We start from the raw sequence: 141,878 nt of genomic DNA, 5'->3' as shown, positions 1-141,878 counted from the left end.
CGTCCCACCCCCACTCGAACCTCACGCTTCCAGACAAATCGCAGCAAACCAGCTGAGCCTCAGCCAACGAGTCGCTCGCCACGGTTCTGCTCCTCCACAGGGCCGTGAAGCTGCTGTCCTCCACTTCATATTCTTGTGTCCAACAGATTTGATGTGTAAAGTTGTATAAATTGTGTCTGAAAAATCCAGATTAAAGTGTATAAATCATTTTTATGATATGCTTCATTAGGATGATGTAATTGACATCATGTCTACTGTGTTTCTATGGAGACCGGGGAACTCCTACCACCCTGAGGCTTCGACCATGATGGTGCTGCTGGAAGGAAGCGCTTATTTAATATGAAAGACAATCTGAAATTCAGAGTTTATTTAATTTTGATGTTGGTGTGATTGCGCAATGTGACCACATGAGGGCGTCATGCAGCGGTGCACTTTATTACAAAGATCAAGTCCATACATTTAAAGCATGTCCTGTATGATTAAATTTAACACCAAATATCATGTATCCTTTCAGAGGAAGTGACATAAATCACTTCCTGTCACACTGATTTTGTCACAGCTGTTCATATAGTTTATAATTTTCTTCACTGGAGCATGACGAAGGTTCTGTTGTGGTTTATGAAAAATGTCTGAGTGCAAATTCAGAATGTGATTTTTATACCTGAGTGGTGATGATAAATCAGTCAGTCACACCACAGGAGGTAAACAGTTGTAAAAATGTTTCATGGACATTCACCTGCTCACCACACCATGGTCAGAAAACCAGTTTATACCAGCTTTAAAAACGACACACATGGGGAGAGTGGGGGAACTCGGGACGCATTCTTAGTTTGTGTAGATTGTGTGAAATTCTTTGCAGGTCACGTCACACTGATATTGATGAGAGTATTTACTACACCCTCTTTGCACAACATGAGTGTCTCAGCTTGTCATATATACTGGCCTTCAGGACTCACTTTTACTCTCATTATGTTTTGAGGGGAGACTTGGGACAAAAAATACCTAGCTTAATCCTACATGTTTAATTTTTATTCATTAAAACTTGTCCCATATGAACTGTATGGACACACGGCGCTGATACAACGATAGAAAAATGTCAGTTTACTTAAAATCTAACTCAAAACAGTTCCACCCTCAAGAAGGAATGAAATAAGTTTAAGCCTCAGGCAGGGACACACCCACATTTTTAACAAACATTTTAAACAATTTTATATTTGTAAACTTAAAAAAAAGAATCCCAAAATACCACCCTATAACATGATGAACTGTCCCAACTCTCCCCATCTGGACATTTTGAAAAAAATATCCTTAAATGTTTTTCTCCAGAATTTAAGCATAATAAATGATACGATATATACTAACTCTTGGCTACAGACTTTAATTCCTAACTAATCCCCAATTTGCCGGCAAACATTACACCATAGAATGGAGGTGAAAGAGAAAATACAAGTTTCGGTTGATAAAATATTGAACTGCACAAACCTTTAAATAATAAATATAAATATTGTCTAAGACCTGCAATCATGTGGCGGCACGGTGGTGTAGTGGTTAGCGCTGTCGCCTCACAGCAAGAAGGTCCGGGTTCGAGCCCCGGGGCCGGCGAGGGCCTTTCTGTGTGGAGTTTGCATGTTCTCCCCGTGTCCGCGTGGGTTTCCTCCGGGTGCTCCGGTTTCCCCCACAGTCCAAAGACATGCAGGTTAGGTTAACTGGTGACTCTAAATTGAGCGTAGGTGTGAATGTGAGTGTGAATGGTTGTCTGTGTCTATGTGTCAGCCCTGTGATGACCTGGCGACTTGTCCAGGGTGTACCCCGCCTTTCACCCGTAGTCAGCTGGGATAGGCTCCAGCTTGCCTGCGACCCTGTAGAAGGATAAAGCGGCTAGAGATAATGAGAATGAGAGACCTGCAATCATGGCAGTAACAGGACTCCTGCTAGCTCTCAAAGTTTTCCTGCTTTTACATTATTTAAATGTCTCATTACCAATTAAGCATATTCCTAGTTTAAAGCATAACTGCCTGCAGTCACTTCATGGGAGCTTTTGCTATCCCAGTCATCTACTTAGTCAAGAAATCCTTGCAAAGTTTACTCATATTGATTACAAGGCGGCAAATTCAAATTTGAAGCGTCAACGATTTATATCTGGTCATGAAACAGTCTCCTTTGAAGGCCCCACTCCTGTGAAGGACGGCCCCATGAGGACAGTTGAGGGTTATACCTGTTAAAACTGTTAATATTATAGTCAGGCTGTCTGTTGTTGCCCAAATGAGGATGGGTTCCCTTTTGAGTCTGGTTCCTCTCGAGGTTTCTTCCTCATGTCGTCTGAGGGAGTTTTTCCTTGCCACCGTCGCCACAGGCTTGCTCATTGGGGATAGATTAGGGATAAAATTAGCTCATGTTTTAAGTCGTTCAAATTCTGTAAAGCTGCTTTGCGACAATGTTTATTGTTAAAAGCGCTATACAAATAAACTTGATTTGATTTGATTCCTTAAACATGTTGTGGCAGCGGGGGTGTGGCTGAGCGTCGGTCTGTGAATGGAGGGCGGAGTCAGGGAAGGTGAGTGGTCGTATCGCTACACCTGTTGTCCATTAACATGTGCTTGTGTGTCTCTTACAGTGACGGCGCCCTATAAATGGAGAGAGAGGAGGAGAGATTGGGTCCGAGAACTTCATGGGGCTGTTCCCTTCTGCACTTTTGGGTTTCGGCACCACTGTAGACAATTTCCGGATGTGGGTGGAGCACAGAAGTACGGCAGGCGGTTGTTTGCTTCTGAGTTATTTTTTATTTCTGCTTTTCGGCTCAAACACACACTCATACACACAGATTATTATCAAGTTCTCGGCCCCGATCTCCCCTCCTCTCTCCATTTATAGGGCGCCGTCACTGTAAGAGACACACAAGCACATGTTAATGGACAACAGGTGTAGCGATACGACCACTCACCTTCCCTGACTCCGCCCTCCATTCACAGACCGATGCTCGGCCACGCCCCCGCTGCCACACATGTATTTGCTGTCTACCATCCTCATCTCATCTCATTATCTGTAGCCGCTTTATCCTGTTCTACAGGGTCGCAGGCAAGCCGGATCCTATCCCAGCTGACTATGGGTGAAAGGCGGGGTACACCCTGGACAAGTCGCCAGGTCATCACAGGGCTGACACATAGACACAGACAACCATTCACACTCACATTCACACCTACGCTCAATTTAGAGTCACCAGTTAACCTAACCTGCATGCCTTTGGACTGTGGGGGAAACCGGAGCACCCGGAGGAAACCCACGCGGACACGGGGAGAACATGCAAACTCCACACAGAAAGGCCCTTGCTGGCCACAGGGCTCGAACCCAGACCTTCTTGCTGTGAGGCGACAGCGCTAACCACTACACCACCGTGCCGCCTGTCTACCATCCTCTTATTATCAAATGATGTTCACCTCCACCCTGGACCTAATGCCCTCAGACTAGTGATGGGAAGTTCGGCTCTTTTCAGAGAGCCAGCTCTTGTGGCACGGCTCTCAAAGAAGAGCCAGCTCTTTCGGCTCCCAAACGGCTCTTAATTTATTATCATCTGTAGCCTCATATTTTAGCCTAACTTGGCAAATGTGAATGCTTTCTGTGTTGATAAACCATTTTCCATTTAGTGTTTTTATGAGAAACCTTATAATTGCCTAATTTTGTGTTTGTTCTGTTACAAAAGCAGGCATTCTTACTTTTGTTTAATATTTTAATCAAACTTTTAATTTTAATTTAACACAAAAACAAATGAACAAAACACTGCAAACAAATCCACAGAACAGAAACAGAACCAAACTCAATAACCAAACAGTATGTCCTCAGTGCAGGTTGGCATTCAAAAAAATCAAATGCCTCAGCTTGGATGGGCTGATGCGGTTTCTCCTCTCAGTTAGTATCTGCCCTGTTTTTAAGAAGACTCTCTCCTTGCCACAATACACAGTCTCCCCTCCATCACCTTCACCAGGTGTGAGAAGACTGAGGCCTTGGCCTGCCACCAGCTCAGTGGGTCTTCTGCTCGTTGGATGAGGGGCTCCTCAAGATAACATCGCATGTCCATTATAACATCAGCTGTAGTATTTCTCCTTGCAGCATCTCCTGTAGCTCTTTCATCAAAGAGCCTCCACACAGCAGAAGTTTGTGGCTCCTCCTCCACTTGGCCCTCTAATGGAGCTGGCTGGCTGCTGGGGGTGCATTTTGCTGCTGCGGCAGTTATTCTCTGAAGTGCGTCATCAACAGCTCTGGTGTCACTGAATGCAAGCTTTTTAAACCTAGGCTCCAGTAATGTGGTTTCTGAAAGGACAGTGTTGAACTCCATACACAGAAATTTTCGGCCCATGGCTGAACAAAGAGCTGCAACCGATTCCTTTACTTTCTGCACAGTTACTATCAGTTGGTGTTGAGCTGTTACCCGCTGAAGACCTTTGCAAAGCAGGAGCATTTTGGAAGCTGTGACATAGCTGAAGGAGAGAAAAGTGCTGGGGTAAACAGCCATAGTAAAATTGCTGGGGTCATCTGCTTTGGTATAAACTGACTTATTTTGCTTTGAGTTGCAGTAGGAGGGATTATACTTGCACTACTAGTAGCTGCTGCAGCAGTTGTTGGTTTGGGACCAGACACACCAGGCCCAGTAGACGTTGAGCCAGCTTGCCCTCTCTACTCCAACTGCACTGGGGGATGGACAGTTCTGATGTGTCTGTGCAGGTTTGTGGTGGAACCTGCTTTTACTGTTATTTTCATTTTATAGTGAAGGCACTCTGCTCTGCTATTCCCAATATCTTTAAACTGCAGCCAGATGCTGCTTCGTTTAGAGGCGTCAGTCATATTTACGTATTTTTGTGACGCACTCGCACTCTCCACTGTCTCACTCACTGACGGGGACAGACAGACGCTCCACCTGACTGTCGCGTCTGTCCCCCTCTCTGTTTTCACATAATGGTATGATCCTATATCCTCACATGTGATTGGCCACAAGGCCGCCATACTGCCAATCTAAACAAAGTTCTGCCATGAGCAGAGCTGAGCCACTGAGAGTGAGAACTGAGCAGCGAAAGGAAAAAAAAAGTGGGGAACCGGCTCTCACTCGATGGGAGTTGGCTCTTCTGATTCACTACAAAGCATCTTTGTGCATGACACATCACTACCTCAGACCTTATTGTGGAACCTGTACTTCGATTATAAGGAGAAATAAATGCCATGTTTCTTGTTCAGGTTGTACGCATACATTTAATCGGAAATGCATATCTGAACTTCAGTTTGGTACTTTGCCTGCAGGAAGTGATTGGTTTTGTGCTAAATGTTTCTGTTTACTCCCCCCTCTGAGTCATTCTTTGAGTCAAAAGACAAAACAAATATGGATCATCTTCTTCTTCTGGCTGTTCCCGATTAGGGGTCGCCACAGCAGATCTTTCATCTCCATTGCTCCCTGTCTTCCACATCCTTCTTTACCACACCTGCCACTTTCATGTCCTCTCTCACCACATCCATGTATCTCTTCTTTGGCCTTCCTCGTTTTCGTGTGCCTGGCAGCTCCATCCTCAACATTCTCCTTCCAACATGCTCTGCATCTCTTCTCAGGATGTGCCCATACCATCTCAGTCTCATCTCTCTTAGCTTCATTCCCAAGCTCTCCACATGTGCTGTCCCTCTGATGTGCTCGTTCCTTATCCTGTCCAACCTCGTCACTCCCATCGCAAACCTTAACATCCTCAACTCCGCCACCTCCAACTTTGCCTCCTGTCCCTTCGTTAAGGGTACGGTCTCCAATCCATACATCACAGCTGGTCTCACTACTGTCTTATACATCTGACCTTTCACTTTTGCTGGGACTTTCCGATGACAAATGACTCCTGAAATCCTTCTCCAACTGCTCCACCCTGCCTGCACTCTCTTTCTCACCTCACTATCGCAGCCCCCATTTTGCTGCACAGTTGACCCCAGGTACTTGAATTCACCAACTTTCTTTATGTCGACTCCTTGCATCTTCACGACACTCTCATCCCCATTCTCACTGATGCACATGTATTCTGTTTTGCTCCTGCTCACCTTCATTCCTCTTCATTCCAATGCATCCCTCCATCTCTCCAAACCCAGCTCAACCTCCTTTCTACTTTCACCACATATCACAATATCATCCGCAAACATCATGTTCCATGGTGACTCTTGCCTCACTTCATCCGTCAAGCTATCCATCACTATGGCAAACAAGAAAGGACTCAAAGCATATCCTTGATGAAGTCCCACCTTCACCTTGAACCATTCAGTCGTTCCAACTGCACACCTCACTGCTGTTTCACTGTTCTCATACATGTCTTGCACCACTCTAATATACTTCTCATTCACTCCACTCTTTCTCATACAATACCATAACTCATCTCTCGGCACTCTATCGTATGCCTTCTCTAGGTCTACAAACACACAATGTAGCTTTCTCTGGCCTTCCCTGTACTTCTCCATTAACATTCTTAAAGCAAAAATTGCATCCAATGTACTCTTCCTTGGCATAAACCCGTACTGCTGTTCACAGATTGCTACCTCTCTTCTCAATCTCGCCTCCAATACCCTTTCCCATAGCTTCATGGTGTGGCTCATCAATTTTATCCCTCTGTAATTACTGCAGCTCCGTACATCTCCCTTATTCTTGTATATTGGGACGAGCACACTCTCCATTCATTCGGCATTTTCTCATTCTCTAGGATCTTATTAAACAATCTCGTTAGGAACTCCACAGCCATCTCACCCAAACATCTCCAAGCCTCAATCGGGATACCATCTGGTCCGACTGCTTTCCCAGTCTTCATTCTTTTCATGGCTGCCCTCACCTCATCCTTACTAACCAACTCTGCTTCCTGATTTGCTATCTCCAACGAATCTGACCTTTTCTCTCTTGGTTTCTCCTCATTTAATAAATCCTCATAGTACTCTTTCCACCTTCTTAATACACTCTCTTTGTTTGTCAGCACATTTCCATTTACATCTTTCATCACTCTTACCTGCTGTACATCCCTCGCTTCCCTGTTTCTCTGCCTAGCTAGTCTGTACAGGTCTTTCTCTCCTTCTTTGGTCTCCAGTCTTTCGTACAACTCCTGGTATGCATCTGCTTTCGCCTTCTCTACCGCTCTTTTTGCCTTCTGTCTCGTCTCTCTGTATCACCGCCTGCTTTCCTCGTCTCTCTGATCGTCCCAATTCTTCTTTGCTCGCCTCTTCTCTTTTATAATTTCCTGTACTTCTTTGTTCCACCACCATGTCTCCTTGTCTTCCTCCTTCCCGATGACCACCCTAGCACCTTCCTTGCTGCCTCTCTTACGAGTGTAAGGTCCTCTAAAATAATACTGTATTTTATACTCTATATTGGACTGACCTACTGTATTTTCTATGTTAACTAACTCCATTTACCATAATGCCTTGTGGTTTAGAATATTTTCACTGCTGTGATGTGTTATGACATATGGTAAATTCAGACCAATCATATTTATTTGTTCTCTGTATTTTTATTTTAATTTTGTTATCAACCAATGATAATTTGTACATCAGTAATGCCCACGAAATCGCAAACCCTCTCAACATTCTATCACCTCGTGAGAGATGCTCACACCAGTCCGTGTCAAGCCCTGGAAGAGAGAGGATCCCGTTTTCTACAGTGTGTCACTGCTGGTTTGGGGAGACTTTATAGCTTGTAACTTTGACCTGTGTAAGTCGGTGATCATTCTAAGGGAATCTTTGCTGTTTGTTTCTTTTTTTTCGCGTTTTGAAGTGGTAAGGTTAAATTAGTTGTCCTGCTGTTAGCTACTGGGGTTAGCTGTCTAGCTAGCATAAGTTACTGCTACACCACTGGTGCTTAGCTGACTGCTGTTAGCAGTAGTGGAACAACTGCACACAAGGCCCTGGAGCAAAACACCAATCAGGGCCCCCCCGCCCATTGTATCATGAATGATACACCCTCATTGTGTAAGAACGTCTTCAACTACAAAGCTGACACGGAAACCTGCGTTCGTCATTAAAAAGGCATTCGTTGACTATTTGAGGGATGTTAAGCACTCTTGCTTGCTCATTCTCAATTGATAAAATGGCCAATCCACAGAGTCTCTCTTGACCCATTGCGCTCCTGAGATAATTTTTTATTAATTTTAATTTGGAGAAAGAGCGCTCTGCTGTCGCAACTGAGACGGGGAGAGTGAGAAAAAGCAAGAAGGCCATGCACACCTCACTAAATGTAGAAGTTACTGCTGGGTGATCTACTACTAACAACCTGGCCAGGCTAAGCACAGATGTGTGTCTCGCTATCTGCTCCTTGAAACAAGCTGTGGCAGCGGGGGCATGGCCAAGCAGCAGTCTGTGAATGGGGGTCGGGGAAGGTAAGTGGCTAAGTCATTACACCTGGTGTCAATTAATGTGTGTGTGTGTGTGTGTGTGTGTGTGTGTGTGTGTGTGTGTGTGTGTGTGTGTTTGTTTGGTGCAGGGATGGAGTATAAAAGGAGGGGGAGAGCAGAGAAGAGCTGCCCTGGCCAGAACATGTGTGTGTTGCATGTGTGACGGTGTGAGTGAGAGAAGCTGAAAAGCTGAAGATAAAAAGTAAAATAAAGTGTCTGTGTTAACGCCAACTCTCGCCTGCCGTGCTTCTGTGCTCCACCCACATCAGGGATTACTACAGTGGTGCCGAAACCCGGGAGCGCAGAAGGGAACCACCCCATGGAGCCCTCCCCATTCAAAGAGCTCATCCTTGCCCTCGCTACCGCCCAGCAGAACCAGCATCAAGCGCTGATCACCCTCTGGAAGGAGCAGCAGCAGCGCTTCGAAGCCTTGATGCTGGCCCAGCAGGAAGATCGCCAGGCGTTCTGGCACCCGCTCATGTCAGCAGGGCCATCGGCCACCGCTGCTGCCACCCTCACAAAGATGGGACCGCAGGACGATCTGGAAGCGTTCCTCACTCTCTGTGAGCAAGCAGCCGAGGCGTGGGGGTGGCTGCAGGAGCAGCGCGCGGCGCGCCTCCTCCCGCTCCTGACTGGCGAGGCACAGCTTGCAGTGCAGCAGCTCTCTGCCGACAGCCGGCTGGTCTTTGCTGACCTAAAGAAAGCCATTCTGCAGCGGCTCGGCCGCTCCCCGGAGCAACATCGTCAGCGCTTCCGGATGCTGGCACTGGAGGAGGTCGGCCGGCCGTTTGCATTCAGCCAGCAACTCCGGGACACCTGCCGGCAGTGGCTGAGGGCAGAAGACCGCGACGCTGATGAGATCATCGATCTGGTGGCACTGGAGCAGTTTATCTCTCAACTTCCGGAAGGAATGGTGGAATGGGTCCAGTGTCACCGCCCGGTGTCGCTGGAACGAGCCATCGAGCTGGCAGAGGACCATCTGGAGGCGGCTCCGACAGCAGGCAGACAAGGTGTCTCCCCTCACTTCTCTTTTCTCTCTCTCCTGTCTCTTGTCCCCCTCTCCACCCCGTTCCCCTGCCACAAAGGCAGCAGCTGGCTCCTCCCCAGCCGGCCCGTCGCACCCGTGGTGTCCTCCCATCTCCCTCTTCTGTGTCTGTGTTGTCTCCCCCTCAGGTGAGTGACACCTATAACACCAGTGCAGAGGGAAAGCCTGGGCTGGTGTGCTGGTGCGGCGGGGAATTGGAGCATCTCCAGAGTCAGAACTCCGCAAGGGAGGTGGGTGTTGTCATCCGGATCCCTGATGCGCCAGAAACCGCCCCCGATCAGGCAGGAACGTATCGCATACCGCTGAGTATTCAAGAGGATACATGTCATGCTTTGGTGGATTCCGGTTGTAATCAGACCTCAATTCACCAACGCCTAGTGCAAGGTGAGGCATTGGGGGGAGCACAAGCAGTGAAGGTGTTGTGTGTGCACGGGGATGTTCACCATTACCCACTAGTGTCTGTCCATATTCTATTCCAGGGCCAAATGCATAGAATAAAGGTGGCGGTTAGTCCTCGTCTTACCCACTCGTTGATTCTGGGTACTGATTGGCCGGGATTTAAAGAACTAATGGAGTATTTAACACATAGTGGGTCCTGCCCTAGTAGGTCACGGGAAGATCCCGGTGTGGCATTGGCTGGAGAAGCTGTCACAGCGCCGTCTACATCAACACCGCGTCAGAGTGAGGAGCAGCCCCCTCCTCCTCCCTCTCTTGGGGATTCCCTTGGGGATTTCCCGTTAGAGCAGTTGCAAGATGAGACTCTGTGGCATGCGTTTGACCAAGTGAGAGTAATTGATGGTCAAACTCTTCAGCCAAACACTGCACCGACCTTCCCCTATTTTGCCATTATTAAAGACAGATTGTACCGAGTGATGCAGGACACTCAAACTAAGAAACGAATAACCCAGTTGTTAATCCCAAAGAGCCGTAGGGAACTCGTATTCCATGCGGCTCACTTTAATCCCATGGCTGGACACTTTAGGCAAGACAAAACACTAGCCCGAATAATGGCCCAGTTCTATTGGGATTCGCGGGGATGTCCATCGGTGGTGTGCGGTGTGCCGTGAATGCCAATTAGTAAATCCTGCAGCCACTCCAAAAGTGCCATTGCACCCTCTTCCTCTAATCGAGACCCCGTTTGAGCGAATTGGGATGGATCTCGTCGGGCCATTAGATCAGTCAGCATGGGGATATCACTTTATTTTAGTTCTAGTGGACTATGCAACGCAATATCTGGAAGCAGTGCCTCTCCACAATATCTCAGCATGCAGTATTGCGGAAGTGCTCTTCCGCTTTATCTCCCAGGTCGGGATTCTGAAAGAAATCCTGACAGACCAAGGCACCTTGTTTATGTCCCGCACACTGTGCGAGCTGTATGGGTTACTGGGGATTAAGTCTGTCCGCACCAGTGTCTATCACCCACAAATGGATGGATTAGTAGAGCGATTCAACCAGACACTCAAAAACATAATCCGGAAATTCGTTAGTGAAGATGCGCGTAATTGGGATAAGTGGCTCGAACCCCTGTTATTTGCAGTACGAGAGGTCCTGCAAGCCTCCACAGGGTTTTCTCCCTTTGAATTATTATATGGGCGGAAGCTGCATGGCATTCTGGATGTGCTGCGGGAAAATTGGGAGGAGGGACCTTCACCAAGTAAAAATGAAATCCAGTACATTCTTGACCTGCGCGCAAAACTCCACACCCTCACGCACCTAACCCAGGAGAATTTGCGGCAGGCACAAGAACGTCAAAGCCGGCTGTATGACAGGGGCACACGCCTTAGAGAGTTCACACCGGGAGACAAAGTACTCGTATTATTGCCAACATTGAGTTCTAAATTAGTCGCCAAGTGGCAAGGGCCCTTCAAGGTCACACGGCGAGTCGGGGACGTCAACTATGAGGAGAAGCGAATGGATAGGGGTGGGGCAAGTCTACCACCTCAACCTTTTAAAACGCTGGAATGAGGGGGTCCCTGTGGCGTTGGCGTCGGTAGTCCCAGAGAAGGTGGAGCTGGGGCGGGAGGTAAAAAAGATAACATCTCGGACCACTCCAGTCCCTTGTGGAGACCACCTCTCGCCGACCCAACTCATGGAGGTAGCCAAGGTGCAGAAGGAATTTTCCGACGTGTTCTCGCCCCTTCCAGGTTGTACCCACCTCATAGAACACCACATCGAAATGCCTCCGGGGGTGGTAGTGCGTAGCTGCCCTTACCGCTTGCCCGAACACAAGAAAGAGGTTCGGGATGAACTCGAGGCCATGCTCGAAATGGGTATAATTGAGGAGTCCCACAGTGACTGGAGCAGCCCAGTGGTCCTGGTTCCCAAGACCGATGGGTCGGTCCGGTTCTGTGTGGACTATAGAAAGGTCAACTCGGTGTCTAAATTTGATGTGTACCCAATGCCTCGCATTGATGAGTTGCTTGATCAGTTAGGCGCCGCTTGCTTTTATTCGACACTGGACCTAACCAAGGGATATTGGCAGATCCCCTTGACTCCTCTATCAGTGTTGCCAGATTGGGCTTTTTTTTTTTTTAAAGATTTTTTTTGGGCTTTTTTCACCTTTATTGGATAGGACAGTGTAGAGACAGGACAGGAAATGAGCAGGAGAGAGAGACGGGGAGGGATCGGGAAATGACCTCAGGCCGGAATCGAACCCGGGTCCCCGGATTTATGGTATGGCGCCTTAGCTACCTGAGCCATGATGCCCCTAGATTGGGCAGTTTTAAGTGCATTTTGGTGGGTTTTGAACATATTTTGGGCTGGAAAACGTCAGCAGTATCTGGCAACACTGTCCTCTATCCCGAGAGAAAATGGCCTTTTCCACACCGTTTGGTTTACACCAATTTGTCACGCTCCCTTTTGGGTTGTTTGGGGCATCCTCCACCCTCATGCTGCCTACACGGCTGCCTATCTAGATGACATAATAATCTACAGTCATGATTGGCCATGGCACTTGGAACACCTGAGGGCCATTCTAAAGTTGCTGAGGCGGACGGGCCTCACAGCTAACCCGAAAAAGTGTGCGATTGGGCAGGTGGAAGTACAGTATCTGGGGTTCCACTTGGGTCATGGGCAGGTGCGTCCCCAAATTAACAAGACTGCAGCGATTGCGGCCTGCCTGAGGCCCAAGACCAAAAAGGAGGTAAGGCGGTTCTTGGGACTGACTGGCTATTATCGTAGGTTTCTACCTAACTATTTGGACATCACCAGCCCGCTAACCGACTTCACTAAAAAGGGGGCTCCAGATCCGGTCCAGTGGACGGAGCAGTGCCAACAGGCCTTCTCTGAGGTAAAAGCTGCACTGTGTGGGGGGGCCACTTATACACTCCCCTGACTTCTCTCTCCCCTTTATTTTGCAGACTGATGCATCGGACAGGGGGCTGGGGGCCGTTTTGTCCCAGGAGGTGGAGGGCGAGGAGCGCCCGGTGCTGTACATCAGCCGAAAGCTATCGATGTGCAAAAGCAAGTACAGCACAATTGAAAAAGAGTGTCTTGCCATCAAGTGGGCGGTCCTCGCCCTCCGATACTACCTGCTGGGGCACCCTTTCACTCTCTGTTCGGACCACGCACCCCTCCAGTGGCTCCACCGCATGAAGGATGCCAATGCGCGGATCACCTGTTGGTATCTCGCTCTCCAGCCATTTAAGTTCGAGGTGATACACAGGCCGGGGGCATAGATGGTGGTGGCGGACTTCCTGTCCCATTGGGGGGGGGGGGGAGTCAGCTTCAGGCCGGACGGCTCCCCAGCCTGAGTTGGGCGGTGGGGGTATGTGGCAGTGGGGGCGTGGCCAAGCAGCAGTCTGTGAATGGAGGGCGGGGTCAGGGAAGGTAAGTGGCTAAGTCATTACACCTGGTGTCAATTAGTGTGTGTGTGTTTGGTGCAGGGATGGAGTATAAAAGGAGGGGGAGAGCAGAGAAGAGCCGCCCCGGCCAGAACACATGTGTGTTGCGTGTGTGACGGTGTGAGTGAGAGAAGCTGAAAAGCTGAAGATAAAAAGTAAAATAAAGTGTCTGTGTGAACGCCAACTCTCACCTGCCGTGCTTCTGTGCTCCACCCACATCAGGGATTACTACACAAGCCCTAAATGACACTAGTTGTCCAGGAAAGCTGGAGTCAATATCCCAGCTATAGTGATCACACAGTCGACGGGCCACCATATAGCTCTTCGTCCTTGGCATGCTGGAGCGTATTTGGATGAACAGCCTCAAACAAATGAGCAGTCCGATTTAAACTGACAAACCTTTGTGACAGCTGCTGAATGATTACATCAAGGCATGCATAGAACACATTCACCCAAAAATAATGTTCTGCATCGGAAAGCCGACTGTCTTTGCTAAGGTGATCAAAGTGGCACTTCACTTTTTTCAACCTGGTGGCTACAAATTGCATTTGACTGCCCCATTTCACAGCTAATGCCAGAGTGGAAGCCTTTTCCTCATCAAACTGCTCCCTGTACTCCTGTAGAGCTCGTACAGCATTCTGCAATAATGCAGACGCTTTGAGGAGATCAATGGTCTTCTCCTGCAGTAACTTTGAGATGGCATTAGTGCACTCCAAAATCTTTGTCTGAAGGCTGATTAAAAATCTCATCTCATTATCTCTAGCTGCTTTATCCTTCTACAGGGTCGCAGGCAAGCTGGAGCCTGTCCCAGCTGACTACGGGTGAAAGGCGGGGTACACCCTGGACAAGTTGCCAGGTCACCACAGGGCTGACACATAGACACAGACAACCATTCACACTCACATTCACAGTCAATTTAGAGTCACCAGTTAACCTAACCTGCATGTCTTTGGACTGTGGGGGAAACCGGAGCACCCGGAGGAAACCCACGTGGACACGGGGAGAACATGCAAACTCTGCACAGAAAGGCCCTCGCCGGCCACGAGGCTCGAACCCGGACCTTCTTATTGTGAGGCGACAGCGCTAACCGCTACACCACCGTGCCGCCCCTGATTAAAAATATGAACTGAAATTTAGTAATGGCCTTTTTAAGTGCATCTGCCTCATCTCGTTCATTCGTTTTCTTGCTTGTAAGTGAGAGCTTTAATGACGTCTCCATATCTGTACTTTAACGCAACAAGCACATCGTAGCGGGAGGACCAGCGGGTTGGGCAGAGGCATTTCAAGGTTATGTCCCTGCTCTCTGGGCTCAATAAGTCGCTAAGTAATGCCCATCTCTTAACACTGTTGGCAACCACATCATAAAACTGTCTAATCTCTGGGATAGCTTTGACAGAATCATTCAGTACCAAATTCAGACAATGAGCCGCACAGTGCACGTACAAAGCAAGGGGCTCTCACGCCGCTATTCTCGCTTAAACACCAGAATAAATTCTGCTCATGTTCGCTGTGCCGTCATAACCCTATCCACGGCATCTGGAGAGATCTAAGCCATTCCCTTCAATGAAGCTAATAATTCGGCCCTTCAGTTCAGAAGCGGATGCGTTCACAGTTATCTCGAATCCAAGAAAAGCCTCAACTATCCTGATTTCACAGAGTTTTTATTTATTTATTTATTTATTTATTTTTTAGCCATGATAAGAATGTGTAGCAAAAATGAGAGATATATAAGTCAACTAGTCTGTAATCATGTGAAAGCTTGTAGGTTTCAAGGAATTTCCAATGAAATCACATAAGCCACATTTATTGGGAGGGCCTGAATGTCAAAGGGTGGGGCCCTGTACAGCTAGGGGGAGGGCCCAAGGCCCAGGGGCAATGTCCCTGCCCGCCCCCCTTTAGCTGCGCCCCTGGCTGTTAGCTCTACATCCCCTCTGAGGACTGTCGTTCCCCCAAGGACTCCTCTCGTTTCTCTGGTGCTGGGCCCACCAGAGAGCTGCAGCTGGGGCTAACACCTGTCTAGGAGACCAGCCAAAGGTACCGCCTCTCGGGACTGCAGGGAGCCTTCCAATCTGTTCAATCGGTTTGTGAGTAACGTGAATTTACACTTACACTGACACCACCACACACACACGTTACCGCCTCGACTGGCAATTGGATGGGCATTGCAGCAGTTGCTGTCTTGCCTGCAGCTCAGGGAGTTGCGAACTAGTGCACCAACGGGCCCCAACAGCGCTCTTGTTTATTGATTTGATACTTTTACATACAACCCCAATTCCAAAAAAGTTGGGACAAAGTACAAATTGTAAATAAAAATGGAATGCAATAATTTACAAATCTCAAAAACTGATATTGTATTCACAATAGAACATAGACAACATATCAAATGTCGAAAGTGAGACATTTTGAAATTTCATGCCAAATATTGGCTCATTTGAAATTTCATGACAGCAACACATCTCAAAAAAGTTGGGACAGGGGCAATAAGAGGCTGGAAAAGTTAAAGGTACAAAAAAGGAACAGCTGGAGGACCAAATTGCAACTCATTAGGGCAATTGGCAATAGGTTATTAACATGACTGGGTATAAAAAGAGCATCTTGGAGTGGCAGCGGCTCTCAGAAGTAAAGATGGGAAGAGGATCACCAATCCCCCTAATTCTGCGCCGACAAATAGTGGAGCAATATCAGAAAGGAGTTCGACAGTGTAAAATTGCAAAGAGTTTGAACATATCATCATCTACAGTGCATAATATCATCAAAAGATTCAGAGAATCTGGAAGAATCTCTGTGCGTAAGGGTCAAGGCCGGAAAACCATACTGGGTGCCCGTGATCTTCAGGCCCTTAGACGGCACTGCATCACATACAGGCATGCTTCTGTATTGGAAATCACAAAATGGGCTCAGGAATATTTCCAGAGAACATTATCTGTGAACACAATTCACTGTGCCATCCGCCGTCGCCAGCTAAAACTCTATAGTTCAAAGAAGAAGCCGTATCTAAACATGATCCAGAAGCGCAGACGTCTTCTCTGGGCCAAGGCTCATTTAAAATGGACTGTGGCAAAGTGGAAAACTGTTCTGTGGTCGGACGAATCAAAATTTGAAGTTCTTTATGGAAATCAGGGACGCTGTGTCATTCGGACTAAAGAGGAGAAGGACGACCCAAGTTGTTATCAGCGCTCAGTTCAGAAGCCTGCATCTCTGATGGTATGGGGTTGCATTAGTGCGTGTGGTATGGGCAGCTTACACATCTGGAAAGACACCATCAATGCTGAAAGGTATATCCAGGTTCTAGAGCAACATACGCTCCCATCCAGACGACGTCTCTTTCAGGGAAGACCTTGCATTTTCCAACATGACAATGCCAAACCACATACTGCATCAATTACAGCATCATGGCTGCGTAGAAGAAGGGTCCGGGTACTGAACTGGCCAGCCTGCAGTCCAGATCTTTCACCCATAGAAAACATTTGGCGCATCATATAACGGAAGATATGACAAAAAAGACCTAAGACAGTCGAGCAACTAGAATCCTACATTAGACAAGAATGGGTTAACATTCCTATCCCTAAACTTGAGCAACTTGTCTCCTCTGTCCCCAGACGTTTACAGACTGTTGTAAAGAGAAAAGGGGATGTCTCACAGTGGGAAACATGGCCTTGTCCCAACTTTTTTGAGATGAAAACCCAGACCTTCTTGCTGTGAGGCGACAACGCTAACCACTACACCACTGTGCCGCCCCTACTTCTAACTCATCTACGGTTATTGATATGGTTTTCACAAACTCCACTCATCGTGTTACTGAGTCAGAGAAATATCGATGAGTGACGATTACATGATTTATTGTAATAGAACTTGTTCCTTCCTGAAGCCTAAACCTAAAGTAATTGATGTACACAGTTTTAAATCATTCAACTCATCTGCATTTGTTCAAGATCTACAAAGTCAGCCATGGGACACTATCCACCTGTTTTACAACCCTGATGACGATAGGTTTGGAACGTAAGTTTTTCTTAAAGATGTTGGAAATAGATACCCCCCGGTTTGACTCCAGTCATATTGTATGCTCTGAATGCTGTGTTCATGACGTATCACTTCTTATCATGTTTTGATTCTTCTTGAATTGACCATTCATACTGGAAAATTTGGCTCAGCTGATAAAAAAAATATGAGAAGCATGAGATATACTGCGCAATAGAAAATGTTGACGTGAAGTGGTATGACGTGACATGTTAACCAATGAGATCATTTGTATACACTGTGTTGAGGTTTTTTTTGAGACAATATAAAATGAGAACTTTGTAATTTTGAGTTGGTTCACGCTGCAGACCGAACACAGCTTTTATTATTTGATTTAATAAAAGTCTAAACTTTTCTGCAACCTCTTGGACTTTGAATCATTTTTGCTTGGAGAGTTTAAGAGTTTCCATGACACTATCATGCCTTACTAAAAGAAGATGCTCATGAGTCACCCAAGCTGTGTGTGGAGTGCTGTAAGAAAACCCGCACCAGAAAGGAACACAGTTTCTGGAAGTTAGCAGACGTGCTAAAGAGGTGCACAGAGAGACAGGGGTGGACGGTTGGGGAGACGGCTGGATGGCTGAGACGGGTGGAGGAAGTGTCATAAGGGCGGTTGGTGACAACTGGACTGGGGATGGTCAGAAGTTTGCAAAGGGAAGTGATGTTTCAGGAAGTGAGTGTGAGGAAATGGAAGAAAGCGGGAGTTATGAACCATGGATGATAACTCAGGGTAAAAAGCGGGAAAAAAAGGAGAAAACAAATAACAGTAATGAGGAGGAAAGGTGTATGCCTAATGTTGTGGAAAGGAGTAGAGTGGAGTATAAAGTGTTTGTGATTAATGAGGGATCTACATTTGACGAGTGGAGTCCAATAAAACTAACCAAAGCACTGCAGAGGGAGTTTGGGGAGGCAAGAAGTGCCAAAAAATTAAGAAATGGTTGTCTACTGATTACATGTAAGGATGAAGAGCAGCAAAGAGATGCAATCAAAGTTAATAAAATAAATGGGAACAAAGTCAAGTGTTCGGTGGTGTTTGACAGTAACCCTGTAAGGGGTGTAATCTCAGGGGTCCCGTTAAGGGAATCAGTGGATGATGTCAAAGAAAATATAACTAATGCCAAGGTAAAGGAAGCAAAGCGGCTGAAAACAAGACGAGATGGAATTATAACCGATAGCCTTTCAATTGTGCTAACATTTGAAGAAAAACTTCCTGAGAGGGTATTCATAGGATACATGAGTTATGAAGTAAAGCTGTATATCCCACCACCACTAAGATGCTTTAAGTGCCAAAAGTTTGGACATGTAGCCGCAGTATGTAAGGGGAAACAAAGGTGTAGTAAGTGCAGTGGAGAGCATGAATACGGGCAGTGCGACAAGGACGCAAAGTTAAACTGTAGTAATTGTGGGGGGGACACAGCTCTGCCTACAGAGGATGTGAAGTGAGTGAGAGAGTGCAAGAGGTACAGCGGCTCAAAGTAACTCAAGGGTTATCATATGCAGAAGCAGTAAAGACTGTTAAAAGGGTCGTAGCAGGTCCAGCCCCAGCTGTGAAAGAGGGGAGGCCGTGTGTAAAGTGTGACAAAATTAAAGAGGAAACACTGATTGTGTCTAAAAGTAATTTTATATTGTTCATGGCTGAGGTCATCAATTGTTCAGCACAGACTACAAGCCGAACAGAGAAAATTAAAATTATAGTCAAATCTGCTGAGAAATTCTTGGATGTAAAAGATCTGCTGTGGGAATCAGTCAGGGATGCTTTAAATGAAGAGGTACATCAACAATCTCAAGTACGGGTTGGCTCAGGATAATGGTCTTGTTTATATTGCAGTGGAATGCGAGGAGCTTAATCGCGAACGGGGAGGAAATTAAAAAATATATAGATAATTTAAGTATAAAACCTAATGTTATATGTATACAGGAAACTTGGTTGATCCCCAAACTGGATTTTATTATTAAAGGATATACTTTAATAAGGAGGGATAGAGAATCTGGAAAAGGTGGAGGAGTTATAACATTCATACAAAAAGGTATTCAATATAGGGAAATTACAAGAGGGAAAGATCTAGAATAAACTATAATAGAGGTCTGGTCAAATGAAGGCAATATAGAAATAATAAATTACTATAACCCATGTAGGTAAATAGAATTAAGTCAATTGGCAGAAATTTGGAAAGATACAAAGGGGAGAGCGGTATGGTGTGGTGACTTTAATGCACATAGTACATTGTGGGGGGATAAGAATGATGTTAATGGGGATGTGATTGTAGAATTTATGGATGAGGAAGAATTAGTTTGTTTGAATGATGGGTCAGGTACTAGATTGGATGTTGTTAGGGGCACAGAGTCAGCAATAGACCTCACATTAGCTACAATAACATTAGCAAATAAGTGTGAGTGGGAGGTATTGAATGATAATGCTATAGGTAGTGATCACTTCCCTATTAAAATTCAAGTGGGTATGAAAGTTCAATTTGAATACGAAGTTAAAAATGAGAGATGGATTTTAGAGAAAGCAGACTGGGACAAATTTAGAGAGGTAAGTGATGAAATGCTGTCAGTAATAGATATAAATAAAGATACTGAAAGCTTATGTAAAGATATTAGTGCCGGTATAATTAGTGCAGCAAGTTTAACCATTCCTAAGTCCAAACCTAAGCAGTTAAGTAAGAGAGTTCCATGGTGGTCTAATGAATGCAAAAAAGCAATAAAAGACAGGAACAAAGCATTTAGAGTTTTGAAAAGAACGCACAATTTCCAAAATTTAATTGAATTTAAGAAGTCTCAAGCGGTTGTAAGAAAAACCATAAGGGAGGCTAAGAATGGTTACTGGAGAAAGTTTTGTGATTCTATAGGAAGAACTGCTCCAGTGGAGAGAGTCTGGGGCATGATAAAGAAAATGAAAGGAAGTGGGAAAGAATATGGTTATCCTGTGTTGATTGACGGTCAAAATATAGCCATTAGTAGTATTGACAAAGCAGAGATAATGGCAAAGACATTAAGTAAGGTACACAGCACTGAAAATCTTAGCCATCAGGAAAAGAGAGCAAGGGCAGAAACAGTTAAAAATTATCAGCAGGACTGTGAAGAGGTGATGGGTGAGGAGTTGAATGAACTACTCACAATAACTGAACTTAATAATGCACTAAGAAAGTTAGGTAAGTCTTCTCCAGGGGAAGATGGGATTTGTTATTCTATGTTAGAGAACCTAACTGATAAAGGAAAGGAAGTTTTATGGGGTCTTTATAATAGGGTCTGGACAGAGGGAATAATACCAAAAGTATGGAAATAATCTATAATTATCCCTATTAAAAAGCCTGGGAAAGACCCAGAGATCCCTAGCAACTACAGACCAATAGCACGAACATCTCAGATGGGGAAAACAATGGAAAGAATAATAAATAACAGGCTAATATATACAGTTGAGGCTAAAGGACTGATAGAAAATTATCAGAGTGGTTTTAGAAGAGGCAGAGGCACCATGGACCCTTTAGTATATTTAGAGGACACCATAAGAAGAGCCCATGTGAATAAGGAATCAGTTGTGGCTGTGTTTTTTGATATTGAGAAGGCGTATGACATGATGTGGAAGGAGGGCCTTTTGATTAAGTTAAATCATATGGGAGTCAAGGGACGAGTTTTCACATGGATTAAGGAATTCTTATCAGATAGAACAATAATGGTGAGGATTAACGGAGTGACAAGTGAGCGGTATCAGGTAGAAAATGGTATCCCACAAGGGAGCATTATCTGTCCTTTATTGTTTTCCATTATGATAAATGACATTTTTAAGGAAGTGGAGAATTTTGTGGATGTAGCATTGTTTGCAGATGATGGTGCTTTATGGAAAAGAGGGAGAAATGTTGAATTTGTGGTGAGTAAGATACAGCAAACAGTTGACGTAGTGAATAAATGGTCCAATAGATGGGGTTTTAGGATCTCTATTGACAAAACTAAAATAATGGTTTTCTGAAGAAAGAAAATGGTTAAGGATATAAAAGTGAATCTCTCTGCTAATGAATTGGAAAGGGTCGACTCCTTTAAATACCTGGGCTTATGGTTTGACCAAAGATTAACGTGGGCAGTGCATATACAAAAAATGATTGATAAATGCAAGAAAGTAATAAATGTAATGAGATGTCTATGCGGAGTGGAGTGGGGAGCAAGCAGACATGCTTTAAGAACAATTTATAGAGGTTTGATTAGGCCTGTGCTTGACTATGGAAGTATAATATATGGGTCTGCAGCCAAAACACTGCGGAATAAGTTGGATGTGATCCAAAATCAAGCATTAAGGTTACGCTGTGGCGCTGTTAAAACTACTCCAGTGCCAGCTATCCAGGTGGAGATGGGAGAAATGCCTCTTCATCTTAGAAGAGAACAGTTAGCCATTGTGTATTGGGCAAATTTAAAAGGTCATAATGAAAATCATATGAGTCAACCAGTCCTGAGGCAATGCCAAGAGCGTGGAAATGCCCAAGTGAGAAGTTTTGGTTGGGTGATTAATGATAAAGTTAATGAGAGAGGGTTTAGTGAATTAAAGATCAGTCCTACTGTGCCTATCCCAGCTGTTCCACCATGGGTCTTTAAAGAGAGATCCATTGACCTGGGGTTATTAGAGGAGATGCAAGAGAGTAACATGGACAAATTAAGGGTTCAGAGCGATCTTATGGAGACGTATAGAGAGGATATAACTCTATACACAGATGCCTCTAAAATGGCTGGTAAAAGAGTTGGGGTTGCTTTTGTTATCCCAAAGTTAAAAGTCAAAGTAGGAAAAAGAATCAATGATGATCTAGCGGTTTATACAGCGGAGTTGGTTGCTGTGTGGCGAGCTCTGCTATGGGTGGAAGTTAACAGGCCAAGGAAGGCAGTAATTGCTTCAGACTCCAGCTCAGCTTTGATTAGCATCGGAACGTCCCAGTCAAAATCAAGGCAGGATATTGTGTATGAAATATTACAAACTGCAAATGATCTGTTAAAGACAGGAGTTAAGAGAACTCTTGTATGGGTACCAGCTCATATAGGAGTTGTAGGGAATGAGATGGCAGATAAATGTGCTAAACAAGCAGCTGGAAATCCCAGCATAGATATTGAAGTCGCTTACAGCAAGGCAGAAATTAAAAGTATGATTAAAAACATAGTTAAAGGAAAATGGCAAACATTATGGGACAATGGCCAGACTGGGAGACAGTTTTTTTTATATCCAGAACAAAGTGGGAAAGAGCAGAAACACCAACAGAAGTAAGGAAGAGGAGGATGCTTTTTCAAGAAAGAGGTTTGGAGACACAAGATTAAATAGTTCCTTGGTGATGATAAAAAAGCATGCAGATGGAAACTGTGATTTCTGCGGCAGCCCGGAGTCTACAGAGCAGGTTATTTTGCAATGTCCTAAATACCAGGAAGAAAGACAAAGATTAATTTTACAGTTGAAAGGGAAACAATTAGTGTTAAACTTGGAGGACATTCTGCAAAGAAGTACAGGTGAAATCTGCTTCAAATATGTATTTAGTTTCTGAAGGAACACAGGTTTAATTAAATAATTTAGTTTTTTTTTAAACTCCAGTATCACCCCAGTCCAGCTGGTGGCGGTAAAGCACCATTGAAGCGAGTTGCCAACCGCCATCAAACCGGAAGAAGAAGAACAGTTTCTGTACAAGGGAGGACGTTTGACGTCATCACGCATCACTCGCACGTGAGAGCAGGAAATGCGGTGCCGGATGTTTGGAGGGAAGATGGCCGCGACGCTTCCGGTGAAGGTAAAGTTGTGCTCTTTAAAGCGTTTATTCGTGTGTGTGTGTGTGTGTAGTTTCACAGCAGGAGATTTCACTTCAGCTGTGCGGTTTAGAGTTTTATTCGCTAAAGTTTTTAAAACGAAACTCTTTACTGAAGCGCTTACTGTAAACATCCATCCATCCATTCATTCATCCATCAGACATCACTGAGCGGCGGTCAGAGCACTGACACACACACACACACACACACACACACACACACACACACATATATATATATATATATAAATAATACATGCATGCACACACACACACACACACACACACGTATATGTGCATAAACACACACAAAAACACATGAACACAGTGTTTGTGCTGTGGGAGGAAACCCGAGAACCCAGACGAAACCCACACACTCGGGCCCCATCGGCCGTGAGCTTCGAACCCAGAACCTTCTCACAGTGACGTGACAGTGATAACCACTACAGCACTGGTCTGATTGGCTGAGCGGGCAGGCGGTGTTCTGACAGCGCCGGGGTTTGGTCCAGCAATGCCGGGACTTTTCACTGTATGCATCGCTGCTTGTCTGTGTTCATCACACAATGTCTCGGTTCTGTCAGTAACTTATTCCACTGAAACCGGTACCACACTCACTGCAGGCTGTTGGTCAGTCTGTGCGTTACCATGGCAACACTCAGTGCTGTACACAGCTGTGGCTTCTTTGGGAAGTGTGTTAGTCGATGAAGAAACAATAGACAATATATTTGGCTGTATTGTGTGTGGGAGATGTCAGTGACTCCCTGCAGCTGTGCTGAACATCAGCCCGGAAGTGATTCCCGCAGGCTCGGACCCACACCCTAACCACAGCTGTGCCGATGTTCAGTGTACCCGCACTCTTGCCCTGCTGTTTTGCTTAATTAGCACACAGATTCTGAACTCATTTTGTGAGATTTTGAATTTTTTTCTTTTAAGCATTGATTTAGGGTCCTGTATTTGTTTATAATATTTTAGTAACAATTATTCTTTTTTTAATAATCTGTGTTTAATTGAGGTAAAAATCATAAATTGAGACAAAGCCAAATACTAAAATAATTGTGTGTGTGTGTAGATTGGGATCATTGGTGGTTCTGGTCTTGATGATCCTGACATTCTGGAGGGCCGAACTGAGCGCTATGTGGAGACGCCGTTTGGAAAGGTGTGTGTGTGTGTGTGTGTGTGAGAGAGAGAAAGATTTGACAATAAATAATACATTAAATAAACATTTTAATAAAACACATGGTTTGTGTAACAGCCATCCGACGCTCTGATTCTGGGCAAGATCCGAGATGTGGAGTGTGTGCTTCTTGCCAGGTAACTAACGCACAAACACACACATGCCTATGTTTTAATAAAGAATGCAGACAAAGGTGGTTTTTTTTGTGTGTGTGTGAAGGCATGGCAGGAAACACTCCATCATGCCATCTAACGTGAATTATCGTGCGAATATCTGGGCTCTGAAGGAGGAGAAGTGTACTCACATCCTCGCCACCACAGCGTGCGGCTCAATGAAAGAGGACATCAAACCAGGGGACATTGTCCTCATCGACCAGTTCATTGACAGGTGCGCACACTTTGCGCGCACACACACACACACACACACTCTTCACACACACTCTTCACACACACTCTTCACACACACTTCCTCTGCATGTTATATCAAGTCCCCTGTAAATCTGTCTGGTCTGCTCCCAAAAACCCACATCTCAATATAAATATCAGGAAATGATGATATTTAACTGAAATATCATTGAATAGTTCAAGTTCAAAGTGTTTGTCATATGCACAGTAAGGACATGTTCTCTTGCACAATAAAATTCTTAGTTTGCTGTCCACCATGAATGCCAATTATAAATAAATAGGTGGAAGAAGTAATACAAAGTAAAGGCAATATAGTGCAAAAATAAAAGCAAAGAAAAGCAAAAGCAGCAAAAAACCCAACTACCCAGTATAGTACAAAATAAAGGTAAATGTAGTGCAAAATAGGTAGTGTAATACAAAAATAAGGCAATGATCAGACATAGCAGCAGAAGGGCAGTAATGTGCAAACTATTCTTTTAAGTTCGTTTCTTAAGACACATATTTTTAAGTATGTTACCTCGCTTGTTGACAGTTTTGGCGAACACTTCCGCCTTCTTCAAAACAGTCGGACTGTTTTGAAGAAGGCGGAAGTGTTCGCCGAAACTGTCAACAAGCGAGGTAACATACTTAAAAATATGTGTCTTAAGAAACGAACTTAAAAGAATAGTTATAATTATCAGACATAATGAATTTTCACTACATAATGTGCAAACTATGTAACCAAATGTAAACAGTCAAGGACAGTTTACAGGGAGGTGGTCCATGGTTATAGACTCCTGCCAGCTGTTCAGGAGTCTGATGACGGTGGGAAAGAGAGAGCTGTTTTGTCTGACAGTCTTACATTTCACACTTCTGTACCTCCGGCTTGAGGGTAGAAGTGTGAACAGTCCGTGCTGGGGGGGGGGCAGCTCTCCTGTGGACTCTGCAGTGGTAGATGCTCTGCATCATCACTGATGTGAACACCCAGGTATTTGAAGCTTCTCTCCTTCTCCACCTCAAGCTCCCGGATGAACAACAACTTCCTCATGTCCACTATCAGCTCCTTCATCTTGTCTGTGTTGAGGATGAGGTTGTCCTCACACCATGACACCAGATTGGCCACCTACCTCCTGTAGGCTGTTTCATCACCGCCAGTGATGCATCCTATCACTACGGTGTCATCCGCGAACTTCAGGATGATGATGTCCTTGTGGGAGGCGATACAGTCGTGGGTGAACAGCGTGTAGAGGATGGGGCTGAGGACGCATCCCTGTGGGGTGCCAGTGTTTTGTGATGATGCTGGATGAAGTCCTATTACCAATCCTGACAACCTGGGGCCTGCCAGTCAGGAAGTCGAGGAGCCAGTCACAGAGGGTGGGGTGCAAACCAAGTGTGGACAGTTTATGGATGAGTTTGTGGGGGATGACCATGTTGAAGGCAGAGCTGTAGTCAACAAAGAGCATCCTGATGTAAGAGGCGGTTTAGAAATTAGAGCAGTTTTTATATGTGCCCTCTGCACTTTTTTTTTTAGGGACTAAAAGTCAGAGTCCCTCCTGTGCCAGGACCTGGTCTTCCCAGGCAGTTTTCCGTCCCAGTACTAACAAGGCCCTTAAGGTGCGTTGAGTGGTGCTGAGCTCCGCTTCTGTAGGCCTCAGTCTCTCGCCTATTGAGGTTTTTCACCCACGTGACCAAGTCATGTGAGGCTGCCATTTTGGACGTCACGGCTCGAATCGGTTTGAACGCGAGGAAGGCGACAAACGAAAAACATAAGAAAAAGGAGCGAGATGCAGAAAACACCTTCACTATCCAGCGACGTAGGGCATTTACAGGGCAAGCAGAGGGAGAGGTATTTGCAAAAATTGAGGTTAGCAGGCTTAGAGAACGACATTTACCTGCTTCCACCAGGATTGTTCACTGACAGCTAAGGTTTGTTCACATTTTCATTTACTTTTGGTCCTCAGGATAAACAAAATGTTATTAAATGTCATTGAAATAACTTCTTAGTCTGTTGAGACATGGCCCGTTAAGTTTTTCCTTTACTGTATTTACTAGTTTACTGAGCTAGCGCGCTCTGGGGCAGGCTGGCGCTAGCTCCAGGGCAGGCTGGCGCCAGCCTGCCCTGGAGCTAGTGCCAGCCTGCGCCAGCCTGCTCCGGAGCTAGCGCCAGCCTGCCCCGGAGCTAGCGCCAGCCTGCGCCAGCCTGCCCCGGAGCTAGTGCCAGCCTGCGCCAGCCTGCCCCGGAGCTAGCGCCAGCCTGCGCCAGCCTGCCCCGGAGCGCGCTAGCTCAGTAAACTAGTAAATACAGTAAAGGAAAAACTTGAGACTGAAAGGTTTTAACAGTCATCCAAATGACTGAACGTAAACGTTGCTACAGTAACATACTAGGTACTATGTTGACATTAGCTAGCTTGACGTTCAAAATGGCGGACACCGGGGCGTCACGTGACCCTGTGACGTCAGGTGAAAAACCTCAATTATGCAGCTAAGGTTACAGTGGGGGGGGCGGTCCTCTGCTAACTGTGAGAGTTTGACTCCCCACTTGCATGTGTATTGTAGTGTGCCTCGCTAGATGGCAGTAGGTACCATTTTTATGATGGTCTTTGGTATGACTCGACTGCAAGTAGAACTCGGGCTCTCCTGGTCAAGAGACGGACATGCTAACCACTACGCCAACTTGCGGTATGAAAGTAAAACCAGCAGCCATAAATTAGATAATTTTTAATGTTTGGCTGCAGATCCTTTGCATGAAGTCTGGAATGCATAGACATCCAGCAGGTTTTGAAGCATTTATCTGAATGTGAGCAGATAATTTTGCATCTCATCTGTTCAAAGGATGTTGTTCTAGAACTGCATGATGTTTTTTAAAAAGATGTTTTTGGCAAACTCTTATCTGGTCTTCCTGTTTTGAGGCTTAGCAATTCATACTGAAAGTTCACAGCAGCAGAATCCAAATGCAAATGCCACAATTGAAGTCGAGTTTCACCTATAAGACAAAAGGTTTTTAAATGCCATAAGTAAATAAGGGACTAAAACCCACTTGACCATGGAACAGCAGAGACACGAATTGTTGAATTACTTTTGGTCCCTTAAAGAGGGGGGACCACATGCAAAAAAATATTGTAATTTCTACACAGTTCACATGATTTGGATGTCTACAGGGTGTTTAAATTTTTTTTTTTAATGTTATTTGAGATGTAAATATCCCAGAAACTGCATAGTCGAGGCAAATGAAACTGAACAGGCTTAATGTTGAGCAATATAAGATTTATTCCTCAATATTTGAATGAGAAATTCAAAGGTATGTGGATTCCATGAATGATTTCAAAAATGTTCAATATGCATGCCGCCTGAGATATGGCACTCTAACACACACAATGCCTTTTCCAGTGAATGGCATTTCAAGACTTAAAAAGATAAACGTTAAACATAAAATTTTGACCTGTTTCCACATAGTGTGCTGTTAAAATTTGAGGTCAACTGAGCAAGAATTGGCAAAGTTATTAGATTGTGAAATGATATCAATTTTTTTGAAACACCCTGTGTAATGTTATACACCTGCATGTCTCAGGATGCCACCACAAAATTCATACAAAAATGTTCAAAAATGGCCCTTTTTCAGGCAGACCTCATGGCTGTCTAAATTGCCTCTTTCATATGACTTGAACCTCGGTTCGTAATGTCTGGACTAAAGGTATTCATTCTGTTGAGCAGGTTTAGTCAAGGAAATTTGTGCAGTGTCACCATGTGGGAAACATTTTACAGGAAATCTTTCATGAGAAAGGCAGAGACTTGCATGGAGTCATTTTGGACAAAAATAGAAAGATGGCCTGGTGGTCCATCAAGCTAAGAACATGCACATTCAAGTGTAAAAGTTTTGCTGCAATTTATTTTATTTAGAGATTTTTTTCATCTCAGCACGGATAGCCTTCATCCCAAGCAAGGAAAGGTCTCTGCTGTGGAGGGGAAAGGTGAATGAGAAAAATTAGACGATTAAGATAAATCTGAAATGCCAGGCCACAATGACATCATCCTGGAAATATACTTTGCTCCTTTTTCTGTATGATATTCCAGTTCCCACTTTGCATAGCTTCAATAATGATCAGCCAGCCACCTTTAATAGGATGCCGCAGGCGGAACCGTCCCTCCCGAGAGCGCGAGCACAGGAGAAGAGCACGCGCACATCCCACGAACACTCCACGCCTCTCTCACGAGTACGGGCCCGCTCTCGCGCCTGGCTAGACTATCTAGCAAGATTCCTTTGTCTAATAAGCATTTTTCCGATTATTTAAAGAATCTAGATCTAAAATAGTCTTTCTTCTTCTCACCAGTTCTAAGACAAGAAATTGAAAATGAACTCCTAGCCTTGCCACAAAATAAGTCTTATGGTCTACACTCTTGTCCCGTTGACCTACTTAAAGCCTCGTGTCTCCTTATTAGTGATCACTTAGCTTATCTAATAAACTCCTTTATTAACACTGGATCATATCCCTCTAAACTAAAATTCTCTAAAATTATTCCTGTATTCAAATCAGATGACTCTGATCCAAGTAACTATAGACCAGTTGCATTACTTTGTCTTTAATAGAATCTTTGAGAAATTGAGTTATAATTGTTTAATTGCATTTATTGATAAAAATGACCTACTCTTTGAATTTCAATACGGCTTTAGAAAAAACTTCTCAACTCGGCATGCAATATTGGATATGATGAGCTCTATACAATCGAATATTGATGATAAATCCAAAAATATCGCACAAGAGGTTATCGAAAGCCTTTGACACTGTGGACCATAGTATATTGTTAAATAAGTTATACTGCTGTGGGTTCCGTGGAATAATTTATGACTGGTTTAGATCTTATTTAAGGGGTCATCCATAATTTTCATCATCATGAGTCTACAAAGAGTAGACTTTTGAGCAACCCCCCTCCATCCCCCCAAAAGTATACATTAGTGGACAAAAAAATTATGGATCTACGTGGAATAGGAGTTCAAAATAAAACCATGTCTTGTATTACTTTTTATTAAAATCGGATGACGGGACAATACAAAGATTCACAAGAGAAGAAAAGAAGACACAAGACGGGTCCAGAAGTTTTCATAGAAAGCAGGCGATTCATTTTACAGTCCCCCCAGGATTCCGAGGGCCTTTTTTGTGATTGTTGCGGGCTAAAATGTCTGATGTTGCGGGGGTTTTTCCAAAAAATTGCGATGAAAGTTGCGGTGTTTTTTAGGTTTTTGTTGCGATTACATTGCGGGAGGAAGTGAAAGTTGCGAGAAATTGTTGCGATTTTTCTCTTTTTGTGATTTTAAAATTGAGTGATATGTTAAATATTAAGTTATTACTGAAAAACTATTGATTAAAAAACAAAGACACTGAGAAATGGTCCTATAAACAACTTTACCAATATAAAAGATTACCAGGACTACAAAAATGCAGAAAAATAGGCTTTACTTATCCAAATGCACCTGTTGGTTCAAAAGTTAAAGTGCATAGAACCTCACAGCACAACATGAAGTTACCTTAAAATATAATATAAATGCCTCAGCTTTCATGTAAGAAAAAAAAAAACTATTAATACTAGTACTGTGTACAGGCAGTCTCTCCTGAAGACTAAATTAAACAATAATTATAAACTAATAAAATAAATGGCTCAGGCTTCATAGAAGAAAAAAAAACAATTTGAACAGAATCTCACAGTATGATGCTGAAGCTGCCTAAACAATGGAAAATAAAATACCATTTTGGCAAAAATGTTGGCGTCCATTAATTTATTGTATTAAGTAAAAAAAAATAAAGTGCGCACAGTCCTTCACTGTAAACATAACACACTTTCAGTAACAGAATTTAAGCCGACATAAACACTGACTCACACATGCAGTGTTGCCAGATACTGCTGACATTTTCCAGCCCAAAATATGTTCAAAACCCGCCAAAATGCACTTGAACCCCCCCCCAACTGGGTGGTAAACCGCCCAATCTGGCAACACTGGAAGTAAGGCTTCCTCCTCTCAGATGAATGCAGGAAACAGTAAGTGTTTAAAAACTGCTCGTACTCGTTTGAAGGAGTCTTGTGAATAGCAGTATTTGTTATTCACAAATTTGTAAATGCGGTCAAAATCTGGGTCAGCCATTGTTGTATTGAAGAAAGAAAGCGTGTAGAGCTAGCTGGCAACACCGATGTGGTGCGAAATTTTTAACATGGTGGCTGCCGATTCGCACATTGACGGATCATCATTTTTTCATTTTTAAAAAGTGTACACCTGGTCATTAAGCCCCTCCCCCCCCACGTACGGTTTGTACGCTCGTGATAATGATGAAAATTATGGATGACCCCTAAGCGGTAGAACTCGAACTACATCTATTGGTTTCAGTATCTCAAATAAAAAACAAATGACTTGTGGTGTACCACAAGGTTCAGTTCTTGGACCTTTACTATTCTTACTCTATATAAATGACATCTCAAATGCCTCCAGTATCCTTAAGCTTCACCTCTTTGCTGACGATACTAACATTTTATATGCTAATAAACCTATTAAAGTACTTGAAAGTGTGGTAAATAAAGAGCTAACAAAACTTCATGAATGGTTTACAGTTAATAAGCTAACTCTTAATCTAAAAAAAAATCAATTTTGTAATTTTTTTTTTTCTCACGATCAAAGTATCTTCACCCCTCCTAGAACTGCCACCTTATTGTGGTGGAGGGGTTTGTGTGCTTGAATGATCCTAGGAGCTATGTTGTCGGGGGCATTATGCCCCTGTTAGGGTTTCCCAAGGCAGACAGGTCCTAGGTGACAGGCCAGACCAAGAGCAGTTCACCAAAAAAACCCCTATGGAGAAAAAATCCAGGACCGTGACGTCGCCCGGTAGGACGCAGCCGGGGCCCCACCCTGGAGCCAGGCCTGGGGTTGGGGCTCGTATGCGAGCGCTTGGTGGTCGGGCCTTTGCCCATGGGGCCCGGCCGGGCTCAGCTCGAAGAGGCGACGTGGGCCCGACCTCCTGTGGGTTCACCACCCACAGAGGTAGCAGTAGGGGTTTGGTGCAGTGTGGATTGGGTGGCAGTCGAAGGCAGGGGCCTCGACGACCTGATCCCCGGACACAGCGGCTGGCTGTTGGGACATGGAATGTCACTTCGCTGGGGGGGAAGGAGCCTGAGCTTGTGCGGGAGGTTGAGAGGTACCGGCTAGAGATAGTCGGGCTCACCTCCACGCACAGCTTGGGCTCTGGAACCCAGCTCCTCGAGAGGGGCTGGACTTTCCACTTCTCTGGAGTCGCCCGTGGTGAGCGGCGGCGGGCTGGTGTGGGCTTCCTTATAGCTCCCCAGCTCAGCCGCCATGTGTTGGAGTTTACCCCAGTGAACGAGAGGGTCGCCTCTCTGCGCCTTCGGATTGGGGAGAGGGCTCTTGCTGTTGTTTGTGCCTACGGGCCAAATAGCAGTATAGAGTATCCGGCCTTCTTGGAGTCCCTGGGAGAGGTACTGAGGGGTGCTCAGACTGGGGACTCCATTGTGCTACTGGGGGACTTCAATGCTCACGTGGGCGATGACAGTGACACCTGGAGGGGCGTGGTTGGGAGGAACGGCCTCCCCGATCTGAACCCGAGTGGTGTTTTGTTATTGGACTTCTGTGCTAGTCACAGTTTGTCCATAACGAACACCATGTTCGAGCATAGGGGTGTCCATAAGTGCACGTGGCACCAGGACACCTTAGGTCGGAGGTCGATGATCGACTTTGTAGTCGTGTCATCTGATCTCCGACCCTATGTCTTGGACACTCGGGTGAAGAGAGGGGCTGAGTTGTCAACTGATCACCACCTGGTGGTGAGTTGGATCCGCTGGCGGAGGAGGAAGCTGGACAGACCTGGCAGGCCCAAACGTATGGTGAGGGTCTGCTGGGAACGTCTGGCCGAGCACTCTGTTGGGGAGGTCTTTAACTCCCACCTCCGGGAGAGCTTTTCCCAGCTTCCGAGGGAGGCGGGGGACATTGAGTCTGAGTGGACCATGTTCTCTACCTCCATTGTGGACGCAGCTGTTCGGAGCTGTGGCCGCAAGGTCTCCGGTGCCTGTCGTGGCGGCAATCCCCGAACCCGGTGGTGGACACCGGAAGTAAGGGATGCCGTCAAGCTGAAGAAGGAGTCCTATCGGGCCATGTTGACCTCCGGGACTCCTGAGGCAGCCGACGGGTATCGGCAGGCCAGGCGTGCTGCAGCTCGGGCAGTTGCGGAGGCAAAAACTCGGAACTGGGAGGAGTTCGGGGAGGCCATGGAGAAGGACTATCGGTCGGCCTCGAAGAAATTCTGGCAAACCGTCCGGCGCCTCAGGAGGGGGAAGCAGTACTCTGCCAACACTGTTTACAGTGCGGGTGGGGAGCTGTTGACCTCGACTGGGGACATTGTCGGGCGGTGGAAGGAATACTTTGAGGATCTCCTCAATCCCACCGTCATGTCTTCCACTGAGGAGACTGAGGCTGATGACTCAGAGGTGGACTCGTCCATTACCCAAGCCGAAGTCACTGAGGTGGTTTGCAAGCTCCACGGTGGCAAGGCACCGGGGGTGGATGAGATCCGCCCTGAGTATCTCAAGTCTCTGGATGTTGTGGGGCTGTCTTGGTTGACACGCCTCTGCAACATCGCGTGGCGGTCGGGGACAGTGCCTCTGGAGTGGCAGACTGGGGTGGTGGTCCCTCTTTTTAAGAAAGGGGACCGGAGAGTGTGCTCCAATTATAGGGGAATCACACTTCTCAGCCTCCCAGGGAAAGTTTACTCCAGGGTACTGGAGAGGAGAATTCGACCGATAGTCGAACCTCGGATCCAGGAGGAACAATGCGGTTTTCGTCCTGGTCGCGGAACACTGGACCAGCTCTATACCCTTCATAGGGTGCTCGAGGGTTCATGGGAGTTTGCCCAACCAGTCCACATGTGCTTTGTGGATCTGGAGAAGGCATTCGACCGTGTCCCCCGTGGTATTCTGTGGGGGGTGCTTCGGGAGTATGGGGTTCGGGGCTCTTTGCTAAGGGCTGTCCGGTCCCTGTACGAACGGAGCAGGAGTCTGGTTCGCATTGCCGGCAGTAAGTCAGACCTGTTCCCAGTGCATGTTGGACTCCGTCAGGGCTGCCCTTTGTCACCGGTTCTGTTCATAATTTTTATGGACAGAATTTCTAGGCGCAGCCAGGGGCCGGAAGGAATCCTGTTTGGGAACCACAGGATTTCATCTCTGCTTTTTGCGGATGATGTTGTCCTGTTGGCTTCTTCAAACCAGGACCTTCAGCATGCACTGGGGCGGTTTGCAGTCGAGTGTGAAGCGGCTGGGATGAGAATCAGCACCTCCAAGTCCGAGGCCATGGTTCTCGACCGGAAAAGGGTGGCTTGCCCTCTCCAGGTTGGTGGAGAAGTCCTGCCTCAAGTGGAGGAGTTTAAGTATCTCGGGATCTTGTTCACGAGTGAGGGAAGGATGAAGCGTGAGATCGACAGGCGGATCGGTGCAGCCTCCGCAGTGATGCGGTCGCTTCACCGGTCCGTCGTGGTGAAGAAGGAGCTGAGCCAAAAGGTGAAGCTCTCAATTTACCGGTCGATCTACGTTCCGACTCTCACCTATGGTCATGAGCTTTGGGTAATGACAGAAAGAACAAGATCGCGGATACAAGCGGCTGAAATGAGTTTCCTTCGCAAGGTGGCTGGGCGCTCCCTTAGAGATAGGGTGAGAAGCACAGTCACTCGGGAGGAGCTCGGAGTAGAGCCGCTGCTCCTCCACATCGAGAGGAACCAGCTGAGGTGGCTCGGGCATCTTTTTCGGATGCCTCCTGGACGCCTCCCTGGGGAGGTGTTCCAGGCATGTCCCCCCGGGAGGAGGCCCCGGGGAAGACCCAGGACACGCTGGAGGGACTATGTCTCTCGGCTGGCCTGGGAACGCCTCGGTGTTCTTCCCGAGGAGCTGGCCGAGGTGTCTGGGGAAAGGGAAGTTTGGGCTTCCATGCTTAGACTGCTGCCTCCGCGACCCGGTCCTGGATAAGCGGAAGAAGACGAGACGAGACGAGACGAAAGTATCTTCAATTAATATTAAAATATTTAACACTCAAAACGAATTTGTTTCACTTGAACGTAAAAAGTATGTCAAATATTTGGGTTTAATAATCGATGACAATCTTTCTTGGAAGCCTCATATAGATTTTATTTGCAACAAAATAAGCAAGGCTGTCGGCCTTTTGGCCAAGCTTAGACATTTTATTCCACTACATACCCTTATGACGACATTATATCACTCTCTGATTCAACCTTATTTAACATATGGTCTTAGTTCTTGGGGACAGGCTCGTAAAACTCATAAATAAAAGTATTAAACCTACAAAAACGAGCTTTAAGATTAATCCACTTTGTTAATAAAGTGCCCTTCCATTGTTTTCCAAAACCAATATTCTACCAGTGAATCTTTTCTATGAATGTATTTCTAAATTAATGTACGACGTTGTTAATCAAAGTGCACCCTCAAACATTTGTAAATTATTTTCTTCTATTTCTACTATCCATTCTTATAACACTTGGTCTTCTTACTCCAAGAACTTATATACTCGGTATTCTCGTACAAATCTACAAAAGAACTCATTTTCCCGTGTTGGTGTTAGGGTATGGAACCAGATTCCAACTTCTATAAGATCTTCATCTAAATTGTTCAAAAAAAAAAGTCAGACACCACCTTTTTTCCGATTTAAGTAGATATGGATATGATGTTGACATCTCCAAACTCCTTCTTTCTACATGACTTTATTTCTATATATAATTAAGAGCTATATATATTTTTATCTTAGTTTTGACTTTAAATATTATTTAATACCATGCATGAATTATTATCAGTATGACAAGTGTATCTCTCTCTCTCTCTCTCTCTCTCTCTCTCTCTCTCTCGTATATATAAAATCAACACAGTGTTTGAAATACCTGTCTGCATTTTGCAGAATGATTTTCAAGATTGCAGAAGAAAAATTAAACAACCTGCAATTTTGCAGAATGAAAAAATCAGGCTCGGGATTCAATGGTTTTCAATTTAGCAAACTAGCGGCGCTGTAAATAAACTGAAACCTGCGCCGCGCGAACCTGATGGCGTTTTCCAGGTCAAAGTTGAGCAATATTTACGTAATACCGAAGAAAGGCAACGACAACCAAATAAGAGCAGTTACCATTTTCCGATGTGAGATTTCGTCACTTTTAATACCCGCCGGGAGGACCCGACAACTACCTCGGCAGCGTTCGGCAGTTTCCGCCATGCATCTCCCAGAATTCAGTGCGGCACAACAAACATGGCTCCCAAGAAGAGGATTGTTTCTTCGGGGCAAGAGTCCGACAAAAATGGCAAGAAAACAAGGACGATTTTGTCGTATCTCGGCAAAACCGGCAGCCAGCGTGATTCCAACAACAGTGACAAATTGCATGTCCGCGAGGGTGATGAAGATGGTCGCTGTTATAGTGATGTGTGTATATATATTTATGTAAATTGTATAGGGTTCAGTGTTCTCCACTATCTGAAGTTATAGCTCGGCGGTTGTATTGAGCGGCCGTCGCCGGGGGGTTCGCGAGGGGTGTGTCCCCCCTTGCACCAGAAAATTTTGAAATAAGAAACCCCTCAGATGCCATTTCCTGGCATCTAAGTTGCATGTTATTTATTTCACAAGTAGCTGCTTTTGTGCAAAATCTTCTGACACTGGGAGCCGACTTTACATTTATTTTGTCACTCCGTTACTGAAATGTTTATTGAATAGAATATCTTTGTTTTTAGTTGAATTCTACACAAAATTACTTTTCATTTGATGTGCAGTATGTGTTTTTTCTTTCCATCGTACTCCTCTTGGAGATCTGAGGCAATCGGAGCCACTTAACTGGCACGCACTCCTCTGTCGCCGCACTACACATGCGTAGTGACAAGTGAGCAAGCAAGCAAGCGTTAAGGGCCTCTGTTGAACCTATTGTAAAGTAAAGCGCATCAACAATCTGTGATCAGAGAATTACTGTGGCGTTTGTATTGGCGTGGTTTTTTTACTTTGAAGTAAACTTTTTTTTTTTTTTTTTTTTTTTTTTTTTTAGGCCCAATTCTAATTTCTACCCCTCCCCCTTCCCCTTGGCCCTTCCCCTTGAAACTGAGCTACAAGGGATAGGGCTTGAAATTCAACCCTTACGTATTGGGATAGCCCTTCAACGATCGCATACGTCATCGCGTACCTCCGTCAGCGTTTACGTTAGCAAAACGCGACCAAATGCGTCATTGGCTGCGACCAGCCGCTACAGTCAGAGCCAGAGGCAAAACCAGAAATCTCTGCTGGCAGGGTGTGATTTGTTAACTAACACCACTGAATGGGATATCTTTGGCGCTTTGTGCACCACATCCGACAGAATGAGGTGTCAGAACACTCATGTAAACAATAAAAGCGAGAATAACAGAACAAAACGTACGCAGTCAAGCAACCAAAAACAATACTCACTCCCAAAGCTTTTTAGCAGCAGCTTGGATTTCAGAAATCGCTGCTCATTCTCAGCTCGAAAGCGAATCAAGCGGCGTATTTCCTCTGGATAACAACTTAAAACACGTAAATAATGGAGAAAATACATTTATGACAATCTTTCGCCGCGGGAACCGCCATCTTTCTGAAATCCGCATGGCATTGTGGGAAATCACTCAAACCCCTTCGTTCGGAGTCAGCTCCAGGAAAATCTCCGTTTGGAGGGGTACAGAAGCCCTACCCCTTCCCCTACCCCTCCGCGTTAACTGGGATTGGGATACCCCTACCCCTTCACGTGAACGCGCAAAATGGAGGGGAAGGGCCAAGGGGTTGGTCCAAGGGGTGAAATGGGATTCGGCCTTTGACTGGGCGGCCAAAAATTAAGGCTCGGCGTCGCATTTATGAGTCGGTGGTAATAGCTCTTCTAGCCGTTATGACTCAGCGGGCCGCCGAGTCATTTACGATAGTGGAGAACACTGGGTTTGTATATATTGTATTGTTGAATCATGCAAAATTATACTGATATTATATCCCTTTTGAAGACAGCAACAGTATTTTACCTTTTATACTTTTGAATATTTTGTTTTCTCACACCAAGCTACACTAATACATGTTTTGTGTGCATGTTCTATTTATTTTTTTTTACTAGTGCTGTGTTGCCTGTGGTGCAGACGAGCACAAAGTAAAACAGTTGCCCTGTAAGACAAAGCTCATCGGTTCAGTTCTGTAGCTCTCAGTTCTGCCATGATTTTTTTTTTTAACCAATATTTTATTCATTTTTAAACAAACACAGAAGAGAACAAACATGACAGCAGAAGCAAGTAAAAACAACACATAGACTGAATGACATGAAAAAAACAGGCAAAAATAAACTAAAATTACATTAAAAAAATTATATATTAAAAAAATTATATTAAAAATACAGGTAGAAATAGAACAAACAATAATAGCAATACTATAACGGACCTTTCATGGAAAGTTCTAAGAGAATTTACAGTTTAGACATTATACATGGAACAGGGACTGTGCAGCCATATCAATAAAACAAAATCAACACCTGAGAAAGACCATTAGGGAGATACAGAGGTGCAAGGGGGGCGCCAATCCACATTGCAGCGGCCTCTACGTACTAAGCCCATGTTTACATTAGACCGTATCAGCGGATCATCAGATTAACATTTTTAAAACGATTAGCGTGCACACAGCAACACCAATACACGATTTGCGTGCACACAGCAACGCCAATACACGGATACGCTCGGCTCCGCAGGCATCCTGTGCTCCAAATCACTCCGCCCTGAACAGCGAGTGCCCTCTGGAGGGTGCGCACTCCGGCCCTGCGCAGCTCACACAGCGCGCGAGTGAAGTGCACGAGCAATGATTCGGGACTGAGCCGCTGTGTGTGTGATCCCAGCGCATATCACTTACCACTTGCGAGTGGAAGGATGGCAAGCCTAAAGACAATCATAACTACACAATGGGCAGTATTTGCATCAGTATTTGCAGTATTTTCATACTTTTATACTCTTTAATGAAAGGTGATACAAGGCGGAAGTCCGCGCCGTTTTTCAGCAGTCGCGTCACATGACCAACGCCAGCGAATCAGGAAGGTGGATGTCACAGTGACGTTGTTCAATGCCGACGCCAGCTAGAGCTCAGCACAGCGTATCCGCGTATTCTCAATGTTTACACAGCACCGGAGCTGACACGATCTGGATTGAATACGTGGACCCTGGCGGATTCCTGTTTCCAGGCGGTTTAATGTAAACGGACAGTGCATCCACGAAGAAAACGAGACAGATACAGTCTAATGTAAACTTGGCCTAAGTCTGCTACATCACCCGGTAGGTGGTTCAAGAAGGGAGCCCACAACTTATCAAAATAACTCTCGTTCCCCTTTAAAACTGAGCTCAGACGCTCCATTGGCAGAACTTTAAATATTTCTCCATACCACTGGTTAACAGGTGGAGGTCTGGGCTTGATCCACTGAAATAAAATGCATCTCCTAGCTAAAAGAAGTAACTTGTACAGGAGTTTTTGCTGGACACTTGACAAAGAGAGTCCCTCCCTTGAGAGATTAAGTAGAAAAAAACCAGGATCAATTTGTCTGTTCATAGCAAAAATTAAGTTGATTTCCTGTGAGACTTTTTTTTTTTTCCCAAAATTTAAATATTAAAGGGCAGCGCCAGATGCAATGTATGTAAGACCCAACCTCCCGCTTGCATTTACTACACAGGGGAGAAGTTTCAGGATAGAAAGAGTTCAAGGACTGGGGTGTGCGTTGTAATCTATGAAGGATCCTATACTAGCTCTCAGTTAGTCTATTACATAAAAAGATCTTGCCTATTGATGCTATTGCATCTGACCAAGCTTCCTCCCCAAACTGACTTGCCAAGTCCCTGTGCCATAAACCTTTAATTTTATCAATATTACATAGATTGAGGGACTGTAATTTCCTATAAAAATGGGAAATAATTTTATGTTGACATTGTAACAAAAGTAAGTCAATAGCTGAGAATATTGGCTGGGCTTCGGTGAGACCTAGGCTATAAATAAAATGTCTGACCTGGAGATAGCTGTAAAAATGTTGAGATGGAACACCAAATTTGGCCCTTATTTGTTCAAAAGACAACAGTTCATCCCTCTTGAACAAATCTCCAACAATTTTAATGCCATGATCATACCAGCACTGGAATATATTTGTATCAAGTCCTGGGGGAAAGGCCTTATTCTGAATAATAGGGTGAAGAGCTGGTGAGGGACATTTACTTTGAGTGGGCTTAACAATCGTCTCCCATGTTCTAATTGTGTTCATCATAATGGGACTGTCTTTTACCTTGACAAGGAGCAAAGACTTCTCATTAACAACGAGGCTAAGTGGAGACAACAAGGGGCAGTGCCAAGCATCGATGTGGGTTTCCTGTGTAGGATCCATAAAATGTTTCAGCCACCCAAACACTGTACGCATATGACATGCCCAATTATAAAGTTTAAAGTCAGGCAATGAAAGACCCCCACTCTCCCTGGGAAGCCGTAACGCCCTCAAACTGAGATGCGGTTTCTTCCCATGCCAGATAAATTTCGAAATAGCTTTATCAATATCAGAGAAACCAGAATTATTTATCTTCAGAGGGAGCATCTGCATAGGGTACAGGATTCTCGGAAGAACATTCATTTTAATTAAACTCACTCTACCCATCCAGGAGAGGGGGAGGTCAAACCACCTGAGCAAGTCACTTTTAACTGAAGACGAAACGGGGAGAAAATTTAACTTGGACAGGTTGTTTAGGTTGGCAGAGATCTTAACACCTAAATATGTGAAACCAGAATCAGACCATTTAAAGGGAAAATTGGGTGTTTCATCCCTATCCCCAAAGTCGCCCAACGGCAGCACTTCAGATTTGTCAAAATTAACTTTATAATCTGAGAACTTGCCAAATAATTGTATAGTGGAGATGAGGGCTGGAACAGACGATTCCGGCTGAGTCAAAAAGAGAATAACATCATCTGCATAAAGTGCTAGTTTATGAACCGTTCCACAGAGACTGACACCAAAAATGTTATCTGCACACCTTATTGCCTCAGCTAATGGCTCGATGGCCAGAGCAAATAGCAGAGGGGACAGGGGGCAGCCCTACCTCGTGCCTCGACCAAGATGAAAGTCCTCAGAGGCGATGCCATTAACCAGCACTCTTGCCATGGGGGCGCTATAGAGCAGCCTAACCCACTTAATAAATTCAGGCCCAAGTCCAAACTTCTGAAGAACTTCAAACAAATATTCAAATTCCACTCTATCAAATGCTTTAGCTGCATCTAAAGCTACACACAAAATTCTCTTGAGTACAGTTTGCATATTGAATCACATTAAGAAGGCGCCTAACATTAGTGTGTGAAAGCCTGTTCCTGATAAAACCTGTCTGATCAGGCTTAATGAGAGCTGGAAGCTGAACCTCCAGTCTCCTGGCAAGGAGTTTAGATAACAATTTACAGTCAACCCCGATCAGGCTTATTGGCCTATATGATGAGCATCAGTCTGAGGGTTTGCCCTTCTTTAAAATAAGCGATATATTGGCCAAATTGAGTGTTGGTGGTAACGTGCCATGTTCAAAGGACTCTGTATACATTATGGTAAGTGGCTCCACCACCAACTTGGCCATTTTCTTATAAAATTCTGGGCAGAATCCATCGGGACCTGGAGCTTTCCCACCCGGTAAAGATTTAATTGTTTCAAAAACCTCCTCTTTAGTGATCGGATAGCAAAGAAGGTCCCTGCTTTCAGCTGACAGTGTTGGGAGATCTATATGGTTCAAAAATCTGGCCTGGTCCCCAGTGTCACTCAGGCTTTCTGGAGAGTACAAATTTTGATAAAAAACATTTTCATGATATTAACCAGATGTTTATTTTCAAAAAATTTAACTCTATCATCTTTTAATGATGGGATGACATTAGATTCAACCCTGCCCCTTGCCAGACGAGCCAGGAGTCTCCCTGGTTCATTCATTCATTCATTCATTCATTATCTGTAGCCGCTTTATCCTTCTACAGGGTCGCAGGCAAGCTGGAGCCTATCCCAGCTGACTACGGGCGAAAGGCGGGGTACACCCTGGACAAGTCGCCAGGTCATCACAGGGCTGACACATAGACACAGACAACCATTCACACTCACATTCACACCTACGGTCAATTTAGAGTCACCAGTTAACCTAACCTGCATGTCTTTGGACTGTGGGGGAAACCGGAGCACCCGGAGGAAACCCACGCGGACACGGGGAGAACATGCAAACTCCGCACAGAAAGGCCCTCGCCGGCCCCGGGGCTCGAACCCAGGACCTTCTTGCTGTGAGGCGACAGCGCTAACCACTACACCACCGTGCCGCCCCCTGGTTTATTAGCAGACTCAAATAATCGGTGCCTAGCATAAAAAAATTGCGGTTTCTGCTTTTTGCGTAAGAAGGTTGTCAAGGGCAGAACGGGTTGCATCCAGCTTCAGCCGAGATGATTTAGAGAGGGACTGTTTAAATTCCCTTTCTAAAACAGAAATTTGGGATTCAAGCTCTAATTGTTGTCTCAGCGTTTCTTTCCTTTTAGCTGAGGTGTAAGATATAATAACTCCCCCTGTATAGGCTTTCGCTGCCTCCCATAATATAGATGCAGAAACCTCAGGTGTATCGTTTGTAGAGAAAAAGAACGCCAGTTGTTGTTCTAACATAGATACAAAGGTGGGATTACTAAGTAAAGAGGGGCTGAGCCGCCAGTGACGTGCGGCAGGATCATAACAAGGGGGTGTAAGTTCCAGACCAACAAGAGAATGATCAGAAATTGCCATAGTTTTTATACTACATGTTCTAACTCTATCCAATGCTTGTCTTGAGGTAAGAAAATAATCAATCCTTGAAAATGAATTATGTGGACGGGAAAAAAATGTGAAGTCCTTCATTTTTGGGTTCAATATTCTCCAAGCGTCAAATAGATTTAAATCACAACATAGCGCCTTGGTAGCTACTGCCAATCTAGATGGACGTGTGGATTTCACGGGACACTGGTCCAGCTCTGGCTCCAGACAGGCATTTAGGTCCCCGCCCAGGACTATGAGCGGTGATGTACTAGAAGACAAATCAGCCATCAATTTGGAATAGAAAGAAGCCTCAAATGTATTGGGGGAATATATGCACCCCAGAATAAGCCTTTCCCCATATAAGAAACCTGAAATTATTACACATCTTCCTTCGTGATCCTTTGTACATTTTTCAAGTGTAAAAGGCAGCCTTTTATGAAGCAAGATCGCCACCCCTCTACTTTTGGAATTAAAAGAATAGAAAACTTGACCCACTCAGTCTCTTCTTAATTTCACATGTTCAAGGTCACTTAAGTGGGTCTCTTGTATAAAAGCTATCTGGGCTGCTTCCTTTTTGAGAGATGAGAGAATTTTACATTTTTTAACTACATTATTAATTCCCTTTACATTCCATGTAATACATTTAGTGACCCTCATCTTAAGGGTGTATTTCCCATGTACATGAATATTGGTGTCCACAAAAACCTGTAGCTCTTAGGTACTGAAAAGAACAGAAAAGAAAATAAAGCTGTCATGAGAAAAGAGGTCGTCCCCAAACGACGACCGCACACTAAAAGGAACCAAAACCCACCCAAAACAGAAAAACAAACTCAAAAGTGACCAGTAGGTCTCTAATACCCATGGGGTCTTACAAGGGGACGTGATGCTAAAGGGGGCCATCACTATAGAGAGGGCACGAGAGAAAAAAGAACACACAATCCTCCCCCTCCAAAAAAAAAAAGACCCCCGCTCCAATCCCAATTTGGCAACAATATAATTAGATAGCACCTGAACAAATCTGGGCAAAATTCAGTAGTGTCGGCTCCTCTGTCAGACGCGGAGTCATGTGCTTAAAATTATATTAACTCTCTAACTATTCGGTGTATGATAAAGCAACCACCAAGGATGTAAACAAGAAAAACAGAGGAGCACAGAGATCAAATCAGAGTTTTAACGAAACCAACATTGTAATAAAGAAGTTCCATAGCCTTCAGCTGAGCTAAGCTTGGTCTAAATGAAGTCCTGGCAGAAAAACACCACATAATGGAGAGATTCTCACTACAAAAAGTCTATAGGTGTAAGTCTAGAGCTGGCACGACCATTTCTTATGGCGTGTTTATATCCATACCTCACCGACAGTGTGGTCAGTCAAGCACGGCCAGAAAACGACGAGCCTCCTCTGCGTCGTTGAAGCTGCGCTCCGTCCTGTTATGCTGTATCACAAGCCTGGCCAGAAACCGCATCATGAATCTAATGTCCTTGTCTATAAGCTTTCGAACCACATCATTATAAGAGCGACGCTTCAGCCGAACCGCGCTGGACAGGTCCTGATGGATGAAGATGCTCGACCCCAACCCCCCCCCATGTTTCAGGTTTTTCGCCTTTCTTGCAGCAGCTAAGATCCGAGGCTTGTCCTGGGAGTTGTGAAGTTTGATAATCACCGGTCTGGGTCGGTCACTCTTTGGTCCGGCGGCCCGATGCGCGCGGTCCATCTTTATGCGGCCCTTTGCGGCGGACAAACTGAGCAACTTTGGTAGCCAGGATTCAAAGAACTGCAGAGGGTTTTCACCCTCTGTGCCTTCCTTCAAATTTAAGATCCGTATATTATCGCGTCTGCTACAGTTCTCCGTGGCGTCTGTCCGCTCGGCCATGGTCACCTGCCTGACCTCCACCTGCGATAGACGGAGCTTGAGGGTAGCGACCTGATCCTCCACGGCAGAGATCCGCTGTTCAGCTTCAGTGATGCGTTTAGCCTGACCTTCCAGGCTGCCGGCGATTTTTGTCCAAAGTGTCGGTTAGTTTTGAAAACTTCTGTTCCATAATTTCACTTATGTTTTGAGTAACTTTTCACACCAGCTCGGACATGTCCATGCTGCTAGCTGCCGGAGAGGAAGTAGCCGCCATACTAGGCTGCGGCGGGTGATCCGTAATCTTCAGCTGGGTTGTTTGCCTCAAATTAGCCGGTCTTTCTCTCGGAGACTGACTGCCAGGTTTATTTGCCATGTTATAAAATCGTTAAAGTAGTGTCAGGTTGGTATAAGGTGCTTTTAGGCTGAAAAATATCGGGACCAGAGCGGGAGCTCCGTGAAGACACAGCCTTCAGCCAACCATCGTCACGTGACCCCTGCCATGATTAGTTTGTACCCAGTTCTCTGTTGTTAGTTTAGAGCAGTGAAGCCCCTGCAGTAGTTCTCAGTTCAGTTCATGACCTTGCACTTTAGAAGCCAGGCAAACACAATGAACCCAAACGTCTTTCCATTTGCCAGTTGGGTTTTATTCCTGAATGGCATCAATTCTTTGCATCATCGTAAGCTGTAACAGAGTGTAGAATTGAAACTTTGCTTTCAATTTAAAACTACAGGTTGCAGATGCAAACACTGTGAATGAATGAAGTACATTCTGGGTAACAGTCTATTGTTCAAACTAGAAACTTAGGCCCAATCCCAATTCTAATTTCTACCCCTTCCCCTCCCCCTTCCCCTTGGCCCTTCCCCTTGAAACTGAGCTACAAGGGATAGGGCTTGAAATTCAACCCCTACGTATTGGGATAGCCCTTCAACGATCGCATACGTCATCGCGTACCTCCGTCAGCGTTTACGTTAGCAAAACGCGACCAAATGCGTCATTGGCTGCGACCAGCCGCTACAGTCAGAGCCAGAGGCAGAACCAGAAATCTCTGCTGGCAGGGTGTGATTTGTTAACTAACACCACTGAATGGGATATCTTTGGCGCTTCGTGCACCACATCCGACAGAATGAGGTGTCAGAACACTCATGTAAACAATAAAAGCGAGAATAACAGAACAAAACGTACACAGTCAAGCAACCGAAAACAATACTCACTCCCAAAGCTTTTTAGCAGCAGCTTGGATTTCAGAAATCGCTGCTCATTCTCAGCTCGAAAGCGAATCAAGCGGCGTATTTCCTCTGGATAACAACTTAAAACACGTAAATAATGGAGAAAATACATTTATGACAATCTTTCGCCGCGGTAACCGCCATCTTTCTGAAATCCGCATGAAATCTCGCTGAAATCCGCATGGCATTGTGGGAAATCACTCAAACCCCTTCGTTCGGAGTCAGCTCCAGGAAAATCTCCGTTTGGAGGGGTACAGAAGCCCTTCCCCTACCCCTCCGCGTTAACTGGGATTGGGATACCCCTACCCCTTCACGTGAACGCGCAAAATGGAGGGGAAGGGCCAAGGGGTGAAATGGGATTCGGCCTTAATCTTGACAAAATGTAACATGAAAATGAATGTTTTTGTTTCTTGAAGAACAGTTGTGTTCTATTTTTTATTGTGGTGATGCCTTTATTAGTATGTTGTGTGGAAGGATAATGTGTGGGTGTGATGACTAGTACATTTATGAATTAGTTGGTATACTTCAAGTTGTAGTAGCCCGTAGTGTCAGGGCGAGGGGGATGAAAGACCTGTGGAGGGATCATGGAATGATAACTTTGCTGCAGAGAAGGATCTGTGAAGACTGAAATTAAAAATAGAGTGAGAGAATAAAGAATTACAGTAATGCTATGAGTTGTAAAGCTAGATATGATATAAATATAGGCATTATTAGGTTGAGAAGGGTGTAGTATGGAGGCTTGTGTATTTGCAGAAAATATTTCCAAATTGCAGAACAAAAGTATTTCGACAACTGATGTATTTTTTTTTTCAATGTTGTTGAATATTACTGTACCTTTTATATCGAATAACAAGTATTGTCTCCTCTTTTTTCTTTTTGTTACCAAATAGTTGTTAATTTGTCAAGTATGTTTTATCTTTTCATACATATTTAAGTATTATATTCATATAAAATATATTTTTCTTTGTAAACATGAGTCTGCCTTGATTAGCAGTGCGCTATTTGCAGACTCGTGTAGTCTATTATATGTTTATATGTAATTGAAATAAAAGATTGAGTGATTGATTTAATAGTGGCTTGGTTTTCTGGAATGTTTCAGCAGCTTTGCTTTGTAGGGGCAGAAACGTAAACTGTGTGAGGATGGGAGAAGTTGGAGTGTAGGTGTGGCAGTTAAACAGGCTTGAGAATGATTTGATTGATTGATTGATTGATTGTTGGAGTTACATGTGGAAGGACCGGTTTGGGCCTTAAGGTAAGGGCAGTCATTAAGCTGGTTTAGTAAGAAGTGCATACAGAGGCACAGTAAATAAATGGTATGGCAAGGACAAGATGAACATGAAGATTACATGTTCAGAATTCTAGAAGGTCGATACCCAGTACAAGTTCTTCAGTGATCAGTAATGGAACCCCAGATCTATCTAATCACCTTCCCTAGAAGCAGCATGCTAAGAATGTCAGAACAAATCTTTAGTAGGTGCCTCAAATGAAGACCCACATGTTGGTGTCGCAACCACGTGCTGAAGATGATCTCGTCATATTTGTCAACGTTCGAAGAGGCCACAGCTTAAAACAGGCTGCTGTGTAAGGAATAAAGCAATCCTGGAAGTGCTGTTACAGGAAAATAATCAGCAGGGTGGTGTGCAGTGATCCACATGAAATGAAGTTACTGTTACCATCCCAAGGTTGATCATTTACCTGTAATAGCAAGTGTTTTTCTCTTATACCATGCAGTTGTTTTTATCTATTAAAGAAGGATTTTTTTTATCATTTTGTTACATTTCATTATCCCTTACATTATAGCAGCTATTAATACTCACCCTCACCGGCCTTGATTATCTCCCTTGAAGCTAATGAGACAAAAATTATGGCAGAATTTGTAAAATAAGAAACCATAAAGTGTAAACTCCTCTCTCCTGAAGATGTCCGAAAACTTAGTTACAGCTTTACCGCTGACTGTTACAAAGCACTGTCAATGGAGGCGTTAAATGATCTTGCAGGAAACTTCCACAGATAAATGATTGCACGTTTTATGTTTATGTAGAGCATCTACCATACGCATCCCTGTGAACGAGCGGTTACTGTAGAAATAATGACATTAGAACGAGTGTATTTAATATAAACCTGTGATGTGCCACTGCACTACTGTCAGAATCTCTGTTATAGAATATTAATCAGCACCTTATGACTAATCAGAATTCAACAGTATTGGGGTTTAATTAACGATAGATGATCTTATCAGATGGTTAAAACTGTATTCTGGTAAAAAACAGTTGGAGGAGGCCACTAAGAGGAAGTGAGCAAAGTATGTAGAAGGCATGTCTCTTTCACACAGTAATGGAGATTAAATGGGAATGGTTGTGTGAATGCAAGATTAATGTCAATTTACAGGAACAAGACATTAAAGAGCAATTTCAGACGAAATAAGGCATAAAAATTAAGTTTTTCAAACCCTAGTGAGTTTTCCACTTTGGTGTCCCCCTTGAACATTTTCAAATGGTGCTCTGAGGACAAATTGTGGTTATGCACATGCTGTCGTACATGGATGACTACACTGCAATGTACATAGATGACTACATGACGTTTGTACACAGACAACTACACTGCATATCCCAGTGACGACTACACCATTTTGTACACTGCATCGTACTCCAAATCATACACGGACGACAACACTGCGTCATACACGGATAACTACACGGTGTTGTACACTGAATTGTACACGGATGACTGAACCACATTGTACAGCGCGACATACACTGCATCATATTCTACGTCATACACAGATGAGTACACTGCGTCGTACACTGTGTCGTACACCGACAACTACACCATGTCATACACTGCATCGTACTCCTGTTCATATACGGATGACTACACCGTGTCATACACCACATTGTACTCTGCGTCATACAGGGATGACTACACCGCGTCATACACTGTATTGTACTCCAGATCATACACAGATGGCTACACTGTGTTGTACACCGCGTTATACACGGATGACTACACCACGTCATACACTGCATCGTACTCCGCGTCATACAAGGATGACTACAGTGCGTCATACAGTACATGGATGACTACACCATGTCGTACACTGCATTGTACTCCGCGTCATACACGGACAACTACACGGTGTTGTACTCTGTGTCGTACATGGAGGACTACTCTGCATCGTACACGGACGACTACACAGCATTGTACTCCGCGTCATACACGGACGACTACACATCTTGGTCTGTGTATATAAACTACATCATCCATCAAAGACCACTCTGGAAACTTATTGTAATTTAATCCTCTGTGAGAATTTTGTGCATTGAGAGTGGTGAATGAAGTCATTTTCTCTCCTTTGTTTTGCTTCTTTTCTTTGAACTGAAGGACAACTAAGAGAGCTCAGACCCTTTATGATGGAGAACTCAGCAGTCCTCCTGGTGTGAGTCACATTCCCATGGCAGAACCCTTCTGCTCCAGAACCAGAGAGGTTAGAACATTTTACTTATTTGGTCTTACCCTGTCAACCTTGATAAACCCATGGGGTAAAACAGGTGAGAAGGGCAGTTTGATAAACACCTGTATACTGTTCAGGGCCATATGTGTAGCTTAGCGAGTTTGCTAGCCATGTCTCTCTGTCTTTGTTGCTCAGGTCCTGAGTGAGGCAGTGAGGTCTCTCGGTGTGTCTTTCCATGAGAGTGGTACAATGATATGTATTGAGGGTCCACGGTTCTCCTCACGTGCTGAGGCTTTGATGTTTCGTCAGTGGGGTGCTGATGTCATCAACATGACCACTGTCCCTGAGGTGGTACTCGCCAAGGAGGCGGGGCTCTGCTATGCCGCTGTTGCCATGGTAACGGACACTGATTGCTGGAAGGAGCACGCAGAAGAGGTAAGAACATTGTAGAAAAAATTCCAGTGTTGATTGCAGTTCTTTGTTTGTTTAGCTCCTTCAGTGTATCAGCACCTGATTTATTAACTTCTTTACTTACTGTATTTATTAAATTAATGTATTTACATTATTTGCTTTTTATTTAATTTTATGCTTCTGTTTTTTCTAATATAAACTTGTTCATGTGTAATAATAATGAGAATCTGGGCGCCACATAAACCTGAATTTAAAAAAAACTGGTTATAAATTTAATGTTTGAAGTTCATTATGCTAATATAACATACAGTGGTGCTTGAAAGTTTGTGAACCCTTTAGAATTTTCTATATTTCTGCATAAATATGACCTAAAACATCATCAGATTTTCACACAAGTCCTAAAAGTAGATAAAGAGAACCCAGTTAAACAAATGAGACAAAAATATTATACTTGGTCATTTATTTATTGAGGAAAATAATCCAATATTACATATCTGTGAGTGGCAAAAGTATGTGAACCTCTAGGATTAGCAGTTAATTTGAAGGTGAAATTAGAGTCGTGTTTTCAATCAATGGGATGACAATCAGGTGTGAGTGGGCACCCTGTTTTATTTAAAGAACAGGGATCTATCAAAGTCTGATCTTCACAACATGTTTGTGGAAGTGTATCATGGCACGAACAAAGGAGATTTCTGAGGACCTCAGAAAAAGCGTTGTTGATGCTCATCAGGCTGGAAAAGGTTACAAAACCATCTCTAAAGAGTTTGGACTCCACCAATCCACAGTCAGACAGATTGTGTACAAATGGAGGAAATTCAAGACCATTGTTACCCTCCCCAGGAGTGGTCGACCAACAAAGATCACTCCAAGAACGAGGCATGTAATAGTCAGCGAGGTCACAAAGGACCCCAGGGTAACTTCTAAGCAACTGAAGGCCTCTCTCTCATTGGCTAAAGTCCATGAGTCCACCATCAGGAGAACACTGAACAACAATGGTGTGCATGGCAGGGTTGCAAGGAGAAAGCCACTGCTCTCCAAAAAGAACATTGCTGCTCATCTGCAGTTTGCTAAAGATCATGTGGACAAGCCAGAAGGCTATTGGAAAAATGTTTTGTGGACAGATGAGACCAAAATAGAACTTTTTGGTTTAAATGAGAAGCGTTATGTTTGGAGAAAGGAAAACACTGCATTCCAGCATAAGAACCTTATCCCATCTGTGAAACATGGTGGTGGTAGTATCATGGTTGGGGCCTGTTTTGCTGCATCTGGGCCAGGACGGCTTGCCATCATTGATGGAACAATGAATTCTGAATTATACCAGTGAATTCTAAAGGAAAATGTCAGGACATCTGTCCATGAACTGAATCTCAAGAGAAGGTGGGTCATGCAGCAAGACAACGACCCTAAGCACACAAGTCGTTCTACCAAAGAATGGTTAAAGAAGAATAAAGTGAATGTTTTGGAATGGCCAAGTCAAAGTCCTGACCTTAATCCAATCAAAATGTTGTGGAAGGACCTGAAGCGAGCAGTTCATGTGAGGAAACCCACCAACATCCCAGAGTTGAAGCTGTTCTGTACGGAGGAACGGGCTAAAATTCCTCCAAGCCGGTGTGCAGGACTGATCAACAGTTACCGCAAACGTTTACGCTACGTTCACACTGCAAGGCTTAATGCTCAATTCCGATTTTTTTGTGAAATCCGATTTTTTTGTGAGGTCGTTCACATTAACAAATATATGCGACTTGTATGTGATCCTCAGTATGAACGAAAAGCGACCTAAAAGTGTTCCGCATGCGCACTGCAGGATACGACGACGTCACACGCAGTGAGCATGGCCAGTGTTTACGGAAGTAAAACCGCCCGGTTGCGGTATGACCCATCCAGTCTAGCTTGAATAGCTGCATCCCCCCAAATGGAAATCAGCTCCCTAACCTCTGCGTCCTTCCATTGAGAAGATTCAGAACCTTCACAGCCCGAAGCGTCCCTCGCATTGATGTCATGCGCAGGGGCGCAGATACGTTTTTTGAACTGGGGGGGACAAAGCTGCCAGCAAACCAACCCCAACCCCGATATGCCTGTCAAACTTGTTGTTAGTAACCATAGCAACCAAGCTCGAGCTCGCAACCTGTGCAGTCCGCACAGCTCAACCAACCGAATATCAGTCTTTGTTTTGTTTTACGTGAGTTGTTGCAACTATATGTATACACTGCTGTGCACCTCAATAAACCGAATGGTAATTAGTCTTTTGATTTTTCCGTGAGGTTTGCCTTATGCAAAGAAAGACAGCATAGACGTTTTTTCCTCCCTATAAGTGGGGGGGACCGAACGAGGTGAATTTAAATATGACTCGTCCCACCCTCTATCTGCGCCCGTGATTATGCGCCATGTTGTTGTAACTTTTTTTGAGAGACCCGCCGCCTACTTCAGCGCAGAATAGTGACGTTTGTGGCTTGTTGATGACATGTAAGTCGGATGAATGCGACCTGGCGGTTCAGACTGAAGTCGCATATGAAAAGAGCGGATAGGAATCGGAATTAGCACCACATATCCAAACGGCCTGGGTCGGATTTGAAAAAATCGGATCTGTGTCGTTCATATTGTCAATAAAAGATCGGATACAGGTCACATATGGGCGAAAAGATCGGATTTGAGTCACTTCAGCCTGCAGTGTGAACGTAGCCTTAGTTGCAGTTATTGCTGCACAAGGGGGTCACACCAGATACTGAAAGCAAAGGTTCACATACTTTTGCCACTCACAGATATGTAATATTGGATCATTTTCCTCAATAAATAAATGACCAAGTATAATATTTTTGTCTCATTTGTTTAACTGGGTTCTCTTTATCTACTTTTAGGACTTGTGTGAAAATCTGATGATGTTTTAGGTCATATTTATGCAGAAATATAGAAAATTCTAAAGGGTTCACAAACTTTCAAGCACGTGTGGTTTTTTTTTTTTTTTTTTTTACAGGTGAGTGTGGACAAAGTAATGAAAACCATGAAAGAAAACGCAAACAAAGCGAGCAGTATCTTACTGACTGCCATCCCACTGATCAGCCAACAGAACTGGGAGGAGACACTCAGCCAGCACCAGGTGGGACACCACACACACACACACACACACACACTCGCGCATGTAAATCAGCATGAAACTCACTCCCACCTTTACTTTCACTTCTTCAGTAATGAATTCAAGTGCATTTCATCTCCCTGCTGTGTGTGTGTGTGTGTGTGTGTGTGTATACAGGCGATGGCTCTCTCCTCCGTGATGGTGCCCAAAAACTGAACCTCCTGATGATGGACACACACTGCACTCTTCTGTAATGAGTAAAGGGTTTGATCATATTTTAGCAACAACAAAAAGGGCATTTCGCATTTTACACACACACACACACACACACACACACACACACACCAATTAAGATGCATTCACACTCACAAGTGACAAATGGTGTGTTACATTCACTTTTATAGCAGAGAAATAAAAAAATCCTGTAAATGATTTAATGTAATTTACAGTAAATATCAGCTTGAAAAATAAAACTTTTGTCGTGTGCTTAATCTGATATAAAAGTTTTTACATTGAATTACAGAAAATAATGTATGAAAAATTCATGTTTTCTGTTTCTAAATAATTAACAAACTTCTAAAATAAATTCACTTGTGAAGGAAAATAATTCCAACATGTATAAATATCATAAATATAAATATCATTTGTGATATTTCTCTCTTGATATAATCAGAAATGAGACAAATCATTTATTTAAATATTTTAATAATCTTTCATATTTCAGTGATTCAGCACAGCAACATTAATCAACACATTTATCATACATCATATTACACACACGTGTGCATGCACACATGACATGAATAAAGTTTAATAAAATATATAAAGTGCATTCAGTGTCATGTTTATAAGCAGTTTATAAACATGTTATTAAAAGCTAATAAAACAGTGGAACAGTAAATAAAGCCAGTTCAGTCTGCTGAATAAAACACTCCCTGTATGAAGAGGAAATGAGGTGTGTGTGTGTGTGTGAGAGAGAGAGTGAGCAAGACTGAGAGGTGGAAGAAGATTAGAGGGTGTGTAAGAACTTGGCGATGTGGGTGTGGCCAGCCTGCAGTGCGTGCTGGGCTGGGCTCCACCCCCTGTAGTCCAGCGCAGTGATGTCTGCTCCAGCTCTGACTAACAGCTGTATCGTGAGGAGGAAACCCTCGCGCGCTGCGTCGTGTAGCGGCATCAGCCCTGTACTCACATCCACCATGTTTGGGTTCGCACCGTGTGATAGCAGAAGGCTGGCCATGCGCACGCTGCCCATCATCATCACCTACACATACACAGGTAAGAACACACTCACTAATTGCATCCTTATTAACGAGTGTGTAACAGACAAACAGCATTTTAGTATAAAACACAACTGTGGAGAATGAAGTGATGAAGATGGAAGTGTAATTAGTAATAAATCTCACATAAAGGAAATATAAATCCATTCAGAAATGTACAGACATGGTGTGTGGATGCGTGGCGTGCAAGACGGCGGTCCTTTCCGCAAGACGCCTGCCAAATTTTTCCAGACAAATCCAGCGTGTATTCACCGACTGTTGCCGTGGCTGTATCGGGAGATGGAGGTGCTCTTCGGATCACGTCGGTCACACGGTGCTGTTGTTGCTGGTGTAATATCATCTCTGATCACGCGTTATGATATGGGATCTGAGGCCTTCCTGTGGAAACTCCACCCTTTCCTGTCATCACGAACCAGGCACTTCCTGCATGACTTCGAGTTTTGCAAAGTCACCGTTCAACATGGACGCGTACGATCTCCACGCTGTTTACAACTGCCCCGCCCCCTCTCAATTCTCTCATGTTTCAGACAATTTTCCAGGCCTTAGCTCCACCCCTTCATCCTTCGATGATGAAATTCCAGGTCCAAGCTATTCCACTGCCAGTAACAGTGTGTTCACTGTCACCATTAGTGAGTCAGACCGAGACAGCGCAAGTGAAGAAGCGAAGACTAAGAGTTAATGCTTCTGCTAGCGCTAACATTAATGTCCGTAAGGCGCAAGTAGATGAGGACAATCAAAGCAGCGATGGAGACTGTGTCATCACAGGGTTCATCAAACCCACTGCCCAAAGGACTCCCGAGCTCATCCTTCTGTCTTCTGATTCTGAAGCATCAGTCCAGGAGGAACCAGAACCATCTACCTCCAGCCAATCAGACAGCCGACCAATCAGAGAAGCTGGAATACAAACGACATACTCTTCTGCAAAACACAACTCAAAGAGGAGAGACAGGGAGAGGTACAGGGACAGAGAGAGAGACTATTCCTCACACAGCCACAGGCGGTGCTCTCGCTCACTCAGCTATAAGGACAGAAGAAAAAGCAAAGCAACCAATCGCACACCTCTGTCCCACACACGTGCATGCATGCGACAGACGACACACACCACAGTGATCACGTACACGCTCACGATCTAGAACCCATGCACGCTCAGGGTCTCGGACTTGTGTTCATGCCTACAGGGGACACTCTGAGCGCCTCTCTGTAAGCCCCTCCCCTTTGTCACACAGGAAGTCAAGCCGTGACAAACCCCATGGAAAGCGGAAGCATAAATCCCAGCATGAGGAGAGAAGGAGGAGTAAAGAGAATCATTATCATCTGAAGAAGAAGAGAAGGCGGAGCTCTAGCATGGAGGTTGGTGATGAACGCAGGAAGCTTCACAGGAAGAAGAAAAAAACAAGAGAGACAGAAAGAATAGGAGTAAGAGAATGGGGCGGAGCTCAGGGGCGAGCTCACCTGTTGTCATCACCATCCACACTGACACAGGCCACGCCCCCAAGAGATGCTGCACCAATAAACAGCGAGCCTGTGAACCCCTCACACGGCACCAACACCCTGTCCGACCTGAGCAAACTCCACAGCTCCTAACTACAGCTTCAGACCCTGCGTCTGATAAAGCTCTCGTCCCACCCCCACTCGAACCTCACGCTTCCAGACAAATCGCAGCAAACCAGCTGAGCCTCAGCCAACGAGTCGCTCGCCATGGTTCTGCTCCGCCACAGGGCCGTGAAGCTGCTGTCCTCACTTCATATTCTTGTGTCCAACAGATTTGATGCGTAAAGTTGTATAAATTGTGTCTGAAAAATCCAGATTAAAGTGTATAAATCATTTTTATGATATGCTTCATTAGGATGATGTAATTGACATCATGTCTACTGTGTTTCTATGGAGACCGGGGAACTCCTACCACCCTGAGGCTTCGACCATGACGGTGCTGCTGGAATCAGTTTTTGAAAGTCAGAGGAAGCGCTTATTTTTCGGACTGCCTGAGGATATGAAAGACAATCTGAAATTCAGAGTTTATTTAATTTTGATGTTGGTGTGATTGCGCAATGTGACCACATGAGGGCGTCATGCAGCGGTGCACTTTATTACAAAGATCAAGTCCACACATTAAAGCATGTCCTGTATGATTAAATTTAACACCAAATATCATGTATCCTTTCAGAGGAAGTGACATAAGTCACTTCCTGTCACACTGATTTTGTCACAGCTGTTCATATAGTTTATAATTTTCTTCACTGGAGCATGACGAAGGTTCTGTTGATAAATCAGTCAGTCAAAGTCAGTCACACCACAGGAGGTAAATAGTTGTAAAAATGTTTCATGGACATTCACCTGCTCACCACATCATGGTCAGAAAACCAGTTTATACCAGCTTTAAAAACGACACACATGGGGAGAGTGGGGGAACTCGGGACGCATTCTTAGTTTGTGTAGATTGTGTGAAATTCTTTGCAGGTCACGTCACACTGATATTGATGAGAGTATTTACTACACCCTCTTTGCACAACATGAGTGTCTCAGCTTGTCATATATACTGGCCTTCAGGACTCACTTTTACTCTCATTATGTTTTGAGGGGAGACTTGGGACAAAAAATAAAATACCTAGCTTAATCCTACATGTTTAATTTTTATTCATTAAAACTTGTCCCATATGAACTGTATGGACACACGGCGCTGATACAACGATAGAAAAATGTCAGTTTACTTAAAATCTAACTCAAAACAGTTCCACCCTCAAGAAGGAATGAAATAAGTTTAAGCCTCAGGCAGGGACACACCCACATTTTTAACAAACATTTTAAACAATTTTATATTTGTAAACTTAAAAAAAATCCCCCAAAAAACCACCCTATAACATGATGAACTGTCCCAACTCTCCCCATCTGGACATTTTGAAAAAAAAAATCCAATTTAAGCATAATAAATGATACGATATATACTAACTCTTGGCTACAGACTTTAATTCCTAACTAATCCCCAATTCGCCGGCAAACATTACACCATAGAATGGAGGTGAAGGAGAAAATACAAGTTTTGGTTGATAAAATATTGAACTGCACAAACCTTTAAATAATCTCATCTCATTATCTCTAGCCGCTTTATCCTGTTCTACAGGGTCGCAGGCGAGCTGGAGCCTATCCCAGCTGACTACGGGCGAAAGGCGGGGTTCACCCTGGACAAGTCGCCAGGTCATCACAGGGCTGACACATAGACACAGACAACCATTCACACTCACATTCACACCTACGCTCAATTTAGAGTCACCAGTTAACCTAACCTGCATGTCTTTGGACTGTGGGGGAAACCGGAGCACCCGGAGGAAACCCACGCGGACACGGGGAGAACATGCAAACTCCGCACAGAAAGGCCCTCGCCGGCCCCGGGGCTCGAACCCAGGACCTTCTTGGTGTGAGGCGACAGCGCTAACCACTACACCACCGTGCGGCCCACCTTTAAATAATAAATATAAATATTATCTAAGACCTGCAATCATGGCAGTAACAGGAATCCTGCTAGCTCTCAAAGTTTTCCTGCTTTTACGTTATTTAAATGTCTTATTTGGGCAGTCAAGCAGACAGAGGAAGTCCGTGTGCGCATGCGCAGGTTTACCTTCTTCTTCTTTTGGGTTTTACGGCAGCTGGCATCCACAGTGTTGCATTACTGCCATCTACAGGTTTCCCTTTGACCATGCACTAACAGTTCCATCATTCTATCGCTAAACGAACAGCTGATCACACCGATGTGCTCACTGACCGCTGATATTTATTAGTTTGGTCCTGCGTTTCCTTTCCTTCGCAACATAACGTCTTTTCTTCTCACTTTCCATTACTGAAGTCGGTCTTTCAAGTTTCATTTGCACACTCACGTTCTCCATTTTTCTTTCTTGTTTCAAATTTGTATCCCACAATACAAACGGGGAAAGCCCACCACATGATGCATGACATAGTATCTTGAATTGGGTCATGGTGAAGATAAAAGCCTTTTATTATCCCACAAGGGGAAATTTACATTGTTATAGGAGCAAAATATACAAAGAGAAAACGATAAGGCAGTGAAGGAATAGTGCAAAAGTACTAAGTATACAAAAAAGGACGTGTATATATAAAACTACAAATTTAGAGATAAAAAATTAACAGATTTGCATAAATTAACAGGTTTGCAGATAGATATACAGTTAACATAAGTGTATTACAAAGGTAGAATTGCACATGTAAGTATTGCACAGGTATTATTACCAGTATTACCCAGGTAGTATTGCACAAGCAAGTAGGTATATTGCACAAGAGCCATTTTAACCATGTGTAGCGAGCAGTTCACTGTAAAGTACTGATGCTGATAGTCAGTGCACACAGTATACGTTCGGAGGGATTTCTGTGGATGTAGAAGTGATGTGGACAGTATTGTTGATTATTGTGAGGAGCGTCTGGTGCTGTGCTTGGTGAGCTGCCGGTTGTACAGTCTCACAGCAGTAGGGAGGAAGGAGCTGCTGTATCTCTCCTTAACACACCGCAGATGGAGGAGCCGGTCACTGAAGGAGCTGCCCAGTGCTGCTGCTGTCTCCTGCAGTGGATGGGAGGTGTTCACCATTAAGGATGACAACTTGGCCAACATCCTCCTCTCTCCCACTACATCCAGTGAGTCCAGTGCACAGCCCAGGACAGATCCTGCCTTCCTAAGCAGCTTGTTAAGTTTTTTCCTCTCTGCTGGTGTGATACTGCTTCCCCAACAGACAACTCCATAGAATATGGCTGATGCCACCACAGAGTCATAAAAAGAGTTCAGAAGTGGACCCTGAACTCCAAAGGCCGTGAGCCTCTTCAGCAGGTGGAGTCTGCTCTGGCCTTTCTTGTACAGGACGTGTGTGTGATCAGTCCAGTCCAGTTTACTGTTCAGATGAACAGCCAGGTACTTATAGCTCCTCACGATCTCAATGTCCTTTCCCTGAATGTTTCACTGGGGTAAATGAAGAGAACCTTGTCCTGCGGAAATCCACCACCAGTTCCTTGGTTTCACTTGTATTGATCTGGAGGAAGTTCCGTTGGCACCAGTCCACAAATTTCCTTGTCAGTTCTCTGTACTCACCATCACCGCCATCTAAGATATACAGTGGTGCTTGAAAGTTTGTGAACCCTTTAGAATTTTCTATATTTCTGCATAAATATGACCTAAAACATCATCAGATTTTCACACAAGTCCTAAAAGTAGATAAAGAGAACCCAGTTAAACAAATGAGACAAAAATACTATACTTGGTCATTTATTTATTGAGGAAAATGATCCAATATTACATATCTGTAAGTGGCAAAATTATGTGAACCTTTGCTTTCAGTATCTGATGTGACCCCCTTCTGCAGCAATAACTGCAACTAAACGTTTCTGGTAACTGTGGATCAGTCCTGCATGCTGGCTTGGAGGAATTTTAGCCCGTTCCTCCGTACAGAACAGCTTCAGCTCTGGGATGTTGGTGGGTTTCCTCACATGAACTGCTCGCTTCAGGTCCTTCCACAACATTTCCATTGGATTAAGGTCAGGACTTTGACTTGGCCATTCCAAAACATTCACTTTATTCTTCTTTAACCATTCTTTGGTAGAACGACTTGTGTGCTTAGGGTCGTTGTCTTGCTGCATGACACACCTTCTCTTGAGATTCAGTTCATGGACAGATGTCCTGACATTTTCCTTTAGAATTCGCTGGTATAATTCAGAATTGATTGTTCCATCAACGATGGCAAGCCATCCTGGCCCAGATGCAGCAAAACAGGCCCAAACCATGATACTACCACCACCATGTTTCACAGATGGGATAAGGTTCTTATGCTGGAATGCAGTGCTTTCCTTTCTCCAAACACAACACTTCTCATTTGAACCAAAATTCTATTTTGGTCTCATCCATCCACAAAACATTTTTCCAATAGCCTTCTGGCTTGTCCATGTGGTCTTTAGCAAACTGCAGACAAGCAGTAATGCTCTTTTTGGAGAGCAGTGGCTTTCTCCTTGCAACCCTGCCATGCACACCATTGTTGTTCAGTGTTCTCCTGATGATGAACTCATGAACATTAACATTAGCCAATGTGAGAGCGGCCTTCAGTTGCTTAGAAGTTACCCTGGGGTCCTTTGTGACGTCGCCGACTATTACACGCCTTGCTCTTGGAGTGATCTTTGTTGGTCGACCACTCCTGGGGAGGGTAACAATGGTCTTAAATTTCCTCCATTTGTACACAATCTGTCTGACTGTGGATTGGTGGAGTCCAAACTCTTTAGAGATGGTTTTGTAATCTTTTCCAGCCTGATGAGCATCAACAAGGCTTTTTCTGAGGTCCTCAGAAATCTCCTTTGTTCATGCCATGATGCACTTCCACAAACATGTGTTTTGAAGATCAGACTAGAGCCCTGCACTCCCGCAGGAGTCCCGCGGGACCCGCCGCAAAGCAGTGCGGTGCGGGACAAATTTTGAAAGCTCATTGCGGGTGCGGGCGGGACCGGAAGTGCACATATGCAGGCGCGGGTGGGAGCAGGAGTGCACATATGTGGCGCGGGTGGGAGTGGTGATAAGCTGCAGTCCCCCTAACTAAAAACGTGTTTGAAATAAAATTTATAAATTATTAATTTATCTCTATATTATATGTAATTTGTGCTGTAATTTATTTGGCATTAATAAAAACATTTTAAGATGCATAAATTTGCAGAGAGAGTCAGATTAACAGATTGAGTGAGGAATGGCATCTTAAATTTGCCATTGATCACCCTAACGGGAAATCCTTTGATCACTCTAATGACTCGCCATTCACACCCAGCTAGCAAGAGAACCATGAGTAAAGTGATTTACTGCTTGAGTTAGTCTACAACTCTAATCAGAGAGACAGGTTACACAGTGACGGTAGGCTTGACTCAATGCTATCCCAGAAATCCTTCCTGTAATATGCAAATTTGGCTGTCCAATCAGAGGCGGCCAAATTTGCATATTACAGGAAGGATTTCTGGGATAGCATTGAGTCAAGCCTACCGTCACTGTGTAACCTGTCTCTCTGATTAGAGTTGTTCACTCATGATTCTATTGCTAGCTTTGCTTTGCAAAAAAAAAACATTGGTACAAAGCAAGCCCATTCACTTTTTTATGCTGATCAGAGAATTACAATGGTTTCTCATGTGACAAAGATGTGCGATTTGCTATTAAATATTTTAATCGCTTGACAGCTATTATTATTATTATTAGAGACACTACATGCTGAATTCAGAAACAAGGTAAATAATAACAAACGTGAACATGAGCTGTAGATATTTATGCTCAAATCCACTCAAAGTAGGGGGTGGGGCACCATCACACTGTGTCAAGACAAGAACTTTCCTGAGAAATAACGCGAACGTCTGCATCATGCGGGATTTGCGGGCGGGAGCGGGACAAAATATGGCAGGCGCGGGCGGGAGCGGGACTGAAAATCATAATTCTTTGCGGGCGCCGGCGGGAGTGGGACTGCACAATGCGGGCGCGGGTGGGAGTGGGACTGAAAAATCCGACCCGCGCAGACCTCTAGATCAGACTTTGATACATCCCTGTTCTTTAAATAAAACAGGGTGCCCACTCACACCTGATTGTCATCCCATTGATTGAAAACACCTGACTCTAATTTCACCTTCAAATTAACGGCTAATCCTAGAGGTTCACATACTTTTGCCACTCACAAATATGTAATATTGGATCATTTTCCTCAATAAATAAATGACCAAGTCTAATATTTTTGTCTCATTTGTTTAACTGGGTTCTCTTTATCTACTTTTAGGACTTGTGTGAAAATCTGATGATGTTTTAGGTCATATATATGCAGAAATATAGAAAATTCTAAAAGGTTCACAAACTTTCAAGCACCACTGTAGCCCACAATAGTAGAGTCATCAGAGAACTTCTGTAGATGACACGTAGTTGTATTGTATCTAAAGTTCACAGTGTAAAGTGTGAACAGAAATGGGGCCAGGACTGTCCCCTGTGGAGCCCCTGTGCTGCAAAGAATGGTGTCTGACACACAGTCCTTCAGTCTCACATACTGTGGTCTGTTTGTGAGATAGTCCACAGTCCATGAGGTAAGATGATGGTCCACCCCTGTGCTCTCCATCTTACTCCTCAGAAAAGTCAGTTGGATGGTGTTGAAGGCACTGGATAGATCAAAGAACATGATTCTAATAGTGCTTCCTGCCTTTTCAAGATGAAAGAGAGATCTATGAAGCAGGTAGATGACTGCATCTTCCACCCCAATGCCTGGCTGGTAGGCAAACTGCAGGGGATCCATAGCTGGCCCCACCAGTGTGCAGAGATGTACCAGAACAAGTCTTTCCACAGCCTTCATCAGGTGAGAGGTCAGTGCCACTGGTCTATACTGTATCCGTTTAAATCAGTGGGGTGTGCAGTTTTTGGTATCGGAACTACATACGATGCCTTCCAAAGGACCGGCACTCTTTCCTGTTCCAAACTCAAGTTGAAAATGTCCCGCACTATTCCACACATCTGGTTAGCACAATGCCTCAGGAGCCCGGGGTTGATGCCATCAGGACCTACAGCCTTTCTCGCCTTCATTTTACTCAGTTCCTGCTTGACTTGTTCTCTGTCGAAGGACAAAGAAGAGCACAACTGAGTGCTCGGTGTTATGCATAGAGGTGTGAAGCACTGAGCTGGAGGTATGATGATTGAGGGGTGCTGAGAGGGTGAGAAGGAGGTCTGGGAGCTGGGTGACGATGACCAGGAAGAGACAGTAGCAATAATAGTGGGCTGATCTGGGGGGAGAGCCGGTGCCTGATCGAATCTGTTAAAGTTGTTGTTCAGGTTGTTTGCCCATTGCAACTCACCTCCAAGCTGCCTACTGGACTCCTTAAGCCCCGAGATGGTTTTAAGGCCCCTCCAGACTCCACTCACGTTGCTCTGCTGCAGCTGGTCCTCCAGCCTCCTCCTGTAGTGGTCTTTGCCTTCCCTGATCTTTCTTCTCAGCTCCTTCTGTACCCTCCTCAATTCCTCTCTGTTTCCTGATCTGAATACTCTCTTCTTCTCATTCAGGAGAGCCTTCAGCTCAGGAGCGACCCAGGGTTTGTTGTTTGAGAAGCACCATACTGTTTTAGCGGGTACAATGTTCTCCACACAGAAGTTTATGTCGTCTGTGTCCTCCTGGGGCTCACGAAGAACATCCCAGTCTGTAGTGCCAAAGCAGTCCTTCAAAGCCCTCCAAATGTCCCACTACAGGGAACCTGATTGTAAGTGCAAGGCAATGTACAACCCCGATTCCAAAAAAATTGGGACAAAGTACAAATTGTAAATAAAAACGGAATGCAATGATGTGGAAGTTTCAAAATTCCATATTTTATTCAGAATAGAACATAGATGACATATCAAATGTTTAAACTGAGAAAATGTATCATTTAAAGAGAAAAATTAGGCGATTTTTTTAAATTTCATGACAACAACACATCTCAAAAAAGTTGGGACAAGGCCATGTTACCACTGTGAGACATCCCCTTTTCTCTTTACAACAGTCTGTAAACGTCTGGGGACTGAGGAGACAAGTTGCTCAAGTTTAGGGATAGGAATGTTAACCCATTCTTGTCTAATGTAGGATTCTAGTTGCTCAACTGTCTTAGGTCTTTTTTGTCGTATCTTCCGTTTTATGATGCGCCAAATGTTTTCTATGGGTGAAAGATCTGGACTGCAGGCTGGCCAGTTCAGTACCCGGACCCTTCTTCTACGCAGCCATGATGCTGTAATTGATGCAGTATGTGGTTTGGCATTGTCATGTTGGAAAATGCAAGGTCTTCCCTGAAAGAGACGTCGTCTGGATGGGAGCATATGTTGCTCTAGAACCTGGATATACCTTTCAGCATTGATGGTGTCTTTCCAGATGTGTAAGCTGCCCATGCCACACGCACTAATGCAACCCCATACCATCAGAGATGCAGGCTTCTGAACTGAGCGCTGATAACAACTTGGGTCGTCCTTCTCCTCTTTAGTCCGAATGACACGGCGTCCCTGATTTCCATAAAGAACTTCAAATTTTGATTCGTCTGACCACAGAACAGTTTTCCACTTTGCCACAGTCCATTTTAAATGAGCCTTGGCCCAGAGAAGACATCTGCGCTTTTGGATCATGTTTAGATACGGCTGCTTCTTTGAACTATAGTTTTAGCTGGCAACGGCGGATGGCACGGTGAATTGTGTTCACAGATGATGTTCTCTGGAAATATTCCTGAGCCCATTTTGTGATTTCCAATACAGAAGCATGCCTGTATGTGATGCAGTGCTGTCTAAGGGCCTGAAGATCACGGGCACCCAGTATGGTTTTCCGGCCTTGACCCTTACGCACAGAGATTCTTCCAGAGTCTCTGAATCTTTTGATGATATTATGCACTGTAGATGATGACATGTTCAAACTCTGCAATTTTACACTGTCGAACTCCTTTCTGATATTGCTCCACTATTTGTCGGCGCAGAATTAGGGGGATTGGTGATCCTCTTCCCATCTTTACTTCTGAGAGCTGCTGCCACTCCAAGATGCTCTTTTTATACCCAGTCATGTTAATGACCTATTGCCAGTTGACCTAATAAGTTGCAATTTGGTCCTCCAGCTGTTCCTTTTTTGTACCTTTAACTTTTCCAGCCTCTTATTGCCCCTGTCCCAACTTTTTTGAGATGTGTTGCTGTCATGAAATTTCAAATGAGCCAATATTTGGCATGAAATTTCAAGATGTCTCACTTTCGACATTTGATATGTTGTCTATGTTCTATTGTGAATACAATATCAGTTTTTGAGATTTGTAAATTATTGCATTCCATTTTTATTTACAATTTTTACTTTGTCCCAACTTTTTTGGAATCAGGGTTGTAGAACAGGCTCAGGGGCTGGCACTGGAGCTGGCGCAGGTGCTGGCTCTGACTCTGGCACTGGCTCTGATGCTGGAGCTGACAAAGGCATTGGCTCCAATTCAGGCTCTGGCACTGGAGCTGACTCTGACTCTGGCACTTGTTCTGAAGTCGACACTGGCACAGGCTCTGGCACTGGAGCTGACACTGGCACAGACACTGGCACTAACATTGGCTCAGGCTTGAGATCGGGCTCTGGCAATGGTGTTGGCAGTGACTCTGGCTGGTGCTCTGGTTCAGATGCTGGCTCTGATGCAGGCTGAGGAGCTGGTTCTGGTTCAGGTGCTGACTCTGACTGTGGAACAAGCTGTGGGACTGGCTCTGGAATAACAGCCTCTAGGAGGGGCATGGAGCAACGGCCTCCTCTGATGCTACTGCGTCAGCCTTAGGCATGATAGCCCCCTCCCAAAAAATTTCATGGGGGTCCTCTTCTTCTAATGATTCATAGATGAACCGGAGCATGGCTAAAAAGGTCTGTGAGCTCCAAAGGCACAGGTGCTCTACTCTGATGAGGTACTCCATCCATCGGCAAGCTCATCCAACTATCCAAGTGATCATGATGCTTACCCAGACTGGTTCTGGTGGCTTAGACTCTTCGAGGTCTGCATAGAACAGTTTGCACTGCAGGCTGAATCCCCAAGGGTGATATATTCCATAGTATGGTGCTGGGATGTCCTTTCCAACACACTACCAGAAATAAAAGGCTCGGGGCTGAGATAAGGGAACCCAGTAGATGCTTGTTGTCAGTCCTGCACGTGCCTCGGCTTCAGGAAGCTCATTCCTTGAGCTTCCTGCAGCTGTGCCCCACCACAGGTCATAGCCCTCTGCCTTGAGGAACATCTCCAGGAGGAGAAAAGGCTATGGGAATAAACCCAGACAGAAAATCTGGAGCGGAGCCCCTAAGGCGGCTGGTGATCAACATTGACTTCCCTCTGGAAGCTCCTGCAGCCAACCTGGTGCCAAATGTATTGCTCTGCTTTCCTTTGGACCTCACCAGTGAGGCCGAGAGGGGGATCCTGATGTTTGGGCAGCCCAGATTCTCCATACATCCCGCCCAGGCTTGCGCCCTGAAGAGGTCACTCCAGTGCTGCTGACCACAGTGACAGAACAACATGGGAGCCAGCAGCTTTGAGTGATAAGCCCCACACCAACTGGTGCAGGAAGGGGTGCTATGGGCTGACTCAGATGGTGGGAGGGATCATTGCATCCCACTGGTCAGCTACCGCCCACCTCAAGCTGGGCAGTTCCCAGCTAGTAAGGTGCTGACCTGCCACAGTCTGCCTGCTTCACTGGGTGTGTGGAGCTAAGAGGCAATTTGACAAGCAGACTGTACAACAAAAGAAAAACTACAAGGGGAGGCCACACTCCCAAACTCTACGGCTAGCAACATAGAATGACAGGACCATGTGCCCTGGCCTTTCCGACGATCTCATCCAGGTCTCTGACACCAGGAAGATTGACTGTGAGCTGAACAAGCTGAATGTTGACATAGCTGCACTGCAAGAGACCTAGCTGTCATCACAGGGTAGCCTCAGGGAGCAGAATTACACCTTCTTCTGGCAAGGAAAGGAGCCCGAGGAACCTCGATAACATGGCATTGGGTTTGCAGTGCACAACAACTTGCTCTCTGCCACAGAACCTCCATCCAGTGGATCAGAGTGAATCCTCTCCCTCAGGCTATCAACCAACTTGGGGACCATCAACATATTGAGCGTATATACCCCAACTCTCTGCTCCAGTACCGAGACTAAGGATCAGTTTTATGAAGTCCTTGACACAACCATAAGAGGTACTTCCACAGCTGAACACCTGTTCCTCCTGGGCAATTTCAATGCAAGAGTAGGAACTGACTGTGAATCTTGGATGATCTGCTTGGGGTCCTCAGGCACTGGCAAACTCAACGAGAATGGACAGAGACTTCTGGAACTTTGCTTTGACCCTGACCTGCTTGGCCGCTTCACCGACTCAGTCAGCCAGGCTCTCCAGGACTCCCCTACAGGAAATGCTGCAGAAAGATGGGAACATATCCGCGAAGCTATCTACACCTCAGCAATGGACACTTTTGGCAAGAAAGAACTGAAGAACCCTGACTGGTTTGAAGCCAGCTTGACCCAACTGGAACCCACAATTGAGGCCAAAAGAACAGCTCTCATCAACCATAAGAGGGACCCATTGGAAAAGACCCTAGCTGCCCTCTGTAAAGCCAGAAGCGATGCCCAGCAGATTGCTCGATGCTGCGCCAACAAGTACTAGCTGAACCTGTGTCAGAGCATCCAACTCTCTGCTGATGTTGGCAACATACGAGGCATGTACGATGGCATGAAGAAGGCATTCGGGCCTGCCACTTCCAAGACTGCTCCACTGAAATCTTCCACAGGAGACATCATCACAGACTGCAGCAAGCAGATGGAAAGATGTGCAGAGCACTACCAGGAACTCTATACCAGGGAAAACATCGTCACCATGGCTGCCTTGGACAGCATCGAGGACCTTCCCATACTGGTGGAACTTGGCACCCCTCCTACCGAGGCTGAAATCATCAAGGCCATTGACTCACTCACCTGTGGCAAAGCTCCAGAAAAAGATGGCATCCCACCTGAAGTTATGGCAAGCAGACCACCAAGCTTCAACACCTGCATCAACTTCTCTGCCAGTGCTGGGAGGAGGGATCAGTACCTCAGGAGATGCGGGACGCAAACATCTTCACCCTGTACAAGAATAAAGGTGACCGCAGAGACTGCAACAACTACAGAGGCATCTCTCTCCTCAGCATTGTTGGGAAAGCCTTCGCCCGGGTGGTGCTCAACAGACTTCAGACCCTCACTGACAGAGTTTACCCTGAAGCTCAGTGCAGATTCCGGACTGGAAGATCTACTGTTGACATGATCTTATCACTGCGTCAGCTGCAGTAGAAGTGCAGACAGCAGCAACAGCCCCTTTACATTGCCTTCATAGACCTGACGAAGGCATTCGACCTGGTCAGCAGGAAAGGACTGTTTGCTCTTCTCCAAAAGATTGGCTGCCCACCCAAGCTCCTCCGGATAATTACATCTTTCCATGAAGACATGACAGGCACGGTCCTCTTCAACGGGTCCACATCTGACCCCTTCCCAATCAGCAGTGGAGTCAAGCAGGACTGTGTCTGAGCACCCACCTTCTTTGGCATCTTCTCCCTGCTTCTGTCCCACACCTTTGCCGCATCTGAGGATGGCATCTTCATCCAGCATGTACAACCTGGCCCGACTACGCGCAAAGGCCAAGACATGCCAGGCCCTGATTAGGGAGATGTTTGCTGATGATGCTGCTCTGACTGCACACACTGAAGCAGCCCTCCAGAGACTCATCAACTGCTTTGCAGTGGCCTGCAATGCCTTCGGTCTGACCATCAGTCTGATAAAGACCAACATCATGGGCCAAGACATCAGCACTGCCCCAAATATCTGCATAGGCGACTACACACTGGAGGTGGTCAAAGAATTCATTTACTTGGGCTCCACCATCTCCAGCAACCTCTCCTTCGATTCAGAGCTCAACAAGCACATTGGCAAGGCAGCCACAGCAATGCCCCGCTTGTCCAAGAGAGTGTGGGATAACACCAAGCTGACCATCAACACCAAGATGAAGGTACACCAGGCCTGTGTGCTTAGCACATTGCTCTATGGCAGCAAGTCCTGGACATTCTACACCCACCAGGAAAGACAGCTCAACACCTTCCATCTCCACTGCCTTAGAAGAATCCTGGGCATCACCTGGCAGGACCATGTCTTCAACACAGCTGTCCTGCAGCAGGCGAACATACCAAGCATGTTCGCTTTGCTCACCCAGCACCGCCTGCACTGGCTGGGCCATGTGAGCCGTATGGAGGATGGCCGCATCCCCAAGGACCTGCTGTATGGTGAGCTGGCCAGTGGTATGAGACCCATGGACAGGCCAACTCTGCGCTATAAAGATGTCTGCAAGCGGGATATGAAAGCCTGCAACATCAACCCATCAACCTGGGAGAAGCTGGCAGCTGACTGCAATGGCTGGAAGATGACAGTCAAGCTTGGTATCCAACAGAGCGAACACAGGAGAGAGGAGCAGTGGACCCAGAGATGACAACAGAAGAAACAAAAAGCGGACTCGCCGCCCTCTGAGACCTTCACATGCAGCAACTGCAGCAAGACCTGCCGCTCCAGAATTAGACTGTTCAGCCACAGCAGGCGCTGCACCTCTACCACAGACTGACCCAAGGTGCAAAAGTCCATTGTCTCCCGAGACAGATGGATGCCAACAACAACAGTCCTGGACGCTTTGGCACGTGCATCTGTAGAACTCTCAGGCATGACCTGGGCTGCGCACGCATCGAGCGGACTCTTGCACATGCGCTGTTAACGATGCAAATCTGCACATTATTAAGGAGCATTATGTGCACCTATATAAAGACTGCTTAGATGCATGCTCAGTGTGAAGTATTATGCTACGACAGTATGAATTACTGAGCCTTATTTCCTGTGTCTGATTTTCCTGCTTTTCTGATTCCTGTTCCTCGTTCTGGGTTTCTCGCTGCCTGTGATATCCTGTTTGTGCCTCGCTCGACCTTTTGCTAGTCTTCACGTTCATGAGTTTGCCTGCTGATTTTGGATTGTTTGCCTGTGTGTTTTTCACAATTGTAAATAAACATTACTTCTGCACTTACTACATCCAACTCCTACTGCGCCTTGACAGAATACTTTGTCAACACAATGGATGTAGCAGAAGTCATACAGTTCACCATCCCACGCATCTACTGGGTTCCCTTATCTCAGCCCCGAGCCTTTTATTTCTGGCAGTGTGTTGGAAAGGACATCCCAGCACCATACTATGGAATATATCACCCTTGGGGATTCAGCCTGCAGTGCAAACTGTTCTATGCAGACCTCGAAGAGTCTAAGCCACCAGAACCAGTCTGGGTAAGCATCATGATCACTTGGATAGTTGGATGAGCTTGCCGATGGGTGGAGTACCTCATCAGAGTAGAGCACCTGTGCCTTTGGAGTTCACAGACCTTTTTAGCCATGCTCCGGTTCATCTATGAATCATTAGAAGAAGAGGACCCCCATGAAATTTTTTGGGAGGGGGCTATCATGCCTAAGGCTGACGCAGTAGCATCAGAGGAGGCCGTTGCTCCATGCCCCTCCTAGAGGCTGTTATTCCAGAGCCAGTCCCACAGCTTGTTCCACAGTCAGAGTCAGCACCTGAACCAGAACCAGCTCCTCAGCCTGCATCAGAGCCAGCATCTGAACCAGAGCACCAGCCAGAGTCACTGCCAACACCATTGCCAGAGCCCGATCTCAAGCCTGAGCCAATGTTAGTGCCAGTGTCAGCTCCAGTGCCAGAGCCTGTGCCAGTGTCGACTTCAGAACAAGTGCCAGAGTCAGAGTCAGCTCCAGTGCCAGAGCCTGAATTGGAGCCAGTGCCTTTGTCAGCTCCAGCATCAGAGCCAGCGCCAGAGTCAGAGCCAGCACCTGCGCCAGCTCCAGTGCCAGCCCCTGAGCCTGTTCTACAACCCTGATTCCAAAAAAGTTGGGACAAAGTAAAAATTGTAAATAAAAATGGAATGCAATAATTTACACATCTCAAAAACTGATATTGTATTCACAATAGAACATAGACAACATATCAAATGTCAAAAGTGAGACATCTTGAAATTTCATGCCAAATATTGGCTCATTTGAAATTTCATGACAGCAACACATCTCAAAAAAGTTGGGACAGGGGCAATAAGAGGCTGGAAAAGTTAAAGGTACAAAAAAGGAACAGCTGGAGGACCAAATTGCAACTCATTAGGTCAATTGGCAATAGGTCATTAACATGACTGGGTATAAAAAGAGCATCTTGGAGTGGCAGCGGCTCTCAGAAATAAAGATGGGAAGAGGATCACCAATCCCCCTAATTCTGCGCCAACAAATAGTGGAGCAATATCAGAAAAGAGTTCGACAGTGTAAAATTGCAGAGTTTGAACATATCATCTACAGTGCATAATATCATCAAAAGATTCAGAGAACCTGGAAGAATCTCTGTGTGTAAGGGTCAAGGCTGGAAAACCATACTGGGTGCCCGTGATCTTCGGGCCCTTAAGGGGTGTTCACACGGCACATATTTGCATCGATGTATTTTGTTGCGATATATCTTACACTGGTGTAAATTTTGTGAAGTGTTCACACGTCACAAGCCTGCTTACTAGAGAGAAGCGTGTTAGCACCGGTGCAGCCCCACTTGCGTTCACACGGCAGTTTTTGCGACCGTGCTATACGATAGTAATAATGCGGAAATGAAATATGCGCATGCGTGAAAATGTACTTTTCCCGGTTGTCATAGCATCACCAAGTGCCGGGAAAACAACGTGGATGAAGACACCAGTGTTGCCAGATACTGCTGACGTTTTCCAGCCCAAAATATGTTCAAATCCGCCAAAATGCACTTAAAACCGCCCAATCTGGCAACACTGGAAGACACACGGTTCTGTTGTTGATATTCGCCATTTTGGAAGTGCAAAATACCAGGATGCAAATTATGCAATGCCCGTATGTAATCAACTCTCCTCACGCGTAGCGAGTCTACCCCTGTAGCGTTCAGACGTCCCATTTTATATCGGTGCTGCCCTGCAAACTAGCATTTACTCCGGAGTAAATTTCTTAAACCACCTCCCAAGCAGGGTTAGATTTGCACCGGTTTAAGCAGCTTTCAGGGGCTACACCGGTATAACTTTGTAACTTGTGAACGCGCTACCGGGGCAGCCCCGGTGCTACACCGGAGTAAAAGTTGCCGTGTGAACACCCCTTTCGACGGCACTGCATCACATACAGGCATGCTTCTGTATTGGAAATCACAAAATGGGCTCAGGAATATTTCCAGAGAACATTATCTATGAACACAATTCACCGTACCACCCACCGTTGCCAGCTAAAACTCTATAGCTCAAAGAAGAAGCCGTATCTAAACAAGATCCAGAAGCACAGACGTCTTCTCTGGGCCAAGGCTCATTTAAAATGGACTGTGGCAAAGTGAAAAACTGTTCTGTGGTCAGACGAATCAAAATTTGAAGTTATTTATGGAAATCGGGGATGCCGTGTCATTTGGACTAAACAGACCCTCCAGGATTTCACGATGTTGCGATTTGCAACTTCAATGCAAATTCAACCAATCCCTGCGAATTCAGGGCGGTGTTGCAATTATATCCAATCACCGCATGTAGGAGCCATTTATTTTCACCTATAGGTAAGTTTAGTGTAGTTTTAGATTTAGTCACTAGGGGGAGCACTTCACTTTTAGCGTAGGTCATGCAGACACAGGTATATTACAGGTGCCTGTAATTAGAGTTAAGGAAGGCTTGGACTGGGGAAGACATGGTTCTTACCGTAGCCGTGTGGACCAGCCAAAATGCCAAAATATCTTTTTTAACACAGCACAAACAGCATGGCGGTGAACTAGCTTTTATATTAAATTATATTTTGCAATAAATGGGGAACAACCCCAAAAGGATACAACCGGCTGGACATTCCATTGTTTGCTGCGCGTTGAGAACACCTGCAGTCCAGGCTGAGGCTTACAGGGTAGCCTCCACAGTGTAAGAACCGTTCCCATTTTTCAATGGACTTATGAACATTTAGCTGTGGACATTGTAAGAACTTGTCTCACTTGCAATGGATTGTGAACATCTGCGCTGGATACTGTAAGAGCATTGGAATATTTGAACCTTTTTCTGTGGATATCATATGAATTGTCTCATTTTTATTGGACGTAAGAAACATTTCACTTTCATGTGAGCTTTTTCCGAGGACAAAATAAAACAAAGGATTAAGGAAATGCAAATTGGAAACAGGATAAACAAAGGGTTTTCTAACAGAGCTCGCTGGTGACTCATCAAGAGGATTCCCATCTAATTGGAAAAGTTTGGAGGATCTGCACCTACAAGCCCACGCGAAGTGGAAGTGAGTAGCCATGACTGGGAAACAGATTACTTACCTGTTGCAGTGCCTTTCGGCATTGATGAACTGCTGTGATTGAGTAAAAATCCTGTATGCTGAAAACCCGAAAGTGGTTGCTGAAATCCGGTGGGTGAAACTCTTTTTCTTGGGAATATAAGCAACGTGGTGTCATTATAGTGCGTCGGAGCGGTTCATGCCAGGCTTGAGTCCGCTCAACGTCAAAAAATATTGGTTTAGCCTATTTTTAAAATAATTTTCAAAAATAATTTTCAAAAAGTTACCCAGGCCACGGCCCCCCTTCAGGAATTCCTGAAGGTGCGGCGGCAAAAATCAAGGTGCGGCGGCCTGCCGCAGCCAATTGTACATAGCGGAAACACTGAGAAGTGTACAAGGCAAGCAGTCAGCTTTTCATCATCAAGCTCACTGAACTTTTCCAAACCATGTGGGATGGAGAAGTGATACCGCAGGAGCTAAAAGACACCTTCAGTGTACACCTGTATAAGAAGAAAGGAAACCGCCAAGTGTGCGATAACCACCATGGGATTTCCCTCTTGTCCGTGGCTGGAAAGATCCTAGCTCACATTCTGCTGAATCGCCTGATCACACACCTGGAGCAAGGCTACCTGCCAGAGAGCCATTGCAGGTTCAGGGCTGGATAGGGGATAGCTGACAGTGTTTGCTGCACACCAGCTGCAGGAGAAGTGCCAGGAACAGGGTAGGTACCTGTACATCACCTTTGTGAATCTCACCAAGGCCTTCAACACAGTCAGTCAAGAAGAGTTCTGAAAGATCATGTCTAAGTTTGGCTGTCCCGATAAGTTCATTTCCATGGTCAGACAGTGTCATGGGATGTGTGCTCATGTCCTGGATGATGGAGAGGCGTCTGTCGCCTTTGAAGTGACCAATGGCATGAAACAGGTGTGTCCTGGCCCCAACCCTGTTCAGCATGTTTATGGCCATGCTGACTGATGCCTTCAGAGACTGTCATGAAGGCATACCCATCAGAAATCACACTGGTGAGGGACTCTTCAACCTCCAATAACTGCAGGCCAAGACCAAGGTGCTGAACGATGTCATTCGTAAATTCCTCTTTGCCAATGACTGCACCTTTACCAGCAACTCAGAATCTGATACGCAGGTTAGTATAGACCACCTCTCTGCTGCCTGTGATCACTTCGGCCTCACCATCACCACTGCAGTAATGTACTGGCCAGCACCAGGCAAAGAGTATGTTGAGCCTGCAATTACACTGGCATAGACTTGAGTCTGTTAGTAGATTTACATATCTTGTCAGCACACTAGCCAGATACGTCCATGCCAGTGATGAGTTGACCAGTCGGATCACCAAGGCCAGCGCAGCTTTCAGTAGGGTGTGTTCCACTCTTTGGGAGCACAGAGGCATCAGCCTGAAGACCAAACTGAAAGTGTGCAGGGCCATCATACTGACTCTTCTGTATGCATGCAAGACCTGGAGCGTGTACGCCAGCCATGCCAAGACACTCCAGCATTTTCATACTACCTGTGTGTTTCATCTGATACATATTCGGTGGCAGGATCGAGTTCCAGATACAGAGGTTCTTGAGCATGCCAGACTCCCCAGCATCTACTGCCTGCTCCAGAAGGCCCAGCTCAGATGGGCATGGCATCTAGTCTGCATGCCAGATGATTGGCTTCCAAAGAGACTACTTTATGGTGAACTCTGTGAAGGGAAGCACTCTTGTGGCTGTCCAAGAAAACACTTTAAGGACGGTCTGAAGTAATCTCTTGGGAGCTTTGAGGTCAACCTGGACACGTGGAAAAATCAGCAAAGCACAGACCAGGATGAAGAGCTCAAATCCACAATGGTGTCCTGAAATCTGAACAGCACTGCTTTGAGACAGCAAAGGAGAAGAGGGCTAGGAGGAAAGCAAGTGCTAGCAACAGCAGTGTTCTCACAGGGACAGCAGAACATGTGTGCTCCACATGCGGGAAGGGGTTTCGAGCTTGCATTGGCCTCATCAGCCATACATGCATTCACAAGAGCAGTAACTAAGGGGGATGTCTGTGGTCCCCATCAAAGATGATGGACAAGAAGAAGAAGCCTTTATTTGTCATGTACACTCAAGCACAGTGAAATTCATCCTCTGCATATAACGCAAAGAGCGCACACACACATACCCAGAGCAGTGGACAGCTATGCTACAGCGCCCAGGGAGCAGTTGGGGGTTGGGTGCCTTGCTCAAGGGCACTTCAGCCCAAGGCTGTGCCATGATAACCTAACCTGCATGTCTTTGGACTGTGGGGGAAACCAGAGTACCTGGAGGAAACCCACACAGACATGGGGAGAACATGCAAATTCCACACAGGCCCTCATTGGCCACGAACCCAGGACCTTCTTGCTGTGAGGCGACATTGCTAACCACTACACCATTGTGCCACCACATTCTCTTGTGCTGACAAAAGGAGGTTGTTATTATTATTATTATTTGCACTTTTGTTGAATATAATTGCACAATAATTGTAATAATTAATGGAAATAATTGAAAAGCATTAAATAGGATTAGAAATGAATTAACACCCATTTTAAAAATTACAGTTCAATAAAAACAAAATCTTCCTGACTTATGTTTTTTTTAAACAGATATTCATGCCACAGCGTTACAGAACTCTGAATATAGATTTTAATTTATTTTCTACTGAACAAACCACAGGCCAGTGTTAGTGTGAGGACAAGAGAGATATAACTACCAAATTAATCTTTATAATGAATATATTTATAGATTACACAGGTTTGTGTAAAATAATAAACAATACTGCATAAAAATCTTAGGCATTTTTTTTAGTACAAACTTTGTTATAGATTTTTATTTTATGAATTATACATTATCGATTCAGAACAAAAACATTTTAGATTCTGATCATTAATTTTCCAGAATGTTAAATGTTACAGAAAAAAATGTATATCAGCAAAGAAATCAGTTAATTATGTAAGAGACACATTTCAGATAAAAACATACTGAAGACTGCTACATTTTACTGTGGAAATCAGAAGCGAGTGTGAGAATTAAAGAGTGCAGATGATCTGAGGCAGGTTCTGGGAGATGTTTGGAAAAACTTCCAGCTCTTTTCATTATAAATCTGAACACATTGTACCTCAGACTGCTGTCTGTCTGTCTCTATCTATTTATTTATTTAAGGGACTTTTCAGCAAATACTGTTTCATTTATTTCTGTTGACTGCACTTTATAGTTGTTTTATGTAGAAACATTCATTTAAAAAAATAGGTTGCGCGGGAGTGAGGCTGCGCGAGAGCAGACCGAGAGGTTGCGCGGGAGCGAGGCTGCGCGAGAGCGGACCGAGAGGTTGCGCGGGAGCGAGGCTGCGCGAGAGCGGACCGAGAGGTTGCGCGGGAGCGAGGCTGCGCGAGAGCGGACCGAGAGGTTGCGCGGGAGCGAGGCTGCGCGAGAGCGGACCGAGAGGTTGCGCGGGAGCGAGGCTGCGCGAGAGCGGGCCGAGAGGTTGCGCGGGAGCGAGGCTGCGCGAGAGCGGGCCGAGAGGTTGCGCGGGAGCGAGGCTGCGCGAGAGCGGGCCGAGAGGTTGCGCGGGAGCGAGGCTGCGCGGGAGCGGGCCGAGAGGTTGCGCGGGAGCGAGGCTGCGCGAGAGCGGGCCGAGAGGTTGCGCGGGAGCGAGGCTGCGCGAGAGCGGGCCGAGAGGTTGCGCGGGAGCGAGGCTGCGCGGGAGCGGGCCGAGAGGTAGCGCGGGAACGGGCCGCGTAACAACAACCAACGCAATGCCTCCGAAGAAAGCTCCTACGGTCGAGGAGATAGATGATATTAAAAAATCCCTCGACTTTCTGGGTGAAGAAATCTCTGCTGTCAGGATGCAGCAGAAGACCATCCTGGACCTGGTAGAAGAGGTCAAAGCTCTGAGGCTGCAGAACAAGGAGAAGGAAAAGAGGATCGCCATTCTCGAGAACCGAGTGGAGGAGCTGGAGCAGTACACCCGGATAAATGACATCATTGTGACCGGACTGCAAATTCAACCCCGCTCATATGCTGGAGCAGTGGCGAGAAGAGATGGACAGGAACTGAATGAGGAGGATGCTAACTCTGTGGAGCAACAGGTGTTAGCATTCCTGCACTCCAAGGGGATTGAGGTAAAAAGCAATAACATTGAAGCATGTCACCCTCTCCCACGGAGAAGCAACACTGGCAAACCAGCTGTAATAATGAGATTTGCCAACAGAAAGCATAAGATGCAATTGTTAAAACAAGGGAAGAAACTGAAAGGCTCAGATGTGTTTTTAAATGAACACTTAACAAAAAAAAATGCAGACATTGCAAAAAAGGCGAGACTACTAAGGAAACAGGGGAAAATCCAGAACACTTGGACACAAAACTGCAAGATTTTCATCAAGCTGAAGGGATCTCCAGAAGAGGCCAAGATCTTGGTCATCTGAGATATTGGGGAACTGGACAAATTCTGAGGGAGCCAAATAAAGCAATTTACAATCATGACACAAGGACTGGACACTGGACACAAGAGCTGGACACTTTCCTTTATACTGAGCATAAAACACAAGATATGGAAAATAATATTGATCCGGAAAATAATCTTTTCAGCAACATCAATATCAGCTGCCGGTATTACACTGAATATCAATACAATGCAAAGATCAGAGACGGAAATAAGATATCAATTATTCATTTCAATACCAGAAGTCTGTATGCCAATTTCCATAAAATGAAGGAATATCTCAGTCAGTTCAATACTCCATTCAATATAATAGCCATATCAGAAACTTGGATCAACGATGAGATGGGAGTAGATTTTGAGCTGAACGGGTATGAATTAAATTATAATCAATAGAAAGAACAAAAGAGGAGGGGGAGTGGCAATATATGTTGATAATAGTTTGGAATATAAAATTAATAATAAAATGGCGGTAGCTGTTGATGATTGGATGGAGTGTATTACAGTAGAAATATGTTGTGAAAAAATGAAAAATATAACGGTGAGCTGTATATACAGATGTCCTGGATCAAGCATAGAAGTTTTTATAGATTGGATGGAAAGTATGTTTATAAAATCAACTCAGAAGGTCATGTACATCTGTGGTGATTTTAACATCGACCTCTTAAATCATAAACACAAAATGACAGAAGAGTTCATTAATTCAATGTTCAGTATGGGACTGTATCCAACTATTACCAGACCAAGCAGGATCACTTCTCACAGCACCACTTTAATAGATAATATAGTTACTAATATTCTGGAAAATAATACAGAGAGTGGACTACTATTAACAGACATCAGTGACCACCTACCTATTTTTAATGTATATTACTGTAATTATAGCAAGAAAAAGGATACTAAAAATTATAAATATATAAGAGTGAAAACTGAAGAAACCATGATTGCACTAAAAAATGACTTAATAATACAGGACTGGAATGTAGTTTATAAAGAAAAAGATGTTGATAAAGCATATGAGGAATTTTTAATAATATTCAATGAACTATATAATAAAAATTGTCCTATAAAGAAATACAGTAATATCCATAAATATACAAACAGTCCGTGGGTCACCAAGGGGCTACAGAATGCCAGCAAAAAGAAAAATATATTATACAGACAATTCTTAAAGCATCGAACTATAGAGGCAGAGGAAAAATATAAAAAATATAAAAATAAATAAACTAATATTATAAGGATATGTAAGAAAGACTATTATAATAAATTAGTGGAGAAAAATAAAAACAATATTAAAGGTATATGGACTGTACTAAATGGTATTGTGAGAAATGGATCCAAAACTACAAATTACCCGGAGTACTACACTGAAAATGATAAGACCATAAATAATATGGAGGATGTGGTGAATGGTTTTAACCAATTCTTTGTAAATGTGGGACCAGATTTAGCGGCAAAAATAAAGGAACCCGAGACAACGCAATGTGGGGACATAGAAGATATGGGGGACAGAAATCCAAGTACAATTTTTCTAACTGCAACTGATGAGGAAGAAATTATCCAAATTGTAAGAAAATGTAAAAACAAAACTTCTGCAGACTGGAATGATATAGACATGTTAACAGTAAAGACAGTTATTGAGGGAATTGTGAAACCACTCACCCACATCTGCAATTTATCTTTTCAATCAGGTACATTTCCAGACAAAATGAAAATTGCAAAAGTGATACCATTGTTTAAAACTGGAGATCGACACCATTTCACAAACTACAGGCCTGTTTCTTTACTCCCCCAATTCTCCAAAATACTCGAAAAACTTTTTTCAGATAGATTGGACAAATTCATTGAAAAACACAACCTCCTTACAGACAGTCAATATGGATTCAGAACGGACAGATCAACATCGATGGCACTAATGGAACTAATAGAGGAAATCACAAAATGTATAGACAATAAAAAAATAGCAATTGGAGTATTTGTGGACCTAAAAAAAGCATTTGATACTATTGATCATAGTATATTATTAAGTAAACTAGAAAAGTGTGGTGTTGGGGAGTTGGGTGGAGTTGGCTGTCGAGCTATCTAAGAAACAGGCAACAGTTTGTGCAGATAGGTGACCATAAATCTGATTTCATGAACATTACATGCGGGGTACCACAGGGGTCAATATTAGGTCCGAAATTATTCATAATATATATCAATAACATATGTACAATTTTGCAAGTACTGAAATTTGTTTTGTTTGCAGATGACACCAATATTTTTTGTTCCGGTGAGAATTTGCAGCAGACTTTAGAGATAATCACAACTGAAATAAATAAACTAAAACTATGGTTTGACAAAAATAAATTATCATTAAATCTAAGCAAAACAAAGATTATGTTGTTTGGGAGACACAAAATAGATTGTAATGTAGAATTGATAATAGACAATACTAAGATAGAAATGGTACAGGAAATTAAATTTCTTGGTGTGATTTTGGATCCTAAAGTCTGCTGGAAACCTCATGTAGGATACGTACGAGCAAAACTGGCAAAGTGCTCGGCAATTCTGTGGAAAACAAAATATGTTCTTGATTGTAAATCTTTGCGTACTCTATATTACTCATTATTTTTGCCATATCTGACTTATTGTGTCGAAGTCTGGGGAAACACCTACAAAACCACTCTGCAGCCGATATGTACAATACAGAAAAGAGCAATAAGGACAATAAACAAAACAGGATACAGAGATCACACAAACTCACTATTCATAAAATCACACATGTTGAAATTTATGGATCTGGTCAAATTCAGAACAGCACAAATAATGTACAAAGCAAGAAATAATCTATTGCCGAAAATATACAAGGAATGTTTAGTGAGAGAGAGGGGGGATATAATCTAAGGGGAGACCTAAATTTTAAAAAACCAAAGGTTAGAACAAATATGAAAAGCATGTGTGTATCGAGCTGTGGGGTGACTTTATGGAACAGACTGGAGACAGAAATAAAACAAAGTGCAAATATAAATCTGTTTAAAAAAAGGTACAAAAAATATTTTTAAACAAGTATATTGCAGAGGAAGTATGTTAATGGAGGATGATGAGGGATAAATAGAATAGGGTGGATTGTTATATTAGAACTAACTTAGTATATGGTATATATTTATTTATGGGGATAGATATCTTCATATTTACAGGGATAGGTATGTAGTAGATATTTATTTTTGTAATTATATATTTATATGGATATTTATGAAGTGTATATATGGAATGAAGTATATATTTAATTTTGAAACTAAATATTTATATAGATATTTATGAAGTGTATGTATGTATATATGTGTGTGTGTGTGTGTGTGTGTGTGTGTGTGTATTATATATATATATATATATATATATATATAAAATGTGTGTGTGTATATTTATGTATATATATAATATGTGTATGTATGTGTGCATATGTGTGTGTGTGTGTGTGTGTATATATATATATATATATGGATATGGTATGTAGTATATATTTATTTTTGTAATTATATATTTATATGGATAATCATGAAGTGTATATATGGTATATATTTTTATAGGTGTATTAATGTAGTTTGGATTTCGGGTAGTTAAAAAGGGGTGGGAAATTTAAAAAAAGTATTGTACTTCTTCCCACTCCTTTTTTGAACAATGTGCGGTGTATTGTAATGTATTAGCTCTTGGTTATTTTATTTATTCTTTTTTTGTCACTTTTTTTCATTTTCTTTCTTTTGTATGTACAAATAGTTACATACATTTTTATACATGTTCGAAAATAAAATAAATTCATTCATTCATTCAATTAATTATTTAATTTAATCATTGAAAAAATTTTTTAAGGCTTCTTTGCAGGGGGCCAAGACTTTTGCGCAGAACTGCAACCCTAAAATTATAAATACATTTACACAGCAAATTCCTCAGTGTTGAATTAACACTTTCAGAGTTAATTTGTGTCCAACTGGACCTATATAAACACAGTAGGGTGTTAAATCAACACTCTGGGTGTTAATTCAACACTGGGGATTTTGCTGTGTACTTACTTTAATTATTCGTAATAATTAACAATAATAATTTAGACAGTTACATTTAGACAGTTACAATACATTTAGTAATTAAGAATCTATTTTTGGATAGTTACATAAACCTGAAAATGTGCAAAAATGACATTATTAGACAATTGAAAGTAATTTGTTTTTCAGATCCTGCTACAGAAAAATCAGATTAATTAAATAATTATTTAATCTTTCTGGAACGCATTAAACACGTTCTCTGTTTATTTTCATCTGATTATTTCACGGAGAATATGTAAATTCTTAATTAAATTTCATTTTACGCTTATATCTGTTCTGTTTACATCAGTGCGAGGCCACGCCCCTTTATCCGCACGAGGCGCGCGCCACTTTGTGATATTTTTAATTTGGTTTATTTTCTCTGTAATTATAAAAATAACTCGGTGTTTAATTCAGACCTCACGCACAAAAATAAACCGGAAAAATCCCGAAGACTTCAAACCAAAACTGATTTAAACTTTCTGATCTGTTCAAACTGCAGAGAAGTGAAACGAGTTTATTAATGAATCAGTTTCTAAATGTTCCGATATTCAGCTCCGAATCAGTCAACATCATTACTGATTAGAAACAGAAATACTGTTTTATAATCAACCGATTAGCGCGCGATCATTAAGTAATTCTTTATTTAACCTGTTCACGATTTTTTGATTCATTCCGCTTCGTGCTGAAAATCACCAGCCACACACACATATATGGTGTGTGTCAATCCATATATATATATATATATATATATATATATATATATATATATATATATATATATATATATATATACACACACACACACACACACACACACACACACGTGTGTGCATTTTATATAAACACACAACACGGCTAGTCAAAATTATGTTACACTAATGGATTATTTTTCTCCTGCAGATAGAGGTACGCCATGGGTGACCGATTAAATGGTACTATTACTCCCTGGTTTTTGTGTGTTGAACACGATGGTGAACAGGCTGAGATCGTCCTGTAAATCATCTTGCATACATGATGTATGTTTTATGAAAAAAAAAGGTTTCTACCATTCAAGTGTTAACATAATTTTGACTAACCCTGTATATACAAGTTAAATATATATTTAGTGCATGAACATTTTTAGTTCATGCACGAAATATATTAGTTTCCGGTTTTATTCTCATTTATGAATCTCAGTAACAGAAACCTGATTAATAAAAGACTGTACTTTCAGTATATATAATAATAAAGTGGACATAATTCCACAAAATCGGGTTCAGGATTTAAAGAGTGTTCAGGGTTAAAGGATCTCTCTCTCTCACTCACACACACACACACACACACACACACACACACACACCTTCTAAACACTAAAATCCAGAACAGATGATAAACTCAGTGTTTCACTTTAAAGTCTCACCACTTTCATCCTCCGTTTTCTTTCATTTAAATCAGTTCAGCCTTTTTCTCAGTGCACTGAGTTTGTGTGACTTTATTCTGATGAAAAGTTCACTTTGATTTTCGTTTATTCAGAAAACCAGTTGTTGTTATTATTATTATTATTATTATTATTATAATAAACATGTTTTAAAGTCCATGGCGATGTAATACTGAGCTTTATCACACTTTATCACCTCTCACAGCTTTATTACACCTTTATCATCAGACCGTTGTAATTAGCTGATTTAATTAAAAAAATAATTTCCGGGTTTATTTTATACTGTAGATGATGTTAGTTTGGATTAGAGATTTAATTAATACAATTATTTCAGCTGTTTTATGAAAGTTTACATTTTGATTTTCAAACGAAATTCTATTTTTGCAACCTTTAAAACGTGGGGACGGAAATAAAACAGAAAATAGAAACTACAACGAAAAGATCACTTTATACTAAAAATGATTGTAAATTAATAATTCTCACTGCACAGACAGACAGATGGAGTATAATGTGTGTAAAATCCAGCGCTTTACCTGTACAGCGGTTCTCCCGAAGCGGTTCGTGCGGTTGACGTCAGCTCCGTTCTGCAGCAGGAGTTCAGCGCGCGCCGTGTCTCCGGCCGCCGCCGCGCTCGTGAGTTCATCCGCCAGTCTGTCCGCTTCGGCGGCGCGCATCCTCCCGCGCGAGCCCGGTGTGCGTGCTGTGCTGACAGGTAAAGTCACAGACGGGACGGACAGGTGAGCGCGAGGACTTTACACCCGGCGCACAGAGCGACACTGTGTTATATTAAATACTCTGTGTGTGTGTGTGTGTGTGTGTGTGTGCGCGGTCGTAGGCAGAATAATCCAGTAATACTTTCTCCAGTAGATGTCTTTACTCACTCTGACTCTCTCTCTGTCACGAGCAGCGCGTGCCCGGGATATATGTTCGGACTTGTCTTGTGTTTGTGTCATTACGTCACTCCCGGCAGAAGCGCAGTACGCATGCGCGGAAGAACATGCATATCCACATGTAGGAAATAAACGGTATAATAATAATAATAATAATAATAATCTAGTTAGTTAATATAACAGTAAACTGCACTCATGATAAGCTCGAATCGTTTATTCGGGGATCTAATGTGCTGCGAGTCATTAGTCATGAGGTGTATTAAGGGATCAGATCAGTCCCAGGGTGTGTGTTATGTCTTTAGTCAGATTATTAAAGACAGAGCAGCACATAACTCCTACAGCCCTCTGAACAAACACCATATTTAATCAACAGTTCATTTACTGTTGACCCGGTTTTACATACACACACACACACACACGATATTTACATACTTGCCAACGCCCAGAGAATGAAAAGCGGTAGATCAGATTGTGCGACGCAGTCAAGCCTTTTGTAGGGTCCGAGGGCATGCCCTGCCCTGGAAAATTTGGGGGGGGGAAATGGTAAATTGGTGCATTCTCCTTCATTCTGAGTGCCATATTTGAATAAAACTGATTGGGAAATCGGACCGACGTACTTCACAAACTGCTGCTTCTCACCTCAGCTCGATGCTTTGATGCTGGATGATCTGACAACCAAGTCAATATGAACTTCTTGTCATAGCAAATCTTTTTTTTTTTCTACTGAGTTTTCAGTATTTGTGATCACCAGAGTGTGTTCAGTTTTCAGAAATACTGGCATGATTTTTTGTAGCATGTAACCTCATTTCATTACGGATTGGCTAGAACCATAACAAGAACCAATGGAATGGTGCAATAGAGCGATACTATTTAGATTCAACATCATTATCGGACCATTCTATTGGCTCTCTGCCTCACTTAATATCTCATCTCATCTCATTATCTGTAGCCGCTTTATCCTTCTACAGGGTCGCAGGCAAGCCTATCCCAGCTGACTACGGGCGAAAGGCGGGGTACACCCTGGACAAGTCGCCAGGTCATCACAGGGCTGACACATAGACACAGACAACCATTCACACTCACATTCACACCTACGCTCAATTTAGAGTCACCAGTTAACCTAACCTGCATGTCTTTGGACTGTGGGGGAAACCGGAGCACCCGGAGGAAACCCACGCGGACACGGGGAGAACATGCAAACTCCACACAGAAAGGCCCTTGCCGGCCACGGGGCTCGAACCCGGACCTTCTTGCTGTGAGGCAACAGCGCTAACCACTACACCACCGTGCCACCCACTTAATATTTTGGGGAAAAAAGTGCTATATTTAACACTGGATACTTATAGCCCCTGTGCTGAAAACAGCTGAAGCAAGGTCAGGAAGAGTGTATCCAACAGTGTTTGCTAATTATTTTTTTAATGCAGTGTTTTTTAGAACTAAAATAGGTAGGTGTTGTCATGACCTGGAGGTCATGGGTGTTGATAGGACCCAAAGAGCAACTACGAAAGTCACAGATAAGAACTGAGGTGTCGTGGACATGCAGGAAGCAGACGCAGCAGCACAGTCTGAAATATCCTGGCTAAATCCAAGGATGGCAGAGCAGAGTAAACAGTCACAATAATCCCGGGAGAAATATGAGCACTGCTGGCAATCAAAAGTCAGGAAAAAAGACTGAAAGTCATGGTTGAAATGGCCCAGAAATAGCAGGTAAAACTCATAATCCAAAAATGTAATCCAGAGTCAGAAAACCAGGAAAAGGCAGCAGTGAAAAACTGAAAACGAACAGGAACTTGACAAAATGCAACAGTGAGTATTTTTCAGCATCGTGTAATTCTCCCTGTTGTGTTTATATAGTGTGACTAATAGTAAATACATAGCAGGTGTGCTAGTGCAGCGCAGGGAGAATGGGGAAAACCTGGAGTGGAGCACAAATGCGCAAGTCAGGATTTGGAAGTTCCAGGCTGGATCATGACACCTCTGGGCATTCCAGACAGAGCTTCCTGATTCTTACGGTGGAAGTCCTTGATGAATGAAGGGTCAAAGATGAAACACACTGGCACCCAACACCTCTCCTTCAGGCAGTCACCCTTCCAGTCAACCAAATACTGTAACCCTGACCCAATCAATGGACCTTTAGTAGTTTCCTGACTTTGTAGGTCTCACCTCCATTGATGATCCTGGGAGGGGAGGGGCCTTAAAAGGGGGGGAGAGGGGGCTAGAAACCAAGGGTCTCAGTTAGGAGACATGAAAGGATGGGTGGACGTGCCGCATAGACTTGGGTAATGAGAATCTCACCATTGTGGGGTTAATGACCTTAGAAATGGCAAAGAGACCAACAAACCTGGGAACCAGCTTATGAGAGGAGACCTTGAAGGGGAGATTGGCTCTGGACAACATGATCTTTTGTCCCGGATGGTAAACAGGAGCTGGCCTGAGGTGTTGGTCTGCCATCCTCTTGTATGCAAGAATGGAGCATAACAGGTGACATCTGGCATGCATCCAGGCTCTGCAACAGTGTTGGATAAAGTCTTGGGCCAAAGGGACAGACATCCTTTCCTCCTGCTTGAGAAAAAGAGGGGACTGGTAACCGAGGCAACACTGGAATGGGGTCAGCCCAGTGGATGATCAGGGAAGGCTGTTATGAGCATATTCAATCCTAGGAAGTACCTGGCTCCAGGAAGGAGTATCACCAAATGTCAGGCATCATAGGGTAACTTCTAACTTTTGATTGTTATGCTTCATTTGCCCATTAGTCTGTGGGTGGTAACCCAAGGAGAGGCTGGGAGTGGCCCCAATAAGTTTACAGAATTCCTTCCAGAAGTGAGCAGAGAACTGAGGGCCTCTGTCAGACACAATGTCCGTAGGCAGCATGTGAACCCGGAACACATGGTTGATAAACAGTTCTGCCATCTCCTTAGCTGAAGGCAGCTTAGGGAGGGGAATGAAGTGAATAGTGTTGCAATTCGGATGGGTGGAGCACAGAAGGACGGCGGGCCAAAACTGAGTTCCCAAAAACTCTTTATTTTGCACTTTTCAGTGTAGTATTCACTCTCCCAGCCACTCACGCACACACACAAGTCGTCTGGTTGGGGAGAGAGCTCTCTTCCTCTGTTCTCTCTCTCCTTATATAGGGCGCGATCACTGGGGAAGACACACAAACACACGTTAACCGACATCAGGTGCAGTGATTCTGCCACTTACCTTCCCTGACTCCGCCCTCCGGTCACAGACCGACACTTGACCACACCCCCGCTGCCACATACCCCCACCACCTGACTCAGGCCGGGTGGCCGTCTGGCCTGCAGCCGACTCCCCTCCCCCTTGATGGGAGAGGAAGTCCGCCATGACCATCTGTGCCCCCAGCCTGTGGATCACCTTGAAGTTAAAGGGCTGGAGTGCCAGATACGAACGGATGAGCCGCGCATTGGCATCCTTCATGAGGTGGAGCCACTGGGGGGCGCATGGTCCGAACAGAGGATGAAAGGGCGTCCCAGCAGGTAGTAGCAGAGGACTGCCCACTTGATGGCTAGGCACTCTCTCGATGGTGCTGTAGCACCCCTCACGGATCGACAGCTTTCTGCTGATATACAGTACTGGATGGTCCTCCACCTCCTGGGACAAAACAGCCCCCAGCCCTCTGTCCGACACATCCTTCTGCAACATAAATGGGAGAGAAAAGTCAGGGGAGTGTAACAGTGGCCCCCCACACAGTGCAGCCTTCACCTCCGAGAAAGCCTGCTGGCATTGCTCTGTCCACGGGACCAGATCTGGTGCCCCTTTTTTAGTGAGATCAGTCAGCAGGCTGGTGATGTCCGAATAATTAGGTATAAACCTACGATAGTAGCCAGCCAGCCCCAGGAACTGCCTCACCCCCTTTTTGGTCTTGGGCCTCGGGCAGGCCGCAATCACTGCTGTCTTGTTAATTTGGGGATGCACCTGCCCATTGCCCAAGTGGAAGCCCAGATACCATACTTCCACCCGCCCAATCGCACACTTCTTCGGGTTGGCTGTGAGACCCGCTCGCCTCAGCGACCTAAGGACGGCCCTTAGGTGTTCTAAATGCCGCAGCCAGTCATTACTATAGATTATGATATCATCTAAGTACGCAGCTGCATAGGTGGCGTGGGAGCAGAGGACCCTGTCCATAAGCCACTGGAACGTAGCGGACGCCCCAAACAGCCCAAAGGGAAGTGTAACAAATTGGTGTAAGCCAAACGGTGTGGAAAAGGCCATTTTTTTCTTGGGATAGTGGAGTCAAGGGGATCTGCCAATAACCCTTTGTCAAATCCAATGTTGAGTAAAAGCAAGCTGTGCCTAGTCGATCCAGCAACTCGTCAATATGAGGCATTGGGTATGCATCGAATTTAGACACCGCGTTGACTTTTCTATAGTCTACACAGAACCGGACTGACCCGTCAGCCTTGGGAACCAAGACCACTGGGCTGCTCCAGTCACTGTGGGACTCCTCAACGATGCCCATTTCGAGCATGGCCTCGAGTTCTTCCTGAACCACTTTTTTCTTGTGTTCAGGTAGCCTGTAAGGGTGGCTGCGCACTACCACCCCCGGGGGCATCTCAATGTGATGTTCTATGAGGCTGGTGCGGCCGGGCAGGGGTGAGAACACGTCCGAAAATTCGGTCTGCAACTGGGCAACCTCCGTGAGTTGGGTCAGGGAGAGGTGGTCTCCACAGGGGACCAGAGAGGTATGCAATGTCATGTTCCCTTTTGAACCTCCGGCCCCAGCTCCCCCTTCTCCAGAACCACCGACACCAACGCCACGGGGACCTCCTCGTTCCAGAGTTTGAGCAGATTGAGGTGGTAAATCTGTAGCGCCCAACCCCTGTCCATTCACCTCACCTCATAGTCGACGTCCCTGACTCGCCGTGTGACCTCAAAGGGTCCTCGCCACTTGGCGATCAATTTGGAGCTCGATGTGGGCAACAGTATGAGTACTTTATCTCCCGGTGCAAACTCCCTAAGGTACGTACCCCCGTCGTACAGGCGGGTTTGCCGTTCTTGGGCCTGCCGCAAATTCTCCTGGGTTAGGTGTGTGTGTGTGTGTGTGTGTGTGTGTGTGTGTGTGTGGAGTTTTGCATGCAGGTCAATAACGTATTGAATTTCATTTTTGCTCGGGGAAGGTCCCCCCTCCCAATTTTCCTGCAGTACATCTAGGATGCCACGCGGCTTACGCCCATATAATAATTCGAACAGGGAGAACCCCATGGAGGCTTGTGGGACCTCTCGCACTGCAAATAAAGACCGGAAGCTTTCTTTTTCTCTCCTCCTGTGTAAAGTCCACAAGCGGAGGCCATCTGATCTGCTTTAATATCAACAGATCTTCATTTAAGGTACGTGAATCTTTTCATCATGGCACACCTTCAGCCTGTTCAGTGTGCTGAGTGCAGGATGTTTAGTCATTCTTCCTCCGTCACTAGCGACAGCTCTATTAGCTTTACTTGTGATAAGTGCAGATTAGTTAGCTCTCTGACGGAGAAGATTACAGTGCTAGAAGCGCGTGTCCAGGCTTTAGAGCAGGTTAGTGAGCGTGAGAACAGTGTAGTTTCTGTTAGGGAAAGTCTGGACGCCCTAGGTGGAGTTAGCAATCCCCCAACTCCGGCATTAGAGCCCTTACAGCGGGGCGAATGGGTGACGGCTCGGCGGCATAAGCGTAGAGCCAAAGCTACCGCTGAGGCTCGCCCACGGGAGCACCACTCCTCTCTGCATCACGTGTCGAACAGGTTTGCTCTCCTTAGTGATGCACCCACTGAGAAACCTGAAAGAGCTCTGGTTATAGGGGACTCTATCATACGGCACGTGAAATTAGCTCAGCCTTTAGGGGCACCAGCAGCTTTAGTCAGGTGTATACCGGGAGCCAGGGCGCCGGACATAGCAGGTAATCTTAGGGTCCTAGGCAAGCACAGGTTCTCAAAGATAGTTATCCATGCAGGAGCTAATGATATACACCTTCGTCAGTCTGAGGTTACTAAGAGTAACTTTGTAGAGGTGTTTAAATTAGCGAAGGCGATGTCCGATGCTGTAGTATGCTCTGGCCCCATCCCAATGCTGCGTGGCGATGTAGCTTACAGCAGGTTATGGTCGCTGAACTGCTGGCTGTCCAGGTGGTGCTCTGAAAACAGTGTGGGCTTTATAGATAATTGGGCTAATTTTGAGGGCACTGCTGGCCTATTAGGGTGGGACGGTATCCATCCCACTCGGGAAGGTGCTGCTCTCATTTCCTGCAGCATAGGTCATAGTCTCAGAACAGGCCTAGTTAATTTCTGACAATCCAGAGCCAAGGCCAGGGAGCAGACGAACAGGCTAAACCAACTGTCTGCTAGCTGCACAGAGTCATCACTCAGGGTCCACTACATCGAGACTGTGTCTGTTCCCCGAGCTCAACAAAAAGGTAGAAATTTTCAGAGAGTTTGTTTCAGTAACCTAATCAACATAAAATTAGATCATACTGACTGTACAGCTGCTGCCAGCACCTTTGATCTAAAGATGGGGCTATTAAATATTAGATCTCTTACATCTAAAGCGCTAATGGTTAATGAACTCATTACTGATCAGGAGTTTAATGTACTGTGTTTAACAGAAACATGGATTAAGCCAAATGAATATATAGCATTAAATGAAGCGAGTCCTCCTGGATACAGTTATATACACCAGCCTCGTCTAACTGGCAGAGGAGGAGGCGTCGCGGTTATTTATAACGATTATCTAGGTGTAACACACAAACCTGGTTATAAATTTAATACATTTGAAGTTCTTCATACTCATATAATGTATGTAGCCTCGAAAAATAAGTCTACCCAGTTAATTCCATTGCTTATTATTTACAGGCCCACGGGGCCATATTCTGAGTTTCTTTCTGAATTTGCAGATTTTATCTCAGATTTGGTTATTTCCTTAGACAAAGCTTTAGTTGTCGGAGATTTTAATATTCACTTCAATAACCCAGAAGACCCTTTAAAAACAGCGTTTGTGTCCATCTTAGATTCAGTAGGGATTAAGCAGAATGTCATAGGACCGACCCATAATGGTGGTCACACCCTTGATCTAATACTAACATTCAGATTAAACGTAGACAATATAGTCATGCTTCCACAGTCTGAAGTTATCTCAGATCATTGTCTCATCTCATTCAAAATATGTCTGAGTAATAATATATGCACCTCACCACGCTACTGTATTAAACGTACTTTCACGTCAACTACTGCACAGAGCTTTATAAATGATCTCCCAGAGCTGTCAACTTTGATTGGGTCACTGTCAGCCCCTGCAGAACTTGATCAGGCAACTGAGTGCTTAGAGTCAACATTCCGCCATACTTTAGATAATGTAGCTCCTCTAAAAAGGAAAATGGTCAGAGACAAAAAATTAGCACCCTGGTATAATGATGACACGCCCATTAAAACAGACCACTCGAAAATTGGAACGTAAATGGCGTCAAACAAAATTGGTAGTGTTCAAATTAGCTTGGAAGGAGAGCTTCCTGAAGTATAGAAAAGCTCTTAGTGCTGCGAGATCAACATATTTCTCCTCCCTAATAGAAGATAACAAAAATAATCCTAGATTCCTATTTAATACTGTAGCAAAATTAACCAGGAATAAGTCCACTATCAACACATGCACACCTGCAGTATGTAGTAGCAACGACTTCATGAATTTTTTTAATGACAAAATTGAGAATATCCGACAAAAAATTCAAACTACTAATTTAAGGTTAGACAATGAAAGTAACCTTGTAGTTAACAATATAACTGTATCAGATCATCAGTTAGAATGTTTTATTCCCCTAAAAGAAACTGAATTACTTTCATTAATCTCTACATCAAAAGCCTCAACTTGCGTACTAGATCCCTTACCGACACATCTATTCAAACAGATAATGCCTGGAGTAATTGAACCGCTTCTAAAAATAATAAATTCTTCTCTTACGATTGGCTATGTACCCAAATCCTTTAAACTAGCAGTTATCAAACCCCTGATTAAAAAACCTGACCTTGATCCCTGTCAGCTGTCCAATTATCGGCCAATATCAAACCTCCCCTTTATCTCCAAGATCCTTGAAAAAGCTGTGGCACAGCAGTTATGCTCATATTTACATAGGAATAACATCCATGAAATGTATGAGTCAGGATTTAGACCTCATCATAGCACAGAGACAGCACTGGTTAAAGTAGTAAACGACCTACTGTTGGCGTCTGATCAGGGCTGTGTCTCGCTGCTTGTGTTGCTTGACCTTAGTGCAGCATTTGATACCATTGATCATTCCATTCTTCTGGATAGACTAGAAAATGTTGTGGGAGTTAAGGGAATGGCCCTCTCCTGGCTCAGGTCTTATCTAACTGATCGTTATCAGTATGTTGATATAAATGGTGATATTTCTAGACGTACCGAGGTAAAGTTTGGTGTTCCACAAGGTTCTGTCTTGGGTCCACTGCTTTTTTCTCTATATATGTTACCTCTGGGCGATATTATTCGTAAACATTGTATTAGTTTCCACTGTTATGCTGATGACACACAGTTGTCTCTGCAAAACCTGATGAGAGACACCAGCTTAATAGAATTGAGGAATGTGTTAAGGACATTAGACACTGGATGCTTATAAATTTCCTTCTGCTTAACTCTGACAAGACTGAAGTACTTGTGCTAGGACCACATACAGCTAGAGGTGAGTTTTCTGATTACACGGTAACTCTGGATGGCCTTTCTGTTTCTTCACGTGCAGCAGTAAAAGACCTCGGAGTGATTATTGACCCCAGTCTTTCATTCGAAACTCACATTGATAACATCACCCGGATAGCTTTCTTTCATCTCAGAAATATTGCAAAGATAAGAAATTTAATGTCATTGCATGATGCAGAAAAACTAGTCCATGCTTTCGTTACCTCCAGGTTGGATTATTGTAATGCCTTACTGTCTGGATGTTCCAATAAGTGCATAAACAAGCTCCAGTTAGTTCAAAATGCAGCAGCAAGAGTCCTTACTAGAACTAGAAAATATGACCACATCACGCCTGTCTTATCCACACTGCATTGGCTCCCAATCAAATTTCGTATTGATTATAAAATACTACTATTGACCTTTAAAGCACTAAATGGTCTCGCACCACAGTACCTGAGTGAACTTCTGCTCCTCTATGACCCGCCACGCCTACTTAGATCAAAAGGTGCAGGCTATCTGCTGGTACCTCGTATAGTGAAGGCTACATCAGGGGGCAGAGCCTTTTCTTACAAAGCCCCACTGTTATGGAACAGCCTTCCAAGTAATGTTCGGGAATTAGACACAGTCTCAGCATTTAAGTCTAGGCTGAAAACATATCTGTTTAGTCAAGCCTTTTGTTAACGGTGCTTATGAGGTAAAGGAGTAGATCTGGAGGGTCCTCAGACAGAGTGTTTTGGTAAACTGGGATGTATGGATGCTGTCAGTCCCCACTCGCTTGCTCACTCGAGTTTGTTGACAGTGTAGTGGCTGGCTGCTTTATGTCCTGGGGCTCCCTCATGCCTGTGTTACCTTCTGGCTCTCTCCTTTTAGTTATGTTGTCATAGTTAGTTGCCGGAGTCCCTGCTTGTACTCAGTGCAATATGTATACTGTTCCTACTTATTCAGGTGACATCGGGCATACCTAACCACCTGTGTTTTCTTTCCCTCCCCCCCCACCCCAAATCTGTCCCTCTGAGTTACATGGAGTCAACAGGAATTCTTTTGGTGGAGACGGTGGGGACCTCGACTGGCTATCGTAGCCTGCAGGGAATCGGCCGTCAGACATTCTGTCGCATGTCCCAGACCCGGTGAAATGTAACTGAATTGTTTTGGCCAGGCCTAAGGGTCCCATCTGCATCTCATCATTGCTGAGGAGTGTGCTCCCATCACCCAATCAAGCATCCAGCCAGAGCAGGTCATGATATATTTTTTACCATATTAACATGCCATTGTGTGTTATGCCTGATGTAAAGACACTCGTCTCTGCGAGCCTACCACACAGATTTAATACTTGTCATTTTTAGGGCATACCTAACAACGTGTTTTCTTTCTCTCTCTCTTCCCCCCCCCCCATCTGTCCCTCTGAGTTACATGTTGATCCTGGGATTGAGATGCTGGCCTCTTCTGCCCCTCGGACCTGCTTGATCCATCCTGGTGCCCTGTGTCTGGTCGGAGTTTTATCGCCCCACTCCTGTGAAGGACGGCCCCATGAGGACAGTTGAGGGTTATACCTGTTGTAGCAACCCTTGGATCCCAAAGAGAGTCTTGACTGATGCTCAAGGTGTATTTTATTTTACTTGCAGCAAAGTCAGTCCAACATCACCCATAGCACCGTGAAAACTATATCATGGTATACAAAACAGCAAACAAACAGCAAATCACCATACCGTTCTCACAGGTACAACATTTCTTAATTGAGACATCAATATTAAAACAAAGGCATTCACATTTGGTTCCAACACTTGATACAAAGTTACAAAAACTTCAAACAAAACATACCTCACTGCGCTCACCAAGGATGCAACATATAATCACTTCTCTTCTGTTATAAAACAGGCGTCAAAATATCCTTTTCTTTTGCAGTGACGCTTGAGTGGTGAAGCATGGACATCAAGCCTTCCTAGCTCAAGCTCAAACAAAGCAGCTTCTTAATTGATCACACCTGGTTGCTACCTTTACAGGTCTCCCTCTTGTGGAGCTACGGTGTCACTTAAAGGACAAACAGCACCCCAAGTCCATACAAATCCACACACATACAATACTCACTCAACCTCATAGCCCAACCATTCTAAAGCACAAATAGAAATTTGATTAAATCTTATATTTGTAAATAACATAAAATACAAAGGAAAACACATTTATATAAGTTTTACTCAAGAGAATAACAAAGCACTTACAAGGACTAGTGTGGTCCTTTACACTCCCACCAATCATGTCATGTTGCCACAAATCACACATGATTCTCAAATTCCAAAGGACCAATCACCACACCAATATGTGCAAATAAACATAAAACATGTTCACAAAATACAGTAAGCTATGTATATTCCAACCATTTGTATGGTATGTGTTTGTGTGTATGTATATGTGTGTACACTCTTTGTAACTATTCACTCAAGTAACAGAACCAGCTTTTGTATTGGTCTTTCTATGATGGAGGGTCTAGAACTAGTTTTAATTGACCTCTGGGCCCCTAGTTGCACTTTAACTCTTCGCACCAAGCCATCACTATCAACAGTCGTTTCCACCACTCGTCCTAACTGCCACTGGTTCCTTGGAAGGGTTTCCTCTTTGACAATGACCACATCATTCACTTTCAGATTGCGTCGGGGGACATGCCACTTCTGCCTTATGGAGATATTAGACAGGTACTCCCTTTTCCATTGGCTCCAGAACTGCTCAATCAGATACTGAATCCTGCGCCATCTTTTGGTGCCATATACATCCTCTTTTACAAATTTCCCAGGAGGTGGAAGAGCCAACTTTGATTTCATTAGAATAAGATGGTTAGGTGTTAAAGGCTCAAGAGAGTTAGGGTCATTTATTCCATCTGTGCTCAGAGGGCGGCTGTTGACAATAGCCATGGCCTCATAGAACAATGTTCTCAGAGAGGCATCATCAAGCCTACCTGCACTTTGGGCCAATGTAGCATTCAGGACATTTCGAATGGTGCGTATTTGATGCTCCCAAACCCCACCAGCATGGCTTGCTGAGGGAGCATTGAACACAAATTCACACTGCTTCTCAGCCAGGAAATTTTCCAGGGCCTGGTTGTTGCACTGTTTGAATGATTCTCTTAATTCATTCTTGGCACCTATGAAATTTCTGCCCTGATCACTGTGGAGTTGGCGCACAGCTCCTCTTAGACTGATGAAACACCGAAGAGCATTGATGAATGAATCCGTGGACAGGTCTTCCAACATCTCTATATGCACAGCTCGGGAATAAAGACAGGTAAGTATCAAGCCATACCTCTTATGCTCCTTGCGACTTCTTTTAATGATAAATGGGCCAAAACAGTCCATACCACAATTTGTGAATGGAGCAGATTCTTCAACACGTTCTTTGGGCAGCTCAGCCATCCGCTGTTCTTCAACAGGACGCCTCAGCTTCCTGCACGGCACACACTTGTGAATGAGCTTAGAGACCAACTTGCTGCAACCAAGGATCCAGAATCCATTTGCTCTGAGCTCCATTTGAGTTTGACTTCTGCCCTGATGGCATACTTTAGAGTGATAATGTGACAGAATGAGCTGTGTAATGTGACCCTTATTGGGCAAGATAATTGGGTGACTAAACTCTTCACTGAGAGCTGCATGTTTCAGTCTCCCACCAACACGGAGTATGCCCTCCTTCAAGATTGGATCAAGCCTAAAGAGAGGACTGGAACTTGGGAGACTGTGCCCCATTTCAAGTGCTTTGATCTCTTGGCTGAATGACTGCTGTTGGACAAGGCTAATCAAGACTTTGACTGCACCTTCACGTTCTTTGACAGTCACCACATCTGAAAGACACTTTTGTACAGAGGTAAGTCTTTTAATTCTTCCCACTACCTTTAGGAGTGTTGTCCAGGATGAAATTCTAGACAGGCGCTCGAGCATGTCTGTGCACTTGCTCATCTTTAATGTAAACACTTGGACAGCCTTCACCTCTGGGTCGCCAACCATGAGATTGTTTGATGCACAGGGTTCAAATTGAAACTCTTCTTTCCACAAGAACTCAGGGCCAGATAGCCAGTTATTTAATGGAATCTCCGATGCTCTAAGCTCCCTAGAGGCGTGATCCGCTGGGTTCTCTGCAGTATCAACATAATGCCATTGGTTTGGGTTAGTATTCTGCCTTATTGACTGGACACGATTTGCAACGAACACATGAAATCTCCGTGCCTCATTATTGATGTATGCTAGAGTGACTTTAGAATCTGTCCAGAAGAACTCATCATCAATGTTCATGTTCAATTCTGATTTTAGCAAGACACTCAGTCGAGCTGCAAGCACAGCAGCTGAAAGTTCCAGACGAGGAATACTGATGACCTTTGAAGGAGCAACCCTAGCCTTGGCCATGACAAGGCTGCAGTGGACTTTGTTGTGGTCATTTTTATATCGAAGGTAAGAGCATGCACCATATCCCACAGTACTAGCATCTGAAAAGTGGTGCAGTTCAACACTCACGATCTTGCCAAAGTGTGGTGGATAATAACATCTAGAAATTGAAACTTGTCTCAGTCTTTCAAGGCCAGTTTTCCATTCCTCCCACCGTGGGCGCAAATCATCAGGAAGTGGATCATCCCATTGGACACTCCTGCAACACAGCTCCTGAAGAATACACTTTCCACTCAGAATAAATGGGGCCACAAACCCCATAGGGTCATACAAAGAGGCAACTACTGACAGAATGCCACGACGGGTGTCAGGCTTATCCTTCATATTTACATTGAAAGTGAAGTGGTCACTTTGGACTGACCACTGAAGGCCCAGCAAGGCAGAATCTTGACTGAGATCCAGGCATTCAACACCTGCTGCCCTCTCGGATGGATCCACACAGCTGAGAACTTCTCTCTCATTTGAATTGAATTTGTGAAGCCTTAAACCCCCTTTTTTGCATAACTGCTGGGCTTCAATAATCAATTCAGAGGCCTCCTTGATTGAGGGAACACTCAACAGCCCATCATCAACATAAAAACTGTTTGTGACAAAGGCAGCTGCGGAAGGATAGTCAGACTCGTACTGTTGCGCCAAATACTTCAAACCGAAGTTGGCGCAGCCTGGGGAAGATGCAGCGCCAAAAATATGGACAGCCATCTGGTATTCTTTGGGCTCATGTTCAAGGTCTCCATGCTCCCACCATAGAAACCTCAAATAACTACGGTTCTCAGGTGTAACAAAGAATTGGTGGAACATCCTTTCAATGTCACAGATGATGGCGACAGCTTCCTTTCTGAAGCGACAGAGAACTCCCACCAAGGAGTTAATGAGATCTGGGCCAGTCAGTAAGGTGTCATTGAGGGAAATGCCATGACATTTAGCTGAACAATCGAAGACCACCCTTAGCTTGCCAGGTTTCTTAGGATGGTATACCCCATGATGAGGTATAAACCAACAGACCTCTTCAACTACTGCCTCTGGAACCGGCTCTGCATCGCCATTGCTAATCACTTCCTCCATAAAGACTTTGTAATGATCATGGAATTGCTGATTGGCTTTTAATTTCCTTTTCAAATGCTGAAGACGAATTATGGCCAGTTTTTTTATTATTTGGCAGTAGAGGAGGGCTTTGGCCTTTGAACGGAAGAGGCATCTCTAAATGACCATCTGGTCTCTGTCGTATTGTTTTACTAAGGTGCTGAATGAAGTGCACATCATCTTGTGAAACAAGTTTGCTTTCAGAATTTCTGTCACTGAAGTCCAACTCCAGAACTCTCAGAATATCTGCAGGAGATGGCACAGCAATCTCCCTCACTAGAACTCTGTACACGAACCTCTGGCTTCCTTGTCTGTCCAGATATGGATTTGCTGCACCTATGATGCTCCACCCCAGCTCAGTCTTCTGCGCGAATGGCTCATTTTCATGCCCAATGATGACCTCTAAAGGCGCCAGAGCCAAAGGACAATCATAGCCTATCAACAGGCCCACATCACAGTCTTGAAGTGATGGCAACTCGTGTGCCAGATGTTTAAGATGAGACCATTGCAATGCTGTAAATTTAGTTGGTATACAAGATTTGTCAACAGGAATAAAGTCATGTGTATATGCTCGCTGTAACAGAATATAATTGTCATTGTGGAAGCTTCTAACTTGCAGGCCAACCACACTTTGACTGGGAATAACTGTATTTACAGCAGTCATTGTGCTGAGTTTCAATTGCAACGGTTGAGTGACTACATTCAGCTCTCTGACAAGATCTTCCAGGACAAAGGTTGAATCACTCTGTGTATCAAGAAGAGCATATGTGAGAATTTCTTTTTTAGGTTCATTCACAGATGACAGGTAAACAGGAACAATACTTGAAGTAGCAGATGCCTCTCTAATGACGGCATGGGAGTTAACTTTATGGATATCCTGAGTTACTTGCCCCTCTGTTGAAGTGGAATCTTTCACCGTAGTTTCTCCAGGTTTTCTCCTTCTCTCATCATGCAAACAGGTTGGATGGCGACGGCCACCCCCCCCACAGATATGTCTTGTCCTACAGTCTTTAATGATATGACCTTTACGCAAACATCCAAAGCAAAGATGATTCTGATGTACAAATGTCTGTTTATCTGCCATGGACTTTGCAGCAAAGACTGGACACTTGGCTACGCCATGTGATTCTTCTTTGCAGATGAAGCAAGGCAACCTGAGTCTTGAAAATGATACACGTTCTGAGACCTTTGTGTAATCTTTTGATTGGGCACTTGTGCTAAGAGCCTTTGCTCTTTTAGATGGCTTCTCTTCTGGGGTTCTAGAATTCAGAAAGAAGGGAGAGGCTATGGGATTACAGGCTATTCGTGCCTCTTTTAACACAAACTCTGTGAAATGATTGAAAGCTGGATATTCCCCTGATGTATCAAGCTCTTCTACAGTAATTCTGCTCCATTTGCGCACAATCCAATCTGGCAGTTTTTTCAGAAGTTTATGATTTTCCTCACAGTCATTCAGAATGGCCAGTCCTTTAACATGGGGCATTGCTTCTACACAACTTTTTAAGAAATCTGCAAACTCTCTTAACGCAGAAGAATCATTTGAATTAATCTTAGGCCATTTCATAAGTTTGTCTCTGAATGCTTTCTGTACAACAAATGGATTTCCATAGCGTTCCTCTAAAACTGCCCAGGCACCCTCATATACATCTTCAGAACTCCGGTAGAAGAACCCTTCTACTGCTTTACGTGCATCTCCTATCAGGTAGCCTTTTAAGTAGAGAATCTTTTCACTGGCAGGAATAGGTTTTCTACCAATTAAGGTTAGGAAAGACATTTTAAAGTCAACAAACTTCAGAGGATCACCAGAGAAAACAGCTGGTTCAGGAACAGGAAGGCGATTTAAACTTGATGAACTTGCAATTGCGTCAGCCAATGTGGTTGTTAAACTATGAGATGGTGTGTGCAACACTGTGGCTCCTACACTCAGGTGTCGATTTGAATTCATAAGTGTAGTGGTGGGCGGCACGGTGGTGTAGTGGTTAGCGCTGTCGCCTCACAGCAAGAAGGTCCTGGGTTCGAGCCCCGGGGCCGGCGAGGGCCTTTCTGTGTGGAGTTTGCATGTTCTCCCCGTGTCCGCGTGGGTTTCCTCCGGGTGCTCCGGTTTCCCCCACAGTCCAAAGACATGCAGGTTAGGTTGACTGGTGACTCTAAATTGACCGTAGGTGTGAATGTGAGTGTGAATGGTTGTCTGTGTCTATGTGTCAGCCCTGTGATGACCTGGCGACTTGTCCAGGGTGTACCCCGCCTTTCGCCCATAGTCAGCTGGGATAGGCTCCAGCTTGCCTGCGACCCTGTAGAAGGATAAAGCGGCTAGAGATAATGAGAATGAGAGAAGTGTAGTGGTTTTAACAGGGCCTAATTCATGGCACTCCCTCACTTCATTTTCCACTCCACCTTCAAATTTATCATATATCCGAGCCCGAGCTGCAGCCATCTTGACATCCATATCTGCCTGCATAATTTTCAGCCTTGATTTCTCCTCCTCTAGTTTCAACTCAACTTCAGCTTGCTTTTGCCTCATTTGTACCATCACCTGTGACTCATGAAGTTTCCAATCACTTTCCAACTTAATGAGTTTACTCTGTTGAGCTTGTATCTCCTGCATAGACTTTGCTTGCTCCAATTTAGCTGCAAGATCTGCTTCTGCATCTGCTCGCTTACTGGAAGCCTTAGAATTGGCTACAGACATGTCATCCAATCCTTCAGTCCCTTCTGAGATGACACTTTCAGTGTTTGTTCCACCAAAGATGGATTTGTATTCATCTCTGTTTAAAATCATTCTCACTCTTTGCTTTTCAACCTCTGCTTTAAAGGTATCACGGGCAACGCCCATTTCCATTCGTTTACTCACTATATCACATATTTCTGTGGTCAGTGTATTACAAGCATCCATTTTCCGCACAATGTCTTGAGTGTTAGTTGAATTGCGCTGCAGTGGCTCATAATTCTGATGTACACGATCATATCCACTTTGAATGTACTCATTTATTTTATCAAGATCCTCCTTTGAACAGAATTGCTTTAGGCTTTTCCTACATTCCTTTGCTATCCCTTTCCAGGATTCATAAGATTTTAAGAATGCCCTTACATGCTTTTTAGCTTGATCTTCACGCATCTGTTTGCCTCTGTCAGCAAGTTGCCTTTCACGAGTACCAGAGACTACTTCTTGTGTGCGAGCTGAATTTTCTTCTCCTGCTGGAGGTTCTTCAGAGAGGTCTCTCTCACCAGTGGATTTACCCTTTTCTTCAGTCACTGACATTCTGAACTTAAAACTGTGTGATTGCAGTTATCTTTTTATGTGATAAAACTGAAATTGACTTATTAATTTGTGTTCTATTACACCAATCCCTTTTAAGCATTAAAGGAAAAAAAAAAAACGATAGTCCCAACACAAATCATTAGGCTACTACTTAAACTGCATTCAATATGGGCCTGAGCTGGCTTGTGTTAACCTCAGAATGTAAACAAGGCTTCTCTTTACCATGTAATTTGAAACACTCAAATAAAAATTTAAAACATTCAAATAAAACCATTAAACATTCACTTTACTTTTCCATTTTAAGCGTTTTAAATAGCCATGTCTTCTCAAACATTTAACTCAAAACTTCATTCATAACCAAAGTCACTGTACCCATGGATAAAGGACTGTGCCAAGAAGGTTCAGTTCATCTGGAATTGTCTCTTCATAAAATTCTCTCACCACATCTGCAGTCTCTGTTTAAGATGGTAACACAGGAGGCCTTATCTTCCGCAACGAAACCGGCAGGAACGACCCAGCAGACGACCCAGATGTAGTGCTGAGTTTTCACTGTAGCAACCCTTGGATCCCAAAGAGAGTCTCGACTGATGCTCAAGGTGTATTTTATTTTACTTGCAGCAAAGTCAGTCCAACATCACCCATAGCACCGTGAAAACTATATCATGGTATACAAAACAGCAAATCACCATACCGTTCTCACAGGTACAACATTTCTTAATTGAGACATCAATATTAAAACAAAGGCATTCACATTTGGTTCCAACACTTGATACAAAGTTACAAAAACTTCAAACAAAACATACCTCACTGCGCTCACCAAGGATGCAACATATAATCATTTCTCTTCTGTTATAAAACAGGCGTCAAAATATCCTTTTCTTTTGCAGTGAAGCTTGAGTGGTGAAGCATGGACATCAAGCCTTCCTAGCTCAAGCTCAAACAAAGCAGCTTCTTAATTGATCACACCTGGTTGCTACCTTTACAGGTCTCCCTCTTGTGGAGCTACGGTGTCACTTAAAGGACAAACAGCACCCCAAGTCCATACAAATCCACACACATACAATACTCACTCAACCTCATAGCCCAACCATTCTAAAGCACAAATAGAAATTTGATTAAATCTTATATTCGTAAATAACATAAAATACAAATGAAAACACATTTATGTAAGTTTTACTCAAGAGAATAACAAAACACTTACAAGGACTAGTGTGGTCCTTTACACCTGTTAAAACTGTTAATATTATAGTCAGGCTGTCTGTTGTTGCCCAAATGAGGAAGGGTTCCCTTTTGAGTCTGGTTCCTCTCGAGGTTTCTTCCTCATGTCGTCTGAGGGAGTTTTTCCTTGCCACTGTCGCCACAGGCTTGCTCATTGGGGATAGATTAGGGATAAAATTAGCTCATGTTTTAAGTCGTTCAAATTCTGTAAAGCTGCTTTGCGACAATGTTTATTGTTAAAAGCGCTGTACAAATAAACTTGATTTGATTTGAAATAACAGGGGTTTGAGCCATTTATCCCAATTGCATGCGTCCTCACGAACAAACTTTTTAATTATACTCTTGAGTGTGCGATTGAACCATTCGACTAAACCGTCCGTTTGTGGGTGATAAACGCTGGTGCGTATCGGCTTAATTCCCAATAACCCATACAGTTCGCTCAGTGTGCATGACATAAACGAGGTGCCTTGATCAGTCAGAATCTTTTTGGGGATTCCGACTCGGGAGATGACACAGAAGAGTGCCTCCGCAATACTGCATGCTGAGATATTGTGAAGAGGCACTGCTTCCGGGTATCGCGTTGCATAGTCCACCAGAACTAAAATAAAGTGATACCCTCGTGTTGATCGATCTAATGGCCTGACAAGATCCATCCCAATTCTTTCGAACGGGGTCTCGATTAATGGTAGAGGGCGCAAATGTGCTTTTGGAATGGCTGCTGGGTTTACTAACTGGCATTCGCGGCATGCTGTACACCACCTACGGACATCGCCACGAATCCCTGGCCAGTAGAACCGGGCCATTATTCGGGCTAGTGTCTTATCCTGCCCCAAGTGTCCAGCCATGGGATTAAAGTGAGCCACCTGGAATACCAATTCCTGGCGGCTCTTTGGAATCAAAAACTGTGTAATCGGCTCCTTAGTCTGAGTGTCCTGCGTCACTCGGTATAATCTATCTCTCATAATGGAGAAATAGGGGAAGGACGGGGTGGTGTTTGGCTGGAGCGTTTGACCATCGATTACTCTCACTTGGTCAAATGCATGCCGCAGAGTCTCGTCCCGCGACTGTTCTAATGGGAAATCCGAGAGGGATTCCCCAAGAGAAGGAGGAGGAGCCTGCGGCTCCTCACTCTGACGCGGAGATGACATAGACAGCTCTGTGACAGCTGCTCCTGCCAATGCCACACCGGGACCTCCCCCTGCTGAACTATGGCAGGCCCCACTCTTCACTAAATGCCTTATTAACTCCCAAAATCCCGGCCAATCAATCCATAAAGCTCTCAGGTAAATTTAACCAACCAGAGAGGCCAGTGAAGGACAGAGATGGGAAAAGTATTCCAGGGCTAGAACAACAAAAGAGGAGATGGGTAGAGCATTTTGAGGAACTCTTGAATAGGCCTTCTCCACCAAACCCAATAAATATCCAGCCAGCCAGCTGTGATCTCCCTATTGCTTGTAACGTTCCATCAAAGGAAGAAATGTATAAGGCCATCAAGCAACTGAGAAGCGGGAAGTCCGCTGGACCTGATGGTATTCCTGCAGAAGTTTTGAAGGCAGACGAAGTGACCATTGTGGACATGCTCCATCCCCTTTTCCAAAATATATGGGAGGAGGAGGATATTCCATTAGAATAGAAGGAGGGCCACCTGATCAAGCTCCCAAAGAAGGGGGACCATAGCTCCTGCTCCAACTACAGAGGGATAACATTGCTCTCAACCCCAGCCAAAATCTTCAACAGAGTCCTCCTAAACAGGATGAAAGAAATGGTCGACCCACATTTCCGAGAACAACAAGCAGGATTCAGGAAGAACAGATCCTGCACAGACCAAATAACAACATTAAGGATTATCCTGGAGCAATCCTTGGAGTGGAACTCACCTCTGTATGTAAATTTTATTGATTACGAGAAGGCATTTGACAGTGTAGATAGACAGACTATCTGGAGACTACTGAGGCACTATGGGGTGCCAGAAAAAATAACCAACATCATCAGGAACTCGTATGAGGGAATGACCTGCAGAGTGGTTCATGGCCAACATCTCACAGAAGCCTTTTATGTAAGGACAGGAGTTAGACAAGGATGCCTATTATCACCCTTTCTTTTCCTGTTGGCGATAGACTGGGTAATGAAGACATCAACTGCCCAAAAGAGGAATGGCATCCAATGGACACCTTGGTCGCAACTGGAGGACCTTGACTTTGCTGATGACCTGGTACTTCTTTCTCACACCCATCAACAAATGCAGGAGAAAACCACAACCATAGCAACTTACTCAGCACGTCTTGGCCTCATTATACACAAAGGGAAGAGCAAGATCCTTAAAGTAAACAATAACAACACAACCCCAATCAGGATAGAGGGAGAAGTAATAGAAGAAGTGGAGAGTTTCACCTATCTTGGAAGTGTAGTGGACAAAATGGGTGGGACCGATGCTGACGTAAAGGTACGGATTGGAAAGGCAAGGGCAGCTTTCCACCAGCTGAGGAATGTCTGGGGATCGTCGGAATTGCCACACAACATCAAAATCAGGATGTTTAACTCCATGGTAAAGCCTATACTTCTGTATGGCGCAGAGACCTGGAGGACAACGGCCAACACCATGAATAAAATCCAGGCCTTCATCAATACCTGCCTCAGGCGGATCCTAAGAGTATACTGGCCAAATACCATCAATAACCTGGAGCTGTGGCGCCAAACAGGACAACAGCCTGTAGAAGAAGAGATCCTCCAAAGAAGATGGAAGTGGGTTGGCCATACCCTTCGCAAACCTGCATCAAACACCGCAAGACACGCCCTCTTCTGGAACCCACAAGGGAGAAGGAAGAGGGGCAGGCCAAGAAACAGCTGGCGCCGTGAACTAGATGCAGATGTGAAGAGGTCTGGCTATACATGGGGACACCTGGAAAAGATCGCCCAGGATCATGATGACTGGAGAGCACTTGTTCGTGGCCTATGCCCAAAATTGGGCAATAGGCGTAAGTAAGTAAGTAAGTAACTCCCGAAATCCCGGCCAATCAGTCCCCAAAATTATCGAGTGGGTAAGGCGAGGATTAACCGCTGCCTATACACTAAATTTTTCCCCTCGAAAAAGAATGTGGACCGACACTAAAGGGTAATTGTGAACATCCCCATGCACACACAACACCTTCACCAACTGTGCTCCCCCCAATGCCTCGTCTTGCACCAGGCTTTGGTGGATTGATGTCTGATTACAGCCAGAGTCCACCAGTGCCCGATATGTATCTAGGGGTGGGCGATATGGGCAAAAAATAATATCTCGCTATTTTTTAGGATTTTAACGATAACGATATTTTGACGATATTAAAAAAAAAACACTTGCTTAAAGATTACAATAATTACAATGACTAAAAGAATCATTGCAGTGACACAAGTATTTAAGGAAAAGCCATATTTATTTTCTTAAACAACTTTAAATTAATAAAAATGAATAATTCAATTGACAGTTCATAACGGCAGCAAACATTCTAATCAACCGTCTCTGACGGCAGTACGGGTCTGCAAATATCCCGCCTGTTCCGCTGCCAACAACCAATCATATGTCGATCTGAACCAACAGCTTTCCAATCATCTTGCAGCTTCATGCTCCGCTGTCCCTCTCCTGCTGTTATAGAAGTACTGCGCCTGCGCAGTGTCAAAATAATCCATGAGAAAAGTGGATTTTAAAGCTTTTTCTGAGTCATGAGAACCAACCTAACACTCAAGTATAATCAACTTTTCATGGTGATTTCAATCATATGCTCTTCGCGACCGTTAGTTTTCACAGAGTCCAGTATTGATATCTTCCCATTCATGTTCAGAGGGTCTGGTCTCACTAATCCGAAAAAGATGCCTGAAAGTGGCCGGCGAGTGACAGCACTTGGCCTGATAGGAGCCCGTCACAGCTTCTTCTTCTTTGTTTTTTTTTTCCCCTCAAAAAAAACCCGTAAACTACAAGTCAAAGTTTTTCAGTATAACAATAATAAAGAAAAATGTGCTCAATTTAAAATGTATTGAAACTATTCGAAATCGGCTGATCGGTTCATTCATTATTATCCATGAGTACAGAAACACTAGTAATAATTTCTGGATCATTGCTATAAACGTGGACTAATATTTCTTGGGAACCAATGGGTTAATGACATGGAATGAACCAACAGACCAATTGCATTTTTTCTTCAGATGGTATCTGGGTAAATGAGCAGCTGTCTCAGCCAATCACATTTTATTGCTGGACGGGATCATATCACGACATCTTCCGGTAGATACCCGAAATCAGCTTTGTGCGTTGTGAGGCCAGCGGAGCAAAAAAAAAAAAAAAACTTTTAATATGCTGAGCAATGTTTGATACATTTTGGAAAGTTGTTTTGGTTGCTTTATAGGTTTCTTAGAATATTTAACTCGTCACGTCTGTGCTGCTCTCCTGGGTTGCTAGAAACAGTTGTGTTGCCCTGGCTTGGCGTATAAAATGTGTGCCCCCCCCCAAAGCAATTCAAGGCCCGTCCGTCAGTCCGTGTCTGGTGCCGGGTCTGCTCCACTCTGTATTGATTTTTGGCGGCTTAATTAAAAAAACTCGATAATGCAAAATTACACATTGTTAAAACAACATTCACGATGACATCGCAGATGATACATATCACCCACCCCTATATGTATCCCCTTGGACACTCACCGGTATGCGATATGCTCCGGCCCGATCGAGGGCGGCTCCTGGTGCATCGGGGATCCAGACCACCGCGCCCACCTCCATTGCTGAGCACTGCTGCTGGAGGTGCCCCGGCTCCCCGCAGCACCAGCAAACCAGCCCGGGCTTTCTCTCTGCACCAGCACTCTGGGGCTCACTCACCTGAGGGGGGGGGGAGAGACAGACACGGAAGCGGGAAACAGGAGGGCACTGCGGGAGCGGCGGGCCAGCTGGGGTGGAGCCGGCCCCCGCCTCTGCGGTGGGGGGATGGGGCGAGGACGAGACACAGAAGGGGAGGGGGGGAGAGAGAGAGGAGAAGAGGAGATCTGCTGTCCTGCCGTCGGAACAGCCGCCAAATGGTCCTCCGCCAGCTTGATGGCCTGATCCAGCGACGCCGGGCAATGGCACTGGACCCACTCCGCGGCTCCTTCAGGTAGTCGGGCGATGAACTGTTCCAGTACCACCAGATCGACGATTCCCATGGCATCACGGTTGTCAGCCCTCAGTTGCTGGCCATACGCGAACAGCCGGCCAATTTCCTCCAGGCGCAGAGTGCGGAAGCGCTGTTGGTGTTGTTCAGGGGTGCGCCCCACACGCTGGAGGACGGCCCGGCGGAGGTCTGCGTAGACCAGCCAGCTGTCGGCGGGGAACTGTAGCGTGGCCAGTTGTGCCTCGTCCGTTAGCAGGGGGAGGAGGCGCGCCGCGCGCTGTTCCACCAGCCAGCCCGAGGCCTCTGCTGCCTGCTCAAAGAGCATGAGGAAGGCCTTGGGGTCATTGTGCGGGCCCATCTTCATTAGGGTGAGGTGGGGAGGGCGAGCGGCGGTGGACCCCGCCAACGCGAGGAGGTGCCGGAACGCCTGACGATCTTCCTGCTGCGCCAGCACCAGCACCAGGGCCTCGAACCTTTGCTCCTTCCGGAGGGTGACTAGTGCCTGGTGCTGGCTCTGCTGGGCTGTGGCGAGGGCGTGGACCAGGTCCGCGAAGGGGGAAGACTCCATGGGGCTGTTCTTCTCTGTGCTCCGGTCCCAGGTTTTGGCACCACTGTTGCAATTCGGACGGGTGGGTGGAGCACAGAAGGACGGCAGGCCAGAACTGAGTTCCCCAAAACTCTTTATTTTGCACTTTTCAGTGTAGTATTCACTCTCCCAGCCACGCACGCACACACACAAGTTGTCTGGTTGGGGAGAGAGCTCTCTTCCTCTGCTTTCTTTCTCCTTATATAGGGTGCGGTCACTGGGGAAGACACACAAACACACATTAACTGACATCAGGTGCAGTGATTCTGCCACTTACCTTCCCTGACTCCGCCCTCCAGTCACAGACTGATGCTTGACCATGCCCCCACTGCCACAAATAGCTTTAAAGAAGCAAATGATGACCATCATGATGCAGGTGTTACCCATGGAGCTGGGGAGGCCAGCGATGAAGTTCATCACAATGTGGGACCAGGGATAGCAAGGTACAGGTCTTATAGTCTGGCTGCAGGTTGGTTGCTTGTCTTGTTTCTGGAGCAGACATCACAGGCCACCACAAAGATCCTAACATCCTGCCACATCATAGGCCACCAGAAGCATTGCCTGAGGACAGTGAGGGTCCAGGCTGCTCTAGGGTGACAAGCAAGGAGGGAGCTGTGACCCCACTGAAGCACCTGGGAGCACACACAAAGAGGCACATAAAAGCAGTTGGGTGGGCTATTACCTGGTCCTGGATCACTAGACAGGGCATTCTGGACAGCAGTTTCTATGTCAAGCTGGGTGGCAGCCACAAGACAATGAGCAGGGAAAATGGGCTTGATGGTGCCTTGCTGAGAGTCCAGAGAAAACTGCCTGGAGAGAACATCTAGCTTGGCATTCTTAGAGCCTGGTCGAAAATAGAACACAAATTTAAGGCAGGAGAAAAACAATGACCATCTGGCTTGGTGCGAGTTGAGATGTTTAGCAGACCTGAGGTAATTGAGATTCTTATGACCTGTCTATATGATGAATGGAATCCCAGTCCCCTCCAACCAATACCTCCACTCTTACAGGGCCAGCTTGATAGCTAGTAGTTCTCGATCACCGATGCCATAGTTGCATTCAGCTGATGTCAAGCAACAAGAAAAGAATGAGCAGGGGTGCACCTTATTATCCTTTGCTGACCTCTAGGACAGGACAGCCCCAACACCCATGTGTGAGGCATCCACTTCAAGGATGAACTGAATATCAGGGTCAGGGATGATAAGAATGGGCACCATGGAGAATTTGCTCATAAGAGAAGAAAAGGCACTTTTGGCATGGTTGGTCATCCTTGCAGGATGTGAGCTCAGTCAGGGGATCAGTGATGGTGCTATAGTTCCTGATAAACCTCTGATAGAAGCTGGAAAATCCCCCACAATGCTGTAGTTCCTTATGGGAAGAGGGAATGAGCCACTCAGAGACTGCCTTTACCTTGTCGGGATCCATTTGGACTACCCCACAGGATATCACAAAGCCCAAGAAGGACATGGTGCACTTGTGAAATTCACACTTCTCTGCTTTGGTGAAAAGTTGGTTCTCTAGGACAGCATTTCTCAACCTTTTTTCAGTCATGGCACCCTTCAAAAGTATGCAAATTCTCAAGGCATCCCCATATAAAATATACGCAGTCACGCTGACCATATGCTGACCCCGGCAGTGATGTTGTGACATGGGAAAGGGGGCCATGAGACAAATTTTGATGATGCATGAGGCGGCGATGATCTGCATTAGTGTAACTATCACTTTTTTTGGAATTTTAATTCATTTTATTTATTTCAATGTTAGAATATATAATTTTTTGACGGCACCCCTAACAAAGCCAGACGGCACCCTGGTTGAGAAAGGCTGCTCTAGGAGCCATTGCAGGACCTGCCTGATGTAGAATCAATACACCTCCAATATGCAGGAGAAGATGAGAATATCATCGAGATATATGAAGGTGAACTGGCTAATACAATCTCATAAAACATCTTTGATCAAAGCTCAGAAGACAGAGGGGACATTAGTGAGCCCAAACGGAAGAAGTAAGTATTCATAGTGGCCAGTAGGAGTGTTGAATGCAGTCTTTTACTCCTCTCTTTCTCTTATTTGCACTGGGTGGTAGGCATTGCGGAGGTCCACCTTAGTGAAAAACTGAGCCCGCTGGAGTAATTTGAAAGCAGTGGACATGAGTGGTAGGGGTAGTGGTTCTTCACAGTAATAGCATTTAGTCCCTAATAGTCTTGCAAAGCCTGAGGGACTTATCTTTCTACTTTACAAAAAACAAAAAACTTGTTCCTGCCAGGGAGGATGATGGATGGATAATGATAGCTGCTAGTGATTCTGAGATTTATTTGTCCATGGCTTTCCACTTCTCACTCCAGGGAGGAAAGGGAATAGATATGACCCCTGAGAGGAGTGGTTCTGGGTAACAGCTCTATGAAGCAATCGTAGGGCCTATGAGGGGCAAGAGAGGTGGCACGAGCCTTACTGAACACCAACCAAAGTTCCAGATATTCGGAGGACACATTGGAAAGATCCATTCTCTCAGCAGGGCTGGAAACAAAAGGGGCCATAGGAGTCTGAGCTGAAGACAGGTAGCCAGGCAGCAAGTACTCCAGGAAAGGTTGGTCCTATGGCTCCAGTTAATGTGGGGGTTGTGGAGGTGTAACCAGGGAAGGCCAAGCACAATAGACTCAAGAGAGTCATTCATAGTGTAGAATGAAATTGATTCAACATGCTTACCTGAAACCTTCAAAGTAACTGGGTCTGGAATGTGAGAAATGGGACTGAGTTTAGCCTTCAGAGCTCTGGTCACAAAGGGACAATCTAAGTCCCATAAGCAGATGCCCAGTTCCCCAGCCCAGGAAGTCATGATAAAGCTCTGGTCAGCACCAGAATCAATGAGGGCTTGGATAGATTAGACCTTATTCTGAAATGTGATCATGACAGTTAATATTGACCTAGCAGCAGGGGAAATATGTGTAGCGATGCCCCCTGTATCTCCGCATTTACTGGTGGGCAGACTGTCAGCTGGAGATGAAATGTCCAGACTGTCCACAGTAAAAACAGGAACTAGTTTCTCAATGGCATCATCTTTCCTCTGGGGTGACTTGGGTCCTGCCTAGTTGCATGGGTTCTGATTCATTGGGAATGGCACCCTCTGACAGAGAAGTGACGGTCCTGGATTTGACCCTACAGCTCCACCTCTGATCCCTTTTCAGATTATGCAGATGTAGGTGAGCATCCATCCAACTGGTCAGGCCTACTAAGCCATCCAGGTTCTCAGGAAAGTCATGAGGCACAATCTCATTCAAGATGGTATGATTCAGCCCATGAAAGAAGGCATCATATAAGGCACTTACTTTCCAGTCAACTGCTGTGGCAGGAGTCCAGAATTCAATGATGTAATCATGAACAGAATGAGCACCTTGGTTTAGCCCCATTAGCTATCTTGCAGTTTCTCTGCCCTTAGGAAAATGGTCAAAAACCTTCTACATTTCCTCAGAGAACTCCCTGAAGCTCAAACAGTGGGGCACCCTGGCCTCCTAAACAGCTGTCCCCCACTCTCATGCCTTGCCTTTAAAGCATGATGACATAAGCTACACGTGAGCTCTCAGAAAGGAAGGTGGATGCATGATGCTCCATAGCTAAGGAGCACTGTGAGAGGAACAAATGGCAGGTCCCAGGTGCGCTGTCATACGGCTGTGGGACAGGCAGACAAGGCTCATGGTGGGGGGTGAGGCAGGAGCAGCCAGTTGACTGATTGGCACCGGTGCTGGTCAGCCTACAATTGAAGCCTGAAGGCTGTCCATCTGGGAGGAGTGTCTTTGTAGAGAGTTAGTGATAGAGGACATTCTCTGGTGAACTGCTATGATCTCTTGCTGATGAGAGCTAAGAACCGAGCCCTGTTTAGGCAATGCAGTTTTGAGAGCGGCATAGTGTGGCGGAAAAGTTCTGTCACAATCCGGAGGTCATGGGTGCTAATAGGAGCAACTATGAAAGAGCAACTACAAAAGTCACAGATAAGAACTGAGGTGTACCTGATGAGTAGAATGGTGAAGTGCACATGCAGGAAGCAGATGCAGCAGCACAGCCTGAAATATCCTGGCTAAAGCCAAGGACAGTAGAGCAGACACAGATTAAACAGTCAAAATAATCCGAGGAGAAATCCGAGCGCTGCTGGCAATCAAAAGCTGGGAAAAAACAGAGTCCAAAGTCAAAGTCACGGTCAAAATGTCTCAACGACAGCAGGTAAAACTTGTAATCCAAAAATGTAATCCAAAGTCAGAAAACCAGGAAAAAGCAGCAGTGAAAAACCAAAAACAAATGTGAACTTGACAAAATGTGACGGCGAGTATTTTTCAGTGTCATGTAATTCTCCCCATTGTATTTATATAGTGTGAGTAATAACAAATGCATAGCAGGTGTGCTAGTGCAGTGCGGGTAGAATGGGGAAAACCCGGAGTGGAGTGCAAATGCGCAGGTCAGGACTTGGAAGTTCCAGGCTGGATCGTGACAGCGGTGTTCACCTGTTAAAATTAGTAGACTACCACGTGAATCGATAGAGTTGTTAAGTATGTATTTGCCACCGTCCATACCTGGCGGCAGCCCCACAACACCTGCAAAACTTGCTAGCTTTCAGAAAACTTGCAGTTACCCATTCTTACATTTGTAGTGTTGCAGTGTGCGTTTGTGCTGATTTTTTTTTTCTGCAGAGGTACGACAGAGCACAACCTGGTAATGTCAGATAGTTCACTGATGGGAGATGCCACAGAAATCACCTCAGACATCTCCTGTCTTGTCTCGTTTAAATTAAACAACATCAAACACACACTGGTTTGAACATTTTGGCTTAATTTTATATTTTAGAAAAGAAAGTGGGGTAATATTATGGAAACAGAAATATTTTTCCATATTCCATTTTCCTTTTTCCATACTTATCCAGACCTGGAAATTACTAAAATCAAATTCCATACTTTTCCATACTGCGTAGGAACCCTTTATCATTTTAGAGATTAATGTTGACATTTATATTTTAATTCCTTTATTATGCAGCTGCAGGAAATAAATTAGAAACTGTTATATATGTTTTACTCATTTATTTTTATTCTCCTGGTACTGAATTTTAGAAGAGTTTGGTTTTGAACATGTAAAATATTAAAGATTTTATAAACCCTGTTATTGTTGTTATGGCTGTATGAAATGATTTAATGTTCGTCAGGACAGCCGTAACGTGTCATCAGTTTTACTGAAACAACTTTTCTTCAATTTTAATCATGTTGAGGAAGTTTACATGATGTGAGAGTTCAACAGCTGGCCCAATAGGTCTAGTGTCATCCTTATTCTTGAAACTTTAAACTGAAAAACCTGACATTACTTTAAAGACACGCACACACACACACACACACACACCACAGAATAACACACCATTCTGCAAAACACACACTCTTGTCAGACTACATACATAAATAAACCCAATAATCCCTTTAGCAATTTTTTTCTTTCTAAAATTAAATTTTAATGATTTGAAAATTATCTCTTTAATCTATAATTTACTCGGTGTGTGTGTGTGTGTGTCTGTGTGTGTGTTAGTAGTAGAGTAGAGTAGAGTAGAGTAACTTTATTGATCCCTAGAGGGAAATTAAAGTGTCAAGTAGCTTATACAAAAATACACAAAAAAAAACAACAAAAAAAAAACAAAACATATTAAGATACAGAGAGGGAAGAAATTACACTAGATCAACATTACACTAAATTACACTAAATCAACACTAAATTACTCTAATTCAACAAAGAGCAAAAACTTCTAGTATGGTGCAAAGAGAGATATTAAAGTAAAACATTAAGTGAACAAATAACAAGTAAACAAATAGCAAGTGTCAGCCATGATAGAGGGGATGCTTCTCAATTGTAACAGTAAAAAGTCCAGTGAAGAAAGTATTGCACAGTCAAAAAACCCACCCACACACATCACACACACACACACACACAGGGATAATGTGTGTTTAGCTTTGAGATGATGGAAATCCCTTGATATTTAACAGTTTAACAGTTTATTTATTCAGTGCAGAAAATAAACATCTCAATGCACGTACATAACACAGGGAATGAAGTAAAAATGATAAAATAACAAATATAATAAAATTAAAAACATATGTATAAATATACAATTTAAAATGCTTGTTTAAAATAGTATGATTTAAGATGTTTCTTAAAAGAGTCCAGATCATAGAATTTAATGTCAATGGGGAGGGAGTTCCATACTTGTGGAGCTGCATGAGTAAAGGCTCAGGTCCCAACCTGAGTCCTACACCTAGGGACCTTGAGGTTGCCCTGGCTGCTGGATCTTAGTGTTCGTTGTGGAGTGTAGATCTCAATAAGGTCTTTAAGGTAATTCGGTGCCAGCCCATTCAAACACTTGTATGTCAATAATGCGATCTTAAATAAGATACGATACGAAACTGGCAGCCAATGGAGATCCTTCAAAAGTGGTGTCACGTGATCATACTTCTGGGCACCACACACAATTCTGGCTGCACAATTCTGCAGCTTTTGTAGTTTGTTAATCACACACTTTGGGGCCCCATACAACAGGGCATTGCAGTAATCTATGTTAGAAGTCACAAACGCGTGGACAATTTTCTCTGTGGCTGGTTTGTCCAAATATTTCCATATTTGCCTGATTCGCTTAAGTTGATAATGACCTTTCTGACATATATAGTTCACATGATGAGTCATTTTGAGTTGCTGGTCAAAGACCACACCGAGGTTTTTTAGTGACTGCACAGGCTTGATGTAAGAGTTTCCAACTACAAGGTCTTGAATTGTCACTTTCACAAGCTGTTGTGGAGTTCCAAGTATCATGAACTCAGTTTTCATGTCATTTATCTTCAACCGATGGGATAACATCCATGCCCTGACCTCGGAGATACAGGCACGAAGGTTGTCGACAGCACCGGTCTCAGATAAGTGATCTCCAGGCTTGTATGACAGATACAGCTGATGGTCATCTGCATATCCGCCGACCTGGACCACAGGCAGGTGCTTCTCGATGATGTCGTACAAGGAGCATAGGTATCCCAGGAAAACCACTGGACCAGCACAGCTTCCCTGGGGGATGCCATACTTCAGCTTGTGATGGTCAGAGATCGCATTGTTAATGATGACATGCTGGTCCCTATCTTGTAAGTAGGACTGGAACCAGGAAAGTATGTTTCCTGAGATGTGAAACTGGCTCCGAAATATACTGGTGAGTATGTCCAAGCTGACCATGTCGAAGGCGGCCGACAGGTCCAATAGGACCAGTAGCGTCACCTTCTGAGAGTCCATGTTGTTGATAATACCAGAATGAATTTTTACCAACAATGTCTCTGTACTATGGTACTCCTTGTATGCAGAGTTCATGCTGGAGAATCTGTCGATCTGCTTCAGGTGAGCTACATACTGTGTGAGGCCAGCCTTCTCAACGAGCTTGGACAAGAATGACAAATTACTCACTGGTCTAAAATGATTGAATATAAGCTCAAGTCCCATCTTCTTAAGCAGTGGTATGGTGAGTGCAATCTTCCAGTTGCTGGGAAAGACACCTTCATGCAAAGAAGTGTTCACAATGTCAGTGATTGACTGGATTAACACAACAATACACTGCTTCTCTGAGTGAATGATGTCCTTGATATCACTCATTATCTTATCAATTTTGTCAATGAAAAAACTAGAGAAATCTTCACACAGTTGCTGATCGCTGATACACTCAGGGTACAGAGAAACTGCAGCACCCTCTGTAAGGTTCTTAATCAACTTAAACAGCTTCTGCTGGTCACTACCACATTTCTGAACCTCGTTGCTGTAGTATATAGTCTTTACTTCATTACACCTCCTGATGTACTCAGATCTAGCTTGCTTAAATTTCAGATGGTCATCAACTGTCTGTGATTTCAACCAAGCTCTCTCTAACTTTTGTTTCTCTCTCTTCATAGATCTGAGTTCTGTGTTGTACCATGGTGAGGTGTACTTGATCCTGATAGTCTTAGAGATCAAGGGAGCATGTACATCCAGTAAACTTCTCAAGGACTTGTCATACAACTCTGCTTTCTCTGTAGCAGACATGTCTTTCATGTTACCCAATTCACTCTGTATAATGTCTCTCTTAAAATGGTCGAGGTCAATGTTCTTAATTCTCCTAAACTGAATGTCGTTGGTCTCACACATTGACTTGCGGATCTTCATACGAGTCTTGACAACCGCATGGTCTGACAAGAAATGCATAGTCTCAGGTGGATCCAGCATGATGTCATCACAGTCTCTAGTAATCAGCAAGTCAAGTATGTGGCCCTTCTCATGAGTTGGTGACTGCAAATGATTCCGTAGGTTAAGACACTCCAATAACTCCAGGAATTTCTTGGTGTCAGTAGCTTCTCTGTCCTCAACATGGATATTAAAATCTCCACCGATCAGCAGCTTATGTGGAGTGGTGATGACAAATTCCATGTAAGTGCTGAATTCATTCAGAAAGTCATTGACTGTGCATCTGTTCACCTCTGAATAGGGTGGCCTATACACTACCACCACGAGTAGTATGTGAGTTCCACAGTTCAGAGTCCACTCACAGTGCTCAAATGACTTCCTGTCTTCTGTTGTGGTTTCATAGTCTGTTTGCAGAGGAGGCCCACTCCACCTCCAGATCTCTCACATCTGGGCAAATGATGGAGGCAGTATCCGCCAGGGGTCACCTCAGTCTGCAACACAGCATCATGATGATCAAACCACATTTCAGTAACCATACAAATGTCATAGTGTTCGTCAACAATGTTGTCATAGAAATCACAGGTTTTGTTTCTCAATGACCGTGCATTTACACACCCAACTGTGAGATAGTCATTAGCTGTTTTCTTCACTTTTCCGAGATTGTTTACATTCACCCCATCGATGTAATCATACTTTCTCACCTTAGGAACACCTGCACGTTTTCCACGTTTAGTGACAACATCGGGTCTCAACAGGTCAAGTGATTTCAGGTCTTGATATACGCTCCAGGATAGTCTAGACTTAACCATGTGTTCATTAATCCTCTTCAGAGTAGGTGCATCATAACAAGTAACGCTGACAGCCATGCTGATGTAATCCGTCAATGCTGTCAAATTGCCGGCGTAAAATACGACGCTCAGAACAGTCCGTAAATCCACTTCATAACTCTTCTCTAATCCCCATTGAAAGGTAATCCACAAATTACTGGACTCAAAACGCGATGTAGAAAGTTAAAATCACCAATAATCGGAAGCAGATTTTCCATGCAGCCAACACGCGGTGCAGCACCCTCTACTTCCTCGTCCCTATTCCTGCTGCTCATAAACACACAGTGAGTCAAAAAGGTTGTAAATTCTGTACAATGATAAAATTTAATTAAAAGACTGTTTTTGTTAGGACTTGGACTGTTTTGGCCTCTAGAGGCCGCTGTTATTTCCTTTTCGTGTCATGTTTATTTTGGCCTCTAGAGGCCGCCACTGTTCCTGTGTTTTGTGTTTTTGTTAATTGCCTGTTAGTCCTAATTATCTTCACCTGTGTCCTTAATTAGTTTGTGTATTTATACCCCTGAGTTCAGTCCTCTTGTCACGGAGTCTTTGTGCTGTTATGTTTATCTCCAGTTTCCTTTGTACTGTGTTTTGTGGATCTTCTGAGCTTTTGCATTTTTGCCTTTTTCTTTTTGAATTATACTCTTTATTTTTGTTTTTTTTTGTTTTGCCCTGGATTGTATATAGTGTACATAGTATAAATAAACCTTTTGTTACTTTTTCTACTTCCGCCTCACGCCTCTGCATTTGAGTCATCCCCCTGGTGGCCTAGTGGGGGTTTGCTGGATTATCACACCAACGAACCAGGTTCGAATCCCAGCAAAACCCTAACAGAAAGACTCCGTCATGACCGACTCAGCAGAGGCTGCTTCAACTGTCTACCCGGCCAACCTTCAGGGAATTATGGCAGCTTTGACACGCTTCGGAGCGACCATGGACGCTCATGGACGTACGCTCACCAGCCAACGTGAGGCCCTTGCTCGCCATGAGGAACTGCTTCAGCAAATTGGGAAAACCCTGGCACAGCTGACATCTCTGCCTGCATCTCCTGCTCCTGATCCAGCTCCCGTTCCTGCTCCAGGGCCTCCTGCCATGCTGCCTTCTTCACCTCGCGAACCCAGCCTTCCTGCACCACAGAGGTATGACGGCAAGCACAGTGAGTGCCGAGAGTTCCTTACCCAGTGTCAACTCACCTTTGAGCTTCAGCCTACCACCTACACTACGGATCGCCGCAAGATTGCCTTTGTGATCACCTTATTAGCTGGTAAGGCGCGAGCCTGGGCTACTGCTATCTGGCAAAGACAGGGACCTGAGTGCTTTGATTTCCAGCTGTTTTCTGAAGAGATGCTTCGGGTCTTCGATCAGGCAGACATCAGTACCGACGCAGCCCGAAAGCTCATGTCCATCCGGCAAGGAGGAAGCGTCGGAGATTACGCCATCTCGTTCCGAACACTCGCAGCAGTAAGTGGATGGAACGAGACTGCCCTGGTGTCAGCCTTCCACCATGGTCTGTCTGACCCCATCAAGGACGGTCTGGCCTCTATTGGATGCCCAAGTGACCTCGAAACCCTCATCTCACATGCTATTTGTCTGGACAACAGGATGAGAGAACGCCACCAAGCCTTGAGCCCCCCCAGCCTCCCTACCTCTACCTGGAGACCGTCTACCTCCTTCAGTGACTGTCCAGAACCCATGCAAGTGGGTCGTACTCGCCTCTCCGCATCTGAGAGGGAGCGCAGAAGGAGGGACAAGTGCTGCATCTACTGTGGCAAGCCTGGTCACTTCCGAGCATCATGTCCCGAACTCTTGGGAAAAGGACCGCCCCGTCCAGCCGAGGGAGGGTTGTGACGGGGCCTGCCCTCTCTCCCGGACTCCCTGGCCAAGGAATCTACATCCCGGTCTCCATCTCCTGGGGTGAGTCTGTCCACTCTTGTCAAGCTTTGATAGACTCAGGGGCGGCTGGGAACTTTATGGATATTCACTTCGCCCAAAGCATCAATATACCTACTGCACCTCTTGAAGTCCCACTGTCTGTGTCTGCCCTCGATGGCCAAGCGTTAGGTGATGGAAGAGTCACCCAAGTTACTTCTCCAGTCTTCCTCCAGTCTCAAGGTCACAAGGAAGAAATATCCCTGCACCTGATTCCTTCACCTGAGTTCCCAGTTATTCTAGGCCTTCCTTGGCTTACTCGCCACAACCCTCGCATAGACTGGGTAACAAGCCAGGTTGTGGAATGGGGCCCTGCATGCCATGCCTCTTGTCTGCTCTCTAGCTCTCCTGTGTCTCCTGCCGAGCCCCCTGATCTCACCGAGTTATCTCAAGTTCCCACAGAGTACTGGGATCTCAAGGAGGTATTCAGCAAGAGCAGGGCTGCCGTTCTTCCTCCGCACCGGGCCTACGACTGTGCCATCAACTTGCTCCCTGGGACTACCCCTCCTCGTGGCAGATTGTTTTCCCTCTCTCAGCCAGAACGCAAGGCTATGGAGGAATACCTCAAAGACGCCCTGGTCTCTGGGTTCATTCGACCCTCCACCTCACCTGCTGGTGCCGGCTTCTTCTTTGTCGGCAAGAAGGATGGGGGGCTTCGACCATGTATTGACTACAGGGGCCTGAACAAGATCACTGTGCGCAACCGATATCCCCTTCCACTGATGTCCACTGCTTTCGACCTGCTCCAAGGCGCCACTGTCTTCACCAAGTTGGACCTACGGAACGCATACCACCTCATCCGTATCCGACAGGGAGACAAGTGGAAGACTGCCTTTAACACCCCGTCTGGGCACTACGAATACCAGGGGATGCCCTTCGGACTCACCAACGCACCAGCTGTTTTTCAGGCCCTAATCAACGACGTCTTAAGGGACATGATTAACCTGTACGTCTTTGTCTATCTCGATGACATCCTTATCTTTTCCAAGACTGTGCAGGAGCACCGCCACCATGTCCGCCAGGTTCTCCAGAGGCTGCTGCAGAACAATCTGTTCGCCAAGGCCCAGAAATGCGAATTTCATGTTCCCGAGGTCTCCTTTCTGGGATTTATTGTATGGACAGGCCAACTCCAAATGGACCCTGCCAAGACCCTGGCCGTCCGGGACTGGCCTACTCCCAAGTCCGTTAAGGAGGTTCAGCGGTTCTTAGGATTCGCTAACTTCTACCGCAAGTTCATCAGGAACTTCAGTTCTGTGGCAGCACCCATGTCAGACCTCACCAAAGGGACAGGTGGATCTTATGGCTGGTCTCCTCAGGCAGAAAAGGCGTTCAAAGACCTCAAGACCCGCTTCTGCACGGCACCCATTCTGGTCCTCCCGGACACCTCCCAACCATTCATCGTGGAGGTGGACGCCTCGGACAGTGGTGTCGGCGCGGTACTCTCTCAACGTTCGGAAGGAAAGCTGCACCCCTGCGCTTACTTCTCCCACTGCCTGAGTCCTGCGGAGTCCCGGTACGATGTGGGGGATCGAGAACTGCTAGCGGTCAAACTGGCCCTTGAGGAGTGGAGGCACTGGCTGGAGGGAGCGCAACATCCATTCCTGGTTTGGACTGACCACAAGAACCTGGAGTACCTCCAGCAAGCCAAGAGACTGAACCCTCGACAGGCTAGGTGGGCCCTGTTTTTCAGTCGGTTTGACTTCACCCTCTCGTACCGTCCCGGCTCCAAGAACACCAAACCTGACGCACTGTCCAGGCTGTTCTCTGCCACTAACAGGGAGAATGAAGTCAGGCCTATTATCCCGGTGTCCTGGATTGTGGCCCCTGTCCGCTGGGGTATTGAGGAGGCTGTTCGACGAGCCCAACGCCAGGACCCCGGTCCTGGGACGGGGCCACCGGGCCTCTTGTACGTCCCACATCAAGCCCGGGCCAAGGTTCTCCAGTGGGGTCACTCTTCCCCTCTCACCGCCCACCCGGGAGCTCGGAGAACCCTGGACTTCCTGAAAAGACGCTTCTGGTGGCCTAACATGGAGCAGGAAGTAAGGTCATTTGTCCTGTCCTGTGAGGTTTGCACCAGAACTAAGAACCCATGACAGCGTCCCCAGGGTCTCCTGCATCCTCTGACCATTCCCCGGCGTCCCTGGTCCCACGTGGCAGTCGACTTCATCACGGGTCTCCCTGAGTCACAAGGTAACATGGTCATTTTGGTCATAGTTGACAGATTCTCCAAGGCCTGCCGCTTCATACCTCTGTGCAAACTCCCCTCTGCTCTTGAAACAGCGAAACTTATATTTAATCATGTCTTCCGAGTCTTTGGTCTTCCACAGGACATCGTCTCAGACCGAGGGCCCCAGTTCTCCTCCCGAGTGTGGCACGGGTTCTGCAAGGTCATCGGAGCCACTGCCAGCCTCTCCTCTGGGTTTCACCCACAGTCCAATGGTCAGACGGAGAGGCTCAACCAGGACCTGGAAACCACCCTGCGAGGCCTGGCTATGGATAACCCGACATCGTGGAGCACCTGGCTGCCATGGGCAGAGTACGCCCACAACACCCTGCAGTCATCGGCCACCAAGCTGTCGCCGTTCCAGTGCCAATTCGGGTTCCAGCCACCTCTGTTCCCGGACCAGGAGGAGGATGCGGGGGTGCCCTCGGTCAACCAATATGTGAGATGGTGTCGCAAGACCTGGAGCAAGGTCAGGAAGACCCTCATACAGACCTCCAGAACCAACCAGACTCAGGCCAACCGCCACAGAAGACCTGCACACACTTTCCGCCCTGGGCAGCGGGTTTGGCTGTCCACTAAGGACCTTCCGCTGCGGGTGGAGAACCGCAAGCTTGCTCCTCGCTACATTGGCCCCTTCAAGGTGGTGCGCAGGGTGAACCCTGTCTCCTACCGGCTCCAGTTGCCCCGGACTCTGAGGATCAACCCCACTTTCCATGTTTCCCTGTTGCGGCCTGTACTGACGTCTACGTATGCCCCTGCCCCTAGGAACCCCCCACCCCCCCGCATCTTCCAGGGGCAGACTGTGTTCACTGTGCATCGCCTGCTTGACTCCCGCCGGGTCCGCGGTGGGTTGCAATATCTGGTGGACTGGGAAGGCTATGGTCCTGAGGAGCGCTGCTGGGTTCCTGCTCGGGATGTCCTAGCTAAAGAACTGTGTCGGGACTTCCATTCGGCCCATCCGGATCGCCCTGGGAAAGTCAGGAGACGCTCCTAGAGGGGGGGGTCCTGTTAGGACTTGGACTGTTTTGGCCTCTAGAGGCCGCTGTTATTTCCTTTTCGTGTCATGTTTATTTTGGCCTCTAGAGGCCGCCACTGTTCCTGTGTTTTGTGTTTTTGTTAATTGCCTGTTAGTCCTAATTATCTTCACCTGTGTCCTTAATTAGTTTGTGTATTTATACCCCTGAGTTCAGTCCTCTTGTCACGGAGTCTTTGTGCTGTTATGTTTATCTCCAGTTTCCTTTGTACTGTGTTTTGTGGATCTTCTGAGCTTTTGCATTTTTGCCTTTTTCTTTTTGAATTATACTCTTTATTTTTGTTTTTTTTTTGTTTTGCCCTGGATTGTATATAGTGTACATAGTATAAATAAACCTTTTGTTACTTTTTCTACTTCTGCCTCACGCCTCTGCATTTGCGTCATCCCCCTGGTGGTCTAGTGGGGGTTTGCTGGATTATCACACCAACGAACCAGGTTCGAATCCCAGCAAAACCCTAACAGTTTTATTGGAAGAGAGCTGTTTGATGTTTCATTTTATTCAAAAAATAAATTTAGCTAAATGTCGATTGATCATCTTCAAATATTTAAAAAATGTTCCTGTGATTTTATAAATGGATTACGGTAGTAGGCGGGGCTAGAGGTCAGGCTTTCTGCTGTCTGGATGGGATGATGTGACATCATCCTGACCCTGTACAGATAAATCTATCTGTATCATAAACTAGTGTGAGGGAAAAAAAATCTGTAGTACTAACATCCACTGCCTGGCCACTTTAATAGGAACGTGTTCTTAATTCTAAGATCCCTGTTCTTGGCTGCAGGAGTGGAACCTAATGTGTTCTTCTGCTGTTGCCTGCTGAGATGCTTTTCTGCTCACCACGGTTGTTAAGAGTGATTATATGAGTTACTATATCCTTCCTGGCAAAAAAAAAAAAACCTGGCCATTTTCCTTTGACCTCTCTTATCAACAAGGCATTTGTTTCCACCCACAGAACTGTCACTCACTTACTTACTTGATGTTTTTTGTTTTTGGCACCATTCTGTGTAAACTCTAGAGACTATTGTGTGTGAAAACCCCAGGAGATCAGCAGTTTCTGAAATACTCAAACCAGTCCATCTGGATCAAACCAACACCCATACCACAGTGAGAGAAAGTCACACTTTGAGATCACAATTTTTCCCATTCTGATGTTTGAACATTGTGAACATTAACTGAAGCTCTTGATTTGTATCTGTGGGATTTGATGCACTGTGCTGCTGTCAAGGGATCGGCATAAAACAGCAGGTGGGTGGGTGTTCCTAAAAAAGTGGCTAGTGTGTGTGTGTGTGTGTGTATATATATATATATATATATATATAACCATGCATAAGTATTCCCCCCCCCCCCCATTTTGTAGTGGAACTAAAATTAACTTAGTATTTGATGTAAGGTTTTCAGATGATTAATGAAGAGATACATGAACAAGTTTGATCACTTGCTGAGTTTACGGCTCTGATTTTCCTCGTAGTGTAGGTGTAGTATCAGAGACTAGTTCTTTTTCAAATCTTTCACTAAACTTACATTACTGAAGACAATTTTAATTGAAATTTCTGTGAATATGCTGGACCGGATGAGAACCTTTTTCAGGCTGCTCCTGTATATTTGACACACCTGTTGTGTGTTCAGTAACCGGTCAGTAGTAGTACCATTAGTTCCTCAGTGAGATATCAAATGAGTGAATGGGAAACACTAAATTCCAGAATTTTCCATGGAGAAGCAGGACATATAAAGCAGTGTGGTGTAATTATGGCAGTAAAAGGTTTGAGGGTTAGAGTGGGCGAATGAGTGATGGAATGCAGTCAGTGTGAGGAAAGAACCCTTAGTACAGTTTGCACATGTATTTACACTGTGTGTGTGTGTGTGTGTGTGTGTGTCTGTGTGTGCGCGCCAAAGATATGAGGTAACAGTCAGAAATTCATCATCACACATTAACATAGAACAGGTTAACAGTCATAATGTGATTGAAGATCAAAGCAAATTTTAAAGAATTTTGACTGTAAATTCCTAAAATCTGGTATTTTTTAAAATTGTGAGAATTAAAAAAATCTTGGCCACCAGAAAGACCGTTTCTACAGTCTTTAATATTTACTGAAGCGGTGAGATCAGATCATCACTGCAAGCAAAAAAACCCCAAAAAACAAACAAAAAAATACATCTTATTGAGTGAAAATATCTTCAATATGGGTAAATCTTTTATTATCTTATATTACTTTAAATCAAATATAAGCTTTTTCAGCATGTTTTTAGATTATTTTCACACTTTAATTTTTTACATTTTTGGGCAGTATGGTGGTTCAGTGGTTATCACTGATGCCTCACAGCAAGAAGGTTCTGGGTTTGAACCTCCCAGCTGACAGGGGCCTTTCTGTGTTGAGTTTGCATGTTCTCCCCATGTCTGTGTGGGCTTCCTCTGGGTGCTCTGGTTTCCCCCACAGTCCAAAGACATGCAGATTAGATAAAAATACCCAGCCCCTGGGATTGTAGAAGCCAGTGCATACTTAGTGCTGGTCCCAAGCCTGGATAGATTGGAGAGGGTGGTGTCAGGAAGGGAATCTGGTGTAAAACCCCATACCAAATCAAATATGTGGAATAGAGTCACAGTGGCGACCCCTAACAGGATCAGTTGGCAGAAGAAGTTCAAGCTTTAATTTTTGTTATTAGCAGATCATTGTACTTCTTTCTAGAAATAAATGTTTCACATTACAAGAATTACCTGTCAATAGAACAAGACTATTTCAGGCTTGAAAAAAATATCTAAAAATTCCAGGGTGATGAATGAGAGGCACAATGATTTCCATAGAATCAAAAATAGGCAGGGGTTCAGTCCACTGGAAATACTCTCCTGCAGAGTACCACCTGGTTTACTTGTGCTTCTCCTTTTCAAAGAATTGTATTCATTAGTAGATGCAGCTCTCTCTTGAGATGATAACCTCGCAAGTCACTTTTCAAGCTGCACTTTGTATTGCTTCTGTTTCTCCTCTGCAGTTTTCTTGTAACGGTCTTTCTCCTTCTGCAGTAGAAAGGCATAGAGTGTTTTGGTAAGCTGAGATGTATGGATGCTGTCAGTCCCCCACTCACTTGCTCACTCAGGTTTGTTGACAGTGGAGTGGCTGCTGCTTTATGTCCCGGGGCTCCCTCATGCCTGTGTTACCTTCTGGCTCTCCCCTTTTAGTTATGCTGTCATAGTTAGTTTTGCCAGAGTCCCTGCTTACATTCAGTGCAAAATGTATACTGTTCTTACTCATTAGGTGACACTGGGCATACCTAACAACCTGTGCCCCCCCCGGTCTGTCCCTCTGGGTTACATGTTGATCCTGAGACTGAGATGCTGATCTCTTCTGCTCCTTGGACCTGCCTGATCCATCCTGATGCCCTACTTTTGGCTCTAATTTTATTTTCACTCTTTTCTCAGCTTCAAAATGGTTTGTTTTTCTTCTATAGACAGCTCTCAAGTCTTCATGTTGGTTTATCCTGTTACGTCCTGAAGATACCTGACAGAACCAACCCCCTGAAGGGCAGCTCCCAAAGCCTAATCACTTCTCTATGGTGCCTGCCTCAGATTCTAGGAGAGGAGCAATTTGTGGAAGTCAAGAGTGAGTGAGTGAGAGAGAGAGAGAGGGAGAGAGTACATGCATGTGTCTGTCCATCCGTCCATCCCTCCCTCCCTAGCAGGAACCCAAGACTTTATCTCTGGGCCAAAGGCCTTCCAGTGCCCCAGGTAGAAGATGATATTACCCTGTCGCTTGGAGACAAAACACTAACAGCTCATTCATTCATACAGCAGATGCTCCACGGATAATAAGCTGAATTAAAAAAAACATATAATTGTTGATGTGCTGAAATTTCTTAAAGTAAGGAGATGTTTCTTTATGTATCAGTTCTGGAAGGAGTCTCAAGTGTCAGCACTGTGCAACAGTCAGAGGTGAAGCTGTAACTTTAGGTTTTCTGATGTCTTCAGGACAGAGGAGTTTATGCTTCTTTACAGTTTCTCAGTAACATGATGGAACAAGCCACATTGTTTTGTTTTATTAACTTCAAGAGAGAAAATAAATTGAGACTGGTGAAAGAACAACTGTTTACAGCTACTATAACATCAGTGACAACAGGGACTACTGTAACTCATTTCATGGATATTAGATGTAACTATAAACAGATATGTATGAATTATCATTATATTATAAATAAAAAGTGTAATAGTTGGTAAATTGCTGAGGTAGAAGAGAAATAAGGTACTGGAAAATGTACTGTTATGGGAAAATAATCAACCCCAAGGCAAGGCAAGGCAAGTTTATTTATATAGCACATTTCATACACAATGGCAGTTCAATGTGCTTTACAGAAGCAAAAACAAAAACAGTAAACAATAGAGAAATAAAATTACATAAAATAATTTTATTTTTAATCTAAAACAATTAATTAAAAGAATTAAAAGAATTAAAAGAAAATAATAAGAATTAAACAATAGTAGAAATAAAATAATAAAATGCCAAAAAGAAAAAAGGAGAAAAAGAAAAAGAAACCAGCGGAATAAAATAGAATAAAATTAAAGTAAATTTAAAACATACAGAGAAAGTAAAGATTATAAAAAAATGTAAAAAATATTAATTATTTAACAGAAAGCATCTGAGAACAGCTTGGTCTTTAACCTAGATTTGAAGCTGCCAACAGCAGGAGCATTTTTAATGTCCTCTGGCAGTTGGTTCCATAGCTGCACTGCATAGTAGCTAAAAGCTGCTTCACCACACTTTGTTTTAACAACTGGTTTTAATAGTAAATTTTTCTGTTGCGATCTGGTAGATCTGATTGGGTTAGGCCGCTGCAACATATCAGAGAGGTAATTGGGCCCTGTACCATTTAGAGATTTATACACCAGCAGCAATACTTTAAAGTCAATTCTGTAGCTTACTGGAAGCCAGTGAAGGGACCTTAGAATTGGGGTAATGTGCTCTGTTCTTTTTGTTCGTGTGAGAACCCTCGCCGCTGCATTTTGAACCAGCTGAAGTCGTTTGATGGTCTTTTTTGGCAAGCCTGTGAAAAGGCCATTGCAGTAATCAACCCTACGAGAGATGAAGGCATGTATTAGTTTTTCCAGATCATTTTTTGACATAAGTCCTCTTAGTTTGGAAATGTTTTTTAGGTGATAAAATGCCGTTTTAGTGATTGCTTTCATGTGACTGTCAAAGTTTAGCTCGCTGTCAATGAAAACACCAAGATTTTTAACCATTTCTTTAGTTTTAATCCCTTTTGTGTCAAGAATAGTGGTAATCCTGAGTCTTTCATCTTTTTTTCCAAATAGAATTACTTCTGTTTTATCTGTGTTCAACTGGAGAAAATTTTGTGACATCCAGCTATTGATTTGATCAATGCACTGGTAGAGACATTCAAGGGGGGCATAGTCATTTGGTGATAGAGCAAAATAAATTTGGGTATCATCTGCATAGCAGTGATACAAAATTGAATTTTTATTGATAATTTGCCCAAGTGGGAGCATATAAAGGTTGAAAAGTAATGGTCCAAGAATCGACCCCTGGGGGACACCACAGGTCAAGGACATTGACGTTAAGGAACAATTTCCCAGGGTAACAAAGAAGCTTCTATCTTTTAAGTATGATTTTAACCAATTGATAACTTTACCAGTCAATCCAACCCAGTGTTCAAGTCGATATAGCAGTATGTTGTGATCAACAGTATCAAAAGCTGCACTGAGGTCCAGTAATACCAGGACCGATGTTTTGCCTGCATCAGTATTAAGACGTATGTCATTTATAACTTTAATCAGCGCTGTTTCAGTGCTATGATTGGCACGAAATCCTGACTGAAAATTATCAAAACGGCTGTTTGATATCAAGAAGGCAGTTAATTGATTGAAGACAATTTTTTCCAGGATTTTCCCGATGAATGGTAGATTTGATATTGGCCTGTAGTTATTTAACACTGAAGGATCCAGATTTTTTTTTTTTTTAAGAAGGGGCTTTACAACGGCTTTTTTTAGGGACACAGGAACAACGCCAGTCTCCAAGGATGTATTTATAATTTGAAGCACATCTGTAATTATAAGATGAAGAACAGACTTTAAAAAGTTGGTGGGCAGAATGTCCAGTTCAGATGTTGAGGAACTGAGATTTTGTACAGTTTTTTCAAGAGTCTCAATCAATTAAACAAAATTCTGACATTGTGTTAAAGTTATCTATCTGTGTCATTGGTGATTGCAGTTTTTCAATTTTTTGCAACGGAGATATATTATGATAAATATTCTGCCGTATTTTATCAATTTTACCTTTGAAGAAGGATGCAAACTCATTGCATTTATTAACTGAGAGAAGTTCAGGTGCTAATTGTGGTGGGGGATTAGTTAGCTTCTCTACTGTTGAAAATAGCACACGGGCATTGTTCATATTCCTGCTGATGATATTGGAGAAGAAAGACTGTCTTGCTTTACGAATTTCATAATTATAATTACAAAGCATCTCTTTATGGATTTGATAATGGATGTGAAGTTTAGATTTGCGCCATTTTCTTTCAGTCTTTCTACATTCTCTCTTTAGCAGTTTAACAGCCGGGTACTGCTTCCATGGTGCTTTCTGCTTATCATTGACTCTTTTGATTTTGAATGGAGCAATATCATCCATAATTTGGGTTATATTTAAATTAAAAAATTCCAGTAAATCATCTACAGAGTCTGACATTTTGGTTGAGTTCTGAGAGAGAGCTTGCTTAAAAAGAGCACGTGTTGTCATTTATGACTCTCCTACCTATAGTCGTTGAGCTATTCTGAATGTGAGGAGACATAGAAACTTCAAAGAAAACACAGAAATGATCAGATAATGCCAGGTCAACAACAGTATAAGAAACAGTAAGACCCTTTGTGATGACGAGGTCAAGAGTATGACCACGAGAGTGGGTCGGCCCCTGTACATGTTGTACTAGGTTAAAGTTATCAATAATTGCAAATAGTTCTTTGGCATAAATGTTATCAGTATTATCTACATGCAAGTTAAAATCCCCAGATATAATAAGACAATCAAACTCTAAGCAAATGACTGATAACAGTTCACCAAACTCTTCAAGAAAGACTTTGGCTGAATGTCTCGGAGGCCTGTAAATAGTTAATAATATGTTAGGAGAGCATGTAACAAGTGCACATAAGTGTTCAAAGGACATAAAATCACCAAGTGAGGATTGTTTACATTGAAAAGAGACTTTGAATATATTTGCGATCCCTCCACCTTTCCCTTGTCGGGTAACATTCAAAAAATTAAAATTTGGGGGAGCTGCTTCGATAAGGGTGGTAGCACTATTTGCTTGATCCAGCCAGGTTTTGGTTAGAAGCAAAAAATCAAGATTGTGTTTACAAATAAGATCATTAATTAAAAATGACTTGTTTAAAAGTGATCTAATGTTCAAAAGGGCTAGTTTTACAGTAATATTTGGTTGTGCACTCTGATGCTGTTTTAAAACAGGAAGGAGATTAGATTGGTTCACCCCCAGGGTTAAATGTGCTCTATGTTTTCTGTTTCTTATCAACACAGGAATAGTGTCAACATCGGATCCCTGCTTTTTTCTACATCCATTTGCAGGGACCCAGAGTACATCAAACAAGACTTTCTAAATGTTCCATTTGGTTTGAGGGTGAAAGGACTGGAGATGACATGTATCTTTTGGATGGTGAAAAAGATTTGTAGCCAGCTGAAAGTCCTGGACGAACACAATTTTGATGAACTGGGTACACTGCTTGTCACGACAAATTTGGGCTGGAAAAAGAGTGTAGCCATAGGAAGCAATTTTTTCATGCTATTTGGGAAATCCATCCGAGGAGAAGTGGAGTCGTCTGTCCTTGAATGTTGGGAGGCCTGCAAGTCAGATGTTTGTGTGTCCTTGATGACGACTTGCAAAGATGATTGTTTAGGCTTTGTAACTATGTCAGTCTGTGACATCTTATCAACTGTTTTCCTCGGTGCTGGCTGAGAAAAGATTGCAAGTTTGTAGTGGTCTGCTAACACTTTGGCTCCAATCCAGCTGAGTTCAGTGCTATTTGGCTTGTAGAATTCTTTGCGATTCCAAAAAAGATTAAAATTGTCTATGAAATTCATACCAAATGAACAAGTTTTTCCAAGCCAGGTGTTAAGACTGAAGAGTCGAGAAAAAGCAAAACTTCCTCTCGCTGGGAGTGGGCCACTGATAAAAGATTGAATTCCAGTCTTATAGAGCTCAGAAAAAAGTTTTCTGAAATCATCTTGGACAAACAGCTGTTCTCTGAAAACATCGTTTGCTCCCACATGTACAACGATACGCTTAATCGTTTTATGCTCGGACATGAGTTTCAAAATGCTGTCTTTGGTGTCAGAGATGGATGCATTTGGAAGACAACAAATAATCATCTCATAACCTTTTAATTGTCTTACAGTGGAATCACCAAGAACAAGGGTTGTGGGATCAGGTGGTGTTACGAGCTGCTTTTTGCCTCTTCTCACAGCTCTTCGATCTTGGTGCGATCTCTTTTTACTATGTGTTTGTCCACTTGACAAATCCTCTTCCACATCCCTGAGGCATTCAAATTTGTTCTGAAGCTTTATGGGCTGTGGATTTTCCATAGGATTGTAGATCGAGCTGGTGTTGAAGTAATTACTTTTCTGTTTTTGGGCTTAGCACCCATCATTTGCCAGTTTTCAGTACTCACATTTTGTACAGCTTGAGTTATGAATTCTTCCACTTGGTCTGCAATGTCCTCAGTCTGTCGGAGTGCAATCTCTGCATTCTCAGCCACTGTTTCTGTACTCCTTTCCTGAGATATCGCTTTTAATTCGTCCGTCTTTGGTAGAGCATTAATCTTTGATTCCAGAATAGAAATCCTCTGTTCTAATTCCATGCATTTTCTGCAGGATTTTTTGCTTCCTGGCATTTAAAAAAAAAAAAAAAAGTGGAAATTAAAATTAAATTAAAAGCTTATAAAGATGAAGAAAAGAGAGAAAAAAAGTGGAAATTCAATGAGAAAGTAAAGTATAGAAATAAAGATTAAGAAAGCAGGACCAAAGCAAAGAAGCATCCTACTCGCTTGAGTAGGAGGAGCAAAAGGAGCACGCCTCAGTGTTCTTCCCGAGGAGCTGACCGAGGTGTCTGGGGAGAGGGAAGTTTGGGCTTCCATGCTTAGACTGCTGCCTCCGCGACCCGGTCCCGGATAAAGCGGAAGAAGACGAGACGAGATGAGAGATTCATATTAGGATGCATGTTTATCAGTTTATATTGTAACAATACTAAATAATTGACCAAAGTCATCTTTTGATTGAAATCAAGAGTTAGTTAAACCTTCACAGCTTTAAACCATGGTTTAAAAAAATTGAATGAAATTCCCCATAAAGGATCCACACTAACATTCAATAACAGGGTTATCACTGGGAGGCGGGACTCCGACACCACGCTTATCATCCCCCACAAACATGGTGCTGTGGCGCACTTTCCTGCAGTGGAGACTCATACACTAACATTCATTAAAATAAACAAACATTTAACGATAACATTTGCATATAATATATCGTCAGACTTAATCACCTTACATTCACATAGTGACAACAATAGCAAGGGTAACATTCTTACCTTGAAAGAGTCTGGCGATCAAAGCTCTCCAATTATAACCAAAACTCTTCCCTTCGCATGAATAAAAAAACCTGGGAGGCCAGAAGTCGCTCCTTCAATGGGTTTTGAAAGACCAACGCGATCCGGAACCACAAAGCATGATGGGATAGAGGTCAGCCAGCATATGCCCTTTTCCCACCAAGTTAACAGGGTGAAGTGGGTCACGGAATAGGGGCGGAGATTGGATTTGGAAAAAAAGTGGGGGGATATTGATAATTTCTACAAAAAGCGTACAATAATTTCTACGGCCCGAAGGCAGCGCCCTGGAAAATGAAAATGCACATGTTCATTCAGTGCAGTTCATTCATTCAATTTGAGCATATTTTGAATAATTTTGCTTGCTTCATGCTTTCTGTTGTGTTTACTCTTTTATACCTCCTCCCCTGGTCGCGGAAGGGAGTTAAACCCCTCCCCCGGATCCACCCCTGGGGGGGTCATAAACATTCTCAATCACACATCACAGGAATAGAAACAAGCTCAAACCACGGGTCACGGAAATAATTTGTTGGCAATCACGGATCATGTGAAAGTCCTCCCCTTCAGTTAAAGTTTTGCATGTACCGAACATGATTTTGGATTAAAAATAAGCAGTGTTGTATAGTAACGAAGTAAAAATACTTCACTACTGTACTTAAGTACATTTTGGGAGATTTTGTACTTTACTTGAGTTTTGTAATGGAAATTTCTAATAAACACTTCAGAACGCTTAACAGTTGTCTTTTCAGTCATTTATTATAGTATTTATATAAAAGATATATAAAATAGGAAAGGAAAGAATAGAAGAAGACATCACTTCTGATGATGCCGAGAGTACGCACACTCTGAGTTGTGTTTTAGGAATGTTATCTATTAGACTTTGAAAGCATTCGCTCACTGCTTGTGTCTTCACGTGATTGGCTCAAGATTTTCTATGAAGCTTTGTTAAAGTGTGCACCTGGCATGCTCTGGTACGTGCAGGCGGATGCGAGTTAGGGAGAGCTCAAGCTCCCTGCTTATCACCACCAAGGTCAGGAAAGGTGGTTACATCATGAGAAGATGCATAGTTAGGATGAACTCAAGCACCCTGCTCATTACCACCAAGGCCACAGAAAAGCGATTACAGCATGTGGAAAAAGATCTCTTCTCAGTAACTAAGCCACTTTAGTTCAACATACAGAAACACATAGAATAATAATGTTCATCCCTTAAGTCACTTGAGCTCAACATACAGGAACACAGAGAATAATAATGTTCGTCCATTAAATTTCCCTCACATTCCCCCCCCCCCCTTTTTATCCTATAGGATAATTGCTAAAAGAAAAACTGTACACAATTTCAGTGATAAGAGTTCCCAGAGTGATTCAACTTAACACATCATTGAGTGTACAGGGATAATGCTAAGGCTGTTTTGTAAGACATAGACGTCTTAAGTGAATGCTAGCAAGCCATATACATAGATCAGGAATAATAGAACAAGAAACAATCATAATGAAAGTGTTTTAAGTGAGGACTAGTTTCATGTCAACTATGCTGATGTCATCGAACGGTGGGTTATAGTCTTCGTGTGAGTTTGGAGGCCAGTCAGGCAAGTCATCAGAGTCTATTTTCACCATCTGGTAACCGATATTTGTCAGCTGCCTCTGAAACACAGACATACAACATTGACAGAGAACAGGGGGCAAACATAACATCACAATCACTAAGCCCAGGACTGGTATGGTGGATAGAATTAGAGTCTTCCATCCACTAAACCAACATGGTCAGCTGTCTTCAACTCCTCCATGTTCATCTGCTCGTAACTGTTCAGCAACCTTGCACATCTTGTTCAGTGCCTCAATGATGTTACCGAGTTAACCCTTGCCCTTCTTGACATGTATTGGTGCTCAGAGGGCGGGCACGCCCTATCAGCCCTCGTCCCACCTCACCGGGACTTGGAGGAAACTCGAAACCCTAAGACTTGTCTATCGGCTAGACACTGAAATACTCTTCCCTATTGAAGGTGCGTGCATGATTGATGTGATACTCGCACTGTTCCATGTAGTGATGCCTTTCTTCCTCATGAGCTTTAGTCAGCGTCTGGTCACTTAGGCCTTCCTCTTCCTCCTGCTCAGCCAGTTCAGGAACCCTCCTGTAGTGGCTAGCATGGATCCACATCACTCTGCCTGTGACCTTCACTGCCGTTGGGGTCATGAGCAGGACCTGGAATGGGCCATTCCACCGTGGCTTGTTCCACTTGGTTCGTTGGAAGTCCTTCACCACGATCCAATCCCCTGGTTGTAGATCCCTCAGCGGGTTTGGGAAGTGCTTCTTTTACCTATTTGTGGATAGATTTCAAAGCAGAGGACAACGTTGCACAGTAATTCAACATTGCATCATCACACAGTGTGGTGTCCAGCAGTGTTCCTTGAGCTGGCCCTATCCCCATGTTGGGTACTCATCCAAACAGAATTTCGAATAGGCTTAACCCATGTTTAGGCCTAGTTTGCATCCTCATTTGTGTGAGTACTAAAGGGAGGACCTTTGTCCATCCTAGCCCTGTTTCTGCACAAGCTTTGCTTAGTTTATTTTTAAGGGACCCATTTTCCCTTTCTAAGTGTCAGTTCAATGAAGTCCATTTGGAGGTGATCAAATGGTTTGTCTGGTATTGGGTGTGCTGCTTGAGTTAGTCAGATACCTTGACCTGCATTATGTTGTGCACATATCAAGCATTGCTTGCAAAATTTCGCAGCATAATTTGAAAACCCCTTTGTGAACCATCTCTTTGTTACTTCTGTTACCATCCCCCCTTTTGACACATGGGTGAGCCCATGGGCCAATTTTGCATAGAAAGGAAACATGTATTTTGGTAGACAGGGATGGCCCGAGGGACAAACCCAGACCAAGTTTGCAAGGATACAGCCTGCCTGTTTCCAGACTCGTCTCTTGTCCTGGGTGGCAGTGCTCTGAAGATCCACTAGCTGTAAACAAGGGGTAGAAGCCTGAGGAAAGGCAAGGTTAGAGGGTGAACTGGAAGCCGAGGCTGCACACTTAGCTGCCGCGTCCGCCCTGGCATTCCCTTGAGACACAAGATCAGTATTGTTAGTATGGGCAGCACACTTACACACAGCAATGGCTCTAGGGAGTAGAACAGCATCCAACAACTCAGAGACCAGTTTATGATGTGCAATGGGAGATCCTGTGCTAGTGAGAAAATTTCTGTGTTTCCAAATGGTGTCAAAATCGTGCAGAACGCCAAATGCATACCTACTGTCCATAAAAATATGACAGATTGCCCTGCCGCCAATTTGCATGCCTCAATGAGGGCACAGAGCTCTGCGGCCTGCGCCGACAGGTTTGAGGACAGACACAACGCCTTGAGGACCTCGTGATCTGAGACTACGGCAAAACCTACTTTCTTCTTTCCCATCTCTGGTGGCTGAACCATCCACATAGAGGACCATGTCTGGATTTTCCAAAGGGTCGCTCTTTAAGTCTGCCCTGGGGGAACAAAAATCATTAGTGAGAGCAACACAGTCATGTGGCTCTCCATTGTCCTCTGTAGGGAGAAGAGAGGCAGGATTCAGAACAGAACAACGTTTCACAGTGATGCTAGGCATATCAAGTATGACAGTGTTATACTTCAACCATCTCTGTGCTAACAAATGTGACGTCTTTTTCTCCAACAGAAGCAGGGAGACAGCATGTGGGACCAAAAGGGTGAGGTTAGAGTACCCCACAATATTTCTGGAAGCAGTTACCGCCTTTTCAGCTGCAGCAACTGCACACAGGCAAACAGGAAGTCCAGCCGCCACTGGATCCAGCCTGCTGGAGAAATAGGCTACAGGTCTCAATCTATCCCCGTGCTTCTGCAAAAGAGCAGAGGTCATAAAACCCTTCTTTTCATCGACAGTTTGAACAAATGGTTTATTGGGGTCAGGCAGTCCCAACGTGGGTGTGGTCTGCAGGTCGCCTTTTAGGGACATCCAGGTGTGCGCAGGACAGCCGCAGCATTGACTGCTTGCAGATCTTGGACAAACCTCCACTCATCGGGCTGGGACAGTTTTCTTGCCTTCTTAACTGGAAAAATAGGAGTGCGCACTGGAAAGTCCTGGCAAGGGACAATTACATCTGCCTTCAGCAAAGAATCAAAGACCAGTCTTATACCTGCGATTTGCTTCTGGTTTGAGTGGGTACTGGGTCTGTCTAGGCCTGAAATCTGATTTGGGGGTGATCACCGCTGGTTCAGCATTCTTTATTAGGCCCACATCATGTTTACCCAAACGGAATTTGGAACTCCCGCCAATTTGGGGTGCACCTCTGCTGGAGTTATGCCTGTGGAAACAGAGACAAACAGGCCAGTATGGCCGAGGTCCCCAGGACCCTGGTCATCAGTGGCTAATATTACGCTGTGCTTAACATACACACACATAGCATGACTTTGATTGTAGACCCCAAGCTTTTGGCAAAACAACACACTAGGGTCCTCTGTTTGGGACCATTCATTGCCATTGCCTGCGCACTTCTTGACCCATTTCCCCACGTCTTTCCAATAGGTGGCTCGTGGCCTTGCTAATGAGACATGGGGAATAGAATTAACGATGTCAAAGAAAATCATGCTGGCAGCAGTCAACCTCAGAGTCCTCTGTCATGAGGCTGTGTATAACATGTTTGAGAACACTGCGATGAGCATTGATGCAGCTGTTTGGACAACGAGTAAAATGGACCTGCACAGCACAATAATGTTTAGACCAATATGTAGTTTTGAGGGTCAATCTTTCACGTGCATGGGGGTCTGCAAACCAAGCCTTTTCAAACTCTACATCTTGCCCTTGGTGAACATGTGCTGTACAATGAAAATCTTCCTCTTTCATATAATCTGTGTCATCTGATGAGGTGTTCAAGTATGCGAGCTGTACAAGGTGTTTGGGAGTTTGTGTGAGTTGATCTGAGCAGAGCCGCCAGACATACACATACAGAGGGTTTCCAAACCCATACTGAACACCGCACATTTCACTTACTTCAATAGTTAGTCCATCTGGAGTGGACGTGAGATCTACTCCTAATTTGCACGTTAAATCACATGCTAACAAATTTACTGGACATGTATGTGAGATGAGGAATGAGTGGGATGTAACTATTCCTCCCTCGCTTTTACACGGGAGGTTGACTGAGAAAGTTTCGGTTACAGGTCATCCTGAGATGCCCATTGTCTGAATAGAATTTGAGCTGAGCGGTGGGTCTACTGGAAGTACCCCATGTTGTGTCACTGAATGTGCTCCAGAATCTACTAAAAAGGTTAACACATGCCCACATACAGTGAGGGGCATACAAGGGAGTTTAGAGAAGGGAGTAGTTGTGTATTTTAACAAACTTAATGCAACTTCAGGTGTATCGGTTTGGACTGGTGTATCAGGCGTTTCTGTATAGTCTTGCTGTTGCATGCAGGTGCTGCTACTAATGTGTTTAACGTTATGTGAATGCTCCTGTCTATGTGTATCATCAGGTGTGTGTGTTACCTCCCCTGTTCTCTGTGTGGGGCCCATTCCCCGGAGTCCGCCCATCAGTCTGCTTTGCTGTACTCCTCACAGAGCCTCTTCCTCTTTGTCCAGGCTATACAGTCTGGAAAAGAGTGAGACTGGCGGCATGTAGGTCTTGGTCTCTTTGTGTCGACTTTGTCTTCTCCTTCTCTTTCAGCAGCTTTTCTGTATGCACAGAGTACTGCTCGATCTTGGTGAGGCTCAGGAGTGCCCTCCACTGCAGCCAGGTTCACGGGCCTGGTCAGGCCACTGTGTTTCTTGTGCGTGGCAGTGAGACAGGCGAGAAACGCTGACACACCTTCTCCATCTTCTTGCTTACACATACTGATCTTAGTCATGTCTATGTTCAAAGGAAAAGCACTGTCCAGACGAGCACAGAGAGCAGTGATGGTATCTCTATACTCACTATTGCCAGCCGTGCTCCAGTCTGGTGTAGTCATTCGCTGGTCAGCTTCCGGCCAATCTTTGGAAACTTTGCTCCAATCTATACCCATCTTGATCATGAGTAGGCGGCGAAGTTCATGGGTGGTCAGTCGGAATTCTCTGCAAAATATCAACAGTTCGTTACCAAATCTCTTTCCTCCTACCTCTCTCACGTTGGGAAGAGAAGCCATGCTTTCCTTCATGTCAGCTGTCATCCAGAGTCTGTGGACTAAAAGCATACCGTCAGCTCCAGCCACTTCCACCATTGGAAGATGAAGGACTTCAGACTTTAGATTATGGCCTTGTGGACCCACTGGTGAGCACATGGTCAGGTCCAGGAGAGTGTCTTTTCCATCGCCATATGTAAGACCGGATCTCATGTGTGATGGAGAAGCACTGAGAGGCGCTGATGCTGGAGGCAGCTGGTAGGCTGGGAGAGATTCCAGAGGCTCAGTTTTTTTTTTTTTGTCTCGACTTCTCCCCCTTTCTGTGGGTGAAGCGCTTGTGGGAATGATGTTCTGCCTTGCTGAGGAGGCAGTGTGTGTTGGGGTGGTGGGGCAGACTCCAGGTCAGGGTGCATCTGAAATTTCAAACACTGAGAAGAGGGTGAGAGCCCTGCCTGTTGTTTCTCTCTTTTGTACTCTCTCTTAAGTGTTTCTTCTTTCCATGCAGAAAATGCCCTCCAGTCCCCTAAGAACTTAACATTATCTGCAGACTCTTCTTTTTCCTTCTGTTTCAACTTTTCTTCTAACTGTCCTATCTGCCTGGGACTAAAACTGCCCTTCTCAGGGAATTCTAAGTCCTTTACCCATATATCAAACTGTGCCAAATAATCCTCGCCATACGAGGTTTTCATAAACTGGATGTTTGGATTGTCATAGGAACATCCAATTCTTATTAAAGCACATGTAGCTTCATACTTACTTGCTTTTTCTTTTCTTTCCATAACTTACTGTTTCTGTTCCTCATTGTACACTGTTATATCAATAGGTTATGACAACAATGGCTGAGTTTTTATTAGGATCACAAGAAGAGCAAGTTGGACTATGTCCAAAAATGCGACACAATAATCCTTTAGGTGTGTTCTTATTAGTAAACAATTTATCTGACATTTGCCTTAAATTAAAGTAGGTATCATTTAGCACAACAACCTCAAACACAACTTGTGCATGTGTACAAAATCTGTTTCTCTGTTTCAGAATTTGGAGGAGGACAGTACTCTGTTAATTCATCAATATTTTGCGTGCACACCGGTGTGTCTTTGCGTTTTCGCGATCGAACCTCTCTATCCCGTTCCCCAGATGGGCCAGTTGTTCACACAGAACAAAGGGAGCAAGATTCAATTCCCATGAAATCGCTGAATGTGAATCCGTCGAAACATGCACCCGTACTTCCCCTCCTCAAGTAGGCGAGTGATTACCCAGTCGTCACTTAGGCGGATAATTCTCTTACACAACCCAATAAACTACTCACGGTTTATTGTCTCAAAATTGTGTTTTATCCATTGTCTGCAAACATATTGATGGTACCACAGCTTAGCAGTCCTCCTGGGCTCGGACAAACTTCTGTCCATCTCTTACTGTATATCAAATCAAGTTTTATTTGTACAGCGCTTTTAACAATAAACATTGTCGCAAAGCAGCTTTACAGAATTTGAACGACTTAAAACATGAGCTAATTTTATCCCTAATCTATCCCCAATGAGCAAGCCTGTGGCGACGGTGGCAAGGAAAAACTCCCTCAGACGACATGAGGAAGAAACCTCGAGAGGAACCAGACTCAAAAGGGAACCCATCCTCATTTGGGCAACAACAGACAGCCTGACTATAATATTAACAGTTTTAACAGGTATAACCCTCAACTGTCCTCATGGGGCCGTCCTTCACAGGAGTGGGGCGATAAAACTCCGACCAGACACAGGGCACCAGGATGGATCAAGCAGGTCCGAGGGGCAGAAGAGGCCAGCATCTCAATCCCAGGATCAACATGTAACTCAGAGGGACAGATGGGGGGGGGAAGAGAGAGAGAGAAAGAAAACACGTTGTTAGGTATGCCCTAAAAATGACAAGTATTAAATCTGTGTGGTAGGCTCGCAGAGACGAGAGTCTTTACATCAGGCAATAACACACAATGGCATGTTAATATGGTAAAAAATATATCATGACCTGCTCTGGCTGGATGCTTGATTGGGTGATGGGAGCACACTCCTCAGCAATGATGAGATGCAGATGGGACCCTTAGGCCTGGCCAAGACAATTCAGTTACATTTCACCGGGTCTGGGACATGCGACAGAATGTCTGACGGCCGATTCCCTGCAGGCTACGATAGCCAGTCGAGGTCCCCACCGTCTCCACCAAAAGATTTCCTGTTGACTCCATGTAACTCAGAGGGACAGATTTGGGGTGGGGGGGAGAGAAAGAAAACACAGGTGGTTAGGTATGCCCAATGTCACCTGAATAAGTAGGAACAGTATACATATTGCACCGAGTACAAGCAGGGACTCCGGCAACTAACTATGACAGCATAACTAAAAGGAGAGAGCCAGAAGGTAAGACAGGCATGAGGGAGCCCCGGGACATAAAGCAGCCAGCCACTACACCGTCAACAAACTCGAGTGAGCAAGCGAGTGGGGACTGACAGAATCCATACATCCCAGTTTACCAAAACACTATGTCTGAGGACCCTCCAGATCTACTCCTTTACCTCATAAACACCATTAACAAAAGGCTTGACTAAACAGAAATGTTTTCAGCCTAGACTTAAATGCTGAGACTGTGTCTGATTCCCGAACATTACTTGGAAGGCTGTTCCATAACAGTGGGGCTTTGTAAGAAAAGGCTCTGCCCCCTGATGTAGCCTTCACTATACGAGGTACCAGCAGATAGCCTGCACCTTTTGATCAAAGTAGGCGTGGCGGGTCATAGAGGAGCAGAAGTTCACTCAGGTACTGTGGTGCGAGACCATTTAGTGCTTTAAAGGTCAATAGTAGTATTTTATAATCAATACGAAATTTGATTGGGAGCCAATGCAGTGTGGATAAGACAGGCGTGATGTGGTCATATTTTCTAGTTCTAGTAAGGATTCTTGCTGCGGCATTTTAAACTAACTGGAGCTTGTTTATGCGCTTATTGGAACATCCAGACAGTAAGGCATTACAATAATCCAACCTGGAGGTAACGAAAGCATGGACTAGTTTTTCTGCATCATGCAATGACATTAAATTTCTTATCTTTGCAATATTTCTGAGATGAAAGAAAGCTATCCGGGTGATGTTATCAATGTGAGTTTCGAATGAAAGACTGGGGTCAATAATCACTCCGAGGTCTTTTACTGCTGCACGTGAAGAAACAGAAAGGCCATCCAGAGTTACTGTGTAATCAGAAAACTTACTTCTAGCTGTATGTGGTCCTAGCACAAGTACTTCAGTCTTGTCAGAGTTAAGCAGAAGGAAATTTATAAGCATCCAGTGTCTAATGTCCTTAACACATTCCTCAATTTTATTAATTTTATATAATTTTATTATATCAGTCTTCCTTGACTGGGACAATCTCTGTCCATCTCTTATATCAGTCTTCATTAACTAGGACAAATCTCTGTCCGTCTCTTATATCATTTTTTAAATACTGTTTCCACTAATTTCTTTACACAAGAATGCAAAGTTATCACTTACTGGTTCGGTGAGCCCTGATGGCCTGGTCTCTCATCCGAGTTCTCAGCTCCGCACCGTAGCCTCGGGAGTGTTCCGTCGTCCGAGGCTCAGACGCATAGGGCCCACCCAGGGGACGCCAAATTGTAATGGAAATTTCTAATAAACACTTCAGAACGCTTAACAGTTGTCTTTTCAGTCATTTATTATAGTATTTATATAAAAGATATATAAAATAGGAAAGGAAAGAGAAGAATAGAAGAAGACATCACTTCTGATGATGCCGAGAGTACGCGCACTCTGAGTTGTGTTTTAGGAATGTTATCTATTATACTCTGAAAGCATTCGCTCACTGCTTGTGTCTTCACGTGATTGGCTCAAGATTTTCTATGAAGCTTTGTTAAAGTGTGCACCTGGCGTGCTCTGGTATGTGCAGGCGGATGTGAGTTAGGGAGAGCTCAAACTCCCTGCTTATCACCACCGAGGTCAGGAAAGGTGGTTACATCATGAGAAGATGCGTAGTTAGGACAAACTCAAGCACCCTGCTCTTTACCACCAAGGCCACAGAAAAGCGATTACAGCATGTGGAAAAAGATCTCTTCTCAGTAACTAAGCCACTTTAGTTCAACATACAGAAACACATAGAATAATAATGTTCATCCCTTAAGTCACTTGAGCTCAACATACAGGAACACAGAGAATAATAATGTTTGTCCATTAAATTTCCCTCACAGTTTTCAAATT

At 44.4% G+C, this 141,878-nt stretch overlaps 3 protein-coding genes across 3 annotated transcripts in view; 2 read left to right on the top strand and 1 right to left on the bottom strand.

Annotated features, from left to right (window-relative positions):
• The window catches only part of toporsa (topoisomerase I binding, arginine/serine-rich a), a 6,613-nt gene extending 5,252 nt beyond the window's left edge, over positions 1–1,361 (top strand). Inside the window, 1 exon segment of the mRNA XM_060924907.1 lies at positions 1–1,361. This exon segment is cut by the window's left edge and continues 1,258 nt beyond it. The gene's annotated coding sequence lies outside the window, so the exon portion shown is untranslated.
• A 21,586-nt stretch (positions 1,362–22,947) lies between these two features.
• mtap (methylthioadenosine phosphorylase) lies at positions 22,948–52,911 on the top strand. Its single transcript, XM_060926658.1, has 8 exons — positions 22,948–23,041; positions 24,126–24,212; positions 24,309–24,367; positions 24,450–24,617; positions 48,888–48,990; positions 49,153–49,392; positions 52,340–52,462; positions 52,616–52,911. The coding sequence occupies exons 1-8, from the start codon at positions 22,991–22,993 to the stop codon at positions 52,652–52,654; spliced, it is 870 nt and encodes a 289-aa protein (XP_060782641.1). The 5' UTR covers positions 22,948–22,990; the 3' UTR covers positions 52,655–52,911.
• A 358-nt stretch (positions 52,912–53,269) lies between these two features.
• cdkn2a/b (cyclin-dependent kinase inhibitor 2A/B (p15, inhibits CDK4)) lies at positions 53,270–83,838 on the bottom strand. The gene is made up of 3 exons (XM_060926659.1): positions 83,814–83,838; positions 83,025–83,191; positions 53,270–53,699 (listed from the first exon to the last, which is right to left on the bottom strand). Exons 2-3 carry the CDS (start codon positions 83,163–83,165, stop codon positions 53,448–53,450), a joined length of 393 nt encoding a protein of 130 aa, XP_060782642.1. The 5' UTR covers positions 83,166–83,191; positions 83,814–83,838; the 3' UTR covers positions 53,270–53,447.
• Between the last annotated feature and the right edge of the window lie 58,040 nt (positions 83,839–141,878).

The sequence above is a fragment of the Neoarius graeffei genome, chromosome 7 (assembly GCF_027579695.1).
Source record: "Neoarius graeffei isolate fNeoGra1 chromosome 7, fNeoGra1.pri, whole genome shotgun sequence".
Taxonomy (NCBI): domain Eukaryota; kingdom Metazoa; phylum Chordata; class Actinopteri; order Siluriformes; family Ariidae; genus Neoarius; species Neoarius graeffei.
Note: the sequence above shows the minus strand (reverse complement) of the source record. Positions and strands in the feature narration are given on the sequence as shown.

Excerpts from the sequence above, each read along its gene's own strand:
- cdkn2a/b (XM_060926659.1), bottom strand. The coding sequence starts at position 83,165 with ATGCGCGCCGCCGAAGCGGACAGACTGGCGGATGAACTCACGAGCGCG. Across the intron at positions 53,700-83,024 it reads TCGGGAGAACCGCTGTACAG|GTGATGATGATGGGCAGCGT; the intron begins GTAAAGCGCTGG and ends GTGTATGTGTAG.
- mtap (XM_060926658.1), top strand. The coding sequence starts at position 22,991 with ATGCGGTGCCGGATGTTTGGAGGGAAGATGGCCGCGACGCTTCCGGTG. Across the intron at positions 24,213-24,308 it reads TGGAGACGCCGTTTGGAAAG|CCATCCGACGCTCTGATTCT; the intron begins GTGTGTGTGTGT and ends TTTGTGTAACAG. Across the intron at positions 52,463-52,615 it reads AGACACTCAGCCAGCACCAG|GCGATGGCTCTCTCCTCCGT; the intron begins GTGGGACACCAC and ends GTGTGTATACAG.